At 36.8% G+C, this 144,179-nt stretch overlaps 3 protein-coding genes and 1 long non-coding RNA gene across 4 annotated transcripts; 3 read left to right on the forward strand and 1 right to left on the reverse strand.

The window, feature by feature from the left end:
• The first annotated feature begins 36,562 nt into the window (after nt 1-36,562).
• On the forward strand, nt 36,563-38,425 carry LOC111877910 (extensin). Its single transcript, XM_023874414.3, has 2 exons — nt 36,563-36,790; nt 37,123-38,425. Exons 1-2 carry the CDS (start codon nt 36,649-36,651, stop codon nt 38,154-38,156), a joined length of 1,176 nt encoding a protein of 391 aa, XP_023730182.1. The 5' UTR covers nt 36,563-36,648; the 3' UTR covers nt 38,157-38,425.
• Nucleotides 38,426-40,662: 2,237 nt separating this feature from the next.
• On the reverse strand, nt 40,663-45,325 carry LOC122197692 (uncharacterized). The gene is made up of 3 exons (XR_006191327.2): nt 44,950-45,325; nt 41,089-41,182; nt 40,663-40,814 (listed from the first exon to the last, which is right to left on the reverse strand). It is a non-coding gene; the product is annotated as an uncharacterized LOC122197692 (long non-coding RNA).
• An 18,752-nt stretch (nt 45,326-64,077) lies between these two features.
• LOC111877911 (uncharacterized) lies at nt 64,078-74,777 on the forward strand. Its single transcript, XM_023874415.3, has 31 exons — nt 64,078-64,278; nt 64,377-64,550; nt 65,898-65,987; nt 66,116-66,188; nt 66,264-66,397; nt 66,470-66,610; nt 66,679-67,005; nt 67,095-67,193; nt 67,276-67,353; nt 67,443-67,502; nt 67,607-67,764; nt 67,855-68,056; nt 68,151-68,270; nt 68,344-68,402; nt 68,491-68,601; nt 68,688-68,786; nt 68,929-69,017; nt 69,121-69,269; nt 69,345-69,488; nt 69,570-69,674; nt 69,770-69,880; nt 69,973-70,080; nt 70,181-70,291; nt 70,377-70,513; nt 70,822-71,242; nt 71,360-71,467; nt 71,860-71,918; nt 72,149-72,533; nt 72,618-73,901; nt 74,096-74,297; nt 74,456-74,777. The coding sequence occupies exons 1-31, from the start codon at nt 64,171-64,173 to the stop codon at nt 74,560-74,562; spliced, it is 5,553 nt and encodes a 1,850-aa protein (XP_023730183.1). The 5' UTR covers nt 64,078-64,170; the 3' UTR covers nt 74,563-74,777.
• A 33,113-nt stretch (nt 74,778-107,890) lies between these two features.
• LOC111877912 (peptidyl-prolyl cis-trans isomerase) lies at nt 107,891-108,652 on the forward strand. The gene has a single exon (XM_023874416.3). It carries the CDS (start codon nt 107,967-107,969, stop codon nt 108,480-108,482), a length of 516 nt encoding a protein of 171 aa, XP_023730184.1. The 5' UTR covers nt 107,891-107,966; the 3' UTR covers nt 108,483-108,652.
• Nucleotides 108,653-144,179: the final 35,527 nt, after the last annotated feature.

Below are 144,179 nucleotides of genomic sequence, written 5' to 3' on the forward strand. Positions count from 1 at the left end.
GCCATGGACACTTGTGTTGTTGCATGTGTTGATTTGTTTAAAATGGTTGTAGTAATTTCTTTATTCATATGGTATGTAATAATTAAATAGACAGATTTCATTTTTGTTTATTTTTGTAAATAATAGATTAGTTTTAGAATTAGTTTGTTTTTATAAAAATATCACAAGATGAATATGAAGACCATTTTTGAAGATCAAAAGTCAACCCATGATTTTATAAAAGTTTTCTTGATTTTTATAAAATTATGTTGTTTTTGAGCTTGGAGTTGCGAAGCAAGTGGGAGGATATTTTGCAACAATTTGAAGACTTAAAGGTCCCTTTAGGGATGGATGTAGTATTTTTGTGATGGCTCGCAGAATGTCACTAGACTTGGTTTATGAACATATATTTTTGCATGTTTGTGTTGTTTAATTTATGTTGTTATTATGTTATGGTTGATAAATTATTTTTCAAATGATAAATAATATTTGAACATAAATAACATCAAAAAAGGAGTTTAGTTTTAATAAAATTTGTCATTTAACATAAGGTAAAAATCTTTAAAAATAAAACAAACTTTATTTATTAAAACTACCAAACGGTAGCAAACGGCAAATTTCATCAATTAAAACTATATATGTTTAAAGTTGAGATTTTAGTTACTTATCAAACTCCAAATCTTATTTTATAAAATGAAGTTTTATTAAAAGGTTTATAAATGTTGTAAAGCGCTCAAATAGTAAAAATTAATACTAGTTATTAAATTATTATTTTTTTGTTTTTTTGAACGACGGAGTAAGTGGTTAGCAGTTAGTATCACGAAATCGTCAACTCCTGAATTAGAACTCGAGAACTCCAATCTAAGAGGCAAAGCCTCTACCAAGTGGTCTAGTCCCACTTGGCAATTAATTTAAAATTTGATTGTGTCAATTATATAAAACCAAGTTTTATAAAAGAACAATGTTAAAATGCGACTTTTTATATAAAATGAGATTTTTAAAAGTATACAATGGTTTATTGGATACATGTAATAACCATGATATAGTATATATGTTTTTAAAACTAGAATTATAAAACATGAAAGATACTTTAAAACTCTCAAATCTAAGCAATCCGTTTTGAAAAACACTCGCACGTCTCTTGATACGTTAGGGGGAGAAATGTCACATAACCGCTTAGTGTTATGTTTTGATAGTTGGGGTGTATTTGCGATTTCTATAACCAAGTTATAGGCCAATTACGTAATTTTTTCAAACTGGATGATTTGATAGGAAATCTTTTGTGATAAAGGTCACCTAAGCTAGAGGGAATTGAGGCATAGATTGCATCAAACATGTATATTAAATTGTGTTATTAGCGATATCATCAAAGTAGCAATTATATAGTAGAATATAACCGATACTCGATATCTACCTAATTGTATTTAAATGAATGGGATAAAGGTCACCTAACAATTTATTTGTTCTTCAACTTGGATCCTAGACTTTGATAATTAATGTTTTTAGAAAATAAAAGGGTATTAATTATTAAGGATTTAAATATTGAAAATACTAAATGAATTTTGTTAAAATTTTGTAGATGACTAATCCAATATCATTTCCATGCATCATATTTCACTTATTGAACTAAATAAAATAATAACATTCAATGGATATAATTTCAATGAATGAGTTCATGTCTCAAAGAACCATAAATTGTACAATCTTGAAGGATCTATTTCTAAACCACCTGCTTTTAGCAGTAAACGTGAACATGATACATGTTAAAGGCATCACGATGGTGCTGAAGATGATTCTAACATCGTACTAGGAACAATTATTCCTTTCGTGATGATCCATTGAGTATTATAGAAGAAATCCACAACAGGTCCATATATAAGATCAAGAAACCATGGAAGTACTAAAAGACATACATGAAGGCGATTGTGGCAACCACACTGGGGGCAGATTCTTGTGTTCTAAAACGTTACGAACACGATAATATTGGCCAACCATGGAGTAAAATGCCTTCCTACATGCTCAGAAGTACGATGCATATCTCATTGATTCAAAAGCATGAATGAGGGCATATTAGCTAGCTACCCCATAAGGAAGAATCTTGCCAAGATCCTGAAATGCTATAAACCTTGAAGCGTACTTTATGTAAGTCAATTTAGTCACAGTTCATCATAATCGAGTTGAGGTACATACCTACTCCTTACCCTCATTTCTTTTATTTGTTTATTTTTATTCTAAGAACACTACTGACTTAAGCATCAGGGGGATGTTAGCCAAGCTAACACCCACCTCAAGCTAACATTTTCAACATGCGGAAACTCAAGGATCCTAGCCACTACGAATAGAGACTGATCATCTCCCCTCCGATTTAGGGTATTTAATCTCCTCTAAGGTTTAAAGAGTTAATAACCTCTTTCATCCATGTTTAGATTTCCACACCCCACTTGGACGCACGATATCAAACTATGGGATGTGAAGAAGACGATCATTTCACGCTTTAGTGACTTGGCAACCCTCTTATTCCAAAACATATGTTAGGATCCTAAAGTAAATTTCTAACTTTTATAACATTATCATGTTATCCTAAGTTGGGATCCTTCCCAGTAAATTTCTAAGGTTTATAACATTATCATGTTGTCTTATGAAATGGGATTTTCCCCAGTTATTATCTAAAGCTTGGATTTTGCCTAGTTATTATCCGAAGTTGGGATTTCCCCAGTAATTATCTGAAGTTGGGATTTCCCTGGTTATTATCTGAAGTTGGGATTTTCCCCAATTATTATCTAAAGTTGGGATTTCCCCAGTTATTTTCTAAAGTTGGGATAATCTCTAGTATTTCGTAAGTTGGGATCTTCTCCAATATTTCTTAAGTTGGGATCTTCTCCAAGATTTCCTAAGTGGGATCTTCTCGAAGATTTCTTAAGTTGGGACCTTCCCCGGTATTTCCTAAGTTAGGATCTTTCCTAGTATTCTGGGATGTTCTCCAAGATCTCTTAAGTTGGGATTCTCCCCAGTAAGACTATAAACCGGGACCATCCCCTGTGAATTTCTATGTGGGATCTTTCCCAATCTTACCTGAGTTGGGATTATTCCCAGTAAATTTTAAAGTTGGGATCATCTCCCAAGAGCATATTCAGAAGATTTCTATTCAAGATGATAAGATCAAATCCTAAAGAGAAGTTCAAAGAGACGATTAAAAGTCTAATACAAATCTAAGAAAGAATCTCTCTCCAGGTTCTACCTATCTTTATCTTCTATGCTTACTACGCCCGAAGTTGATCCTAAAACAAAATGTATATACTTATCTTCTAAAGGTTTTCCTACTTTTCAAACCAAAACTTACCTCTTCTAAAACCTCGGGATCCTGACTATTACCAGATCCTAATCAAGTAACATTTTATCTCAGATCTATAGAATTCTAAAAAAAAAATTGTAAATTCTAAACTCATTAGGATCCTGATCATTTGAGAACCCTTAGAAAAACTTGTTTTAACCCTATTTCTACAACCAAATCAACCACGCAAGAAAAGAGATAAACAAAAGCATATGTATTAAAAGGGGTTACCATCCTACCCATCAAAAAAGAAAATATTGTTTTACAGAACAAAAAATTAATTTTTTTAAAATTTTATCAAAGTTAATTCAATATTTGATCACCCCCAGTTGGGATATACTCTTTCTCTTTCTTCTCTTCTTCTCTGCAGGATCCTGACCAGCATTTACAAGATTTCTAGTCAACTTAGCCAGGGTTTCACGCCAACTAGCCACGTTCCAAGATCATGCATTCTCCACATCCTCCACCAGCTTGATCTTTGCCTCCCAGATGGCCTCAACAACATTCCTCTTAACCTCCGCAATCACCACCTCGATCTCCAGCGTATGTTCCTCCTCTTTCTCAACTTTCTCCTTACTCAGTATCTCCAACCTCTTCAGAAGCTCCTTGTTAATCCCTTCTTACTCCTTCAAGGCTTGCTCCACCTGGTCAAGCTTAACCTTTAGATCTTCGGTGGATCAAGAAACATGACCATCAAACTTTAAAGGAATACGGTAAGAGAATTGAAATCAAATAGAAAAAAGCACAAAGACCCTTACAACTTGTGAGAAAGAGATCAACTTCCTCAGTGCCTCGTCCACCCCAAGGCTCACCAAATCCAAGGTCTCAGCCGACTTACTATTTCAAGATCTTGGAGTCTTGATGGTCAGATCTATCGAGGTTCTCTTTGGAGGAAGAGAAGATGAGGTCTTCTCCTTCTTGACCACAAGTTGGCCAGCTGACATGGGGGAGTCAATATCAACAAGGTTGAACCAAGCACTAGAGTGTGTAGCCTTGGATCCAAAACATAACAAAGAAACTCAATAAGTTTAGGATCCTCCATGAAAAACAAAAAAAATAGACAAACAAAGAATCTTTACCTGTCGACATGGGGGCAGTAGCAGATGTGCTCTCTTGAAAGCTAAGTTCTTCAAACCTGAAGAATCTTTCAGTCTCATGCAAAGCAAGGACACTCCCAATCTTCTCCTCGGTATCTTCAGCAATAGGGATGGGATCCTCGAACTTGAAAGCTGCATCAAAACAAATAAAACAAGGAAGTGTGAATTTCAAATCCTCGATGAAATAAACTAAAATTCTATCCTTTCTAACTAATTTCTTGGTAGGAGATCATCGTCGGGGATGGATTCACGTTTCACAAAGAAATATTTCTCTTTCCTAGAACCATCGTTTTGTTTCAATTACAAAATATGATGTGATTTGTTTGTTTTGACTTTGAGCAGGAAATGAGAAGGCCCATAAGTTTGGAGATCATAAACATGGTCCAACTCAACTAATCCCATGTGTAGATCCTTAGATTAATTCAATCGATCAACCTAATATAGGATCCTCCAGATCACAGGCATAGTTTGGATGGAAGCAAACCCAAGTAGGAAAGACGAAGCTAAGTTTGGCCTTAGCATCAAAAGGATTGAAAGTGACATCGACAAGAAAAGCTTCGATCAATTTCAAGGACTCAATGTCATTATCATCAAAAGAGAAAATCCCCTCATAAGATATGATCTTTTGATCGAGTAAATCCTCTTCAGGAAGAGTAAGGATGCTCGAGCGAGAATGGAGTGCATTTTTACCCACGATCATCAAACAAGAAAAATGAGAAGAAATGAATAGGAAATTTACCTTCAAGATAACCGATAACGCTTGAAAGAGAGCTAAAAGAAGTAACAGGAGATCGTTAACCATTAACCCCTATTTATGCGGATCGCAGAGGATAGAGAAAAGATTTGACAACATAATTACATCTTTCGAACGGATGGAATTCTATGCACTAGAGTTCGAATTTCAAAAACCCTACCTCTATTTTAAATAAAATTATACCATTAAATACTTAAAATTAATTCAAATATTTTGTAGGTATAATTTGGGGACAATTGTTAGGCCCAAGATCCTTAATCCTATCCAGGATCCCGGATCGTAAAGGAGTCTCAGGATCCTAAACATACATCAGGATCCTGAACATCGCCATTATTATTTCCTAACAAGTTTAATGACTATATTTCTTGTTTATTTCACACATGTGTAGAAATGACCAACATAAGACTCATTCTCAATGAAGAAACGTTCCAACTAGGCTTAAAACCCGGAAATACCAAGTAAAAGCACGTTTCAAATACCAGTTCAGCAGGATCTCGGAGTCTCAGACTTATAGTTACTTAACCTAGACTATAAATACACTTGTAAATGACACATAGCGGGCACAATTTTTTGACACCTTAAAAACATAGAGCTAGGCAAAATACTTGTAATCGTTTTTCTATCATCATCTTTGTAATTTACATTCAAATCAATAAAATCAAACAAGGCAGAAGATCATTATCACCACCCAAGCTTTTATACCAAAGATCCAAGCAAGGATCAACGGATTTCCTTGTAAATCACTTGTGCAGTTTTGTTCTAATTTCGTTAATCACTTCACCTACAACACCAAATCCTCTCATGCAATTTGGTTAATATCCACTTTGTTGACTTTTGACCAAAACACTTATTAAAAAGATAAGTTTATAAACAATAGTGAATCATATCGAAATAGATTTAAGATTTAACATTCTTAATAATGAAATCGATACTTATTCCTCTTTGAGTAAAACCTTCCTACAACATACAGTCCTGAATCAACTTGTATGAGTACCGAGACCATACATAATTATAAGTTCACTTTAGTGGTTGCACATTTTAAAGAGAACATAGGGTTTATAACTGAGCTACGAATGAGAATGCCTCTGAACCAGTAAGCGAGAAGGTGTTGAGCTATCGTGGCATACTTATGGATATTATCATTTTTGTGTAACAACATAGCTATAATATTATATATATATATATATATATATATATATATATATATATATATATATATATATATATATATATGATCTTTTTGTGTATAAATTATATATATACAAACTATAATCATTTTGATGTAATAAAATAACACAAAATGAGTTATGTGTATGTTTTTCTAAGCTGAAAATTATTATTGTTACTTGTTAACTATTTGTGCATATAAATGATATTTTAACATAAATAAACATAAATATTATGTATGTACGCAAGAAACATAAATAAACGTAAAATAGCCAAATAATCATAATTATTCGTAATGGAACGTAAAGTTGCGTGTATTCTCCCCCCCCCCCCCCCCAAAAAAAAAAGTTTTAGAAAGATAAAAATGGACATAAAACTCACCCTAGCTACGTGTGGTAAGCTTTTTTCGGTTTTCAGGACTCGACATGGGTATTTTCTCGTTTCTCAATCGGTGAACTTTTAGAATGAAATAACACCCAATACTTGATCCAAAAAACTCAAGGAACCTCGAAAACAATTTTTTAGGCTCAACAGAAACTTCAAGAGGGTCGTTGGAGGGTACACGCGTTGTCGACCATGATGGCATGTGGCTGGTGGTTTGGTTCGTTTTTGTGTCGTTTGAAAAGAAAAAGAGAAGGGGAGTACGTGGAACTTTTGTGAAAAGTTGGAGGGTCGAGAAGGGGTCAAAGGTGGCTAGAACCGATGGTGCAAAGGGTGGCATTCGGTGTTATGTTCTCGATCGAAACAACCTATTTGAGGGTTGTTTTGGTCCTCGGTGGCAGCAGCAACAAAAGAGGGAGGTAGGGGTGTTTGTGGGTAGAGTTTAACAAAGAAGAATGAAGGAAATGGGTTGGAATCGATGGGGGAAGCCTCTTGGTTCATCAGTTGGTCAAGAGAGAGAGATTGAGAGAAAGGGAGAGAGAGAGATGGAGTGAGATCAAGAGTAGAGAGTTAAGAGTTAGGGATTGGATTGCATGATATCTATTAGATGTGTAGTTGATTCATTTGTTTACTACATGATCTTTCAAATGGATTGTGAAGTAACAACATATCTAATGAGATATTACAACATGTGCATGGTTTATGTGAGTTAAGGAAAGAGTGTGTGAGATAGAGTACGTACAAGAGATAGAGAGAATGAGAGTAAGAAACTGGATTGTATGATATCAATATGCACATGTCGGTTGATCTTGGATTGTATTTGAATATATTTTTGGAGAAGAAATCATGTACTTGGTGATCTTACAAAGATATACACACGTTTATATCAACTAGAAATCTTTTGGAGAGGTAGAGAGAGTTGGGTGTGAGTGAGGGAAAGAGGGAATTGAACTTTATAGTTGTGATTTAGTTATGATCCGGTAAGTACCAAATGAATCTTGACATATATTTTTAGAGCATGTGCGTGAGTAGAAACTTATGTGAGTGAATGTGAGGAGGATTACATTTGTACGAAAATAAATCTAACTGTACATTCCTTGCATGTACATGATGTGATGACAAAGGATTTGATTGCGCAGGGACAAGGTTCGAAAACTTAAACCTTGAATTAATGCTTAAGATCAATGTCTGCTACTAAATGAAGGTTCCAGTCAAGTTTGAAGTAAGAGATTCAACAAAGTGTTCAAGCTATAAATGAAGAATGAAGATAATAATCAGAGTAAGGACAATAAATGAACAAGAAGAATGTTTTTGAGAATTGATTTGAAAGACAGGTGTAAGAGAAATAACTTCAAGCAATACAATCTTTGGAGCAACAATCCATCTGGTATTATTGTCATTAAACGCACCATAAATAGGTGAAAAGGTTGCATCGTACAAACTCCTAAACATTCATAGGACCGGATAAAAGAGTTATTTCTAACACTTTGATTATCCAAGTTGACAAAAGAGAGTAAGTCCTATGACTAGTTACATCAAACAAAATGCCAAGATAAATTAATACAAACGGATACATCATTTCTGAACATCTTCTTCATTTCATACTTCCTTCACTTTGCACCATAAGCTTTTACTCCTGACGCCAACTCCAATTCTAATCACAAACTGACTCCGAAACATTTTCTACTTCCGAACTAAGACTTACCTCGGAACTTTATTGTGTGATTGCTAGAGGTTCACTTTCAGGTACTAACACATGAGAGTTTGTGAGGGTGTGTGAGGAAAATAAAGATCGAGATTTAGGAAGGGAGTGAAGAAGTGAGTAATGTTTGAGTACTTGCATGATATGGTCTTAGATACACACAATATGCATGTGTATTTTCAAAGTCTAGCAACTAATCTTACATGTGCTTGCATTTTGTTCATTATAATACATAATATACATGTATATATATATATATATATATATATATATATATATATATATGAACATTTATAAAAATACAAAACATATATATACATGGGTGTTTATAAAAATACATATCATATAAACACATATGTTCATGCACATTTTCTTATAAAGGTGTTCTTATTTCCCTCGTCTAAATTTATTAATAACAAATTTGATTCTTGAAAAATACTTCATACGTGTTCATTGATTGTGTCGAATGAGATGAGTTCAAGAGCTGAAACGTAATTCAATTCCAATACGTACACATAATTCCGTGAAATGGTGTTTAAAGTTCTACGTTTAAACGGTTTAGATTTGACAGTTTCCTTGCATTTGATTTTGCTTTATGTTAGAAATATTTTAAAAAGGAAATTGGATATTAGACCTATGCATGAGTGCAAAATGGATTAATTTGTAGGCAATTAAAGATAATACAACTTCAATTGCTTAATATAATATAGATCAACGTACAATAGGTCATATTTTTACCAATTGTTACACATATTGCACTTCATTCTTTCTTTTTATGCGTATATAAATGCCTACTCGTATTGAAATGTTTCCAAGAGAAATTTTTTTAGAGTTTATTTAAGAGTTAAAAGAGTTCAAGAGTTTCAAAGAGAAAAAAGTAAAGAGTACATTGCAAGAGTTTATGGTTTTATTAAAGAGTTTTAAGAGTTTAAGTGTTTCTAAGAAGATTAGTTTATTTAAAGAGTGTTGAAATTTAGAGAAAATATGGAAAGATTTCAAAAGAAAGAATTAAGTTTTGGGAAAATGTTTATTAAAAGAGTTCATTAAATGATTTCAAAGAGTTTTCAAAAGATTTTAGGGATACGTCATATGTAAAGGAATGAATGATTCCTTGACGACAAATGTGATGGAATCCCGATATTACTCACTAAGCATTCTCAAATTCTAACATATTATTTTGACATATATTCAGGTACGAGTAGTGATTGATGCTTAGAGGATTAAGGAAATTTTGAAAGCTATTGTGATGTAGTGGTTGCTTAACTTATATATGATATTTAAATTGGTATCCATCCTTAAACATTTTTAAAAACTAAAAATGTTTTGTTAAGACTTTAAAGACTTTTGGGACCGATTTCCCGTAAATGATGTTTTTCACTTTTAAAAGTGATTTAAATGGTTTTTTAAAATATAACACCAAAAGAGGGAGTGTTTCAATGACAACCCCCCCCCCCTCATCAAAAAAGACAAAAACATCTAACTCCAACACATACACAACCTCTTATAATGCCTAATTTGAGTACTCTCTTCTTTGGTCGAGTATTCGCCACTCGCTAGTCGATCGACCTAGGTGGCAAGTGGGTTGAGAGGGCTAGGGAGAAGGACTCATTCCACCAATATCCACATAGTCTCATGTATCTACTATTTTTTCTATACAATCTACTTTTTACTATATTTACGGGCTAAATGCAAAAATTAGCAATGTAATTCCATTGATTTCTATTCGGACAAATTACATAAATGATCCATGTGATTTACCAAAAGTCACGACTTTAGTCATTGCAATTTTTTTATACGAATAGTCCCTGTGGTTTTGTATTCTAGCATGATTGGCCCCTGGCCCTATAAAATATCCTTTCTACCCTTTCAATTTTCTTTTATATTTTTTCTTAATTAACTTTAGCTTTTAAAAAACATCCACCCTTACCTGTAACCCCACCCCCACTCCTCTCTCCTTCCTTCTTTACATTCTCTTTCCTCTATCTCAAAATTACACATCGATGTCTCTCTAACCTAATCCACCGATCCCAAAACCCAACCCTCCAATCCCATATATTTACAACGGACGACGGGGGAAGTTCATAGGTTCTACGTGATGACGGAGATTGGTTGTAACGTCCCAAATCTTAAGACCAAAAATTTCATTTTAATATAATAAAACCGTCATCCATAAAGTGTTCATAAAACCATAAAAGAAAATCAGATTATGTCAATAACCATCAGAGTACATCAAGTCAACAAATTACAGAACAAAGTGGTCTTTGTGATGCGATCCTCCCAAGCTCTTCCCCTTTGATCCGAAAGTACCTAAAACATAAACAAAAAATTGTAAACACAAAGCTTAGTGTGTTCCCCAAAAAAACTCATACCATACATATCAAACATATAATGGGCCAAGACCAACAACCATCGGGCCCTCCCCGACATCGAGCCCCGCTTGGAACAGATCTGTAACACCCGAATTCCTAGGTATCCTATTTTGAGTATTCATATTGAAATTTAGAGAGGAACTCGGCGAGTAGGCGCTCAGACTCGCTGAGTGGGATCGTGCATTTCTGGACTGATTTAATGAAGGAATCGGTGAGTCGACGGATGGACTCAGCGAGTCCGCACTGTTAAGTGAAAACCCTAATTCTCGGGGCTTGCGCCCTATTTAAAGGCCTTTATAGCCTCCATTGCGGCCGTTTCACCCCTGAGAACCCTAGAGAGAGAGTGTGTGTGTGTTTGTGGTACTTGAGGAAGGCTAACTCACCATTTCTTGAATGTTTTAGCAAAAGAAAGGTGGTTCCATTAAGAGGAGGTCAAGGGGGCTGCGGATCTAAGGTTGTCTAGCTCATATCTACACTATTGAGGTATCAAATCGAACTTCCCTTCTATTTTGGGTTAAAATCTATGATTTAGGGTTTGCTATAAACCTTTTAAGGCTTGAAAGGTTGAGTATATGGTCCTTTGTTGGGTTAGACCTCAGATCTGGACCCATAGAAGTCTAGAGAACCTTTCCCATTCTACTTTATGCTTGTTCATGGAGGATTGGAGACTAGGTTACCATTTTTAGAGTTATTTCTCCATTTATGGCTTATTATGGGTTGCAAGCACGTAAAGGTTGCACCTTTACGTGACCTTTAAGCACTGGAAGGCCAAATCTATAGTTTGGTAAAGCAGATTTGACCTCAGAAGGTCATTTGAGAGTTATTATGGGAGCAACTCACCGAGTCCATAAGTGGACTCGACGAGTCGAGTCGGGGTTGCCCCACGATTCGTGACAGGTGTAACTCGTCGAGTGAAAGGATGACTTGTGACATCCCCTAATTTCTCGGCAAGAAAAGACCGATTTAATTTATGCTTTTTAAAATAAAATCAGAGAAATCTTTTTAAAAGATGTTGCGGAATTGGTCCCCAAACAAAATATGATAAAAGTTTATCAAAACCCTTCATTAAGAAGGTATATGTTTTCCATATATATATATATATATATATATATATATATATATATATATATATATATATATATATATATCAAAACCTCAGGATGTCATGTTCTAATACAGATCAAAAGCATAAACAAGACATTATAAGCATTTCAACAGTTATTTACAACTACTGGCCTATAATCCAAAAATCTCCCGTTGTCCTCCGACTATGCTCGGTGTCCACTACCTGTAACATAAAAAGCTGAGTGGGTTAGACTTGGGAGCCTGGTGAGCATATAGGGTTTTCAACTCAAAATAATAATAAACTTATTAAGTTCACCAATCAACAATAACCCTGATTACCCGTTCCCGTTATCCTCACTTTACGTCCCTAAACACTTTTCACAAGGGACCTAGCCTAAAGAATATCATCGGGATGGACACTACTGCTAAGGGGTTTCCTCAGCCATACATGTCCTAAAGGCAACCATGAGGGGGATGGAGTACAACGAATTACACTCTCAGTTCATTAACACCTACAGGTTGCGTACCTGCTAATGTTTCCCACTAGACTGTCTAGAAAGTTCGTGGTCGTCATCCAAACTCCGCTAGATGACTGGATCTCAAAACACATCGAGGCCTCTCATCAATTTTATTTTATCACACATCATTATCTACCCATGTTCTACCCAACATATTTGTAGATAAAAATACTTATACAGTTTAAAACTTGTATAAAACATCAACACAACAATCACCTCAAATAAACAATTAATATATTTACACATAGCACGTATTATAAGGTAAATACTTCATATCTATGTGTAAAATGAAAGTGACTATACACTCACATGATTTGATGATAATCGGGCGGCAATTCGTTTCCTAAAACGATCGTTTCTAATAAAACCGGGAGTTTTATTGAGAAACCGGGCTTTGTAAAAATTGGGCTTCGAAATCAAAAAGATAAATTTTCCGGGCTTCTCGGGCACTTCGTGGAGTATTCCGGGCTTTACAATCGATACCGGGGCTTTGCGAGATGTTAAGATGAAGAAAATATGGGTTTAGGGGTTAAATATGGAAAAATTCCAAAAGTAACCGAGAGCCTTCGCAGGTACCCTTCTATTTATAGGGTCCGAAGTCCTGATCCAAGGGCTGAGAGTCTTCTGATCCGACGGCTGAGAGGCTTCGCAGGGGGGTGGCTCGCACGAGGGCTGCGCGTGCGAGGGGCTCGGTGGCAGCTTCTGATTGGACCGCAGCCTACTAGTGCACATGTGAGGTTCGGAGCTAAGCTATGCGAGGCTCAGAGCTAGGCTATGCGAGCCTCGGAACACGCGGCAGCAGGGCGAAACTTCGGCCGGAGAGCTGGCTGCTTCGGATTGGGCCTCCTCCTCGGTCGAATCAGGATCCGACGCGTGGCTTCGCATGACTCAGCAGCTCCGTGACTCAGCAGCTTGGTGACTCAGCAGGACACGTGGCACTCTTTCAGCGAAGGTGACGTGGCAAAGTGTGACTATGCGAATTTTCTCGATTTTCACGCCAAAACTTCTAAAATCCATAACTTTCGCATACGAGCTCCGTTTTTGACATTCTTTAGATGCATGCGTAGCTAAAATTACGCTCTACAACTTCTGTTTAGACTTCGTCGGCTAATTTTGACTTTAAATTTTATATTATTATTGTTAACAGACCGGGACAGGAAATCCGTTAAAAATTCATAACTTCTTCATTCAACGTCCGTTTTCGTCATACTTTTTACCGTTGTGCTCCTAATGATGAGTCCTTCAATTATCGTTTAGTTTGTGTCGGCTAAAAATCGCTCGATCTAGAATTCGAGTTTTTAGCCTAGACTATTAACTCAATATAAATGCCTAGGCTAGAAACACGAGTGTTACAATTCCTTTTCATTTCTTCAAAATGAGTTATAAAGGTTAACCTAGACTATTAACTCAGTATAAATGCCTAGGCTAGAAACACGAGTGTTACAATTCTCTCCCTCTTAGGATGATTCCGTCCCCGGAATCACATATCACCAAAAAAATGCGGTTAGCAACTCATCATGTCACTCTCCGTTTCCCAAGTGAGATTTGGTCCATTCGTATGTTTCCAGCGCACAAGCACTAAATCGACCATATTGCGTCATAACTTCATAGTCTTACGGTCAACGATTGTCTCAGGTTCTTCGATCAACCTCTTGTTTTCATCCAACCTTAACTCAAAAATCGGAATTATGTCGGGTACATCTCCCGTGAACTTTCTCAAGTAACACACATGAAAGGTGTTATGAATACCCTCCAGTTCTTCCGATAACTCTAGCTTGTAAGCTTGATTCTCGATCTTCTGAAGAACTTTAAATGGTCCAATAAACCTTGGACTCAACTTTCCTCGTTTCCCAAATCTTATAAGTCCCTTCCACGGCGAGACTTTAAGTAAAACCGAATCTCCAACTTCAAAGGTTATCGGTTGTCTTTTCTTGTCAGCATAACTCTTTTGTCGATCTTGAGCAGCTAACATCCTTTCCCTTATCACTTTCAACTTTTCAATAGTCTCATGGACTATTTCAGGTCCCATAAACTGCTTTTCCCCAGCTTCCAGCCAACATGATGGCGTTCGACACTTTTCCCCATACAAAGCGTAATAAGGTGTCATCTTAATGCTTGAGTGGAAACTATTATTATAGGAGGATTCTACCAAAGGTAAGTGTTCATCCCAGTTACCTTGGAATTCTAGGGTACATGCTCTCAGCATATCCTCCAATGTTTGAATCGTTCATTCGCTCTGACCATCGGTTTGCAGATGGTAAGTTTTACTCAAACGCAACTTGGTACCCAATTCCTCTTATAGACTCCTCCAAAATCTCAAGGTAAAACGGCTATCACGATCGGACACAATCGTTAACGGAACACCGTGAAGCCTCACAATTTCCTTTACATAATAATTCGCAAGTTTATCCATAGACCACTTCTCTTTCGCTGCTATGAAATGTGCACTCTTAGTGAAGCGATCAACGACCACCCAAATCATGTCGTGACCGTTCCTTGTTCTGGGTAGTTTAGTCACAAAATCCATGGTGATGTCTTCCCATTTACCCATGGGTACGGGTAAAGGCTCTAAGATCTCATACGGTTTCTGATGGTGTGCCTTAACCCTAGCACAAGTTACACACTCGGCCACATACTTAGCAACATCGAGCTTCATCGTCGGCCACCAATAATAGGGCTTTAAATCCCTATACATTTTTGTACTGTCGGGATGAATCGAGTACATGGTCTTGTGAGCTTCTTCCATCAGAAGATCTCTTACTCTGCCCGTCTTAGGTACCCAAATCCTATCTTGGAATACCTTCAACCCTTGGTTGTTTGTACCGAACACTAACGTTTTGCCCAAACGTTCTTCCTTTCGGTCACTTTTCTCCAAAGCTTCCTCTTGAGCTTTCTTTATACTTTCCACAATTGTCGAGACAACTTCAATTCTCAACGATCTTGGCCTTTTCTTTTCAAGGTTTACCTTCCGACTGAGAGCATCAGCAACAACATTTGCTTTACCAGGGTGGTAAAGTATCTCACAGTCATAGTCCTTAAGTAACTCTAGCCAGCGTCGTTGCCTCATGTTCAATTCCTTCTGATTAAAGAGATATTGGAGACTCTTATTATCAGTGAAAAGTTTACACTTTGTGCCATAAAGATAATGCCTCCATATCTTTAGGGCGAATACTACCGCTGCCAACTCCAAATTGTGAGTGGGGTAGTTCTTTTCATGTTCCTTCAATTCCCTTGATGCATACGTTGTCACTTTATCCCTTTGGGTCAGAACACAACCTAACCCAACTCCAGATGCATTGCTATAAACTGCAAAGTCATCAACCCCTTCAGGCAACGAAAGAATCGGTGCTTCACACAATCTCTTCTTCAACTTCTCAAAGGCTTCCTTATGCTTCTCATTCCAAGCATAACTAGCTCCTTTGTGGGTTAAATCTGTTAATGCAGTAGCAATCAAAGAAAAGCCTTGGATAAACCTTCGGTAATATCCAGCTAATCCTAAAAAGCTTCGAATCTCCGTAGGACTTTTTGGTTGTTCCCACTTCATCACAACTTCAAACTTTGCTGGGTCAACCATTATTCCTTCTTGGTTAACCACATGACTTAAAAATTGGACTTCTTGAATCCAAAATTCACACTTGGAGAACTTTGCATACAGCTTCTCCTTTTTCAGGACTTCTAGCACTTCACGCATGATGCTTTTCATGCTCCTGCTTGCTTTTCGAATAAATCAAGATGTCGTCTATGAATACTATCATGGATTTATCTAAGAATGGTTTACAAACCCTATTCATCAAATCCATGAAAGTTGTAGTTGGGGCATTGGTTAGTCCGAACGACATAACCAAAAATTCATAGTGTCCATATCTTGTTCTAAACGCAGTCTTTTCGATATCCTGCTCTCTCACCTTTAGTTGATGGTATCCCGACCTAAGATCGATCTTCGAGAAATAGTTCGAACCCTGCAACTGGTCGAACAGGTCATCGATCCTTGGCAACGGGTACTTATTCTTTATCGTCACTTTGTTCAGCTCTCTGTAATCGATGCACATTCTCATGCTTCCATCTTTCTTCTTTACAAATAACACAGGGGCTCCCCAGGGCGACGAACTAGGTCGAATGAAACATTTGTCCAATAACTCCTGAAGTTGTGTCATAAGTTATTTCATCTCTGTTGGTGCTAATCGATATGGTGCCTTTGCTATCGGCGTCGTTCCTGGTAACAAGTCGATACGAAATTCTACTTGTCGATCAGGGGGCAATCCGGGAAGATCTTCAGGAAAGACTTCCGGATAATCACACACCACCAGAATACTCTGCACCTCCTTCTTTTCCATCTTAGCATCGATCACGAACGCTAGATATGATGTACATCCTTTGGCCAAACACTTTCTGGCTTTCATTAGAGAAATGATTCCAGAATTTACTCTACGTTTGTCTCCATACACCATAAACGACTCTTTCCCTGGCGGGTTTACTTTTACTATCTTCTTTCTACATAATATTTCTGCATCGTTGGCGCTAAGCCAATCCATTCCTAAAACTATGTCGAATCCATTTAACTCGATAGGCAATAATTCCTCATGGAACTTATTCCCATCCAAGTCAATGAGGATGTTTTTCATACGATGGCTAACAGGTACAAACTTGCCACTAGCAATCTCGACTAATAAGGCATTAACTAGCCTATCTACAGGCAAAGCTAGCTTTCTACCAAATTTATGCGATATAAAGGAGTAATTGGCTCTAGAATCAAACAAAATTTGGGCAGGCAATTCGTTTACGAGAAAGGTACCTAAAGCGACATCGACTTCTTCTTTTGCAGCTTCAAGTGTCATCTGAAAGGCTCTCGCCTTCGGCTTTGGTGGTAGATTGGGCTTTGTAGCATCCTTCCTCTTTGGACAGTCTTTAAGAACATGCCCTACTTCATGGCACTCAAAACATACCCTCTTGTCGGATGGACACACGTTGGCATAATGCCCAGTCTTTCCACATTTGAAGAAAGTCACCTCCTCACTACATCTCCCAGAGTGCTTTTTCTTGCACTTCTCACACCATTTCACTTCACCTCCTCCTCCTCCAAACTTCTTGGACTTAGAAAATTTGTTTTTCTTGTTGGAACCCGAAGTTCCTTCAAATTTTCTCTTTTCACCAACTTCTGCCCTCTCCAGACCCTTCTTTTTGATCTGAACCTCGACATTCTTAGCAGCCCAGATGGCGGCTTTCAAAGTGGTTGCTTGCTTAACCATCGGACCAAATTCCGCTGGTAATCCGAGGGCAAACTTGTTGACCTTAGAGAGTTCAGTTGGAACTAGATGAGGAACAAGCTTCATTTTTTCCATAAAACTAGCAGCGTATTCAGTAACGCTCAACTTTCCTTTCTTTAAATTCTGGAACTCATTATTGATTTCCAGAAGATCCTGCTCAGAGCAGTACTGCAATTTCAGTTGTACCACAAATTCTTCCCAAGACATCTTACTAGCTTCACCCTTGGGCATCGAATCAGCTAGTAACTTCAACCAGCTCAACACACCAGACTTTAACAGAGGGATTGCAAGTGCGGTCTTTTGTTTGTTGCTGCACTTGCAAATTTCAAACATCGTCTCCATTTCGTAGATCCAATTCATGACTTCCACCGGTGTCGGACTTCCAGATAGACACGGCGGTTTAGATGCCATGAAATCCTTGTATTTGCATCCGCGTCCATCAACTCCTCCATCCTGGTTATTTTGTCTAACTATCGGTGGGTTGGCTTGACCAAGAGTCCCACTGTAGTTCCCTCCTACTGATTGCCCTTCATTCAATATGGGCTGTTCAACAGGCATCGTAGTCTCTTTCCTATGTTGTAGTAGTAATCGCCTTGTCTCCTCCATTTGGCGATCTAACATCATCTGGATCATTGCTTGTACCCCAGCCATCGTCATTGGCTCAGGTGCAGCTCCTACAACAGGTACTTGCTCAACTACTTGAGGTTGAGGCTGTTGATCCCTGTTTCCATTTGCATTTGCAGCTCCACTACGAGTTCTAGCCATTACAATCTATATAACAAATAAGGAGAATTTAGGTCTTTATCCTTGTTAGACATGTCAACTCCCTTATCACTCTGAAATGTTTACATGTTAGTTCTAATCTCGTAATCATACGCTTAGAATCCTACACACATAAGGTTTCCAGATCCGGTCGGCAACAGACCATAGATCCGAACAAATAATGGCACACATGGCAAACACATAGCATTTAGCACATAAGGGCATTTTAGGCATCTTCCCTAAAATAAACTAGTGCTCGTGTCTAAAATATGGTAGACACTCATCTCACAATCATCACTTAGCATTCTAATTTCAAGTCTAGAAATTCTACAATTTCTTAGTTCGCTTAAACTAATGCTCTGATACCAACTGTGACATCCCCTAATTTCTCGGCCAGAAAAGACCGATTTAATTTATGCTTTTTAAAATAAAATCAGAGAAATCTTTTTAAAAGATGTTGCGGAATTTGTCCCCAAACAAAATATGATAAAAGTTTATCAAAACCCATCATTAAGAAGGTATATGTTTTCCATATATATATATATATATATATATATATATATATATATATATATATATATATATATATATATATATATATATATATATATATATATATATATATATATATATATATATATATATATATATATCAAAACCTTGGGATGTCATGTTCCGATACAGATCAAAAGCATAAACAAGACATTATAAGCCTTTCAACAGTTATTTACAACTACTGGCCTATAATCCAAAAATCTCTCATTGTCCTCCGACTATGCTCGGGGTCCACTACCTGTAACATAAAAAGCTGAGTGGGTCAGGCTTGGGAGCCTGGTGAGCATATAGGGTTTTCAACCTATGACATCCCCATTTTCACGGCCAGAAAAGACCGATTTTGTTTATGCTTTGTTTTATAAAATCAGAGTAAGCTTTTAAAGATAACGGTTGCGGAATTTGTTCCCAAAACAAGACATGATAATAACTTATCAAAACATTTCTCAAAGGGAATGTATTTTTCATTTAATAATAAAACCTTGGGATGTCATGTTCCGATATAGACATATAAGCATAAACAGAACTTACATTTAAATTACACAATTGATTTATATCTCCTTTAAATCTCTCTGTGAAATATGTCTTCGTATTGATACCTGTGATACAAAGAAAACTGAGTGGGTCAGGCTTGGGAGCCTGGTGAGCATATAGGATTTTCATCCCACAATGTTATATCATATATTTATAAATATAGAACATTCAAACTTGTACAATTTCACCGTATAAAGGCAAATCTTATCCCACCCCATCGATCCTCACAACGACACGATCTAAACTCTCGTATCTAAAATTTACCTCTTTACCTGATCCTTACTCACGGATCTAAAACTATCCTCCTCACCCGATCCATACTCACGGATCTAAAACTAACCTTTTCACCTGATCCATACTTACGGATCTAAAACTACCTGATCCATACTCACGGATCTAAAACTAACCTCCTGATCTGATCCATACTCCCGGATCAATAATTGTACCCAATCCATACTCCCGGAATAGGGACAATTAATTATACCTTAATCCTAATCTGATCCATACTCCCGGATCTATAACCGTGCCTAATCCATACTCCCGGACTAGGGACAATTAACTTAATCTTAATCCATATCTGATCCATACTCCCGGATCTATAACTGTACCCAATCCATACTCCCGGACTAAGGACAATTAACTTAGTCTTAATCCATACTCCCGGACTAATAGCAAGTTTATCTCTTTACCTGATCCATACTCACGGATCTAAAACTAACCTCTTGATCTGATCCCTACTCACGGATCTAAAAACTAACCTCTTGATCTGATCCATACTCACGGATCTCATCTACCCATGTCCTACCCAACATATTTGTAGATATAAAATACATATATAGTTTAACTCATTAAAAATCTATATAGTTCCTCCATTCCACCAATACCTCAAATAAACAACAATATATAAACACATAGCACGTATTTCGTAGCAAATACTTCATACTTATGCGTTAGAAGAAAGTAACCACACACTCACACATATAAACAACAATATACTTAATACACTCAAACCATACTTGTATTATTATCGTGTTTATGAAAAGTTGTATACACTCACTTGATCAGAAGATGATCGGACAGCACTACGACTTGCAGAAGTAGTAATCCTCAGCAGATCTGGAAGATCTTCACAAAAATCGAACTTCTCGCGGGCAGAGCTTCGGATCGGGAACCGCACTTCTCGGGATCTTCGGGATCTCGGGACTTGCTTCGGGGCTCGAGAATAATACCGGGGCTTCGGGGTATTTTTGGCACGCAAATCGATGCAAAACGGGAGAGAGAAGAGAGAAAATAGCAACCCTAAACGTCTGGCCCTTCAAATCTATTTATAGGGCAAATTTGGCCCTTGCCACGTCGTGGCAACCTTGTTCCACGTCGTGGGCTTGGTCGTCACTGCATGCGTCATCCCAAGTTGCATCTGGGGGCCTTCCGGAGGTGTCAGGACACTTGCCACGTCGTGGCACTGCTTGCCACGTCGTGGTTTCTGACAATTTTGGGGTTTCGCGCCCCGAACTTCAGAAATTCATAACTTTCGCATACGAACTCCATTTTCGACGTTCTTTATATCGCCGCGAAGGTGAGATTATGCTCTACAACTCTCGTTTAGAATCCATTGGCTAATTTTGACTTTATTTTTAATATATTATAAGTATATTACTTATATATTATCTTTAGTAGGCCGGGACAGGAAAACTCCGTTCGAAATTCATAACTCCTTCATCTGAACTCCGATTTCGTCCGTCTTTCCGTCGTTGCGCTACTATCGATGAGATCTTCAATTCTCATTTATATCACTAAGGATAGATATCTATCTACCTTAAATTCACTATCTACGTCGCGCTGGGTCGCGCTAGGTCGTGTCGGTTCTGTCGCGAAACTTCGACAGGTCATAACTTCTTCGTTATAACTCGGATTTTGGCGTTCTTTATATGCACGGAAACCTTGTGACATATACTACAAATTGGTTAAGATTAATCCTTCTAAATAATCTTCCATCAAAAAGTCATTTTCATGTTTATCGTCTCTAAATCGACTAGCCCTGATCTACGGGCGTTACAATTATCTCCCCCTTAGGATGATTACGTCCCGGAATCATCAACGAAATAGGACTTGCATAATGATTCCACATGTTATTTATTCATCCTAGGTAATAACCGTAGCTTCTATGTTTCCTCGAAAGAGTATTTAACTCTACGGATTTCTTGATCGCAGAAGATGCCCAAATCTTGCATCTGCTTATCGTACTATGTTGTACTTTCAATTGTAACCCTCGAGTTACCAAATAAGTCGTCATTATGGACTTCTTCTTCTTTTCGGGATAATTACTTTCATTTATCTATTGTAACAAACCGATGGGTCGTGCTCTATCGACCTCTCATCGCACGATGCGACGCTTAGACTCGGTCTTTAATAAAGTTAAATTCCAGAATGGAATATACCTTCCTTCATATTCTAATGTGATATAATCACATTTCAGCATGTAGCATTTCTACCTACAAACTTCTTTTAACAACGAGAGCGACACTATCAATCGCATTAACTTCAACCTTCTGACTTAAGTCAGATGTTACATCTAACTCGGTCCTCTAGACCACGTAACAAACTCCTCGTAGTCGGACTCAATTTGGATATGACCACTAGGGTCGAAATAACAACCATCTTACTAATCACTACCGAAACAAGGGTAATGACACACTTGAATAAAATGGAATCAATCACTAGCTTCTTGGTAACCTTGCGACTTTCCCTGATCCAAGTGCGAGTCCTGTGCTTCCGGTAGTATATGCATCTACTACCTTTCACACCTACTCATACTCGTCCCAAGTATTGTCCCGTAGTAGACCAAGTCACCATACAAGAAAATCACAAAACAATTTAACACATACGAATGTGTCCAAGTAATCATAAACAATTTCCCTAGACTCTACTAGGACTTCTTCATTGCTCAATCTTCAATCATCAACTCTACTTCAACTCGATTGGTGATGAAAATATCAGACGATGAGACAACTTCAAGAACTTCACCAATCGTTCCATCATCCTGCCAATCGAAGGTGTACTTTAGACGTACCGTACTCCTCTAAACGTACTTTTATTTCATAAGACATACTCTAAAGGCAAGATACCACTCTTACGATATCTTCAGATAGGTGTCATTCACTATCATAAGCCTTCTTTATTTCCTCTATTTACTCAATTCTCTACAAGTCTTCACCATGACCTTTTGTACATCCAAGCAGACATTCGGTGTACCAACGAGAATTTAAGATAAGAAAGCTTCATTTACGATAAACGTATAAATCTCCTTATCCCTCCGAAACGTTTACAAGCTAGTTCTAATATCGTAGTCGTACGCTTAGAATCCTAAACACATAAGGTTTCCAAATCCGGGAGGCAACAGACCATAGACCCGAACAAATAATAGCATCAATTTAGCTATCACACAAAACAATTAGCACATAAAATCATTTTAGGCATCATTCCTAAAATAAACTAGTGCTTGTGTCAATTTAGGTGTACTACCTAACATATTTTAGACACACTCCTCACAATCATTACTTAACATTCTAAGTTTAAGTCTAGAAATTTCCTACAAATTCCTAGTTCGCTTAAACTAATGCTCTGATACCAACTGTGACATCCCCATTTTCACGGCCAGAAAAGACCGATTTTGTTTATGCTTTGTTTTATAAAATCAGAGTAATCTTTTAAAGATAACAGTTGCGGAATTTGTTCCCAAAACAAGACATGATAATAACTTATCAAAACATTTCTCAAAGGGAATGTATTTTTCATTTAATAATAAAACCTTGGGATGTCATGTTCCGATACAGACATATAAGCATAAACAGAACTTACATTTAAATTACACAATTGATTTATATCTCCTTTAAATCTCTCTGTGAAATATGTCTTCGTATTGATACCTGTGATACAAAGAAAACTGAGTGGGTCAGGCTTGGGAGCCTGGTGAGCATATAGGATTTTCATCCCACAATGTTATATCATATATTTATAAATATAGAACATTCAAACTTGTACAATTTCACCGTACAAAGGCAAATCTTATCCCACCCCATCGATCCTCACAACGACACGATCTAAACTCTCGTATCTAAAATTTACCTCTTTAGCTGATCCTTACTCACGGATCTAAAACTATCCTCCTCACCCGATCCATACTCACGGATCTAAAACTAACCTTTTCACCTGATCCATACTTACGGATCTAAAACTACCTGATCCATACTCACGGATCTAAAACTAACCTCCTGATCTGATCCATACTCCCGGATCAATAATTGTACCCAATCCATACTCCCGGAATAGGGACAATTAATTATACCTTAATCCTAATCTGATCCATACTCCCGGATCTATAACCGTGCCCAATCCATACTCCCGGACTAGGGACAATTAACTTAATCTTAATCCATATCTAATCCATACTCCCGGATCTATAACTGTACCCAATCCATACTCCCGGACTAAGGACAATTAACTTAGTCTTAATCCATACTCCCGGACTAATAGCAAGTTTATCTCTTTACCTGATCCATACTCACGGATCTAAAACTAACCTCTTGATCTGATCCCTACTCACGGATCTAAAAACTAACCTCTTGATCTGATCCATACTCACGGATCTCATCTATCCATGTCCTACCCAACATATTTGTAGATATAAAATACATATATAGTTTAACTCATTAAAAATCTATATAGTTCCTCCATTCCACCAATACCTCAAATAAACAACAATATATAAACACATAGCACGTATTTCGTAGCAAATACTTCATACTTATGCGTTAGAAGAAAGTAACCACACACTCACACATATAAACAACAATATACTTAATACACTCAAACCATACTTGTATTATTATCGTGTTTATGAAAAGTTGTATACACTCACTTGATCAGAAGATGATCGGACAGCACTACGACTTGCAGAAGTAGTAATCCTCAGCAGATCTGGAAGATCTTCACAAAAATCGAACTTCTCGCGGGCAGAGCTTCGGATCGGGAACCGCACTTCTCGGGATCTTCGGGATCTCGGGACTTGCTTCGGGGCTCGAGAATAATACCGGGGCTTCGGGGTATTTTTGGCACGCAAATCGATGCAAAACAGGAGAGAGAAGAGAGAAAATAGCAACCCTAAACGTCTGGCCCTTCAAATCTATTTATAGGGCAAATTTGGCCCTTGCCACGTCGTGGCAACCTTGTTCCACGTCGTGGGCTTGGTCGTCACTGCATGCGTCATCCCAAGTTGCATCTGGGGGCCTTCCGGAGGTGTCAGGACACTTGCCACGTCGTGGCACTGCTTGCCACGTCGTGGTTTCTGACAGTTTTGGGGTTTCGCGCCCCGAACTTCAGAAATTCATAACTTTCGCATACGAACTCCATTTTCGACGTTCTTTATATCGCCGCGAAGGTGAGATTATGCTCTACAACTCTCGTTTAGACTCCATTGGCTAATTTTGACTTTATTTTTAATATATTATAAGTATATTACTTATATATTATCTTTAGTAGGCCGGGACAGGAAAACTCCGTTCGAAATTCATAACTCCTTCATCTGAACTCCGATTCCGTCCGTCTCTCCGTCGTTGCGCTACTATCGATGAGATCTTCAATTCTCATTTATATCACTAAGGATAGATATCTATCTACCTTAAATTCACTATCTACGTCGCGCTGGGTCGCGTTAGGTCGTGTCGGTTCTGTCGCGAAACTTCGACAGGTCATAACTTCTTCGTTATAACTCGGATTTTGGCGTTCTTTATATGCACGGAAACCTTGTGACATATACTACAAATTGGTTAAGATTAATCCTTCTAAATAATCTTCCATCAAAAAGTCATTTTCATGTTTATCGTCTCTAAATCGACTAGCCCTGATCTACGGGCGTTATACAACCCACAATAATAATAAACTTATTAAGTTCACCAATCAACAATAACTCTGATTACCCGTTCCCGTTATCCTCACTTTACATCCCTAAACACTTTTCACAAGGGACCTAGCCTAAAGAATATCATCGGGATGGACACTTCTGCTAAGGGGTTTCCTCAGCCATACATGTCCTAAAGGCAACCATGAGGGGGATGGAGTACAGCGAATGAACACTCTCAGTTCATTAACACCTACAGGTTGGGGACCTGCTAATGTTTCCCACTGGACTGTCTAGAAAGTCCGTGGTCGTCATCCAAACTCCGCTAGATGACTGGATCTCAAAACACATCGAGACCTCTCATCAATTTTATTTTATCACACATCACTATCTACCCATGTTCTACCCAACATATTTGTAGATAAAAATACTTATACAGTTTAAAACTTGTATAAAACATCAACACAACAATCACCTCAAATAAACAATTAATATACTTACACATAGCACGTATTATAAGGTAAATACTTCATATCTATGTGTAAAATGAAAGTGACTATACACTCACATGATTTGATGATAATCGGGCAGCAATTCGTTTCCTAAAACGATCGTTTCTAATAAAACCGGGAGTTTTATTGAGAAACCGGGCTTTGTAAAAATTGGGCTTCGAAACCGAAAAGATAAATTTTTCGGGTTTCTCGGGCACTTCGTGAGTATTCCGGGATTTACAATCGATATCGGGGCTTTGCGGGATGTTAAGATGAAGAAAATATGGGTTTAGGGGTTAAATATGGCAAAATTCCAAAAGTAACTGAGAGCCTTCGCAGGTACCCTTCTATTTATAGGGTCCGAAGTCCTGATCCAAGGGCTGAGAGTCTTCTGATCCGACGGCTGAGAGGCTTCGCAGGGGGGTGGCTCGCACGAGGGTTGCGCGTGCGAGGGGCTCGGTTGCAGCTTCTGATTAGACCGCGGCCTACTGGTGCACATGTGAGGTTCGGAGCTAGGCTATGCGAGGCTCGGAGCTAGGCTATGCGAGGCTTGGAACACGCGGCAGCAGGGCGAAGCTTCGGCCGGAGAGCTGGCTGCTTCGGATTGGGCCTCCTCCTCGGTCGAATCAGGATCCGACATGTGGCTTCGCATGACTCAGCAGCTCGGTGACTCAGGAGCTTGGTGACTCAGCAGGATACGTGGCACTCTTTCAGCGAAGGTGATGTGGCAAAGTGTGACTATGCGAATTTTCTCGATTTTCGCGCCAAAACTTCTAAAATCCATAACTTTCGCATACGAGCTCCGTTTTTGACGTTCTTTATATGCACGCGTAGCTAAAATTACGCTCTACAACTTCTGTTTATACTTCGTCAGCTAATTTTGACTTTAAATTTTATATTATTATTTTTAACAGACCGGGACAGGAAATCCGTTAAAAATTCATAACTTCTTCATCCGACATCCTTTTTCGTCAGAATTTTTACCGCTGTACTCCTAATGACGAGTCCTTCAATTCTCGTTTAGGTTGTGTCGGCTAAAAATCGCTCGATCTAAAATTCGAGTTTTTAGCTGTCTACTGCTAAGCTGAAACTTCGAAAAATCATAACTTCCTCATACGAAGTCAGATTTGGGCGTTCTTTTTATCGAACTTCTTGGTTTAACAAATACTACGACTTTAGTTTAGATTATAAGGCTAAAAAGTAGTTTATCGAAAACTCACTTTTTACGACATTTAGCACCATGTCGGTTTTGTCGCGAAACTTCGACAGGTCATAAATTCTTCGTTATAACTCGGATTTTGGTATTCTTTATATCCCCGAAATCCTTGTTTCGACCACTACAACTTTATGTAAAGATATAGGGCTTATCTCACACTTTAATTTTGATGCTTATTTTTATTCTTAATTAATTAAGCCCTAATAATTAAGCATAAAACACATAATTCACATAATATTCACATAATTCCTTTTCATTTCTTCAAAATGAGTTACAAAGGTTAACCTAGACTATTAACTCAATATAAATGCCTAGGCTAGAAACACGAGTGTTACATGACTCGATGAGCCATGAGAGGCTAAAAGGATTCAAAGGACCCACATGGACTCGCCGAGTCGCCCATGTACACTCGACGATTCAAGTCAAAGTTGATCGTTGAGTTTCGTTGAACTTAGGATTCTGGTCAAGACTAATTCAGGAGAGTTCAGGGAAGGGTAGAATGGCCTTCTACCTAGTCTGTAGAGAAGAGATCATGAGAGTGTATTGATCGGGAATGTTACTTAAATAATAGGAGGAGGCTAAGTCGGGATGTTCAGCACGAGAGTTTACCTGACTTCATTGAGGTGAGTCTTCTCACTATATTGTACCAGGAAGGGTACCTGTGTGTGACCGGAAGGTCTTGAGTGTTATGATGTATGTGCTATATGCGGTTGTGTGATATGTATGTGTTATGTATGTTATATATGATAAGGACCGGAAGGTCAAGATGATATTTATGTATGTGATATGTATGTTACGTATGGTAAGGCCCGGAAGGTCAAGATGATACGGATCGGAAGGTCAAGAGGGTACGGGCCGGAAGGTCTACCGGGATTTGGGACGGAAGTCCCCTCAGACATATGGATCGGAAGATCCTATAGAGTTATGGCATGGAAAGGCGTATGTGTGGTATGTTGTATTTTGGGGAACTCACTAAGCATTTATGTTTACAGTTGTTATGATATGTGTTTCAGGTACTAGCGAGGAACGCGGGAAGGCACCGGCATGATCCGTACACACTAATAGAGATTATGTTGAGATTATGGGAATTGTTTTGTTATGATAACATTGGATACATTATGTTTTGATATTGTTTTTTATGATTGAAAGTATGTTTTAAAAATGAAAATTTGTTTTGAGAATTTACGTCGTTACAAGATCTGTCAATAACATGAGATGGGTCTCGCCTCACCACATTCATCAGGCCCAGGCCCCGCCCGACATTCATATAGTGATACAGACACATAAAACACATCCAAGAATCACTAAGACAAATAGCATACAATACACTCATCAGGCCCCGTCTGGCATCGGACCCCGCCCGGTATCCATATCACATACTACACATGCAAGAGTCACACAGACAACTAGCATCCTAATCATAACAAAATCATGGGTCGGCATTGGTGCCTTTGACCCGCTAAACACTATGAGGAGACTCACCTCAACTGCTAAAAATCAGATAAATGCTCGGACCGTTGATCCAGAAAATCCCCACACTAAACAATCAAACAATACCCTAATTAATAATTAGGTCAAATGCATAACTGGGGACCCCGACCCAAAACCCTCAACCTCTAGCGTAAAAAGACTATTCTACCCTTCTCCCTTATTGGGCCCATCTAGCTTGGCCCAATAACCCTATAGTGGCCTAAGGCCCAATAATGGCCCAACCCATAGTCCAAAGGCCCAACTATGACCCAACAGATACAAGGCCCAAAACCCAGCTACGACCCAAAGTCTAAAGGGAGTCCAAGTCCAAAAGAAGGCCCAAAACAAAGAAGCTGAAGACTAGGTCTAGTACACTACGCGTACCAGGCGTACACCCTGCATATTAGGCAATATGTGTGATCATGGACACGGGCACGTACGAGCCCGTTAAGCACTTTTTCCTTAAGTGCTTAATACTTGCATTCTAACATCCAAATTCCATATCCAAGTCTATAGTAACATGTTAATCCATAAATTCATGAACTTGGAGCCTTTTCGTGGCTCAAAAGAACCCAAACCTTACTTTAGCATTCTACTTTCACCAAATGGATCTAAACACATGCATGGTTGATCCACAACCATCAAGATGCTAAATTTATGGACTAAGGACCTCGGAAACATCAAGAGAAGCAACTCCTAACTTCTGGTGTGTCACACCCCTGAACCAGGACGGCGGAAACGTCCGGGGGTGGCTGACCTCATTGATTAATATCATCATAGTTGATTATAAATGAAACATAGCAACCAAACATCATAGAATACAATATAACAACATTCATTGTTTTACAAAGTGTATTTGTTCTTTGAATTACACAAGATCACCAAAAAGTATGATGTCTCAAAAAAATAGTAACATGTCCAGATCCGAGGCTCGAGTACTTGTTCACTAAGTTCCTGAGAATACAAGTCATTTTGAAAAGTGTCAACATAGAATGTTGGTCAGTTAATAAGCATAGTTGTAGGAAATCTTCATATTATCTTTGTTAATAAAAAATTGTTAAACTCCAGAAAATCCAATATTTTCTATAAAAAGTAGTTTATGAGTCCCGTTTCAAAATCATGTATAATTGCATGCGTGTTCTTTAGTTTTCCCTTATTGATACTGGAAAGCGGGTGTTCCCAGAAAAATTCTATATTTTCTGTATATAAAAGATGTTGTAGTCTTAAAGATTCTAAGACCGAAGTTGTGAAATTAGTTTATAAAATATACAGAACATGGTTTGGTAATTCATAAACTAACGAGTGTATATTCCATGTAATTCCAATGTTGCTAGGACTCTACTCTACGTGAGTCGTTATAACCATACAAATGTGACGAGAACGTCTGCCCTGACTTTTTTTAGGCGTCAGATACGGTCCAGATATTTGTCACCTTAGACTGGCCGGTCTAGTTGTAGCGAACAACACAGGTGTGGGGTGTCAACCCCATATAGATCTATACACAATTATCCCGCTCCCCCTCCAGGGGACTCTGGTTATAAACACGGGACTTACAATGTACCTTGATAGGTACGTCGAAAACAAATTTAATCTCACAAAAGTCTAAATGGAATGTACGCGAGTTTTTCTCCCTTTGGTAAATAATGCCAATAATGTTTTCCTTGTGTAAAATTATGACATAGTGTTCCGAGTTTCAAAACCCTTGAAATAGTAGTAACATGATTGATTTACTAGCAACATTTATTTTAGAAAAATAACTGTGTTTTGTAGGGTGCTTTCACATAACCAATATTTTATGGAGATCTTTGCCCCCAAAATACTTTCTTCTTGGGTGACTAAAATGTTTTCAAAATCTCATATAAATCCATGAAATTTCTTATGTCTCAAAGTTTGCATAAGTTTTAGTGGTAAAAGTATTTTTAACCAAAAATTACCATTTTGGTGTAACTCATCATATATTTACCTAGTAGCTTAGTTTTATGTTTATAACACAAAATAGGTAGATTTATACAAGGATAACTTAGTTCTAACATCATGAGGTTTGTGAAATATCGAGTTTATGGAGTATTAACATGAAATAATATCATTTCAACACACAGAAACACCTAGCATGCAATTATCCAAGCATTTAAACAAGGTTAGACTTGTATCCCCCCCCCCTTAGGGAACGAAAACTTGAAAAGAGTGGGGTATGAAGCTCACCTTGAGTTGGTTTTGTGGAGTTTTTGAAGTGTAGTGAAGAGATCTTGATCCTAAGCACTAGAATGCCCTTGTTGAACTCTTTGAAGCCTAGAATATCCTAAGGAGGTTAAAATAGGACCTTGTGTGTAAATGAGATGATTTTAACAAAATAATATGTAGGAATACTAAGAGATTTCAAAATAGATCACCAAATTTCCAAGAACCACCTTAATGATAAAGATTTTTGGAAGAATCCACTTGTTCTTGAGAAGAGTTTGGTTTAGTTGTTAAATGGAGTGAGGAAGGGATTTTTAATGAAGTATGAAATCTCCAGAGAGTGAAATGAGGTAAGCATGAGGATTAGCAAAAGGAGTTCTTGTTTTAAATAAAGGAAGTGAATTTGATTTGAAGTGTGCTTGGAGGACTGCTAGCTAAATCATGTTTGATTGTTGGATAATTTGTGAGGATCCGTGAATGCATGGGAAATGGGGGATTACATCAAATCATAAAGTCAAACCCCCTTATCACTTTATGATTTAAAATAATACTTTTATAAATATTATTTTATGTAAATATGTTTTAAATATTCAATTTTAGCATAAAATAGGGGTTTAAGGGGTTTAAGTTATGAAAAATACGAGTTTGGTGGGATTTCCGACGTCAAAATACTTTAAAATGAAGAAAATGTCTGAAATTGACAAAAATCTGGAGTGGAGTCTTGAATCTGCGAGGGTCCGAAGGGGTCAAGAGATTCTGGAGTCAAACCATGAGTTCGAGGTTCAGGTTCCGGAGTCGCACTGTAGCTTTCGGAGTTGAGGGTTCCGAAGTGGCGAAGGTTTCCGGTTCGAAGTGCGAGATCTTTCAAAGCTGCGAGGACTTCTGAGACGAGATGGTCTGGAGCAGTCCAACAGTTTCGGATGCGAATTTTTCCAGATGAGAAGGCATTTCGGATTCAGGAGGCTCCTAGGTGCGAAAATGTTTGGTTCCTTTATGAGGTCCGAAGTCACTTAAGAGGTTCTGAAATGGGTGGTGTTCCGGACCAAGAAGGTTCCGAGCATGAATAGTGTATTCCGAAATGGGCTTGCTCTTTCGAGTTTTCTCCTTTCGTTTTGAGTTGTTTTCGACTAAGGAAGATACATAGGGGGTTTGAGAGAGATTTGGGATACATAGAGAGATTTGGGAGAGATTTGAGGTACATAGATAGATTTGGGAGAGATTTGAAATGCATAGAGAGATTTGGGAGAGATTTGAGATACAAAGAGAGATTTGGGAGAGATTTGAGATACAAAGTGAGATTTGGGAGAGAGAGTTACATATACACTTTGCATTATAATTGTAAAACATACACCAGGACAAGTAGTCTTAAACCTTAATGTATTAGTACAAGTCGAGTTGATTGGGTTGACTTGTTGACTTGGTTTGACCTAGACTTGCCGGTTGTCACATGGTATAGAAGAAACCCACTAGATCTCATCATAGGACTAAAAATGGACCAAAACTTCATTAAGACTAGATCTAAGCATACAAGGAGCAAGTTCCAAACTTTATACCTCAATGAAGCTAGAAATGATGTGAGAAATCTAGATCTACAGGTTCTCCTTTGATCAAATCTCCTTCTTATAAGATCTTCTTCCTCAAATCTCACCAACACACACACACACTAAAAACACACACAATAGGGTCAAATCTTCTCAAGAGGGGCTAGGGTTTCGAAATGGGACTCAAAGGGCAATGGAGGCTGAGAGATGAGAGGATCATGGGTCATTAAGTTGTTTAAATATGGTCCAAACCCAAATTTTTAGGGTTTGTCCCCTACATGCGTACGCCCCACATACTCGCAAGATTTCCAAAATTGGAAAAACTGCCCCCTAGGGACCAAATCTGCAAAATATTTACATACCAAGGGTCAAAATGAAATTACCTTGAATCAGGTGTTACATTGGTCCACATTCAACGGAGGATGTTAGTCCATATTTGTGAACGGAAGCATAGGCGACGACACCAAAAATTCCAATGGTGGAAGAAGAAACCATGTGTCATCCCCTCAACCCCTCTCAGATTCATGTATCTTTATTCCTCTTCTGACCACCACCTTCATTCTTCACCTACGTTATGCATCTTAGGCCTCCATCCTCTTGGTCTTCATTACTTGACCAACCCTTGCTAAAAAAATATGGTGCAAACCTTAATGAAATAGACAAGACAACAAATATGATGGGTCACAACCTCATATGTGAATAGTGGTAGTGGGTTTTAGAGAAAGATGTACCGAGAGGAAGGTGAGTGTATAATAGCCTAAATGAATTTAATGGTTGAACACATGGTGATGATGACAAATTGGGGTAAAGTATGTGGTGTTGGTGGTGGGATTATGGTTTGAGGAGGCAGGCGGAGGAGAAAGAGGTGGCTCCGACACCAATAGTCGTTATAGAGATGGTTAGAAGATTATATATCCCCAAAATAATACCCAAATCCATCGATTTTCTGATGGTTTCCTTGCTCAGTCTTGATAAGAAAAAAAAAAGAAATGGAAGAAGTGAGAGGATGAGAGATGAAGAACCGGTAGAGATAGAGAATTGATGTCCATTCCTCAATTCTCTTGGAAAAAATCGTTTACATCGGCAATGGAACCACCGAATTAGTAAAATAAGATAGAGAAATGTTAATAAATCACAACCCAAAACAAGTGCTTTGTTGGTAAGCTTTAACATAATTTCTCAATTCCTGGTGAGCAATGGTGGTTATGATGAAGGGAAGCAGAGACATTGGTTGTTTTGGAGCGTTAATTTAAGGATGGATTAGGGCAATCGATGGGGAAAAGGAATCAACATATAGGTATGAGCCATAAAGAGTGAGCCAGAGAGAGAACGGGAAGAACAAAGTGGAGGTGGGAGTGGGGTGGGGGTGAGTAGGGGTTATTAGTTTTTTTTTAATTTTAATGATTAAATTTAGTTTAAGAAAAAGATAAAAGAAATCAACGAGGGGCAAATAAGTCAACCTATGTAGTTCATAGACTATTTATGTAAGTTTTAGATGTAAGTTTTAGATACGACAGAGACTATCCATGTAAGTTTAGAAACCACAAGGATTATTCATATTAAAAAGAATCGACAATGGTTGAAGTTGTGACTTTTGGTAAATCATAGAGACCACTTATGTAATTTTATAATTGTATTATAACACACGAGTTTCATTCTACAACATTGTGATATTATCTTTTTACACTTTATTTTTGAAAATATTAAAAAGTATACCATTCTAGTTTAAAATTAAAGCATTGTATATTTTAAATTTTATATTAAGACGTCACACTATGAAAAATCAACCGTATTACAATAATGCAAAATGCTTTATATTTGAATAATATTGTTATAATTAAGTAGAATGTTCAAAATTCAAAAATAAAAAATAAAAAACTTTAAAATTTTGCCATTATACTTAAAAAGTTTTTGTTAACATGTCGTGCTTTCATAAATTTACATGGTTATAGTAATGGAAAGCGCATTATTTTTTAATAATACTGCTATAATTATGTTATAATTATGTAAGTTGTTCAAAGTTCAAACTACAAAATTATTTAAAATCACATCATTGTGCTATAAAATTTATATTAAAACATTATACTTTTTAAAATCTACCTACTTTAGCGATGGAAATATTGTGTATTTGAATAATGTGGCTATTATTAGGTAGATTGCTAGCCATAATAGAAACAATGAAATAACATTAATCAATATATTGATGGTTGTAAATGTTCCTCACATCTCAAGTTCGTATCGTTTAAATAGGCACCAAGGTGACAACCCTCATCTACACCAACCATCTTTGTTATTTTGCATAGTCTTTCAAACTATATAAACGGCATTACATCTCCAATATGTCGTGCTAACAAAAAGCAAAACCTCAATATCGTGCCAGCTATATTTGTGGGTGCTTAGCAAACTAATACGTTGAACTAGGACCAAATCCAAAGATTAGATCAAACAACAAGAAGAAATATCATCATAGTTAACGATCGAAGAGTATGTAAACGAGATCACTTACTTTCAACACTAATAGTCCACATATAATATTCTTATATTAATGTCATATAGAAACTAGAAAGACTTCTGACGCCGACATTATGGAATAGTTTTGATGAAAAAGAAGGTTATATGCTGGAAAAACATAACCGACTCGGGGCCAATGATATATACATCTTTTTCCCCGACCCTTTTGTAGTTTTATACTATTTTGTGATTTACATTCATTGTCAATTGTATCGATTTATAAAAATAAAAAAAATTATATAAATTGTAATTCACACGGTATTTACAAATAAGATTTTTGTAAAAATATTCGTTATGGCACATGGTGGAGACAAGTTAAACTTTTTAAGTAATCAAGTTAACGGTTACGTGAAACCAAAAATCTAAATTAAAAACTTTTTCTATTTTGGATACTGTATTTCTAACGAAATCAATTATATACAAATCTAATTTGCATCACATGATGGAATCTCGCATGCGGTTCATTTTTCTTACTTACCGATACGCGCAAATCAAGCACAATGAAACGATGAAAAATTGAAATCTCACATGCAATTCCACATGATTCTGTCAATAATTAGGAACCAAATATTGTCCAATACTATCACATGTTAATTTATTATGAAAAAATAATAATAATAATAATAAAATCATTCATTAGATTGCAAAAATGGTTAAGTAGTTAGTAGTTGATGGTCGGAATCATTTTTTAAAACCAAAACGGTATAGCTTTATTTGCACAAGCCTCGGTTAAATTATTTTAACAGTTATAAAAAGTACATATATAAAAACATTTAAACTTTCATAAAAGTAAAATACAAAAAAAGGACATATAAACACCTTACATGTACACATTGCGGACCCATATATATGTAGTCTGTCAGCATCAACATTCCTGGATGCAATCAAGTGGATTAATAACTACTGATCCTACAAGACTGACTCTGTAAATTCTCTACGTATGTATGGGTTCTTCAGTTCTTTAACATGACAGTTCATTGAAAGATCCGTGGTTTTGTCAGAATATGCATCATTCATTGATGGTAATAATCTACTCTGTAAAAAGTCAAATTCTTTTTCGGGTTTGCATCCCATTTTCCGTTTTCCTGAGTAATTGGGATGTGAAAATGTTCGATTGTCTTATAAATTATCGATTTTTTTTATGTTTGGCTGACTCATTTCTGTCAAAAAAGATTCATAAGAATTAAGAATTTCCTGGTTATGTAGTCGCCAAGTGTTTGATAAAATGTCTAACTGGTTTCTGTGTGAAGCATACGAAATTATCTAACGGGTTACAAAAATCATTGTCTAACCGGTTGCAAAAACAAGGTATTAATGAGAAAGTATCGGTTAGCTGGTGGAGATATTGCATTCACATGCTACGTAAGCTACATGTATAATGCTTGGTTATGTTGTCAGCCAACTGTTTGATATAATGCCTAGCTAGTTAATTTCAATTCTGTGTAAAACTTTACATAACTGTGTAATGGCTTAATGGGTTGTTAAAATAATGTAGTTACTCATGTCCATTGTCATTGAGAAATAAGAATGGAAAATCAAGGTATTAATGAGAAAGTTTGGTTAGTTGGTGGAGATATTGCTTTCACATGCTTAGTAAGCTTAAAAATATGTGGTGTAGTTGAGAGATCATTAAATGATCGACAATGGGCTGGCGTAGCCTTTTTGTTTAATCTTACTAAGAGAGGGTGTGGGTCCCTTAGCTTCATGTGAGCTTCTTTACTACTGTGGGTTGTAACTTGTAAGCTCTCTCATGCATTATATATATAAGAGCAACTTATTGAAGTATAGTCACTCGAACACAAGGCTTTGTAGAAGCTAATTCACTTCATCTTATGTGTTTTCATTGAGACTCTTAAGTCTTTTTTTCTCGATGAGGGGGTCTTTTCTTTTACTTTTTTTATTGGTTTCTGGGAGTTTGTGTTATGGTAATGCCAAGAATGTAGAGGTTGTTGGTATTGGAGAATGTGCTGATTGCAAAGAGAATAACATCGACACAATCCATGCAGTGTCAGGTACTTTGTCTCTTAAGTCTTATCCCATGCAGTTTGTTCTTATCTCAAACATTCCATACTATAAGTTTTAATGAGAAGTGTATCTGAGGTGTGGGTTATTTCAGAAGTTTGTGAAAAAATAAAATGTATAACTAATTAACTAAAGATATTTGTTGATCCTAGTTACTATCATTGATTTTTCATATGATAACAATTGACACATACCTAATTTTTACGTGACGTAGAGTATTTTGTTGCCGGCAAAAAAAAAAAAAAAAAAAAAAAGTTTGCATGCTTTTTAGGGTTGATGCAAGAAACATGATTACTATAAAATTATGTTTTCATTAATTCAGGGTTAAAAGTGACAATTGACTGCAAGCTTGAAGATGGTAAGTTCAAAACAAGAGGTGTAGGAAAATTGAACGAAGAAGGACACTTCAAAATCTCTCTTCCTCAAGAAATCTTGAAAGATGAAAAGTTGGGTGAAGAATGCTACGTACAACTCCACAATGCAGCAAATGCACCTTGTGCAATTCACAGTGGATTAGAAGCTTCTAAAATCAGTTTCCTTTCAAAGTCCGATAAAACCCACACCTTCGGACCCACCGGAAAACTTAAATTTTCATCGGCGGTTTGCACCTCCGCTTTCTTTTGGCCGGGATACAAACACCCGTCTATCCCAAAACCATCGTTCCCAAAAGACCACCCTTGGTTAAAGAAGTTCGGCCACATTTTCAAAAAACCATGTCCGCCGCTTCCACCAAAGATCCTCCCTCCTGTCCCCACAATACCCATCAAAAAGCCATGTCCGCCACCGGTTCCCGTCTACAAACCAACACCTAAGCCGGAGCCACCGGTTTACAAACCAGAACCCAAGCCAACACCGCCGGTTTACAAACCAGAGCCAAAGCCTACGCCTCCTGTTTACAAGCCAAAGCCAACGCCGCCTGTTTACAAGCCAAAGCCGACGCCGCCGGTTTACAAGCCAGAGCCAAAGCCAACGCCGCCGGTATACAAGCCAGAGCCGAAGCCAACGCCGCCGGTGTACAAGCCAGAGCCGAAGCCAACACCGCCGGTATACAAGCCGGAGCCGAAGCCAACGCCGCCGGTGGTTCCCATCTATAAGCCGCATCCAAAAATATTGCCACCGATGGTTCCGATTTATAAGCCGCATCCAAAAATCTTGCCGCCGCCAATTCCGATTTACAAGCCGCATCCGAAAATATTGCCGCCAATGATTCCGATTTACAAGCCGCATCCAAAAATCTTGCCGCCGTTTTATAAGAAACCATGCCCACCATTTGCAGTGCCGAAGCTTCCGCCGCTACCCAGCTTTCCACCAAAACATTTCCATCATCCTCTCATACCGGTGCCACCTCATAATTAAACTCTCATATTTAAATTATTTAAATTCTGTAAGTTTTATATATGCATGTAGGATTATTAAATACCGACGTTTCAAGAAAGTAATAAAGATTCGAAGGTGGATGATAGGAGTATCGAGTGTTTTTAAAGGGTAGATGATGTGAAGATCTGGTGTGTGAGTTCGAGGTTGTTTATGGAGTTTGGATATTTATTTTGTTGTATTTATATATTTATTATAATATAATAAATATTTGTATTTGTAACAATCAAAGAAGTCTCGTTTGTTTTGAACTTGTAGTTTGCATCGTGTTTTCTTGGTTTAAGGTTTTTAGTGTGGTGCCTAGGGGTGTTCAAAACCGGATATCTGAACCGAATTTCGGATATCCAAAAATTCGGATAGTTGATTTTTGATATTCGAATCTGTATCCAAAATTTCGGATATTCGAAATTTCGGATACAGATTCGGATATCCGAATTTCATTAATTTTAAATAAATATTCACATCTGAACATCCGATTCGTAAAATCACCGCAACTCTTAAAATTAATAATAGCAACTATGTTAAATTTTGCGATATAGATGGATATCGATAGCAGCAAATAAATATATTAGCATTTACTTAATAGTTTTTATTATAAGCCAACGAATCAGGATTATAACAAACAAATATATAACGATTGTAAATGGAAAGGTTTGAAATAAAAGTTTGGAAATAATGGTCACGAAAAAGTTGAAAATGGTGGGGAACATTAGTCCATTAAACATGTCAATGTTTCTAATTTCTCATTTTAAAATATTAAAAAATAAAGAAAAATTATTTTTTTCGGATATCCGAAATATCCGAAACTTTATAAATTCACTATCCGAATCCGAAAAATCAGATATCCGAAATTTCGGATAATTTCGGATCGGATATTTCGGATGCGGATATTTTTGAACACCCCTAGTGGTGCCTATGAATCTCTTTAATATTTGGTGTTATGTATAGGATGATGAAGCCATTTAATGCCTAAGTTTATATAATGGTATTTAATGAATGAGTTTATATAAGAGAAAATTATAAATATAGTTTTTTTTTGTATGCAGAAAATAGTCAAAAAAAAAAACCTAAACTAAAATTACAAAAATATCCACTAAAATCGCAGATGGACATGCATTGGAAGTTGTACGTTCGCAGATGGGCATGCATTGGAAGTTGTACGTTCGCAGATGGACCCTACCCATCTACGACAATCTGCGATTTTCGTTTTTTTCATAATATAAATTCCTTCATTTTTTAAAACCCTCATTTTTCTTGATTTTTGTTTGGAAAATTTTCTCAAGTCTCTTAGAAGAAACTATGGACGATCGTATCTACTTTTCCGAAAACATGGTAAGATCTTTACTCTTTTTTTGTTATAATCATCATTTATCATGTTTAGGGTATGTTTGTTTACGACTTATCCAAAAAAGAATGAAAAAAACGTGAATCGAAGGTGTTTCCCCTCCGATTTTCGTAGATGTATAAGTTATATTCTATATTTAGAGCATTTCACAAGTAGCATTGTGGTTTTGATGCGTAAGTAGCCTTAGTATTGTTAGTATATTGCAGATATTTTATTGTACAAGCACGTAATGCGTAAACCGTGCATTGTGAGGTTGTATATTTGGTTTTACATTATCTCTGTAGTAAACTGATTTCTGAAGCATCTTCAAGTTGTACCTTTACCATTTGTGAGGTTTTACATTTGGTTTTCATATTTTATATTTATAGTCAAATGTTTTTTTGATGCAAGTGTAAGTATTATGTGAATATGTTAGACAATTGTGATATAAATATGATTTATGTTATAAAAGTGATTTCTAATGCATCCTCAAGTTGTACCTTTGTATTTCATAGTATGTTATTGCAAGTGAATTGTCATATTTATATGTTTTTTGATAATTTTGTGAATTTTTAGTATAGTTAGAAATATCATTAATGTGTTACTGAAAATTAAAATTATATATTTTTAACATTTTTTATAATTCAGCATAAGTGTGACGATGTTAAAGTGGTGGTTCTGAAAGGATCAGGGTGTAATATATGGGAAGTCTTTGAACATTTGACGGTTAACCGACGTGAATCATTTAGCATGACCGTTTTTTGTTTTTTGTTGGACGTCCCTTCATTACAAGATGATGACTTGCTATTCCACAAAATATTTCTTTATCAGATACTGGCAGATGCAATATTATTCCAGATGGCATAAACCAGTTGTAGTTTAAAATGGAAGATACGAAAATGGTTTATGACCCTGAAGAGTTTTGTCTGATCACAAGATTCATTTTTGGCGTGTATCCAAAACAAATAGGAAAAAAGGTGTCAAAGCAAACTTTTAGAAAAAACAAACTAGGGAAGAACCCCGCTTTACAGGGTTGGACACGCCAAAAAAATCGAAAAAACAGGAAGATTACAAAATTACCCTCTCAACAACGGATGCATTATGACATAATGAGTTAAGAAAAAATAGCAATGATTCTTATTTCACCCAAATAATAAACAAATTTTATGATAAACAATATCTTGTGTAAAAATGAATATTGAATATTTTTTTTGGATTAAGTTGAAAATAAAACTCATATATAGAAAATATATCATGCCCACAGCCCATAAAATTATCAACTCGTTTCTATATGGTATTTTAATCTCATGCTCCATCTGCAAAAATGGAAAGTAGTGATAATTAATTATATGAATTATATAAAAAAAGGTGCCAACTATCAATTAGTATCCCTTTCATCCAAAAGGAATCTGATTAATTTAATCAAAAGTTTTTTCTTTTTCTATTCGGCAACTTTGTTTGTTGACTTTTCCCTTGTAAAAGTCTTAACTGTGTATATGTGTTAACTTTGATGTCTAATATGACTGCCTTTATTGATGAATTGAGCAGGACTATAAGAAACATTACAAATGATGTAGAAATTAGGTAGACCTCTCTTCATTTTCTTTTATAGAAATTTCGGCTTCATTGTTGACAGCAACCAATCTTTTCCAAGGAATAGATGCTTTTTGGTCCATATAGTCGTCTGATGAACAGACAACACAACAAAAAATCAACATAAACAAAAAAAAGTAACATAATAAGTCTAGATAATGATTGGAACCTCAAATCGGGTGTTATGCATATTAATTTAGATAATAACAGTGTAAATTGTTCAAATATGGACTAATTTTAACCGCAACAGTAGGAAGCAAGTGATTTTTATGTTGCTAAAGATGGGATTTTTAGGGTACTGGGATACCAAACCAAACGTATTTTCATAGAATTTTTTAGATATACCACAAATAATATAGAAATCATATACAACATTTCATCAAACATCTCTCATGCGCAAATCTGTTAAGAACATATGTTTGTCAAATCAGTGATCATCTTTTCCAATCTTTCACCTGTAACTTTCTAGATGGAAGTATGCAGGACAAATCAAAGTTGTAAAATAAGCTAAAAATACCTTTTTTTAGTTTGTTTTCAAAACTAAAGCAAAATACCTTGTCACCATTCTTGATCCCAAAATATGTTACAAAATGAAGGTCAGGAAACATGTTCTTATTCTCAAGGCATAAGAAGAAGCCGATGATCTAAGCCAAAAATGAACAATCCCAAGAAGCCTTATTACAACAAAAATAAAGAAGGTGAATCAGAAATTGTTTACTTTATCTATTCATACAACCCGGCTGAAGAGAAAGAGATAGATTTTGACTTCAGGTGATAAGGGTTTAGAAATTGTGTTGAACACATTGATATTTATCAAAATGTACCATAAGTGGTAATTGGTTTGTAATAAATTTGATAAAGTATGGACCTTGATATCAATTTAAAGTTGTATTCATTTCCAGAATGATGGAAGATTATCCAAAATCTTAAAACGGAGGCATAACCACGGAGTCCAAATGGTCAAGTAGGCGAGCTTAAAATATTTTGAAGTTGTATTATTGCACATGGTTTGTCTTCGATTCATAATCGCAGCGAATTACCAATCAGATACTTCAGATTACATGAATGTAGCTAATCTAAGTTGTGACATCCCCATTTTTCACGGCTAGAAAAGACCGATTTGTTTATGCTTGTTTTTAAAATCAGAGTAATCTTTTAAAGAAAACAGTTGCGGAATTTGTTCCCAAAATATGATAAAGATTTATCAAAGCATTTCTTTAAAGAAATGTATTTTCATTATATAACAAAATCTCGGGATGTCATGTTCCGATACAGACAAATAAGCATAAACAGAACTTACATTATTTACACTAAAGATTTTACATCTCCTTTAATCTCTCCGTGAAATATATCTTCGTATCGATACCTGTGATACAAAGGAAACTGAGTGGGTCAGGCTTGGGAGCCTGGTGAGCATATAGGGTTTTCATCCCACAATGTTATATCATATAAATATATATAGAACATCCAAAATTATATAATTTCACCATATAAAAGCAACTCTTATCCCACCCCATCGATCCTCACAACGCCACGATCTAAACTCTCGTATCTAAACTTTTCCTCTTTATCTGATCCCTACTCACGGATCTAAACTAATCTCTCCACCTGATCCATACTCTCGGACCTAAAAATAACCTCTTGGTCTAATCCATACTCCCGGATCTAAACTAATCTCTTGGTCTGATCCATACTCCCGGATCTAAGACTGTGCCCAATCCATACTCCCGGACTAGGGACAATTAACTATGTCTTAATCCATACTCTCGGATTAATAACAAGTTTATCTATTGGTCTGATCCATACTCCCGGATCTAAAATTGTGTCCAATCCATACTCCCAGACTAGGGACAATTTACTATACCTAAATCCTGTTCTGATCCATACTCCCGGATCTAAACTGTGCCCAATCCATACTCCCGGACTAGGGACAATTTACTATGTCTTAATCCATACTCCCGGATTAATAACAAGTTTATCTCTTTTCCTATTCCATATTCTCGGATCTAAATCCAATCTCTTGATCTAATACATACTCACGGATCTAAAACTAACCTCTTGATCTGATCCATACTCACGGATCTCATCTACCCATGTCCTACCCAACATATTCGTAGATACAAAATATATATACAGTTTAACTCATTAAAGCCTATATAGTTCATCCATTCCATACTCATCTCAAATAAACAAACAATATATAAACATATAGCACATATTTCATAACAAATACTTAATATTTATGTGTTAGAAGAAAGTGAACACACACTCACACATATAAACATCTTTATATTATGCACATAGCACGTATTTCATAACAAATACTTAATATTTATGTGTTAGAAGAAAGTGACAACACACTCACTTGATTACAAGATGATCGGACAGCACTACGGCTCTTCAAGTAGATATTCTTCGGTGAAGCCGGGATCACTTCACACACCGGGTTTCTCGCGGGTAGAGCTTCGGCTCGGAAACTCTTTTTTTCTCGGGATCTTCGGACTTCGGGACTTGCTTCGGGTCTTGGGGTGATACCGGGGCTTCGGGGGGTTAAAATTGCACGTAAAACGATGTAATATGGGAGAGAGATGAGAGAATGAGCAACCAAACTCGGCTGTCCCTTCAAATATATTTATAGGGCAAAATTTGCCCTTGCCACGTCGTGGCACCTTTTTCCACGTCGTGGGCTTGGTCGTCACTGCATGCGTCATCGCAAGTTGCATCTGGGGGACTCCCGGAGGTGTCAGAAGACTTTCCACATCGTGGCACTGCTTGCCACGTCGTGGTATCTAACAGTTTTGGAGTTTCACGCCCCGAACTTCATAAATTCATAACTTTCGCATACGAATTCCGTTTTCGACGTTCTTTATATCGACGCGTAGGTGAGATTATGCTCTGCAACTCTTGTTTAGACTCCATTGGCTAATTTTGGCTTTATTTTTAATATATTATAAATATATTACTTATATATTATCTTTAGTAGGCCGGGACAGGAAAACTCCGTTCGAAATTCATAACTCCTTCATCTGAACTCCGTTTTCGTCTGTCTTTTTATCGTTGGACTACTATCGAAGACATCTTCGACTCTCATTTACATCACTAAGGATAGATATCTATCTACCTTAAATTCACTATTTACGTCGCGTTGGGTCGTGTCGGTTCTGTCGCGAAACTTCGACAGGTCATAAATTCTTCGTTATAACTCGGATTTTGGCATTCTTTATATGCACAGAAACCTTATGACATATACTAAAACTTGGTTAAGATTAATCCTTCTAAATAATCTTCCATTAAAAAGTCATTTTTGATTCTTATCGTCTCTAAATTGACTAGCCCGGATCTACGGGCATTACATAAGCCACTTAAATTCGAGAAAAAGTGAGTCCGAACAAAATTACCGAGTTAAACATATTTAAATTAAAATATAATGCATACTTTTGGCTAGAAACCTCCTCTGCAGAGTGATTGATTGCGCGTGAACGACCCATTCTTCTGCAATTCTATGGAATAACTTCTATGACGAAACCCTAGAATTTCCAAATAAAGTGACACTAATTTTCTATATAAAATTGAGAATACTTAGTTAGATATGATGGAAGTAATGCTACATCTCTATTTGCAAGCCCGTTAGGGGTCATTTGGAACATAAAAGACAATAATGGACCAGCCAAATGGAGGAAGTCAGGCAGTTGTGAACCTGCCATCGCCAAATGGAGAGGCAATGGGCTTATCGGGTTGTGTGGATTGGGGTCAAGAAGTAGGCAAAAGAATAAATCTCAAAAATCAAAAAGTTTTGTGAATGGAAAATAGAAGGAATTCCAAAATCGAAATTAATATAGACAGAGAGAAAATACGTACCTATGAACAACATCGATCAATTTCTTTCTGAATCCCATAAGCAACAGAAAAATCTACAGAAATCAAAAACAAAAAAGGTTACGACGAACTCCATTCACAATCTACATTTAAAGAATCAGTATTTTCTGGGGTTTTCTTGAAGATCAATTGGGATTAGGTGGTGGAGGAAAGTAGAGGGATAAAGAATGACCAGAGATGACAAAGACGGCGAGGGAAACTTATCTAATCATTGAGGCGGTGAATAGACGTAGGTGGGACACGTAGCACATCTGGATGCCATAACACAACACTTAGCAATTCTGTATGATTGTTCTGATCAAAATGAAACCCAACAAAGAAATAAATTATATAAAAAAATACGACATTCACCAAAAAAAGAAAAGCAAAAAAAACTGACCAATACGAATCAAATACCGTTCACTAAGGAGCTTTCAAATTAAACTATATATATATATATATATATATATATATATATATATATATATATATATATATATATATATATATGCTTATTGCGGAAAGGTCTATTTCCTGACAAAACAAATAGTTCGGTGACAATATCTGATTTGAAAGGTATAATATTAAAAAACTATATATATATATATATATATATATATATATATATATATATATATATATATATATATGCTTATTGCGAAAACGTCTATTTCTGAACAAAACAAATAGTTCGGTGACAATATCTCATTTGAAAAGTATAATATTAAACAATATCGTGTTAGTTGCTAACGACAATGATGATGTGAGAGCATGCATGATATACATTTTGTGTCGAGGGTTTTTGGGGAAAGAAATTAATGATCGTGTACACGAAGACTAGTTTTTTTTTTTTTTTTTCTGAGAACTTGGATGACTGGAACATGTACAAATTGTGGAATTATAATTGTTATTCTTTTGTATAGCAAATTTTGTTCTAATTAAAAGTTTTATATTGTAGGTTTTCATGGAGTAGTTACTTGTGTGAGTTCACATTCGATGATCTTCAGGAGACTTGAAAGAAAACAAATAACTATTTATCACTACCCGAGTCTCGACGACCCTTCAAGATTTATAGCACCATTCATGGTTTGTGTGTGTGTATACATAAATATATATATATATATATATATATATATATATATATATATATATATATATATATATAATTAGTTATCTTAGTTGGTTATGAAATATTCTAGATATGGATTTACGAGACGTTTCCATATGCAAGAGGTGTTTATGTGTTGCGTAGGAACAAAGATACACATCGGATTAAGCGTTGGAGTGCGATAAAAAAATTGAAATGGGTCGATGTGAACAAGATTTTCTATGTTACAAAGGTTTGTACATTTATTTATTTACTAAAATATATCGTTGGAGTTCATGTTAACGTTACACACACACACACACACACATATATATATATATATATATATATATATATATATATATATATATATATATATATATATATATATATATAACTTTTTTAGGAGGGACATAGACCTAGATATAAGATGATACCGAGTGAAAATGAGACAAGAAAATCATATTATTTGCCTTGTCTGGAGTATGTGTTTGGTGAACCGGCTTTAGTTCAATCACCGGTGTGGAAACATTTTAGGAGGTAAGAAGAATCATCATCTAGTTTATGTTCTAGTGGACGATTCGGAGCAAGAGCAAGACAAAGTAGCAAACCAAGTATAGAAGATCTGGCGAATCAGGTAATTACACTCGAGAAAATGGAGTTTTTGAATCGGCAACGCACCAAGGTGAACCAACAACACACCGAGGTAAATGTGGAAGAATTGAGTGAGGATGATTTATGGGGGCACATAAATTTTGATGAACCGGTAACCTTTCAAACAAATCATTTTTTTTACGACTAATTAAATAAGCAAGTGTCCGTTGGTAATGATGAAGAAAAGGTTAGTGATATGCTAGAATTGTTTTACTAAGATATAAATTGTTAATAATATATTATAAATTTATTATTTTTAATAATAAATATAAGGTATTAATGTTGGTGTTGGTGTTAGATGAAGGGGAAATTTTGAAAATGAGGCGCCGACTACAAATCACTTTGATGACGCAATTTTGGATGATAATTAAGCTACATCCCCCGCTATCCCTAGGCTTCGTAATCCATCACAGTATTATCGTAGTCCTTACATGCATGTATACAATGGTAGTTAATATGGAAAGAACTTTTTTTATGTCAAACATTATTAAAATAAAATTAAAAATGTTTTAGGTACACACGACACCAAAGCTTGTGCGAAGAGGAAAAAAGAAGTTGCTACCAAGTTCAATACCCCATCCTCCTCCTCCAGTATTCTCTGTTGATCTGGACTTTACAATTATGTGTCTGCAACCTTACATACCAAGTAATGAAGCCTATGTAATCATAAGTAATTATGTTTGTAATCTATTTGGATTTAGTAATGAAGCATATGTAATCGGAAATAATTATGTTAGTAAGATATTTGATTGGCATGGATTGGACAGCACTTAGACCACTGTTTTACATGACAAGACATTACACTTGCCTGCTTTTGAAGGACCCTACACATAGATGACTGTTTGAGTTGACAAGTCATTACCCTTTTAAAGCCTTTTTGTGACGAACATTACAAATGTGTCATTTTCGTTGTCATGAAGCCTACTATAAGTTTACTTTAAGTGCTTAATACAGTTCATCTACTATATATCACCTCTTCATATATTAGACTTACAAATTTACTCTCATATTTTCGCTCACAATGGCTTCAAAACCATGGACCGCTAAGGAGTACTTGTTTCTAAGTTGTGCATATACTCATGTGTACAAGACCAGCAAGTTGAATGATCCAATGTTTTGGATCCGTTTAACATATATCGTCAACGTTGAAACTCAAACAACTGCATAAAACTATCGTGGCATCCTAGATATCACAGCAAAGTTATATGAAATGAAAACATAAACTCTATTATTCAACGATCTTTATACCAAAATTGATGACGCGCGTTTAAATTCCACTGAGGAAGTCATTTTAGAAGCCATTAAAGAGGAATACAAATCCAGTAGTTACGGGTTGGAATTCCAGTTCGAAGCCCATTGGAATATTTTGAAATATATTTCATTTATTTAATTTGTAGTTCATTTCTATTAGGTTATTTATATGTACTTCGTCTGTATTAGGTTTTTTAATATGTACTTTGTATGTGTTAAGTTAATTAGTGTACTTTGTTTGTATTAGAGTATTTATGAAAATAGTTAGGTTATTTTCTAGTTTATTTCATAAAACATTAAGCATAAAACGTTACAAATAACAATCCCATGAAGCATTACACATAAAACATTACAAATAACATAAACATAAAACATTACAGATAACAGAAAAATAAACATTAAAAATAAGTTAAAGGACTGCAAAACGTTACATAAGACATTACAAATATGAAATTTGCATAACAAAAGAGTCGTCTACATGAAATACCGGTTATTTTTTACGAGATTCCAAACGTATGCATACTCGAAGTCACTGCCTTCATGCTCGAAAATGTAAAAATCTTTAACAATATCCAATAGCTTTTCAAAGTCAGCATAATAAGATTTGGTATTTTGAACATAATTATACCATCGATAGAACTATATGACTTTTCTTTAAACCCATCCATTTATTGACAATATCTGATTGTAGTCGGTGTTATCCTTCTCCCATCTCATGGTTGAACAAAGTTATTATGCGGGTCCATTCATCACCTACAAGGCAGTGTGGGGGGCTCAGTGGCATTACACACTCCTGAACGTTAATCCAACACCGTGTTACGACCAACACCTTGCTTGTCGTCCATGGTCGTGGAGCATTGGAAGCAGCTACTGCGTTCGAAGAAGTTGGTAGATTTGATGTCATTATGAATATAAGTGTTCATTTCCCATAGATTAAGCATCTATTTATATTTAAAAAATGACTTGACCAGGCTAGTGGCATATATGTGTACTACAATGACTTGACATGTCAAACAATCAACTATGTCTAGTCATTTCCAACTTTGACTATGAAATGGTTGTCTTTTGGAATATGATTTGCAGTTTAATACAGTGACTTGTCATGTCAAACAGTTATCTATGAATTCCAATTGTGACTACGAAATGGTTGCCTTTAAACTATGAATTACAGACTACTGGGGTGTATAAATATGAAATATATGATCGTTTTCTTATTAATATATATATATATATATATATATATATATATTCTCAAATTTTTTATGAGTTCATCCTCAAAGTTCCAAATTTGCTCGTGCACGGAAGTAGATTGTTGTTATTGTGATCCAGTCAACCCTTTTGTTGTACCCTCTTCGAAAGCGCCATATATGTCGGATGAAACTTTTCAAGAATTAAGATGGGATGAGGAACAACAAAAACAAGATAAAGAGTCATCTTGGGTTCTCAGTGAACATCATGAAGTTATTGCATCGTAATGAAAACAAGGTCAAAAATGGATAGAGATTAATAAAAGGAAAATAACATAGCATGAATAATGGATCAAAAAGACTAACAAGACTATCAAAATGACTGAAAAATGTTTTGCTAACAAGGATGTAGAGACGATAAATCTTAGGGTGCAAAATGATCGGTTCGAAGATAAAATGAGAATTAGGGATATGACTATATAACAATGGAGAAAAAGTAGTATCCATTGCAGTTCCCCGATGTTAAATTACTAGTAAAAAATTGTTGTAAGTTTATCATATGTCTTAGATTTGCTATATGTATTTTTATCGAGTTTAATATGTTTGTTTAGCGTTATTTTCATAGTATTTTTAAAAATCATGAATAAAAACTTCTTTACTCTTGTGATGTAAAAACTAAATTATAATATAAAAGCATAAGAACATCTTAAAAATTAATAAAAACATTATAATACAAAATAAATTAACGACACTGTAGGTAGTTTTAAATCATAATTAGCATTATAGCTATGTGAACAACTCATAGAAGCCCCAATATTAATTGCCATCTCCTGCCTAGTAGGATTTCTCGTATGGCTTGATCCGCTATCAAACGCCCTTCCAGAACAATTGTTTCTCATGTGTCCTGTTTGACCGCATGCATAACACACTTTTCTTATTGGAACCTCGCATTGGGATGGAATATGTTTTATGTTTCTTGGTCTGCATGGCTGACATTTATCCATTATAGTTGGCCTATCAATCATCAAACCATTGAAGAACTCCCATTCAAATGGCTTTGGAAAAGGGTTCATTGATTCCTCATATGTTTTCCTTAATGTTTCGGTATGGTAAGCTTTTAAAGAATACATCGAGCAGTCATCATACTTGTTGACTGTTATCACTCTTATGACATGCCCACAAGGTATGTCCTCAAGTTGCCAATGCCCACATGTACAAGTCATTAGTTGGAAATCAACAATGACGTTTTATCTCCCCTTTTTTACCTCACGTTTCTTACTTGAGATCATGCAAACACCCCAATTAGTAAAAGTATTTTTATTTAGTTTTACAATATCATCGACCCAAGGGGTGAGTGTTGTCATTGCTTCTGCTAAAAATGAGAAAATCACACAGTTAAGATCAATAATATTTGACACAAACATTAATATTACAACTTATTACATGTAAAGTTACGTCTTTGAAACCACGACTATTGCATTGTTGCACGAAAAAAGTCAATCCATATCAGTATCGGCACCTTACGTGCATTTGTAGATAATGCATTTATAGACTCCGCATTGTTGGACGACATAAGATTGTATCGGTTGCCTCTAAAACGTTCCCTAGACCAAGTTTCATGATTTATACTTTGTAAGTATTCCCGTACTAGTTCTTTTGTCTTTCCCATTCTATCAATGACATTAAAAGTATCAACTGTATAGGCTCTACAATCCTCCCAAAAAAACATGCTTTAATTGTCTTACTTTGCCTGTATCTGGCTACTATGTTGAAATACAAATGGATACCACATATTCCGTGATGAGCGTAAGGAAAAATATTGGCAACAATTGTCGTTATAGATGGAAACCTGTCAGATATAATTGTAAGATCCTCCATATTGCCTATGCAATCACATAGTTTTTGAAAAAACTATATTCAATAATTTGTACACTTACTTTTGCATATACCATATGCAACTGGTAATATTTGGTTTTGTCCGTCCTTAGTAAATGCAAGTAACATGGTGTGAGATCCTCTAACTTTCATAACCAATTAAAACTTTTTTTTACGCTTTTAAAATCATTTATTTATATTTGCAAAAAATTCCAGTATCATTTTGATTACAAATGTTTGTTTTTAAAATGTTAAAACCCTAAGGATTCCACAATCAATATAGATACATAAGTTACAACGTAAAGACCTGATGGTCCTTAATACTATTGCGGGTTGTCTCTTAATCACTCAGTATCCTAATCAAGTTCCAATAGCCTAAATCTTGATACATGTGATGCATATAAACTAACTGGGTTGGGTTGGGGAAACCTGATGAGATACATGGGGATTTCAATCCCACGATATTGATATGACAATATTCTTTAATTGTCAAACCTGAAAAACCAACCATTACCATACTAAATTCATATTAGCTTACATTCCTACATGTTTATTCCTACTGATCCTAACATATCCTAGTCCAAGATTATCAGGGATAAATTATCTTGCTTAGTGAACCGTTAAAAGATTGACTACAAAGCTAGGGCTTCATTTTCCGGTGTAAGTCATAAAGGCATATGGGTCGTCAGAGTATTTGATGAATATGGTTTTCCAATTCATCTACGTCTGTGAGTAATGAGCTCACACTAGCAACATAATTCATAAGACCGTCTAGAATGATCACGTGTTGTTACCTACTATGTGGGTTCACCAGACATACTACTAACAATTGCCTAATCAGGACCAACCATTTATGGTCATCCTATATGGAGCTACCGTACATCAAAACCTGATAGTGTCATGGAGCAACACTTTACTCTCTATTCCAAGGTTATGCACATTCTCCTAATGAGACTACCTAATATCAAGCTTAATTGAGCTAGGTATCTTCCATGAGTTCAAGTTTATCCATAGACTAGATTACAATGCCTGAAACCAACTTTTTAATACCAACTCTATTATTGGGCGGCACTAACCTATCTTAGTGTATTTATATTCCCTACAGAGTATTAAGTATTATTAATCTCTTATCTTCTTAGCAATGCTACTTTTAATATTATTATATGATGTTATCTATTTAATTCTAACTTAAAATAGAACCATACTTGGTTCTCACATAGTACATTATACATCCTAACATATAATCCAGACAATAAGCACATAATCCATATACGAATTCCAACAGACATTTAATATTTTAATTAATACTTGTATTAAATCATGTTCATGAAAGGGACTATGCACTCACTTGACTTAGGTGGTTGACTAGTGATTTAGACAAAGTTTCTCCTAACACCTTAGATATTACTTGACGTGACCTATGTATAATTAATGTAGAGTTTTAGTCTAATGATCTTGGAGACTAATAATAGCCTAGTTCCTCACTAATCCCAATGTCCACATCAAGATCTATCAAGTAAGGATCAATCAGGCAGGACAGTTGGGAGAGATAGGATCATTTTAGCATAATAGCTTTTCTGAAATCCAACAACCAAGACAATGTGGCCATTCTAGACACGTCTCCCATAAGTAGATCAATCAGTATAATGATTTTGAATTATTTATAAATCTTATTTATAGGATCATAATAACGACTTATGACTATAAATATAAGTTATACTGAAAAAAGATAGACTGTAGCTTAACTTACAGAGCTTTTAAGCGAAAACCGGGAAAATGCACGGACATAATCTCGACCCAAAGACTTATTTTCGTCGTGCTCCTGAAGCTCCAAATTCTATACTAAAATGTCCTAAAACCGGTAAAAATTGAACCTAAAAAAACTGAAAGGATTTAAGAGTTATTTGAAGTGAAATGGCGGGGAAATAAGAAGGAAATAGGCAGTTGTATATAAAGACTTGGGAGGCACGCCACGCACAAACAAGAGACGTACCACACACTCTAGTCATGTTGGCTCCTCCCAGCTTGTGTCACGTGTCACATGTTGATCCGTCCATACCTCCATCTTCTAGAAATTGCCACGTGTCACCATGTCATGGTGATACGTGTCACCATTTCCATGGGTCACGTCGCCTTGTCTCATAAGAGACGGGCGTCCGACACTGCCACATGTCGCCCTCAAAGAGTGCCACGTCATCAATGCGTGTGACGCACTTCGTGCACAGGCGAATTTCCAAATTTTCAAAATGTCGTAACTTCTTCATAGGAGCACCATTTTCGACGTTCTTTATATCCCCGAAAAGCCCTCAATGAGATTTGTAACTTTCGTTTAGTCCCCTGTAATGCCCGTAGATCCAGGCTAGTCAATTTAGAGAGGATAAGCATCAAAGTGACTTTTTAATAAAAGATTATTTAGAATGAATAATCTTAACTAGGTTGTAGGGGTGTGACAAGGATTCCAAATATATAAAGAATGTCGAAATCCGAGTTATAACGAAGAAGTTATGACCTGTCGAAGTTTCGTGATAGAACCGGTACGAAAGTTGTAGAATACGAAAGTTTCGTGACGTAAATAGTGAATTTACGATAGAGAGATATTTAGCCTTAGTGATCTAAACGAAAGTTGTAGAATATGTTAAATCGTGAGCGTACATAGAAAGAACGTCGAAATCTGACTTTGTATGAGGAAGTTATGATTTTTCGAAGTTTCGACTTAGCAGTATGCAACTCAAAGTTCGAATATGAGATCGAGTGATTTCTAGCCGAAACAATCTAAATGAGAATCGAATATCTCGTTGATAGTAGTCCAACAGGAAAAAGACAAACGAAAATGGACGTCGGATGAAGAAGTTATGAATTTTTAACGGAGTTTTCCTGTCATGGCCTACTAAAAATAATATAATAAAAATAAAGTCAAAATTAGTCGACGGAGTCTAAACGAAAGTTGTAGGGCATAGTCTCACCTACGTGTGGATATAAAGAATGTCAAAAATGAAGCTCGTATGCGAAAGATACGAATTTTTGAAGTTTGAGAAATGGGAGTACACCCAGTGTACCCGTATACATGGATCGAAATGGGCCACATCAGTCTGACCCATCACTCGAGTGTCTCGGGTCCGAGACCATGACGCTTCTGGTCTGATCCGAAGAGTACGCCCAGCGTACTAGGTGTACGCCCCACATACATGTCAACGAGGCATTACGCCTCACGTAATCTGTGAATACACCCAACGTACGTGCGAGGTGCAGCCTCTATAAAAGGCATGCGAGGGTTGCCGATCTTTTTTGCCAAATATTTTTTCTCTCTCCCGTTTTACCTTGTTTTACGTGCAAGAAATACCCCCGAAGCCCCAGTATTAATCACGACACCCGAAGCAAAGATCCCGAGAAAAAGAGTTTTCGAGTCAAAACTCTGTCCGTGAGAAGCCCGATTTTGGAGAAAACATTCGGGTTTCATCGGAAACGATTGTTTTAAGAGACGAGGTGTTGTCCGATAATCATCTTATCAAGTGGGTGTGTAGTTACTTTCTTCTACCGCATAGACATGAAGTATTTGCTATGAAATGCGTGCTATGTGTTTATACGTTGTTTGTTTACTTGAGATGATTGTTGAATGAAGGTTTTATATAGGTTTTTAAATGATTTAGACTATATATGTAATCTATATATACAAATATGTTGGGTAGAACATGGGTAGATGATATAGTTGGTGTGTGATGAAAGATGAGTTTAAGGATGAGACGAAAGATGATATAGATCATGAGATGAGGGTGACAGGTGAAAATGAGTGAAACCTTTACCCAAACGATGGCCCCTGCCATTCATCAGAGTAGGGATGATAACCACATACTATTCTAGACAGTCTTGTGGAACACTAGAAAGCTCGCAACTTGTAGGTGTTGTGGACTTGATGTTCACCGATGTACTCTAAAAACCCTGGGAGTTATAGATTTAGTGCCTTATAATAAAACGATGGTAGCTATGGATTTAGTACAGTGTAGATGAACCTTTGTAGCTATGAATTTAGTATTGTATAGATGAACCTTGGCAGCTATGGATTTAGTGTTTGTTATAGGAACCTCGGGCAACAATGGACTTTGTGCCAATTCCTTAGGTCAATCCTTAGAAACGAATGAAGGAAGGATAGTCGATTCTTAGGGTAAAACCTTAAGAAATAAAGAAGATAATGGGGATGAGTAATTGGGTTGATTGTTTGATGATTGAATATAATAAATATATTATTGTGGGTTGAAAACCCTATATGCTCACCGGGCTCCCAAGTCTGACCCACTCAGTTTTATTTGCATTACAGGTAATGACACAGGAGTATAAGTTGGTGGACTTGACGAGAGATTTTAGATTATAGATTAGTAGTTATAAATAATTGTCGTAAGGTCTATTTTATATTGTTTATGCTTTTGGTCTATATCGGAACATGACATCCCGAGATTTTGTTATTTAATGAAAATACATTTCTTTAAAGAAATGCTTTGATAAATTCTTATCATATTTTGTTTTGGGAACAAATTCCGCAACTCTTTTAATCAAAGGATTACTCTGATTTTATAAAACAAAGCATAAACAAATCGGTCTTTTCTGGCCGTGAAAATGGGGATGTCACATCCCCATCGGCTAACTTTGACATTATTTTTAAAGCTATATTTTTAACAGGCTTAGACTGCTAAAGTCCGTTTAAATTTCATAAATTTCTCATATGATATTCGTTCTCGAATGTCTTTATATTGACGGAACCATATGGAAGAGATCCTCAACTCTCATTTAGATTGTTTTTTACTAACAATCAACCGATCTCTACTTCGGTTTATGGGTCGAATATTGTTGCGCTGAAATGTAATATCCTAAAATTCATGAGCAAAAATTTTATTTTTAATATAACTAAAACACATTTGTAACTTGGTTCACACATTAAAAAGTATTTTAAATAAAACATTCACCAGAGTTAATTCCCATAAATCACATATTGCGGAAAAACATAGGTGTATGCGTTGTGATTGTCCCGAACTCCTTTATTTGAAAACTGGAGGTACCTGAAACCAAAACTGAAAACCGTAAGCACGAAGCTTAGTGAGTTCCTCAAATACCACATACCATACAATAAACATACTGCCTAGCATATTCGGTGCTAGCCTACCCCTTCGGTCTCTTTCAACCGGATGCTACCATGCATAACCGTGAGCTATACATATCATTCATATATCATAATCAAATAAGATGTTATGTGCTAATACATAGTCTTGCCATTGTGCCACGGGCCGCCACATGGTCTTTCTTGCCAATCCGGGGGCCACCCCCTCGGTCTTACAGGCAAGGGCCAAGAGCCACATCATGGTCCTCCATGCAAGCATCACAAAGACAACTAGCAATATATACCACTCTACTTAGCCAATTAGCATACAGTGTGCCAGGAGCCACCTTCTAGTCTTTCATACATAGTGCTTAGGGATAACCCACAGGTCTTCCTACCATACATAATAGCATACAAGAAAAGGTATGTTATCCAACTTGTTCTATTACCCAAGTATCAAGTTTTGTATGCTAGTTAGGGTAATACCTTGGAAAGTTCAAGTTTGCATGTATAATAGAGAAAACATAGATCCAAAGTATTTAGGGTTGCATGTACACCTTAGGAGTGTTAGAATGCTCAAAAACCTTCAATTATAACTTTGGTTGAGGTTACTTATCCTAAATAACATTCTATAAAAAAAAGTCATTTTTGGTTGAGGTCTAGTCATGATGAAGGCACGAAGAGCGGTCCATATAGGTTGTAGGCCCGATGCGACGGTCCGGTCAGGTTGAAGACTTATGCATGCATGTTGTTTATTTGTATGGATTGTGTGTGGTATTTTGGGGAAAAATCATTAAGCTCTATGCTTACCCACTTGTTTATATTTTCAGGTTTTATCGGTGATCATGGGAAGGCGATGGCGGGGTTGTACACACTCATCAGCAACATTGAGGGTTCTGCGTTTCTGATATTACTCTAATTCTTAATAACTGTATTTTGGAATAAACAATTTTCTTAATAATGGATTTATAATTGGGAAGTTTTACTTTAATAAAAATGAAATTTTTGGTTGTGAAAATGGGATGTTACATGAAAAATATGAGAAATAGCATGAACTGTTGTTGATGGAGTTATTGAAGTTTGTGGTGGTGGAACGGTTGAAGTTTCAATTGTAGACATCGAATTCCCTTCCCCTATAGTAACATTTGAGTCCTTATTAGATAAGTTCTTAGTGGTTTTTAAAGACATACCCTCATCTACATTGGACTTGAAAATAGGACCTTTGGGTGGTGTAACGATAGTCTTCACTGGGATCAAAGTAATAATGGGTTTACTAGAAGCGATGTTTGTATCCGCATCAGATGTATTTACAGTGACATCAAGAATACTTTTTCTCCTCGAAATTCGACTTGACAGTGACATCCTATCTAGGTGAATATGGCTGATTAAGGTGTCTAAGGTCCTAACTGAATTGATATAATATTGATGAATAAAAGTAATGACCTTTTTGGGTTGCCCTCGTCACCAATAAAATTGACTAGATTTTAGGAGAGATATAAATGTTTTATTAATATATTACATGACTAATATATTAATTAGAAATAATCATAGTTAATTTAGAATTAATTTTTAGCTAATTATGGGTTGATTATAATTAATTAAAAGTTGAAGGACTATAATTGTAACTGTACAAAATTTGACCAGAGGACAGGTTCCCGAACCTTCCCCTGTTAGATGGTTTGGAGGCTCCTCTTGGAGCTTTCTAGAAGTCTTCGTGTAGATAGCTAAGGAACTAGATAATTGCCTTGTTTGAAATAATGTTATTTTATGTTTAAATTAGTAGTTATAAGTGTTTCCTAATCAACTATAAATAGGGCCTTATACCTGAGGATTTTCGGCCATGCTATCATACAAACCAAATTCAAAAATATTCCTCCTATCCCCTTTCTCCTAATTCTTCCATGGTTCTTATGTTGTGGGTATGAACCATTAGAGGCTTGCACACAATTGAAGCTAGTTTTCACGAGACTATTGGATTGATCTAGTCGAATCAAAGCGCTTGTTTACAATAACAAATCAGAGGTATGTTATTCCTTTTGTGAATTTCGATTTCCATTAAGGTTTAGAACTTTTATTGTTCAACAATATGTTGTTTCAATAGAGTTATGACATAGATCAAATTAGGTTGCATGTACCCTTAAGAGTATAAGGTATTTTCCGCATTATTACATGTAAAAACCATTAGAATCATGGAAAGTGAGATCGTCAATCCCAAAAACTGCATCTTCGGTTTCTTCGCTATCACGGTCAGCTTCAAAAGTTTTTGATGGTGCGGAAGCTTTGGTAGAAGTTTCTTCGTCAGTCAGAGCCCTAAGCTTCTTAAGTCGTTTCAGTACACCGATAACTTTTGTTTACTGTTTTGTTGTGATTATTCCTTAATTATATCTTTAATCACAACTCCTGAAGACTCGACTTCGTCTTTAATTCCTTTGACTTCCCGAAATTAATATCAGGAAAAAATTATGTATTTAACAACTTCTTTTGTAACTTCCTTAACAACAATCGAGACTTCTTCTCATAACCGCCTTTAGTTGACTTCTCAGTTACTTCTTTCTCAAGCCTCTTAGAACCACTATTCCTAAACTTCTCAGAGACAGATTTTGTTGTAACATCTTTCTCAACCACCGCTTTTGGTTTCGATTTCGACTTCTTCTTGACATCTTGAGAATTTGTGGATGTTCCTTCTGTAGCTTTAAAGGTCACTTTATTTGGGATTGTAACACCCTGTTTCGAATAGTTTCATAATTCAGGCTTGTGACCCGAAGACCAATTATCATAAGGCTTAGGGTCTTGGGGGAAAGAGATATTTAAACCTGTTTGGATGTGGGTAATGTAGATTAGGTGATCCAAGAGCTCGGTTGGTGCTTTGGAGCCCAAAGGTATAACCGTAAAGTGATAGTTTGAGCCTTTTATGAATTTTTTATTTAAGTTTGGTAAGTTTTAAGAAAAATAAGAGTTAATAGGGGTGTAGAGCTTCTCAATACCTTTATGTGGATATAAAGATCGCCGAAATCGGAGTTGAAATGAAGAAGTTATGACCGTTTGAAGTTAGGGAGGTTTTGGGTTGAGCCGCATATGTTGGGTGTACGCGATCAGTGCCCAAACCTTATTTTTGATGCTTTGAGCCCTATTTAAGCTCCTTAACTACCTTAAACCCATTCCATTCTCATCCTCCGCCTCTCCAAAACCCTCTCTTGAAACCCTAACACTAGTTTGAGCCTTGTGAGAAAAAATGAGGTGTTTTAAGTGCTTTTGGAGTGTTCTTGTAGCACCTTGGAGAAGAATGAACTCATTGTAGAAGTGTTGGTTGCATTGGAGCTTGTAGTTCTAGACTTTGTTCACCTTGATCTTTCTTCTAGATGTATAAAGCTTGAATCTTGATGATGCATTTTTTAGATCTAGCTAGTTTTAGGGTGTTATAAGCTTTTGGTTACTTTAGTGCATAGAGTTTAGATATTGAAAGTTTGTGACCTTGTTATGGATAAAGTTGGCATCTAAACATCATATTGATTCAGATCTAAAAGCTTGATACTTGGACTTAATGGACTAAGTTAGAAAAAAAAATGCATTTTTGGTCCCTTTGAGACTTAAAGACTATAGCTTGGTTGGTTGGACCATTCTAATGGATAAAGTTAGAAACTTTATCCATTATGGAGTTATTAGGAACCATAAAATTATCATATTGATGGGTTTTGATGAATCATGCTTAAGTTCATGTTCATATTATAAGTTTAGATGGATAAAGACGGGTTGTGGGTTCCATTAAGGCATGCAAATGAGTAAATCTGGTAACTTTATGGTTTAAGACCTTATCTAGAGGTTAGATCTGAGTTTGGACGTTTGGTCTTAAGCATTAAGTGCTTAATGGGAGTTTTTGGCCCTCTGATGAGTATGTTGGGCATATGTAGGAGTACGCCCAACGTGATGCATGGATTAGGCTTCGCCAGGACCGGTCCAAACATAGTTGGGGCCCATGACGAAAAAGAAAAAAATGACCACTCAAAGACAAATATAATAAAGATTCAACAAAACTATCATTTACTCTTCACTATAGACATGTTTAATTAACAATAATAAGCAAACCAAATTATTTATCTTTTGAGCTAATTTAAGTTTGAACCAACTTTAGACCCTAAAAAACATTTAGGTAATTATATATATATATATATATATATATATATATATATATATATATATATATATATATATAACCTTATAAAACATCTTTGGTCAAACGCTGAATTTTAAGTCATCCAAACAATTATGCAGCATGTACAATGAATTTATGCATATGAATCTTATTTGGTCAACAAAATAGATAAGTCAAGACTAAATCAAAAATAAAACGAATCATTCAATGTGAAGAGTAATTCAAATCCCATATCCTTAATTTTTTGCTTAAAATATAGGAGACTAATTCAAATACCATATCCTCTATAAAATTCATCGCCCCCCTGATATCGATTTACAGATCTTTAAACTAACTAATGCTTTTAACTTTACTATTGCAGGACATCTTTGGATACCACATATCTCTTATGATGGACGCCTTTCCCTCTTCACCTAGACTCCTACATCCCATACGTGCGTCATCACCACATGCACTGTCAGCACCATACATCATCACAACTAACCATCGTCAAAGGCTCAAAGCACTATCTCGATGTTCGTCGCCTCTATCCGCTATCGTCGAAGTCATTTAAGTCATCCAAACCACTGCCAGGAATCCTCCATCAATATGTTGATATGCAGGTTATTTCAAGATATTTGACAACACTTCTGGAAAAAGAAGTAGAACATGTATGTTTTTCTATGGCTAGAAGAACAATGACAGATCCGATGAAACCATAGAGCTAAAACTAGCGTGACCTTACTGCTTCATTTCAACTCTTTCCACATTGTTGCTCTTCTCTCTTTCTTTCACTTACACATGAGGTATAGTTTTTTATTTGGGTATTTGAAACCTGAATTTTTATGTTTATTTTCTCTGAACAATAGTGAGATGAAACCCTATTAAAAGGATCTAGCATTATAGCTCAGTTTGACTCTTGGCACTCGCAAAACCCAAAAGGTACAATTTATGTTTATTTCAAAGATATCAAGCAAATAAACTATGGACAAGAACTTTTGTATAATCATCTCAACTTTTTAACTTACAAGAGAAAGACATTAAGGCATAAGTTCATGGATTTTAGCATGTCCGATATTCTAAGGGGTCTTCTATGCAAGCAATTTTACACTGGCATGTATGTTTGGTGTGTGTCAATGTGACTATTTGTACCATTCTTTGTATGTGTGATTAGGTTATTTGATTGTTTTGTATGTCATCTCATGAGGAAATGTAATACAAACAATGAAAGAAACTGTTGGGGACAAAATTAAGCTTTACTTAGACTTTATTTTTTACTAAAATGGGGTATATATAATTTTCATAGAAAGGTTTTCATTTTTTCTTTGGATATTTCCGTTAGATATAGATTTTTATGATTATTTTGACACACCTGGTTATTTTTATGATCGACATGTGTTATTTCTTCTTGGTATATGTGTTCTTGCCTTTGGGAATAATATGGCTAATGGTATGATTTTTTATATTATATTTTTAATGGCATGTATTTACGTGTTATTGTTTTTTCCAAAAGTAATGTTTTGGTTGCTGTTCAAGGTTAACAAAGCAAATAGGATTCCGATGATTGTTGGTCTTGGTCTTGGAAAGGCTTTAATTGTTTCTGTCAAAGATATACTCACGAGGTTCTATTATTCTTCTTGTTTGACTTTAATTAGATAGACCTAAAATTTGAAAATCGATGTTTTCTTTTTTATAAATTTGATTTCAAATATATGTACTTGGATTGCTATTATTCAACATCAATCTTTCTCTAAAGTGTTAAATTTCCATAAAAGAAACGTGAAGTTTCTTGTGGTTTAACTTGTTTGGCTTATTATTTGCAGTCAGGTTTTTTTTATTATGGATGTCAAGATTCAAATGTTTTTTGGTGTATCTTTGTCATTGGCAGACATACTACTCTAATTCGAGATGTATGGTTTAAATCTCTTATCTTGCAATTTCTGTTCACAAATTTTGGATATATATCGCTGACGTTTCCATTTCTAGGGTTTAATTCATCTTTCAACATTCAACCACCATTGTCACACCCGTCGCTTGGCGCGGGTAAACGGCTAGAAATTTTGGGCCCTCTGGAGATGTGGGCCCTGGGCGGTCGCCCGGGCTGCCCACCGTCTGGGCCGACCCTGGGATTCGCGACTTGTACATTGCACATCAGAGAGCAGTACGCATGACGTACGAGTTCAGTACGTGGGGCGTACACACGAGAAACTCATTTTGGGCCTTGGGCCTTTGTGGGGTTGGGCCATGATTTGTTGGACCATTTATGGGAAGGGTAAAACGGTCTTTTACCCTTTAGGAAGACATACTATTGTTTGGGCCTTGGATTTTGGGATTTTTATCTTAATTATTGATTAGGCATAATTTGATTATATTCAGTGTGAGGATTACGATAGCAGCAAATAGCGTGTTCGGTTATCTTGGATTGAGGTGAGTTACCTCACTGTGTTTAGCGGGTTGAAGGCACCAATGCCGACCCATGGTTTATTATGTTTAGGATGCTAGCTGTCAGCGTGTCTCTTGCATGTGTTACATGTTTATATGTATACCGAACGGGGCCTGATGATTATATTGTATGCTATTTATCTTTGTGATTATTGCATATGTTTATGTGTCTGTATGTATACCGGGTGGGGCCTGATGACTGAAAGATCTGTTTTGAGCGGGCCCCGATGCGAGGCGAGGCCCATTATATGTTGATATGTATGGTTTGTGGTATTTTAGGGAACTCACTAAACTTTGTGCTTACGATTTCTGGTTATGGTTTCAGGTACTTCTAATTCGGAAGGAAAGGGCCCGACTTGATCGCATCGCATCCACTAATGTTTCCGCAACTTGATGATTTTGGGATTGTACTTGGATAACTGTTTTATTATGATATATTTTTGAATGTTTGGAAAAAGATAATTGGTGTTTTTGGTTGAATTAAAAATGAAATTTTTACCTTATAATTTGTGGGACGTTTCAAGGATAGCATCAGAAGAAGTAGAATTTGTAGAAGATTTGTATTGTATCAATAACGAATTCAACGACGACACCAAATTGATCATTGTATCGGGAATCCGTCCAACAACAGGAAAACAACATGAAAAATAACTGGATCATCAATGTCAAACTTGGGAATGTGAAGATGTGAGAATCGAGAAACCTCAACATCTCCAGGAACTTGAATACCTGCTTGACTGTAAACTTCATGTAAAATGAGACTCCAAAATCGAGCACTGGATATCTTAGTTGTCTTCTTGGAGGGCTTGACATACGAAGAAAGCCCAACCCATAACAATGAGGCATAGTCAACATTCATACCATAATATAGACCAACCATAACTAAATAGAATCGAAGTTTTTCCTTGTCGAGACCAAAACTCCTTCCAGTCAAACATTGAAGTGTGATTCCAAAGAAAAAATCCATACTTATGGAAGACTGGATTTCTTGAAGCTACTCACAAGTGAAATTGGAGGTTGATAACCTATCTCATTGAACATTTTAAGTTCCTGTTCATTCGTAGGAACCTCCGACTGACCTTCTGACAATAGTTGAAGAATTAAGGCTTATTCGATTTTTAGTTTTTTTCGGTTCTGGTCCAGTCGGTTCGGTTTCGTTTCCGAACACCTTCTTATATTTTTTTTAATAGAACCAAACCGAACTGGAAACGGTTGGAACCAAATAGTGGTATTCGGTCCAATTTTTGGTTCTTATTTTAAGGCTTATTTGGTTCCGGACCAAATAACATCCATGTGAATCAGTGAATACCGGAGGTAAAACTAGTTTCCGAGGATTTTTTTTTTTCATGGTTACTTTTGCATGAAATCCCAAACATGAAGGGCCATTGTCAGAACAAACCATATCCTAAAATTGACACGAAAGCGCGGGCTACTCCATCACATAAACCTTCTCTTAAACCCCTAGGGTTTTCCCCCACAAGAGATCGTTAATTCAAGCTTCAAGCTAACTCCAATGGCGACGACGAAATCCGTCGACGCCTCGCTATGGTGGGATCCCTTTACCGACTTACTGACAGAACTCGAAAACCTTTCCCCATCATCCGAACTCCCAACTTCTCTGGTATTATACGCATTTTGTTTTCAATCCTGAATTTCTTGAAATCCATGTAATTCATTTCATTAGGTCGTGTAACTTGGAATTAAAATGTGGACTTGCAGGTGAATAAGTTGAAAGAAAACCACTCATGGTTATTGGGCTCTGTCTCTCTATTCAAGCCACCCAGTCAGAAATCGAGAGAGGCGTTGGATTCCCAACAACTTCAAATCGGCTCTCACCAGTTAACCATACAGCCAAGATTAAAAGAATTGGCAACGAAAATTAGTTCCTCACTGGTCAGTTCAGTTGGCTACATTATCCTTTTAATTGTTTTTTGTATGTTCATACTTATGGATTGTACACTGTATCAAAATTACCTAGGGGAATTTTCTTAAATTTAGAATAAGCTGATGAGATTCTGTCTGCGGTTAATAAGTTGTAAAATGTGTGTTTAGAAATTGACTGGAATCCATGATAGGTGCACATGTAATTGCATATTACAGTTTCTGCTGACATAAAGACGAACGCAGCAGAAGCTTAATAGATGACACAGCCAATTAGTTGGCATCATCATCCCCATCAAATAAGAACGAGATGGATCTATGATCCTAGTGATGATTGTTTCTAGAACCAAGACGATTGATTCTATTGATAAGACACATTGCTGTTATTCTATAAAATATGCAAAATCTGTCAACCAATATTCTTTTGGGATGAAAATCCTCATCAGCAGCTTTTTTTTCTTGTTTAGAGAATGCATAACCAAAGTATCTTGTTAGTGTAAAGGTTGAGCATTAATGGTTATTAGCCTCTTTGGCATTGGTTAGAGAAATACTATAATCATGGGGATTTGATGCCTAGAGGCAAGAAGGCCATAATCATGAATTCTCAAGTTGAACAATAATCATTGACTATTTGGACTTGGGATCATAGTCTTATTGGAGTAGCAAATGGGATTTAAGTTGCCAACATCTACAATTTCACAATGGATGGGAAGAAAAGGACCATATTTTTGCACTGTTTGGAACAATAATCTTATCCGTTTAGTATGGAGATTTAAGATAAACATGGCACATATATAATATGATATGTACCTATTAACTTTGCCATTGCTTGTAACTCGAAGAAAGTAATCAACATCATCCAAAATCTGTCTTTTTATTTTCACTTCGGGTCTTTAAATAATATCTCAATGCTTGGTGCACTTTATGCCGACATTTTCAATCTTTCAAAATACTTGTTTTTGATTACTTGGATTTGATGTATCTGCTTTAATATACTCAAAAGCAACTCAAACAAATCGTTAGTATTTTTAGGGATTTGTTTGTCAAATGTCAATCACCAAAAATAGAGGTTTGCAACGTGTAAGTTTTATAAAAGCTACAAATTTGGCTCTAACTTTATGGTAGTTTGTAAGAGTATGTGTTGACCACATTTACTAGAAATATGAATCGAGCAGGCATCATGGATGTGTGGATGCATTATGTGGCATGCCATATGCCTTCTCAAACAAATAAAAGATAAAAAACAATACATGTTTGCAACTATCTTTTATCCTATTATTACACTTCAGAGCTCACATCCAATATTTATTTGTAGTTCGAATTTGATGTGAAAATGATCTGAATTCACATTTGTTGCAGTGCTTGGATGAAGTGCAATCTTATATACTTGTTGAAAGATCATGTGAACATGACACATCTGATCTTGTAGCCCTCGAGCCACTTCATTTGGTTAGTTCCTCTTCTTCATGTTATCTTTTTAAGTTCAAAGTCATTCATGACACATCTACACATAAATCTAATAAGCAACACTTTGATTTTTGTACGCCTGATTTTCTTCTTTCCTTCCTACTTTCAAGAAAGCTATGCTTCAGTACTACATTGAACGACAATGTGTGTTGAAGTGTATTCGCCAAATTTTCATGCTATCCTGTAAGTTCATAATTTCCATTTTCTTAACTCTTTGTTTTGTTCTCCTCCTCATTTGGCTTACAACTTTTGGTTCAGTGTATGCTGAAGATGGCTCAAAAGTAGATCAAAGTTTGAAGGAAATCATGCAGAAGTTGATTTCTGAAGGATTGGAAAACGGATTGTTATCTGTTATCGAGAGTTTATTGTCTGCCACTTATCCTGAAAGCATGGTAAATTCAATAATATATCATCAACTTTAAAGCTTCAATTAGGTCAAAGTTAAGTGTTTGACTGTTTTGCAGGATGTGGATGTTTTCTCCTTGTGGGCTGAGGAGATGCTTATTGAAGACAATTTGGTGTTGGATATTCTTTTTCTTGCTTATTATGAATCATTTTGTACATGCGATGGAAAACAGTGGAAGAATTTGTGTTTGCTTTATCAGGTATATAAATTCTTTTTGTTTTATCATACGTTTTTTTTTTGGGTTAATAACTCAATAATTCAATGCAGAGGATGATATCTGGGGCATGTAACTTTGGGAAACTGGCAATATCAAGTGAAGCTGTGCAATCTATATATCATGCTAAAGTACAGCTGTTGCTTATTCTTATAGAAACCCTTTACCTGGAAAATCTTCTCCAAATGATCCATGATGAGACCCCTTTCAGGGAGGGGAATATTTCTTTAACTGTGAGTGATATTCAAGAAGTGGATGCCATTATTTCCACCTTTGATGCATTTGAGACGAAAGAATCAGGGCCATTGATTTTAACATGGGCAGTGTTTCTATGTCTCATTTCATCTCTTCCAGACAAACAAGAACATGATGTGCTTATGGTACTACCTGTTTCCAAATATTTTCTCTCATATATATTACCATTTTACATCTCACCAAATGTAAACCATACATTGGTTTTATGTTACAGGAAATTGATCATGTGGGTTATGTTCGCCAAGCTTTTGGAGCTGCATCTTTATCTTATTTTGATGAAATCCTTCACAGTGATCTCCTGAAAGATTCAGAGGTGCCCCATTTGCCATTCTTGAACTTTCTTAATATCTTGTGTTTTATAGTAATTAATCAACTTCACCTAAATTTAAAATTAGGGCCCAATTGCTGGTTCTCGTAGTGTCTTGAGGACTTTTGTCTCTGCATTCATAGCATCCTATGAAATCAGTCTTCAGGTAACTGTTTACATATGCATTCTTTTGGTTAACCAACATAGACTTTTTTGTCCAATGCATATTTATTAATGGTGACTTATATGTTGTAGTTAGAGGACAATAATCTCAAATTGATATTGAACATTCTTGGAGAAATTTATCAGGGAGAGGTTTGGATTTTTATTCATTTATTCTTTATGGTGTTGATTAATTGCCAACTATTTTCTTTCCATTGTAAGTGTGTTTGACTTCTTTGACCATAAATGGTATACAGGAGTCACTTTGTGTTCAGTTTTGGGATAGAGACAGTTTCATAGATGGACCAGTTCGGTGTCTGCTTTATAACTTAGAAGGCGAATTCCCCTTCAGAACTGTGGAACTTATTTACTTATTATCAGCTCTCTCTGAAGGAGCTTGGCCTGCAGAATGTGTGTGAGTACAACATGATACAGTTCTTTTTGTGTTATATAAAGTTTGAGAATTTACATTTACATGTTATATGTCCTTTTAACCTGTGTACAGGTATAAGTTTCTTGACAAATCTGTTGGATTGTCAACTTTGGTTGACCTAAGAGTCAACCTTGAATATGACATTAATTCAAGAATTGTGGAGACACGGTTGCCAATGTCTGTTCCTGGACTTGAAGGTTTGGAGATACCTGGGAATACAAGAGGTCATGTTTTAAAATTCATAAATGACAACAGTGCCCTTGTACGATGGGAGGTGAACATTACATGCTTTCTTGTTTTCATTTTTTAGCAATTGGGTACTGTAATTTTACTTTCTTTGCTAAGTGTTGCATTGATTTTTCATGTAGTTCACACAATCTGGAGTGTTAGTGCTTCTTTTGCGTGTGGCACAAGAGATGTATCCAGATGGCTCTGAGGAAGTTCTTGCTACCCTTGGTTTGTTTAGCCGACTAGTCACTTTTAACAAGGTAATCTATATGGTAGATTCAGTAATTTTCCAAATATACCCTTATAAATTGTTCAAAAGTGTTTTATCTACAGGATGTGTGTTATTCCCTGATGAGCATTGGTGATACATTCCATGGAAAAGACATAACTGGGTACATAGAGATTTTCAAATGTTCTGTTTTTCGTTTTTTTAATTATTTGTTTTTTATGTTTATGACTTATAAGGAGTGTTTTATGCAGGTTAAATGTGGCAGAGATCATATGCACCTTAGTCAAGAATCTTTCTCCTAACCGTAGTGGAGCATTGATGATGTCAATGGGTGTTAACATTCTTGCTATGATGTTAAATTGGTTAGCTGTTGAATTATTAAAAGACCGAAATACCCTTATTAAATATTTGAAAAATTAAATATCAATTTATATTTTCTTGCTTGCAGCTGCCCATCTCGTGTCATTCCAACTGTTTTGAAGACCAATATATTTGATGTTGCTCTAAAGATGAATCCTTTTAGCAGTGACTCAGATGCATTATCAAGGTGTGTTTACTTGGGATTTTCCGGTGTTTTTTTAGTTTTTCAAGGAAATATTATTAAACCCAATATAGGGTGGCTTTTGTACAACTTAATCCTTTTTTTTTAAAAGTTAGATTTAATTTTTTTTTTCTTTTTCTTGCTCCAGTGGCTCGTGGTTGCTTTCTGGAAGACTTGCTAAATTGCTTCTTATTGACTGTGAGCATAATGACAGTTCCTTTCCACTTGCTGTATCAGGTATGCTAATTTTTACTTCAGTATTCTTTTTTATTGATGATAAAACATTTTTTTTTTTAAATCTTACATTCAGTTTTCTTAATTCCATGGTTTTACTTGTCAGTGCTGGAGTTCACGATTCAGCTATTGGAGAAGGGAATAGAAAATGACTTCCTATTGGCTCTTGTTATTTTCTGCATTCAGTATGTTCTTGTTAATCATGAGTACTGGAAATACAAAGTGAGACATTTTCGTTGGAAGGTGACATTAAAGGTATATATGAATTGACATGTATAATGCAAGTTGAAAAGTGGGAATTCTTGATTTTATTTTCGTTTATTCTTGTAGGTGCTTGAATTTGTGAAGACATGCATTTTATCAATCTCACACTCCCCAAAAATGGGAGATATTGTTCGTGATTTGTTGCTTTGTGATTCTTCAGTCCACAGTGCTCTCTTTCGCATTGTTTGTATAACAACACCAGCTTTAGAGGTCTGCTTTCATTTCCATTTATCCCCTTCAAAATTCAATAGCTACTTTTCTGAAGCAACAATCTGAACAAAATTCTTGCAGAAACTTTATGTTAGCCGTATGTATGGAGTAATGGAAATTGAAGGACTACAGCTAGCAATTTGTTCTGTATTGGATATTTTCAGCTTGCTTTTTGATCTTTCAAAGGTACATTTGCAATATCTACACCTGATTTTTTAATTAAGCTCAATATGATATAAAGTACCTTTTTAATATAAGATCTTTTATTGTAATATATCTAGGATGCTTTGCCTGGATATCCAATCTTCCATCAAGCAGTGTTGTCATCTGCAACCAAGCCAATTCCTGTTGTTACAGCTATCATATCTCTGATATCATTCTCCTGGAATCCTGTAAGGAAGTTCACAATAACATCTTGAATTGTTATATGTTTATATTGTTGTTGATTTTAAAAAGTTTTTAACTGAATGTGTTACTTAAACAGAAGATCCAATTTGGTGCTGTAAGTGCTCTCTCCATGTTACTTTTGACTGCTGATGATTTACAACCCTACATGTCTGCAAATGCGTGCTTTGGTCTAGATGACAAGCAGGTAAAACACATTTTTAAATTCATTTTTTAGCTCACTCTTTTTTTAAATGCTATGCCTATTTCATCGATGTAATTGTATATACATGTTTGTTTGCTATTAGATTGCAGATTTCAGGAAGTCTATTGCTCTGATTATCAGTGAGCAATCACCTTTGAATGAAGATCTTATTGCCAATACTTTTAAGATGCTCGCTTCAGCAGCATATTACCAGGTGTGTTTAAACTTTTTCTGCCTCCATGTAAAGAATCAGTTTTTCATGACAAGATTCTACTTTTGTTTAACTGTTCAAATTGCAGCCTGCCTTTCTTCTAGCTATAGTTGATTCAAAGGATAATACAGCTGAAGTTGCTTCTGGCTCTTTGGGGCCCAAGGGAGAAAATCTGCTTGATACTCTTGTGGTGTATATTGGAAAATCATCAGAAATGATAAAAAGGTACATCTCTTACCAGTTGTTATACTTGGTGAGTGTTTTGGTCTCGTAGATAAAACGAAAGAATGGAATTGAATTCCTTCCACCACCTCTAGGAATGTTGAAGTCTGTCAAACATGGGATTTAAATGGTTCTGATAGAATTGAATTCCATCCATTTGGCAACCAAACATGCCACAGAGTAGAATCTTGATTCTTGAATTCCAATTGTGTCACATTCCACTAAATGTGATGCAATCCACAAAACCAAACACACCCTTAATTTAAGGTTCTACTTCTACCCTATAATTGATTGATTTCTGTTGTTTCCAGTCAACCCAAAATGCTGCTAAATGTTATGGATTTCTTGATGGCATTGTGGCAAGGAGCTTCTCAGTTTATAAATGTTGTGGAACATCTGAAGAAGTCTGAAAATTTCTGGAGTCAGCTGTCCACCTGTATCTCAGTAACTTTGAGTACAGACCCTCTATTATCATCATACAGATATCAATGTCAGGCGGACATATTGCAAATGATGTCACTTGAGATGTTTTTGCAGAAGAAGGTATTACATCCTGAAATCATCAGAAAAACTTCTGAATTATCCAAATCTAGTAATGCTGAAAAAGCAGATGATAATCATGATGGTCCTAGAGACATATTATCTGCTTGGTGCAACAACTCAGTGCTGAGTGACCTCATCAAGTCGTATGCTTCCTGTGAGTATGATAATGACAAGTATCTTAAAGCACAGGTACACTCTTGTAAAACAACTTGGAGTATATTTATATTCTTTCTTGAAAGATCTAAAAACTTTTTGGAAATATGATTTGTTGTTGATGGTTTCTTTACAATGTGCTACTTTTGGCAGGTTTCTGCTGCTCTGTTCTCTGTTCAAGCTATTGAGAATTTGAGAAATGATTGCACAGGAAGTTTGTCTTCATCACTAGTTGAAAAATTAAGCAACTTGGGAAGAAAGGTGTGTTTTTTTACACATTTGGTTGGGTTTATCATATCCAATTTTTTCATTGTACAGTTTAGGGCTAAATGCAAAAAAGAGCAGCTTTTTTTCATTTATTTTTGTATTATTATAGCCTATACTCATTGCATTGTATTTGGATGACATTGTTATAATTGAGTAGTATTCTCAATGTACAATGTTGTAATAGGAAGAAATGAAAGTAGGATGCTATAGTAGAGAAATCAATAGAAGTACATTGCTATTTCTTGTGTTTCATTCTACATATTATGTAGTTATATGACCTTATATAATTTTTCTTTTCATTGGGGGTTAAAGTTGTGGTTGCCATGTTTTCCTTATGCTTTTGTAGCCAGATTTGTTGTTTATAACATCTTCTCTTCATATTGCAGTTACATGATCTACCTGCATTTTCAGAATTGCTATCTCAATATAGGCAACAACGTTACAGGTACTGAATCTGTAGCCCAAACAGCTTTTTATAACTTAAATGGCTAAATGTAAGAAATAGCATCACACTTTCATTAATTTGTTTATTATAGCATCTCACTTTTAATAAAATGAAAATTGAAAGTACAATGCTATAATTGTGGTGACTTTTTAAAGTACGATGTATTAATAAGAAAAAAACTGAAAGTATAATGTTAGGTTTTCACACTTTCTGCATATTATGTTTGGTAGGGAAGAGAAGAAACTTAAGAGTTTGATAATGAGTGACCTGTATTACTACATGAAAGGAGAATTCGAAGGTCGAAAGATAGAACACAAATTGTTCAAAGAACTGTTTCAGTTTCTTCTAGAATCCAAATTTCTAGAAAGTTACCAAAACAAAGAAGCTGAAAACCTGTCAATTCATGCTAAAAACGTGCTGCTATTTGACTACACACGTCTAGAAAAAGATTTAGGAATAGATTTATGGGATGTTTCAGAATGGAAAGGCTTGAAAAAAGATGCAGAAACAATGTTGTATCACATGAAGGATGTGAATTCTATGTTGATCCTTAGTAACTCCAAACTTTTAGCTTTGAAGGCATTGACAACCATGCTGCCTGTCTATGATGAAGATGTAAGTTCTCATAATCTCGGTTTCTTGTTTGTGGAAAAGACATGAATACCCTTCTTTTTAACTTGATGTTTATTCTTGATGCAGCTGAGATGGAAGGCTAATATTGGTGGAGGACTTTCTGAGAGACTAATTAGTTCATGTATTGAACATATATGTCAGTCTCTCCATGAAGCTACAGAATCATCACTCCAATCCACCGATTCTTCCAATCACACCCTTCATTTTCTTGAAGCTCAAGCTGAATTACTTCTTCATTTTCTCAAATTCATACAAAGAAAACAGTCTTTCCCATCTTCCATACTTATAATAAAAACCATCACTTCCAGTTTAAAATCAATAAAAGACTCAAACTCATTGAAGCTTTTACTCATGTCACTTCTCTCTTGCATCAACTCCCCTTCTTTTAAATCAATCAAGAACGAATCCGAGGTTACAGATGTCTTTTCACGCCTCCTCCCAATTCTCTGCAACTTTATCGAACCCGTTGACCACTTTACCCTTTCCATTTCAACTATCGATTTGGTGATAAAAACTTTGTCAACACCCACAACATGGTTTCCCATCATCCAGGAGCATCTAAAGGGCCAGAACGTCATCAAAAAACTTCCTGATAAAAAATATTCCAATTCAGTCCCTGTGATTTTAAAGTTTCTTTTAACGTTTGCTCGTGTAAGAAAAGGCGCAGAGATGCTTGTGAACATGGGATTCTTTTCTTCTTTGAGAGTATTACTAGACGAAAATGAAAAAGAAAAAGAAAAGATATGGGGTCTGGGGTTTGCAGTGGTGTCCATGATTTTATACTCTCTAAAAGACAGTCCTTCAGCTTCTGATACTTTAGATTATGTGATTTCTTGTTTTATATTAGAAAAACCGGATTTCATTTCTTATTGTCTAAACACGCCGAATTTCGCGCCTATTCTTGATAAAAAGAAGCGAGCGCGTCCTGAAAGTCAAACAAGTTTGACCGATCTAAAGGAGACACAGCATACCCTTTTGCTGATTTGCATGTTGGCAAAACATGAGAACCTGTGGAGTAAAAGCATGAAAAAAGAAATGGATGTGGAATTGAGGGAAAGGAGTATACGTTTGCTAGCTTTTATTAGCCGGGGCCCGGAAAGTAACAGTAGAAGTGGTTGGTTTTTGAGTTTATCATCATCAAATGCAGTTGTGGTGAAGGACAAAATGGGAAATACAGATGGTTGTGATGCTGATATGGCTGCTATAGAGGTGTACAAGATTGCATTTTATGTTTTGAAGTTTTTATGTTTGCAAGCAGATGCTGCTGCTAAAAGGGCTGAGGAGGTGGGGTTTGTTGATGTTGCTCATTTCCCTGATCTACCAATGCCTGATATCTTACATGGCTTGCAGGTATAATCTCCTTCCTCCCTCTGCAATTTTTGTACCCATGTGTGTGTAGATATATATATATATATATATATATATATATATATATATATATATATATATATATATATATATATATATATATATATATATATATATATATATATATATATGAGTTTTGAGTTTTTGATGTTGAACACACACACACACACATACAGGACCAAGGGATTGCAATAGTTAGGGAGTTATGTGAAGAAGGGAAGAAGTTGAGGCCAGAAACAGAGGGTCTATGCATCTTACTCATACAAATAACGGAAAAATGTTTATATTTGGAGTTCTGTGTCTCACAAGTTTGTGGTATAAGACCCGTAATGGGGCGACTTGAAGATTTCTCCAAGGAACTCAAATTATTCTTTACAGGTACCTACCATTTATTTCTTATTACACCATTCTACTTCGAAAAATATATTTAAATAGTACAAAGAAATGAAAATATAATATAATAAAGAAATAAATATAAGTATGTTTCTTTTTTTTTGATATTAACGGTTTTATTATAAAACAAAAAACATGTGCAGCAACTAAAGAGCATGTGTTTCTTGAAGATTGGGTCAAGTCATTGAAGCAAATAAGTTCGTATGTTTACCCAGGAATAGGATTGTTACAGACTGAAGGCTGTTTGTGATTTTTTTGCACAGTAAGTTATTATTGTAAAGACTAAACATATGATATATGATATGAGGTAGTTTTTTGTTTTACAGTTTATCCCCTCCCCTCCACTCCTAATGCCTATTGCCTATTGCCTAATGTAATAATCTTAACAGAAACTACTAGACAACTATTCAAATTTTCTGATTTTTAGGTAAAATTTCTTGGTAAAAACATGATTACTTTGGTTTAGATATCATGACATTTCATATTCGTATTTTTTTTTCTTTTATGGGTTATAATATAAAAGTTTAGTTATTGATAAAGGGGTGATGGGAACGGTCGTGCGTGAGGATCGGATCGGATTCATTCTGTATGGGATTTTGGGGTGGAAATAAAAAGTGAAATTCCCTCATGTATTATTGCTGTTTGACCATGTTTTTTTGGGTATTCAGTCCTAATACAAAAAAGAAAAGAAAAAAAAAAAGACATCGACATGTTTGTTTCATGTCTTTAGTGGATTCTTGTTTTGATTGCTTCGTCCAAAAATATCTTTTACGTTTTCCTCCATTAGATGCCAAATGCCGCTTAGGATTTTTTTTTCATTAAATTTTCGTTTTTCCTTTTTATTAATAATCATATCATAGAAAATCTCCGTAACTTTTTAATTTACAACTTAATAGAATTAACCTATTAAATTAAAATATACTACATTATTATGTGTAAACAAAAATCAAAATATCATAAATTTAAAAAGGTTATTATCACTGTAGCCCAACAAACTTTCATATATTGGTTTAGATGGTCTCTCGTGACTATTTTTTGCATTTGAGGGGGCATATATTTGTGTTTTACCGTTTGAAAATGTCATTTTACCCATTTTAGCATGTATTTCTGCTTAGTCACCTGCCAAGAAGGTTAGTGAATACATATAACCTGATGACCTTTTTCTTCTTCGTGCGAATATGCACATGGAGTGTTTGAATCATGGCTTCATCCACGCTGAGAAAATTTATAGGTACAAAGACCATCAAGTGAAGCACGTGATAAGGGTTTCGATTTTGCTCACAGGGTGGAGGAGCTCCGGCCAGTGTACGCTTCTACCATATCAACTCTTCCTTCTCCTAAATCAGGATTTGTTGTTGTTAATTCAATGGAAATGTTTTCGATTTTGCTCACAGGATTTGTACGTTTGAAATGTTTAATTTTATTTAAATAGAAACCACATGCAGATGCTATTACATATAATATATATATATATATATATATATATATATATATATATATATATATATATATATATATATATATATATATATATATGATTCAATATAATTACAAATTCATATATCAACTTAGTATAAATATTATTATTTTATAGTTAATCTCTTATTATTTTCAACATGTTTATGCAAAAAAAAAATAGTTATATGGTTTTATTGCGTTAAAAGCACATATATTTTTATATAATTAATCTCTTATTATTTTTAACATGTATATTTGCCTACTTTGACATTATAAATGGATTACTTTGTTATAACGAGCATCTTTCTTTTTTGTATTATTCGAAATGTAGTATTCACATAAAACCTTATGGTTTTTATGAATTAAAAAAACAATAATATAGATTTTTTTGTCAATTACAAAACACGCGTAAAGTATTACTTTTTGTATCATTCATACTAAATGGTCTTTATCAAATGGTGTAGTTAGTACATAAGACGACATTGAGGTTTTATGTAACTCATAATCTTGTACTTTCTACAATTACATAGTAGGGGAGGTTGGGTTATTATTTTTTTACGCTCCAAATTAATAGTTTATGTTTTCTTTTTGGTTTGTTCCAAAAAAATAATCTATATTTCTAAAAATAAATATCACTTTTATCAAAATACTCTTTATTATTAGTTAAACTACTATTAAATTCAATTAAACTATCATGAAATTAAATACAACAAAAAAGTACAATTGTCATTTCGTTTAATAAAATTAATATTAATTAATGTTTCTTTAATTTGTATATTTTTTTGGGTAAATTACACGGATGGTCCCTGTGGTTTGGGGTAATCTGCGCGTTTGGTCCCTAACAACTTTTTTTAACTCGGAAGGTCCCTATTACAACTTTTTGTTGCACATTTGGTCCCTATCTGACCTAAAAAGACTATTTTGCCCTTAATGACTATTTTTATTTTGTTAGTTCTTTTTTTATGTTGTTAATTCTTTTTATATATTTTAGTTATTATTAAATAAATTAAATTAAATTATTAACATATTGCTGGAAAAATGACAGATCCCAGCATAATCCTCTACTCTTGCCACCACCTTCGGTCACAGGCACTAGCTCCGGTCGTCATCGCTGACCATAGATCCAATACCACAGAAATTACCCAAAACTCAACACACTAAATATACATCTAAATCCAAACCTGTAACTCAAAACCAAAATAAAACCTGAAAATGATGATCAATCCTAAAACAAAACCAGATTCAAGTGAGCCCCCCACCCTTTCGTTAGTAGCACAAGAACACCCTCTTATGCCTTTACCGCTTCACGCCGATCCTATGGTGTTCTAGTTTTTGCATTTGAAACCATATAAATCAAAATGTTTGAATCCCAATTGATGATGAATCCTATAAATTAACTAATGGACTGTGGTCTGGAAGACAAAGATCAAATTTCTTTGAAAATGAAGAAGATCGATGATGAGAAATCAATGTTTGAAACCCAAAAATCCAATCTAGAGACCTATAATATCAGTGATAAAACAGAATTGATTTTTGTTCTATGTGAGAGAATGGGAAATTCAGTGGGTTTGAACTAAAGAAAGGGAGTTGATGTTCACCGGAAGACGATGTCTGCAAACAAAGTTGGTTTGATGGCATGGATTGTTAAAGGTGGTGATGTAAGTATTATCAGTGAGATAAGATATGAGGGGGAGAGAAAGAGTGGTTAGTTTTCTCCATCGACATCCACCATCCCTGCTTTCACATCTCTCGATCTCCAAAAAACCCCCAATTGATCTTCAGAAACCGTGGAACCTATCTTCACTGTTGCCATAGTTTTTTCCCACGAACACGAACAAAAAAAAAGGAGGTGCAGAAACCCTAGTTCCTGTCGCCAACCGCCATGGTTGTGCTTTCTACAATTTTCGATATAGAAGAAGGAAAAACTGAGGTGTGAAAACTCTAGATCCCTTACCAGGTTGTGCGCTCGTTTGAGAAGGACAGGAAAATAAGGGAGGTGAAGCGTGAGCTTTGATGGGAGGGGATGAGGAAGTGGACCCATATATTTAATTAATATATTTTGTTCATATTAAATTAATATTTTTTTTAAAAATCTAATAATTTAAAAAAGAATAAAAGAAATCAATAAGGGTAAATCAGTCTTTTTAGAACGGATAGGGATCAAGCGTGCAACAAAAATATAAAGTATGGACGGTCCGAGTTAAAAAAAGTTGTTAGGGACCAAACACGCAGATTACCCTAAACCACAGGGACCATCCGTGTAATTTACCCTATTTTTTTCCATGGACAATAATTTTGAGACGGATAAAATATTAAATAAGAATTAAAGGGTAAAAAAAATTAATAATAAGAAAAAAAAGATATATCGATCATTTTAGATATCTTTGACCGTATGGTTCAACGAATTTATCCACAATGACCATCAATATAACGTTTTCAAGCATTCTCCTTAAATTGCTATTTTTTAAAAGTCATAGGGATCTTTTTTAAAATTTTGTCTAATTGAAATATTTATACCCATTTCTTTTATCTACTTTTTCTTAAATATGCAAAAGTACCCTCCTTTTGACCTTATGTATGTAGTTAGTAGGGTTACGAGCTCGAGAACGACTCAATCATTCATTTTCATCATTGGGCTTCAAAGTAAAATCATGGAAGTAATATTAATTAAGTTATATTAAACTTTTATGAGAACATTTAAGATTGTAACTCATAACACCTCATATTTATTTTTAATGTATTAGATAATAATTAATCTTTAAATATATATTAAATTTTATGATAAAAATACCGATTACCATATTATTCTCTTATTTGTATTTGCTTTTACAAAACATCCCGGATATTTATTAGTTTTCTACACCAAAAAGCTGACGATTTAACAATATTTAAAAGTACTAATTACATAAAAGCATTCAGTTTTGTCGTTTTTTCAATTTAAACGTAATAATTTTTTTTATTAAAGTCATCCTATTTTGGAAAAAAAATTTGTTATAAGACTATTTATTATATTCATCACTAACCACTATAATAGTGCATTATAATAGTGAATGTCAACTCATCATTGTATTCAACTACTAAAAGATTGAGATATTTACTATTATATCCATCTTATTTTTTATTTTATATATATATATATATATATATATATATATATATATATATATATATATATATATATATATATATATATATATATATATATATAAAGAGAGAGAGAGAGAGAGAGAGAGAGAGAGATATAGATGGAGAAAGATAGAGAGAAATAAAGAATGAGTGTAGTGGCATGTGTTCCCCGCCATAATTGATCACGAAAATGTTTTACCACTAATCACCACAAACACATGAGATTGTGTTCATATGCATGACTAGTGGCTACGTAGACCACAAAATGGTTCATGACAAACATACCAGATGGACCGACTATAATGAGTGACCTTTCATGACAAACATACCAGATGGACTAATTATAGTGAGTGACCTTTGTAGTCGGTTTAGCAACTCATCATGATGAGATACTTTTTTTTTATTAAACCATTCAAAATAACTTTTTATTTTTATTAATTTGACTATAATAAAAAAAATTTATATTTTTTTGTTAATATGTGTTAGGAAAATTTAATAAAATTAAAAAAGTTTTAAAGATAATATTGTTTTGTCTTTTTTTTTTTTTTTTTTTTTTTTTTTTTTTTTTGTATTTTTCTCAAAAAAATGGTTTATTAGTTCTCAATAAAAAGTTTTTCTAATTTGACAACTTTTGATATATAACAAGATATTTTTTAAGTTTTTTAAGTTTATTTGTCTGTTATTATAATTTAAAATAAGATGTGTTATTTTTAAATTTATAATTTAATATTTATCTGCTCTTTGCACATGACTGGAAGTCTGGAAGGTTGGAATACATTTGTGACTTCAGGCCGATCAGTGGTGGTGGGCATGTTACCTTTGGGAACAATGCAAACGGGATAATCATGGGATATGGAGTGTTGACTACGGGTAGCTTCTTAATTCAACGAGTTACTTACGTAGATGGTCTTAAACACAACTTGATCAGTGTCGGTCAATTATGCAAAGTTGGTCATCGAGTAGAGTTCGACAATGAGTATTGCTATATCATGACGAGTGATAGAAACAAATGCTTGATCAAAGCCAAAGCCGAAGGGACAATGTACCCACTGGATGTCTCTTTAATCATTGGAAAACCGCAACTACGTTTCTTGTCGAAAGCAATATCTGAGGTGAGCTAGTTATGGAATCGAAAGCTAGCACATTTTAATTTCAGATACATCAACAAATTGATGACTAAAGAGTTAGTTCGAGGACTACCAATTCTAAAGTTCAATAATGAGACTTTGTTCCCAACATGTAAGTATGGTAAACAAACCAAGGGAAGTCATTCATTGATAATTGATTCCTCGATCGCTGAACCTCTAGAGCTTCTTCATATAGACCTCTACGGTCCTTCAACTGTAGCCAACCTTCATCACAATAAATACATTTTGGTTATAGTTGATGACTTCACTCGCTTCACTTGGGTCTTCTTTCTAAGACTCAAATCAGATACACCGCAGATCTTGATCAACTTCATCAAAAAGATAGTGCTTCAGATCAAACTCCCTATTAGAAGAATAAGAATTGATAATGTGGCATAATTTACTAATCAACTATTGAATAGCTTTTTGGTATCAAAAGGGATTAACCACAACTTCTCAGTACCATGCACATCGCAACAAAATGGAGTGGTGGATAGGAGGAATAGAACGTTGGTCGAAGCTGCAAGATCCATGCTCAACTTTGCCAACTTACCTCTTTACTTTTGGGTTGAAGCAGTGGCAACTGCTTGTTTTGTTCAAAATTGAAGTATCATATGCAAACGCCTCAACAAGACTCTCTATGAAGGTCTAAACAATCGAAAACCCAATGTACGTTTCTTTCACATTTTTGGTTGCAGGTGTTTTGTGGTCAACAACAAAGATCATCTCAACAAATTTGCACCGAAGTCTGATGAAGGCATCTTCTTGGGTTACTCAACAAACAAGGTTGCATACAGAGTTCTTATAATGCAAACAAGACTAATGGTCGAAAGCTTCGATGTTAAATTCGATGAGTATTATGTCCGCAACACGACTCCCCTTGCAGAAACAAAGTTCATCCTAGAGAGTGATATCCCACCATCCTCGGGTCCATTAAACATAGTTGAAGTAAACTATAATGACCTATTTGATCCCGCAGAGACTGCACATCTTTCATAAATATCGGTGTCTCCGATAGCACAACAACAACATGCAGAAATATCTGGAACTACCCTTTCTGAAGGAACTTTGTTTAATACTTCCACCTCACCGGTTGAGGGGGAAAAGTTCAAATCCTTTGAAAGTCACAACCATTGAGGTTCCAGTACTTGAAGATGTTGATCTGGTACCTATTCACAAAATGACCAATCAATCAACTGTTTCTTGAGATTCTGAGGGTGAAGAAACTGAAATTATTGATATCGAAGTGGATCCAAGGATAATAAATCATTCATCGGTCCAGGGGGAACTCCCATTATTGGTTCAGGGGAAACCATCATTAGTTCAGGGGGAACTCCCATCCGAAGTCCAGGGGGAACTTCCATCACCAGCCGCATAACCAATCCCAATAGTCCAAGATTCATCTGTGGGTTGCTCTCAAATCGAGGGGGAACTACCTTCTTCCAAGGATAATCAATCAACATCGGTCCGAGGGGAACTCCCATTGTTGGTTCAGGGGGAACTCCCATTTGAAGTCCAGGGGGAACTTTCGTCACCAGCTGCATAACCAATCCCAATAGTCCAAGATTCATCTGCGGGTTGCTCTCAAATCGAGGGGGTACTACCTTCTTCAAACTAACCCGAAGCTCATCTGAGGTAGAGGATATTCCCTAAAGTGCAGTCGCAGACCATCAATAAACTCGTTTACATATCTGGACGAAAGATCACCCATCAGGCCAGATCATTGGGAACCCATCCGCAGGTATTCAAACCCATTCCTTTACAGACTTAACTAATCATTGTCATTATACTTTCCTGTCTTCGGTCCCACAAAAGAAGCTCTTATGGAGCTTGATTGGATAATAGCAACGGAAGATGAATTGGCTGAGTTTGAAAGAAACCAAGTCTGGAAGTTGGTACCGAAGCCTAAAGGCCACAATGTAGTTGGAACAAGATGGGTTTATAAGAACAAGTTGGATGAATCATGTGCGGTGGTTCGCGACAAGGCACAATTGATTGCAAAAGGGTACAGTCAACTAGAAAGCATTGACTATGATGAGACATATGCACTAGTTGCAAGGATGGAAGCCATGCGTATCTTTCTAGCGTATGCAACTCACAAGAACATCAAGGTCCATCCAATGGATGTAAAGAGTGATTTCCTTAATGGTGAACTGAAAGAGGAAGTGTATCTACAACAACCTCTAGGCTTTGAAAGTTTAGAATTTCCCAACCAATGTTACAAGTTGGACTAACACCAAATCTAGATCTAACACCAAAGACCATCAAGGTAAGAGCTTTTTACCTTGAAATTCTTGTAATTGAGCAAAAGATCCTGGATCTACAAGCTCAAGCCACTCCTCCAAGTGTTCATCTTCTTTTTATTCACCATAAACACCTACAAATCACTTTCCAAGCTCAAAAAATCACCACAAGCTCTTAGGGTTTCGAATATAGGGTTTAAAGGGATGGAGGTTGATGATAATATGGTTTGGTGTTGAGTTAAGGAGCTTAAATAGGGTCCAAGACCCTAAATTAGGGTTTACATGAAACTGGAGTACGCCCTGTGTACTCCCATTACGCTCAGCGTACTCCTCAAAGGTGTCGCGATCCTTCACCCTAGTACGCCCAACGTACTCCCTATGTACGCCCCACGTACTAGGTGTAGCCTTAAACCCTTTCGAAGGCCATACTTCTTCGTTATAAGTCTGTTTCCGACGATCCTTATATCCACATAAAGATAACGAGAAACTCTATGCTTCTATAAACTCATACTTGCCTTAAAACTTCCCAAACTAAAAATCCAATTTTTATAAAAGCCCGAACTACCACTTTACTGATATACCCCTTGGCTCCAAAACACAAACCAAACTCCCGGATCATCTAAATTACATTACCCATGCCTAAATGGGTCTAAATATCTCTTCCCCCAAAGGCCCTAAGCATGATGATAACCGATCTTCAGGTCACAACCCTAAATTGGGAAACTATTTGGAACAGGGTGTTTCATAGTAATGGTTTTCGCTAAAATTTATGTAAGTTAAGCTACACTTATTTTATTTCAAGTGTAATTTATATTTATATTCATAGTCATTATTTTGAACCTATAAATAAGATTTATTAGTGATTCTAAGTCATTATATTGATTGATCTACTTACGTGAATGATGTTTATGCTAGACTTAATGAGGTGTTTAAAGTGTGATTTTCAAACAGTATACTCTGTATACCAAACGGACCCTACCTATGATATGATCTTACATGGTTATTCCTTACTTGATAGATATTGATGTAGACATTGGGATTCGTGAGGAATCTAGACTATCACTATTAATTTACAAGAAATATAAGACTAAGACTTAGTGATATTTATACCTATGTCCTTTTATGGGAAAAGTTAATGCGATAGGAGAAGAGTTGACCAAATCACAAGTTATCCACCTAAGTCAGGTGAGTGTATAGTCCCCTTCATGAACATGATTTTAATACAAGTATTAATTAAAGTATTAGATATCTTTCGAAAAGTTTATATGTGAACAATATGCTTATTTCCTGGAATGTGTTAGAAATGTATTTGATAAGATATGATGTGTGAACCATATATGGTTCTATATGTGTTAATATATATATATATATATATATATATATATATATATATATATATATATATATATATATATGTGTGTGTGTGTGTGTGTGTGTATGTGTGTGAGTGTGTGTGTTGTAATAATAATAGAAGTGTTATTAGAGAAAAAATAAAGTATATTAATACCTAATGTTTTATGTTAAATATTTACATTAAATTAAGATAGAGTTGCCTAAATAAAGTTGTTATTGGAAGTAGAATTATAAGCCTTGTAGTCTTGCCTATTAATGAAATACGACTTACATAGGTGTACCTTCCGGACCCTTGGAGGTAATTAAAATTTATGGATTTTGGATTTTGGGTGGTACCACGTCGTGGTGAAGGCATCCCACAACGTGGTATTCACCACGACATGGTAAGGGTTGATGGGTCACGAATTTTAAATGACCACCACAACTGTGACATCTCCATTTCCACGGTCAGAAAAGATCGATTTTGTTTATGCTTCATAAAAATCAGAGTACTTTTTTTTCATAAAAATGTTGTGGAATTTGTTCCCAGAAAAACACGATAAATACGTTATCAAAACATTTTCAAAGAAACGTAATTTATTCATTTTAAAACGTTTGGGATGTCATTGTCAATACATAAACATAAGCATAAACAGAACTTACTTTTATTTACACTAGTGATGTACATCTCTTTAATCTCTCAGTGTAATGTGACTTCATAACAACACCTGTGACATAAATAAGCTGGAGTGGGTCAGGTTGGGAAACCTGGTGAGTACATAGGGTTTTCAACCCACAATAATATAATTATTATGTTCAATCATCAAACAATTAACCCAATTACCCATCCCCATTATCTTCTTTATTCCTAAGTACTCTCCTTAAGGATTTATCATAAGGGTCGTCTCCTACATCATATTTACCTCTCATCTCCTTACATCGTGTCTCCTTATATGTTTGTTCCTAAGGACTCTCCCTAAGGATCATCGCCTACATCGCCCGGACAGTATTGATTCATGGATTACTCCCTCAATACGTGCCCACCAAGGGTTAAGGTATCATCGCATGAATACGTAGTGACAACATCGCCTGAACTCGTAATTCATAGTAAGGGTGTTAGAGTATCATCACATGAATACGTAGTTACAACATCGCCTGAACTCGTAATCATCATCACCTATCTATCCTCACCTAATTATCATCACCTATCTCTCATCATCTTATCTCATCACACATCAACTATTTCATCTACCCATGTTTTATCCCAACATATTATGTAGATATAAAATAAATATACAGTTTAAATCATTTAAAACATATATAAAATCATTCATCCATCATAGACAGCAAGTATTCGGATAATATGCACACATAGCACGTAATTTATATAAAATACTTCATATCTATGTGTAAGATGAAAGGGACCATGCACTCACTTGATTAGGTGGTGAGTCGGCACTCGGACATCACTTCGTTACTCTTAAAATAATTATCCCTTAACAAAACCTAGTATCATTACCACTAGAGTTTAGTCTAACGTTAACCGCGACTAATTAATAGTCTAGCTATTATTACTATTATATAAGCGTTAAACAATACTTATATAACCCAAAATAATAGCCCAAATACTCCTTATAAGGTCCTAATAACATTACTATATTGAAACATAAGCTATACTAAAGATAGGTTAGGCGTAGCTCACTTATAGCGGGTTTTCTCGAAAACCGGGATTCGCTGGAGCAACGTTGCCGAGCCGAAAGGCTCTTTTCTCGGGACTCCGGGAGCCTCGGGGCTTCCTTCGGGTGTTAGGGAGTTTACCTAGGCTTTTAGGGGGGGGGGGGGGTTAGGGGCTAGAGAGAGAGTCTAGAGAGAGAAAGAATGGTTTGGAAAGGTGTGAGAATGAATGGAACCCGACACCTCTATTTATAGTGTGAAATCCTGATGGACTCGCCGAATAGGAGGACCTACTCGCCGAGTTGGGGTATGTGGCAGCCTTCTGGTGGTGCCACGTGTCCAATTCTGGTGGTGCCATGTCACCCCCTATTGCGTATCGGCCTTCAAACTTAGAAAAATCATAACTCTCGCATACGAGCTCCGTTTTCGACGTTTTTTTTCAACGCGTAGGTAAAATCAAGATCTACAAATTTCATTTAGACTCCGCCGGCTAATTCTCGACCGATCTCAAATTTAACAGTAGGAGGTGTTTAGACTGTTAAATGACCGCGAAGAATTCGTAACTCCTTCATACGGACTTCGTTTTCGTCTATATTTTTACCGTTGAGTTCCTATTAATGAGATCTTCAACTCTCATTTAGGTCGTGTAAGCCAAAAACCGCTCAAACTAAAATTTGAGTTTTGGGTCGTGCACTGCTAAGCCGAATCTTAAAAAATCATAACTTCCTCATATGAAGTCAGATTTGGGCGTTCTTTTTATGGATGTTCTCGGTTTAACGTATACTACAACTCTGGTTTAGATCACTAAGGCTAAAAAGTCATCCATCGTAAATTCACTATTTACGTCTCCCGGTGTCATGCCGGTTTTGCCGAAAAACTTCGACGAGCCATAACTTCTTCGTTATAACTCAGATTTCGGTGTTCTTTATATGTACGGAAACCTAGAGAAACATTCTACAACTTGGTTAAGATTATTTATTCTAAATAATCTTTTGTAGAAAAGTCGTTTTCGACCCCTATTATCTCTAAATTGACTAGCCCGGATCTACGGGCGTTACAATTATCTCCCCCTTAGGATGATTACATCCCGGAATCATCAACAAAACATGGCTCGCATGATGACTCCATACGTTATCTCTTCATCCTAGGTAATAATTGTAACTTTGATGTTTCTTCGAACGAGTATCTAACTCTAAGACTTCCTGACTGCAAGCGGTGCTCGATCTTGCACTTGCTCCCTATCTCACGTTAGACTCCAAATTATGACCTTCAATTCACAGTCTCGATCCTCACTAGATACGAACTTAAGATAAGTTCTTTTATTACTATCATGGACTGATGTGTCATATTCTAATGACCTATCATCATATGTTACAATGCTTAGACTCAGGTCTCTTAGAGTCTTCCAGAACAGACTATCTCATCTTAAAAGGTAGCATTTCTAGCTACAAGCAACCGTCGCGATACCTCTACTGATCGCTTTGATCAATTCTCCCGGCTTAAGTCAAGTGCTACATCGAACTTGGTTCTCTGAACCACCTATCATACTCATCGTATTCGGACTTAATTTGATATGATCACTAGGGTCGGAATAACAACAATCTTCTTAGTCATTACCGAAAAGATGGTAACGACATTCTTGAATAAAACATAATCAATTATTGGCTTCTTGGTAAACTTGTGACTTTCCCTGATCCAAGCGTGAGTCCTGTGCTTCCGGTAGTATATGCATCTACTACCTTTCACACCTACTTATACTCGTCCCAAGTATTGTCTCGCAGTCCCCAAGTCCTAAAATCTAAAAAAATTTAACACATACGAGTGTGTCCAAATAATCATAAAAATTTCCCTAGACTCTACTAGGACTTCTTTCATGCGTATCTTTAATCATCAATTCTGCTTCAACTCGGTTGGTTATGGAAATTCCAGATGATAGGAAAACTTTAGGAATTACACCAATCGTTCTATCATCCCGCCAATCAAATGTGTACATTCAGATGTACCGTACTTCTCTAGACGTACTGCTATTTTATCAGACATATTCTAAAGGCAAGATACTTCTCTTATGATATCTTCCGATAGGTATCATTCACTATCGTAAGCCATCTCATTTCATCTATTTTCTCAGTCTATCATGGTTCGCATCACCTCCTGAACTTCTGCCATTGTGACATGTTCGGGTGCAGGCGTAACGACCGATGCATGACCCATCACATTCTTAGGCTCAGTTTGTCATCTTCCTCGGATATTTCCTAGTCTGTCTTCACCATGACGTTTTGTACACCTAAGCTGACGTTCGGTGTACCGAGGTGAGAATTTTAAGATAGGAGAGATTTTATTTACGATAGACGTATAGATCTCCTTGTCACACCGAAAAGTTATATGTCAGTTCAAATACCATAATCAAACGTTTAGAAATCTGAACACATAAAATTTCCAGATCCGGTCGGCAACAGACCATAGACCCGAACAAATAATAGCATATAAGGCATCTTTATAGCTATAACATAAAACATTTAGCACATAAAACATTTTAGGCATCTTTCCTAAAATAAACTAGTGCTTGTGTCTAAAATATAGCAGACACTCATCTCACAATCATCGCTTAGCATTCTAAGTTTAAGTCTAGAAATTTCCTACAAATTTCTAGTTCGCTTAAACTAATGCTCTGATACCAACTGTGACATCCCCATTTTCACGGTCAGAAAAGATCGATTTTGTTTATGCTTCATAAAAATCAGAGTACTTCTTTTTCATAAAAATGTTGCAGAATTTGTTCCTAGAAAAACACGATAAATACGTTATCAAAACATTTTCGAAGAAACGTATTTTATTCATTTTAAAACGTTTTGGATGTCATTGTCAATACATAAACATAACGTACTTTTATTTACACTAGCGATGTACATCTCTTTAATCTCTCAGTGTAATGTGACTTCATAACAACACCTGTGACATAAATAAGCTGGAGTGGGTCAGGTTGGGAAACCTGGTGAGTACATAGGGTTTTCAACCCACAATAATATAATTATTATGTTCAATCATCAAACAATTAACCCAATTACCCATCCCCATTATCTTCTTTATTCCTAAGTACTCTCCTTAAGGATTTATCATAAGGGTCGTCTCCTACATCATATTTACCTCTCATTTCCTTACATCGCGTCTCCTTATATGTTTGTTCCTAAGGACTCTCCCTAAGGATCATCGCCTACATCGCCAGGACAATATTGATTCAGGGATTACTCCCTCAATACGTGCCCACCAAGGGTTAGGGTATCATCGCATGAATACATAGTTACAACATCGCCTGAACTCATAATTCATAGTAAGGGTGTTAGAGTATCATCGCATGAATACGTAGTTACAACATCGCCTGAACTCGTAATTCATCACCTACAGGTTATGAGCCTGTTGTTGTTTCCACGGGGTTGTCTATAATAGTCCGTGGTCGCCATCTATATCTGGTACCTTGTTTTTTTCTCTTGTTTGAGACAAGTCGTGAACTGCATCTCCAAATTGTCAGACAAGGTTATAGTATCTTTCATCCTACATCACCGATTCATCATCACCTATCTATCCTCACCTAATTATCATCACCTATCTTTCATCATTTTATTTCATCACACATCAACTATTTCATCTACCCATGTTTTATCCCGACATATTATGTAGATATAAAATAAATATATAGTTTAAATCATTTAAAACATGTATAAAATCATTCATCCATCATAGACAACAAGTATTTGGATAATATGCACACATAGCACGTAATTTATATAAAATACTTCATATCTATGTGTAAGATGAAAGGGACCATGCACTCACTTGATTAGGTGGTGAGTCGGCACTCGGACAACACTTCGTTACTCTTAAAATAATTATCCCTTGACGAAACCTAGTATCATTACCACTAGAGTTTAGTCTAACGTTAACCGCGACTAATTAATAGTCTATCTATTATTACTATTATATAAGCGTTAAATAATACTTATATAACCCATAATAATAGCCCAAATACTCCTTATAAGGTCCTAATAACATTACTATATTGAAACATAAGCTATACTAAAGATATGTTAGGCGTAGCTCACTTACAGCGGGTTTTCTCGAAAACCGGGCTTCGCTGGAGCAGCGTTCCTAAGCCGAAAGGCTCTTTTCTTGGGACTCCGGGAGCCTCGGGGCTTCCTTCGGGTGTTAGGGAGTTTACGTAGGCTTTTAGGGGGGGGGGGGGTTAGGGGCTAGAGAAAGAGAGTCTAGAGAGAGAAAGAATGGTTTGGAAAGGTGTGAGAATGAATGGAACCCGACACCTCTATTTATAGTGTGAAATCCTGATGGAATCGCCGAGTAGGAGGACCTACTCGCCGAGTTGGGGCATGTGGCAGCCTTCTGGTGGTGCCACGTGTCCAATTCTGGTGGTGCCATGTCACCCCCTATCGCATATCAGCCTTCAAACTTAGAAAAATCATAACTCTCGCATACGAGCTCTGTTTTCGACGTTATTTTTTTTAACGCATAGGTAAAATCAAGATCTATAACTTTCATTTAGAATCTGTTGGTTAATTGTCGACCGATCTCAAATTTAACAGTACGAGGCGTTTAGACTGTTAAATGACCGCGAAGAATTCATAACTCCTTCATACGGACTCCATTTTCGTCTATATTTTTACCGTTGAGTTCCTATTAATGAGATCTTCAACTCTCATTTAGGTCGCGTAAGCCAAAAACCGCTTGAACTAAATTCGAGTTTCGGGCCGTGCACTGCTAAGCCGAATCTTAAAAAATCATAACTTCGTCATATGAAGTTAGATTTGGGCGTTCTTTTTATGGATGTTCTCGGTTTAATGTGTACTACAACTTTGGTTTAGATCACTAGGATAAAAAGTCCTCCATCGTAAATTCACTATTTACGTCTCCCGGTGCCGTGTCGGTTTTGCCGAAAAACTTCGACGGGCCATAACTTCTTCGTTATAACTCGGATTTCGGCGTTCTTTATATGTACGGAAACCTTGAGACATATTCTAAAACTTGGTTAAGATTATTTATTCTAAATAATATTTTGTCGGAAAGTCGTTTTTGACCCCTATTATCTCTAAATTGACTAGCCCGGATCTACGAGCGTTACATGATGTCCTTCGGGCTCACCAATGCACCGGCAACGTTCATGGATCTCATGAACTGAGTTTGTAGGCTGATACTGGATCGGTTTGTAATTGTATTCATTAATGATATTCTGGTCTAATCCAAGACCAAGGAGCAGCACGAGGAGCATTTGCGAGAGGTGTTGAAGACCCTGAGGAGGGAGAGGCTATATGCCAAATTCTCTACATATGAGTTCTGGTTGCGCAAGGCGCCGTTTATGGGGCACATCGTCAACCAAAAGGGTATCTTGGTCAACCTGACCAAGATCGAGGCTGTGATGCGATGGGAGATTTTGAGGACCGCATTAGAGATTCAGAGTTTCCTGGGTCTCACAAGGTATTATCAGATATTTATCTAGGATTTCTCCAAGATTGCAGTACCTCTGACCCGTCTGATGAAGAAGAATGTGACCTTTTGGTGGGGTCCTGATCAACAGTTGGCTTTTGAGACTCTGAGGTAGAGATTGTGTGAGACCCCTATTCTCGCGCTTCTTGAGGGTTTAGATGACTTTGTGGTTTATTGTGATGCATCTATTTCAGGTTTAGGAGTCTTTCTTGTGTATAGGGTTCACATGATTGCTTATGCTTCGAGGCAGTTGAAGCCTCATAAAGCGAACTAACCTACACATGATTTGGAGTTGGGGGCCATGGTTTTTGCCCTCAAGATCTGGAGGCACAATCTGTATGGGGTTCAGAATACTATCTACACTGACCACAAGAGTTTCATGTACTTGATGGACCAACCGAATCTGAATATGCAGCAACAGAGATGGTTGGATATGGTAAATGATTATGATTTTGAGATCTAGTACCACCTTGGGAAGCCCAATGTGGTGGCCGATGCTTTGAGGCGCAAGGTGGTAAGTTCTTCTATTAGAGATGTTTGCTTGAGGATAGTTCTCACTTCGCCTTTGATGGATTTGATGGAGAAGGATCAGGTGGAGGGATTGAAAAAGGAAAAGTGGAAGGTAGAGAAGATTAGGGGACAATTTCCCTTATTTTTCAGAGACAACCGGGGGTTGTTGACTTAGTGTGGTAGGGTTTAGGTTCCGACATCAGGTGGGGTGAGACAGACGGGACTGGAGGAGGCGCATAAGTCAAAATTTCCTATCCATCCGGGGGTCAGGAAGATGTACAGGGATCTGAGGTTGAGATATTGATTGCCCTGTATGCAAAGGGAGATATCTTGGTTTTTTGAGCGGTGCCTGACTTGTAGCAAAGTCAAGGCTGAGCATCAGAGACCCCATGAGAAGATACAACCCTTACCCATTCCCATGTAGAAGTGGGAAGAGATTACCATGGATTTCATTACGAAATTTTCAAGGAAGAAATGTGGTGTTGATTCTATCTAGGTCATTTTTGACAAACTGACCTAGATTGTGCATTTCATACCGATTTCCGAGAGCATATCCGTTGAGAAGTTAGCCGACATCTATGTTCGGGAGGTGGTTGATAACGTCTATTTTATGCATATATTTATGACGTTTTATTATGATTTTATACTATGTTTTTATGCTATTTAGAACTAAAATATACTTAATACACTTTGAAATGTTAAATTACAGTTAAAATGAGAGTTGTAATGCAAAAGGAGGAAAAAGGAGCTAAAAAGACGCAAAAAGGGTGTTGTTGGACAGCTTGATCCCTCGTCAGTGTTTTGACAATATCTCATGACTCATAACTCCGATCGACGAGATTCAAAATGTTGTGAAAACTAGACATAATTTTAGACGACTTTCATGTTTTGAGAAAATGTTGATTCCAAATGAACTCGGCGAGTTGGGTCCTCCAATTCGACAATTTGATCAAAAGCTTCGCGATTCTTGACGCTGACTTAGGGAATACGGGATTTTAATGAAGAACTCGCCAAGTTGGTGTCAAAACTCGTCGATTTGATGATGAAAACTATAAATAAAGCCAAAAATTATCCATAAAGAGAGATCTTAGACCCTATATTGATTCATGCTCTTATAAACCCCCAAGAAGTCGTTTTGAGGGTCTAGAAGGCAGCCGGAAGACCATTAAGCTGACAAGAGTGAAGATATGAAGGATTGGAGAGAAAATTCATGCCAGTAAATCATGTGGTTTGTTGTTCCGACCATGATTAACGTTTAAACATAATTCTATATGCATTTACTTTCTGATTTGGGTTTTCAAACCCTTTGCTTTGTGTTTATGATTAGATGAACCCTTGATTTTGTGGATTAATTTCTATTTGGATTGTTTTATTCGTGTTTAAATAATCTTATTAAGCTTGTTAAAAGATCCTTATGTGTATAAGAATAAGTCAGTCTTATTGTTAGTAGGCCTCGTTCACAAAGTCGGTCTATAAGGGGGTATAAGGTTACTGCATATAAAATGGCAACTTAGTGGGTGTCCACTCTCAACCACCGCTTCCTTGACTGGTGGAGGGTGGTTAGCCGAACGGGTAGGATAGGACATTAATTCTCATTATAAGTATAATGATAATTATAAATTAACTAAACATTTATTAAATTCCCAATCTTAGTTACTTTAGTAAAAATGTGAAAATGGTGCTATTCCATGAAATTGCACGTTGCACCTTGTTAAGTCGTTAGTGGAGCGTGTGTGGTTAACCGACACACTAATCTGGGACTGACGGTGCGTGGCAAAGGGTAGCTTGATGTTAATCATAGATCAATGGAGTGTGTGTGGTTAACTGGTACATTGATTAGGTGGTTTGTAACATTGGGTGTACCAAGCTAATTTGCATGGTTATTCATACATTGTTTGTGATCCTCGGCATCCCAGTCACAAACTTGAAGGGCACAATCGAGATTCAAACATGCCATTAAAAAATTCAATGAATCTCAAAGGATCAAGGAATTTCAATCCATTTAAAACTTAATAATCAATTTCGTTTTTTCATGGTGGAAATTGGTAAATCATCATTTACCCACCTTCAAATATTTTGAATTTGGATTATGGCATCCCTCTTCCGAATTGTAAAATATTGTGTTGGGTCCTAGCCTTAATATTTCATTTGGGTGTTATATTAAGGACTTAAACCAACTAACTTTAATTTCTCCCATTGTATATGTCTATTCCAGACAACTGTGGTCTTCCCAAATATTTTGGAACAAGCTTTCCTCTTGAAGATGATACCCTACATGGCGATCAAGGTGAAAGATTAATCCCTTTGCCGTGCATTAGTGGAAATGGAAATCATACTTCACTTCCTCCACCCCCTCCAATAATTCTCCCTAACCCACAAGTTCAAATACTTGAAAAGATTAAGGTCACTCAAGCCCTACTTGCAATGAAACATCAAGATGGAAGACCTGTGTGTACTCATGTCTTGGAGATGAAGTCACATATTGACAGGCTGAGAGTATTGGGTGTCAAAGTCTCGAGGAAGCTGACTGTTGACTTGGTTCTTCAATCACTTCCCGAGTCATATAGTGAGTTCATTAAGGACTACTATGTGATAGACCACGACATGACCCTTATTGAACTTACTTATTTGCTTGTTCCTGCTGAATTAACAATGATTTGGCGCACTGGAAAAGCAAATTTGATTGGAAGATCTACTTCTTAAACTTCCATGGACATTGACAATGGTAACATTTGAAGTCCAGAAAAGATTTTTCTTCCCAATGGAAAGCGATCCGCCATAGCCAACCCGGTTGACCAAATGGTAAAGAGAAATGTTAAGTCTAAGATTCTCTCATGTGCCAATGAAAAAGAAGCCATTTGTTTCTACTTCCATTTGAAGGGACATTGGAAGCGAAGCTGCCCTTACTACCTAAAAGATCTGAGTGGTGGTTGTCGAGGCCAACAAAATTAATACCCTAAATATTATACACTAAAATAGTGTATAGTGGTAAAGGGATCGTATCTACGGAGATTGGTCCAATTTTATAACTCTATGAGAAATCTCTTTGTAAAAATACTTGTAAAATGACAATAAATTAAAGGGGGGGGGGGGGTTGGTCTTTTGAAATACTTGAAATAAACTAGAATTAAACTAAGATTTAAATAAACAATTTCAACAAAAATATGAGTTTGATGTAAAATCAATAAGAGAAGGATGGTTGACTTAAGGTTTCCTCACTTTGACTTTTGAAGAACATATCATTAGAATCCAATGGTGCAATACTTGATTTAAATCCTTAATTTGGGTATAGTAATCCAAGAAGCTTGAGATTACCTAGACTTTTCTTAGTTGTTAAAATGGTTAGAGAAACTCACAACAATTTCCTTAGTCAAAGTCACAATTTCCATTAAGCATGTAATTAGTGAAAGTCAACTAGCATTAAGAACCAAAAAGTCACCAAATCCAAGAGGAGTCAAATGCTTTCACTACCATGTTAGAGGAAATGTTTTTATGATTGCGTGAAGCAAAAACAACACAAAAATCATTTGTTGCTTGCTAATTTGAGGATCCTTTACTTAATCATTAAATTAGCCAACTAATCACCACAAGCACATTTAAACTCATGAATAAAAACATACAAGTAGTGATAATATGTTAAAACACAAAACATTCCCATAAAGATTTAAGAACAAGTTCATGGATTCTTCAACATTCAACAAAAGTTCAAAGGGTTCAACAAAAGTCAACCAAGATTAGTTTATCCAAGCATGGCTAAACTCAAAGAAACAAAGTTAGAGAAGATTGTACCAAACATTGAACAAGAATCAAAAGGTGAAAAGATGATGTTCTTAAGGTGTTCTTGGCCTTCAAAAATCTTCAAAACTCCAGAGAGAATGCTCAAAAATCGGATGTCTAAGAGTCTGTAAAAGTGGCACACCAACCTTCCCCATATAGCTCAAAAAAAGAATTTTCGGAATTGCCCCTGCAGGGGGTTGCACGACCTGCGTGCTATTGCGCGGGTGGCCCCTGGATGTAGCATCTTTGAGGTTTGGGCCTCCATAGCTTAGCCCACTTGGCCCAGTTCGAGTCCAATCAGCTCCTAGCCCATTTTTCTTCAAGTTTTCTTCAATTTAAACCCAATTTGGCTTCTCCAAATGATCATAATCGTCCAATCATCAATCTCCGCATGCTCGAATATTCTCCCGCATCTTGCAATTTTAAAGTTCATTTTCTCCAAGCCTTCAAATAGTCATCAAGCTTGCTCCATGCATCATCTCCACCACCCATCAAGCCTAAGGTCCTTGTTGTCCACCAATTCCCATCGCTTTCCATACGTCCCGAACATTCCCGCTCCACTAGTCTCCATGAAATATGCAATAAAGCTCACGAAACTAGAAAGTACACGAAATAGTCATAAAATAACAAAAAGAAAAATATGCATGGAAATTAACTAGATTATGGATGAAATATGCTAAAATAAACTATAAAAAGAAGTAAATAAAATGAAATTATTACTGAGAGAAGGTAGAATCAAAAAGTTTGACTCTGCTTCAGGTAAGTCTACTGTAAGACTCTATTAAGTTCCTAATTGTTGATTCTTAATACATGATGTGACAAGTTTTCATTTTGATGTTTTGTAGGATCATGCAAAAGGAAGGAAGCTTAAAGGAACAATATGTTAAATTTGGTCGCGAAGATGGATTTCAATTGCATGGTTCGATGATTGGATTTTTGAGCTGCTGCTTAAGAGTTATGATAGATACCTTAGAAATTTGTAATAACATAGTTTTCATTTATAATTGCATTGTAAGGAATAGTTTTTCCTCATTTTATAAATAAATAATTTTTTTTATTTTATTATATCTTCTTGCAATGACATTTGTGAAAATTGATGTTTGTATATTTCTATGTTAGCAATATGAATGTGATTCTTTCGTTTGTGGTAGTGTCGAGAATTTACAAAATAAGGAATGATTCTCGTCACCCAAGTTTCAATTGGATAGAAACTTGGAATCATGCATGCAACTTGTAGTGTGTGATGAATCAGAACCTTTACCTTTGGGAAATTAAGACTAATTCCCTATTTACATGAATATGTGAGTCAAGTGAAGGACTTGGAGATTGGGTACACTTGGTTGTGTACTGGTCGAGGTCCACCACAAAGATTGATAAAACTATTCATCATGATCTACTGAAAGTAAGTAAATATGGTTATGCTTACAAGTTTAAGTATAATTCTGAAACATTGGAAAAGTTTCAATGTATGACAGAACGAATGAGAAGAATCAAATTAGGCAGAAAGATAAAAGTTTCTCCAATCTAAAATGATGGGAGAGTACTTTAGTCTCGTGTTTTATGATCATCTTAATGATTATGGAAAACCATATCACAATTGATCCTCTAAGGACACCTTAGTGCACTTGTATATCTAAGAAAAGGAATCGTGAATTATTGAAATGGTTAAATCAAAAGGTAAATCATACTTCGTTCCAAGAACAAGTCTTAGAGTCATACTCCAAGTTTTTCTCTTGAGTGACATAATCTTAAAAAGGTTTATAACACTTGTCAGATGTAGAGTAAAATGTTTCTTACTCTTGTACATTTGAAATTGGTAAGTTGTGATGTTTTGGATAAAACAAAGACCAACTAAGACCAATTGTGTGAAGTGTTTTTCTTGATAAGAAACCGCACTGACTCTTGAATATTTGTTTATATTATATGTCAAGAGGTCAGTGGGAGTCTTAAAGATCTTTAAAAGTTTCAAGAACTAATCAAGATTAAACCTGTTGTTAATCACTAGCATACGACTCGAGGTTTGTAACCTATCGTTTTGACATATTCTTGTTTTTGTGTCCATTCCATTCAAAGATGACTATGCATGAGAGTTCTATGAGTACTTAATTATTTTCATAACAACTTCGAAGCAATGGTAGACCCTTGAGCTGCCAGGTGGCAAGAAATTAAGATTGAACAATTCAATCCATATGAGTTTGGATTTATCACTAACCTTGTCTTGTGATTATGGTTATGACAAATTCACATGGATAGGAACACATACACCATAAAATCTAAGTGTCATAAGGTTTCTCTCCAATTCATGAAAATGATTGTGAGGAAACGCTTTCACTAAGTAGATTTTAAGGAGATAGCAATTGTGGTATTTGCATTCTCAAATTCGATTATGATTACGGCATCCCTCTTCATAGTTCGAATTGTGAGAAATGGCAAAAGGTCTAAACAATTGAGACTTATTGTTGTAAGTTCTAAAATTGTTTAGACGCACATGTGAGCTATCTAAGGAAAGGTGTATGATTTTGAGAAGCCTAGATAAAGTCTTAATCGAAGCGTCTCGTATCAGAAATATGCACTTTGGTAAGGAAGTCAATAAGTATTGATTTCTAGAAGTCCAGCTGATTTCTGAATACATGTCAAAGCTAGTGGGAGCATAAGTGTTATGCTAGTAAGATAGTAATTATTATGCTAGTGGGAGCATAATTATTATGGAAAGTGTTGCAAGTTAGCAATGTAAATTATAGAAAAACAAAAGGTTTCAAATCGTAAAGTTGTAGGGTTTGAAAAGTTGTTTTGCCATAATTAAGGGAGAGGAAATTATACTTCATTTCAAATCTAAAAGCTTAGATTGAGTTTTTAATCAAATTTAGTCAAATATATATGAATGTTATGTTGGAATGGTTCAACATAAGGAAATTCTATATATGGAAATGTTAATTGAGTTCTCAAAATTTGATTATGATCACAACATCCCTCTTCATAATCAAAATTATGAGAACATGGCAAATAGAAATATTGTAGCAAAAGATTGGTCAGGTATCATGTCTTTATAAGTCGTGTCAAATATGTTTCGGGTATAGGATCGATTACATGTGCTATAATATTCATCCATTCTAAATTTTCCAAATGCCTAGGGCATCAAGAGGGAAAAAGGACTAGAACCGGATATGACTAAAGTGGTTAACAATTGTTAAGGACAATCTAAGGTTCGCTAAGGATTGGTCGCTTGTAGTTGGAAGTATAAAAATGGATGGACCATGTTGACACACTCTGAGAAGGGGTAACTCTTGTTCAGAAGTGATACTCAAAATGGGAACATGTAAATGTTTCCTTAAGTGGAAGTTATTCTTTACATCTGTGTAAGATTAGGAAACTTAATGCAAGAAGGATGTTCAAAGGAATGTACTTTGAATTTGAGACTTTGTTTCCATGGGATTTCTCTCCATTGGAATACTTTATAATGTCTGTTGCCAAGTCTCTGTGACTTTTGTGCATAGTCATTACAAGAGGATCATTGCATATAAGTTTAGAATCTAACAGATTACAGTAAATGGCAAGAATTTGATATTCTTACATTTACGATAAGGATTTGGAATTGTGAAATGAGCATCATTGAAATGTTGTCAGTTGATCTATTTCACAAAGTAAGGATCATAGATAAACATAGTGTGCATGATTGGAGCATGGGACAGCTATTGTTTTAATTCAAGTATTAAGTTTATTATACGAAACATTATACAATGAATAAAGAGTAATCAATATGGCACTCAAAAGTTTTGGGGCCATATAGGATTAGTATTATTCTTGTCCTTCACTTTACATGTTTGAACTTCCCGAGTAACTAGGTTATTCAAACCATCCACAGTCGATCATACTTTGGAAGTAGGTATTGAGGCAAGACTGTCATGAATGGGTCTGTTGATTTTTGAAGATTAGAATAAGGAGGAGGTGATTTCTAGACTTAAAATCAGCAAACAACTCTTCTCACCATCTTATTGTGCATCTTTTGGACTCTTGTAAGTCCCCAAGTTCCAAGCTTTTTGATTATAGAGTGTTAGATCTTGTATTTTGTCCCATTTCTTCTTGATCTTGTTATATGGGATGGAAAGACTTCATAAAGGTTGCAACTTTATGAATCTCTGGATCATTTGGAGTAGTTCATGGTTTGGATCTGAAGTTTGATGGTTGGTTTGTGCCATGCATAAGATTGTGGTCATAAAACCCCTATTTTGACCTAAGTTGAGTGTTAGATGCCATTTTATGCATATTATAGGGTAGTTTTCATTATCATTTAGGATCATATTTTGTACATTTTCATGTCATTTATTTAAATAATGTCCAGCTCATGTCTTTCGTTAGAATTCCCATACTGCTTATGTTTTTATGTCAATTTCAGATAGTTCGAGTGAAGCAGTGCTTTAGGAGCAGTTGGATGCGTGTTTGGAGCTTAAAATGGAGCTTGGAACTTATGGAGTATGTTGAGGGAAGCTTTCAAGATGATTTGGTCAAGAAACATTCTATTGAATTGATCACACGAAGATAGAATATACAATCTAAAGTTAAAGGATGTTGCTGGCAGCTTTGACCCCTTGTCAGTATTTTGACCATATCTCAAGAACCATAACACTGATTGACGCGATTCAAAATGATCTGAAAAGTAGACAAAATTTTGGACGTCATAGGCACAACCTGCGATCGCAGGTGACCCTTTTTGCGATCTCAGGTTTGGTCGCAGGTTGCCTTCGAGGTTCCTTTGTGCCCAAAATTCATCCGAGAGTGAAAACTAAATACCTGCGATCGCAAGTTGTGTACATGCTATCACAGGTGCGTCGTTTTTGCTGCTGGGCGTATAAATTGACCCTGATAGCATTCTTGTAACCTAAGCTGACAGTTCCAAAGGTTCCAAACGATGAAAATACGATTTTGGAGGCGTTTCTTCTCCGATTTCAATGATTTATGAAGATCTGAAGATTGTGGATCATCTCTTACGTTTAGTTTAGTAAGATTTAGTAGTTTAATGTTTCCTTTTATTGTTTTAGATCAAATTTTAGCCATGTTTGGCTAAACCCTAGTTTTTAGTTCTGCAAAAGACAAGTACTTTTCATGTAATTGATCATTAGATATGGTTTTTGATTTGTGTTTCTATCTAGATTCTTCAGTTTTGTTCTTAATGAATGTTTGATTTTGATTCTTGTTAGTTTGATCACCTAGCTAGGGTTTTATCATTCCAGTTAATCAGTTAATAGAATTTGTAATTGTTCTAATTAATTGGTAAAAGTAACAAGTATCAGATTGGTTCCGTTTTGGGATTTAACTCTGGTATAAACTGTAAAAATCATACATTTACGCTTCCGAGCTTGTGAGAAGTATTGGGTATTGCTGGGAATTTTACACATATCATAAATCAATTTTTCTGATTTAATTAAGAGCTTGTTTAATTGAACAGTACAAGGTTAGGGTTAATTGAAGAGCTTGTTTTGATTAACTAATTTAGGTAAAAAAAAAAGAAATCAATGGAGCTTGTTAGTTTTTCTCAGTACCAGCTCAGATAGAACGCATCTCTAATAATCACATCCGGATCAGTTACATGACTAGGAAAGTCATAGCAGAACCGAAATCGTTTTTATTATTGATTTTCATTTAGTTTAATATCATTGCATTTTTAGTTTTTAGTTTTTAGTTAAATTTAAAATCCCCCTTTTATACTTTCTGTTTCTTGACTATATGTGCCTGATGCAAAAAGGCATTGACCATTAGGTTTTGTCCCTGAGGATTCGACCCTACTTCGCTGTGCTATATTTTTAGTACAACCAACAGTGATAAATTTATTTGTTTAACACATGCGCGACAACGTGTTAACATTGAGTCCAAGACTTGCATTGGACTTGAAAGTCTAAAAAACATCAAACTTTAGGATGGTTTTGGTGTTATAAGCTCTTCTAGAGAAAATGAGCTTGGGACTCAAGAAATTAAGTGGTTGTTGATGAGTCCTTTCCACTCTTTAGCCTTTTGGATCTAAGACTTGTGATCTAGACCTCTTGGTGGATCTCAAGTGATAAAGGTGGCAACTTTACCCTTTTGGACATTAGAGATTATCAGATATGGACTTTGGAACCCTTGGAATTGAAGGATTCCTCTTAACTCATTAAGACGTTTGAGATCCAGTCCCCACGGCGTGGCTTAGTTTTCCATTGTGTGGTGACTGGGGGATTTATGTATGTTTTGTCGTTTGAAGGCCACGACGTGTCCAAGGATGGCCACGACATGGAGGGTCCATCTTGACTGTTGACTTTGAGTTTTGACTTTAACCTGGAATTTTACTAGGGTCTAGCCTAGGGGTATTTTAGGTAATTTGGCCTTTATACTGAGATTATGCCATAAGTATATTAATATAATTAGTGGAGCTGATCTCGGAGCGGTGTGCTATTCAGTTTGCCTATTTGTCTGTGAGGTGAGTTTTCTCACTATATCCATGGGTCGAAGGCACAAATGCCGACCCATTACTTGTTATGTGGTATGCTAGTTGTCTCTGTGATACTTGCATGAAATACAAGGATCTGGCCCCTACCAATTGTATGAAAGAATAGGATCTGGCCCCTAACACTTGTATGTAAGACCAAGATTTGGCCTTCGAGATTGCAAGGAAAGACCATGGGGGTAGGCCATAGCACTTGTATGTTATGGTATGTGGTATTTTGGGGAGCTCACTAAGATTTGTGCTTACAGTTTATGTTTATGGTTTCAGGTACTTCTGATTCGAAGGGAAAGGCCCGACGTGATGACACAACATCCTCCCCTCATGGTTTCCGCATTTGAAATAAAGTGTACTATGATGTTTTAAATATTATGTTTTGATATGAGAACAATTAAAGAATGATTTGATAGACTTTTGAAAGAAAAAATTTATTACCATTTTTGAGACGTTACAATAGGATGCTTAGTTCGTGTTATACTTATACCCTATATTTTAAAAATATTACATAGAGAGGAAAATTTGTATTGATCACAGGAATTGTAGTATAGTCTAGTTTTAAACTAATACTTATAAAGGAGACTTAGTCTAATTAAGTTTGATATTGGGTAGTCTCATTTTTTGGGGATACGTGTGATAGGAACAGAGAGTAGAGTTCTGTTCCATGACACTATCATGTGTCGATGTACGATTACGTATTAGAGTACAATATAGTATTCCTTTTGGATGACCAAAAATGATGGGTCCAGATCAGACAACTATAACGATATAGTTGGTCATCTTTCAGAGTAAGATGACAACACTTGATCATTCTAGATAGTCTTATGAATTCCGTTGCTAGTGTGGGCTCATAATTCACATATGTTTATGAAATGAGATACTATATTCATCCAATATTTTGATGGCTCGTGTGCCTTTATGAATTAAAACGAACAAGGAAGCCCATATATTTGTAGTCAAGTCCTTGCTCTAAAACGGTTTATCTTCCTGATAATCGTGGACTAGGATCTGTGAGGATCGGTTGGGATAGGTATGATTGGTTTATATGTATCTAAGTTTGAGATATATTGTCTGGTAACATTTGGTTTTGTAGTTTTAATAATTAAAGAATATTATCATAATAATATTGTGGGATTGAAATTCCTATGTATCTTATCAGGTATCCCAACCAGATCCACTCAATTTAAATGAATCGCATGTATCAAGGATTAAGCTGCTAGAACTTGATTAGGATGATGAGTAATTAAGATATAACCTGCAATATCTATACGATGTAACTCATGTATCTGTACTGATTATGACATCCTTAGGGTTTTCTAATTTTGAGACAATCATTTGTACTAAAAATGCTTCAATATACTAGGATTTTCTATAAATAATAATACTATGATTTTTAAAGCGTTAAGAAAAGTTTTTTTTGTTATGAAAATAAGAGGATGTCATAGTGGGTCTGAAGGGTCTACACCCATTAGTGTGTACAGGATCCAACAATCCTTCACCTCATTCACATAACCATGTAAATGGTGATTTAGTCTTCTTGCCAACGAACAAGATTCACATACATCATCTAACTCAATGTCGAATGATTCCAAGTCCGGTCCAATTAGAGCTTGGTGATGCGATTCTTACTTATGTGGACAAGGCGATTATGCTACAAGCGCGATCATATCCAAACTATTAGAGGAATCAATGTTCAAGTCATCACTGTTATTATTAGAAACACAAACTAAAATTTCATGAATGCCAATTGCAAGAAGATGTTTTAAACATAAAACCATCATCTTTATAAACTAAAATTATCAAGTTTCCACAAGCACGATCATGGGGACTTAATGGAATAAGTTATATGTTTTTGGGATGATAAAACATCCTCTAAACTTGCTTGGGATCCCATATAATTGGTACAAAAGGTTTGGGAAATGACCTAGAAGAAAATATGAAAAGTATGATGATTTAATGAGAAAGAAGCTCAAAAAATGGAGTTAGTGAGTGTAACGTGCCACGTGCCTTACAAAAACGTGTTGCGTAATGCGCATACCTTCATTCAAAACCATTTTGTCCATAAGTTTTGCATATAGATTCGAAATCATGCATTGTTTTCGCATACATTCATATTTTAGCATTCGAAATGATTTAAGATCATAAAATTTATACCATGTCTTAATGGATCACTTATTGAGATGTTGACTTATTTATAGTTAATTTTAGGTGACCCTTAAGTTCTATAACTATTCTAGAAGAGTATAATAGTCTTTTGACACCTCTTAATAATAAATCTAGGTGTTAATTGATAAGAATAAAGCTTGGAGAAGATTACTTCAAGTAAATATGAGGTTTATTATGTTTTCCCTAAATGATATTGCTTGCTAGGATGGGTATGACTATGCGATCTTAGGTATCCAAATGGACATTTTTTTAGTGAGTATAATTCTAGATAATACCCACATGCACAATTTTATGCATGCTACTCCTTGTGTGGATTAGGATGATGTCCCCTAATGCCTAATTTATGGATGTTAGTGTAAAAGTTGACAGTGTAGTTTGTCATGAGCTCTTCACATCCAACAATCAATTTTTTGTGAGTTAGACTATGAGATTGACAAGGACAAGGTGTATCTACATGCATTGCATACAATTTTATGATAATACCATGGTTTACCCTTTTATGCGGTTTTGTAGGACTTATGAGTCATTTTGGACATAATATTATTTGAACTTTGAAGTTAATATTTGGGTGTATAAGTCCTTTTGTTTTTATTGAGTTATTAAACCCAAGTGTTTTATGTGTTTTTTTATTGTATTTAGAGGTTTGATTCAACTAAGTTGGATTTTCATCACTTACTCTAAATAAATCAACATCGGGTAACGGACTAGGCAAACCCATGTGCCTAACTTATTTTGATATTCGTTCAGATTGAAGGGTTTGAGGAAATAGATGAGCGAGACATTTAGAAGACCCCAATTTATGAAGAATTCGAGCTTTGTTTTGATATGTCTATTGTTAACAACCTAATTTAGTTTTCAAACTTGAATAAATTTACTATATTCGGACGAAAGTGATTTTCCTGCAAACATAAAATTTGAAATTATGTGGAAAAGTTCCATGAAACAATACAATTTGAAATTATGTGGAATAGTTATGTTTCTTAACTATGCTTTCAACTAGACCCTTACAAGGGGTGTTGTATATAATTGGTTCGTTTTTTTGGAAGTGAAATTGTGTTATTTTTTTTTTCAATTAAAAACCTATTCAATTCGGTCATGTAAAACCGATTTCAATTATTTATAAAAATCTCTATCAAACTGATTGTACCTTTTTTAGTTAAACCTATTATAGAAAAAACGATTTTGGTTTTTTATAGATCAATTAAAAAAATAAACCGGTTTACTGTAGCACCTGGTTCCTGGTACGTAAATCTTATTTGAGTATTTCTCTTCTTTTAGCCTTGGACTCGGCGAGTCATAGGTCCGACTCGCCGAGTAGATGCGGGACCGGGGACACGTTTAAGTTGGCGACTCGGCGAGGACAGCTGTTGGGTGAAACCCTAAGTTTCAGGGGTTTGCACCATATTTAAACAACATATCTGCCCAAGCTAGCCCCCATTCACCCCCCAGAGCTTCCAACCCTCGTTCTAAGTTGCTCATTTAGAGTTTGAAGCAATTGTTGTGTGATCTTGAAGGTTTTGAGGCATAAGGGAAGTAGATCAAGAGGAAGGGAAGGAATCCAAGCATCTTTGTGCTCTCTCAGTAGTTCCTTTGAGGTATAACCCGTTTTCCCCATGTTTCTATGCTTATTAGTTCATTTAAGTCCTTCTTGAGTCAATCCCCAAGCTTGTATGTGCAATATAAGTCGTAATAAGTTGATTGGCCTCTAGATCTAGGCAAGATTGAGCTCCAGGAGCTCAGATCTGTTACCTTTATGGACCCATGTTGCTTGTTCACCCTAGATCTACCCTTTTGAGGCATTTTGAGCCCTAAATCCCTCATTGGTGAGTATCTACACGTAAAGTTGGAAACTTTACGTGTCATTCATGCTCTAGGAACCCAGATCTGTAAATGGCATGGACTGGATTCAAGCAGAATCGACCATATAGTAATTGCATGGTAACGACTCGGCGAGTCGGTTTGCGAGTCTCCGAGTTTGTCCCCTTTTGGTAGTGTTGAGTGAGCAGTGAGTCACGGGGTGTGACTCAGTGAATCGGAAGCTGAACTCATCTATGGAGGAACTCGGCGAGTCAATGCCCTGACTCGGCGAGTTCAAGGCAATCTCCTTAGATCAAGAACATACTCGCCGAGTTGTTCATACAACTCGGCGAGTCTTAACATAAGTGTTCATCGGATGAAGATGAACTCGACGAGTTGTTCATACAACTCGGCGAGTAGGATGAAGGACTTGAATATCAGTTTAGAAGGAGAATTCGTCGAGTCGTCGCCTAACTCGACGAGTAGAAACGGGATTCAGGACAATCGTTTGGGTAGGGACTCGACGAGTTGGAAAGCCAACTCGGCGAGTCGGGTCAACTGAAAGTTGACTCTGACTTTGACTTAGGGCATGATCAGGGGTAAAATGGTCATTTTACCCAAAGGACAGTTAGCAGTGTTTGATTGAGTATGTTGTGGGAATTGCAGCCGGAGGATTTCCGGAGCAGCAGCAGCAGTAGACATTCAATTCCCGATCAGATCAGCAGCTACTTCGAGGTGAGTTACCTTCCAGTAGCGGTGGGTCTACGGCCACAATGCCGGCCCACCAATAGGAGTTGTATGTAGATGATTGTCTCTGTGATATTCATCTAGGGATTACTACTACCTGTGTTGTGTTTATGTGCTAGTATGATATGATGCTATGTGCTAGTGACAGTAGGGGGAGATAGTCTCCGAGGTATCCGGTCGGTAGGGCCGAAGGGGTAGTCATACCCAGCCATGTTAGATAAATTATGATATTGTGATACATGTTATGTAGTAGTAGTAGTAGAGGGGAGAAATAGTTCCCCAGTATCCGGTCGAGAGGACCGAAGGGGAGGCCAGCACCCAGATATGCTAGGCAGTATCCGGTCGAGAGGACCGAAGGGGAGGCCAGCGCCCAGATACGCTAGGCAATATCCGGTCGAGAGGGCCGAAGGGGGTAGGTCGGACACCCAGATATGCCTGACAATATGTGTATGTTATGAGATTATATGGTATGTGGTACAGTGGGGGAACTCACTAAGCTTCGTGCTTATGGTTTTCAGTTTTGGTTTCAGGTACCTCCTCAGCTAGGGGAAAGGAGCCGGCGCGGTAGCAGCATGACACACACACACACTCTCTTGTTTCCGCAGTTATGAGTTTATTCTGGGATTGATACTATGATATTTGATTGATCGAATGTTGTGGTTTTCAATTTGGTTTTCGATATGAAATAGTTTAATCAAACAATGTTTTAACTATTAATGCTTTTATATAATGTTTTATAACGAAATTTTTGGACGTGAAAATTGGGTCGTTACATTTACTTTGTGCACCTCTAGCTTAAACCCATACCATTCGTGTTGTTGAAGATTAAATTAATCTTATATAAGTGCAAGGGTGGAGCTTCAACATATTAAATAGCCATGGAGCGATAATAAAAGAGAGATGAACAAAGAGAAAAAGAGAAAAAGAAAGGAGAGTAGTGAAAATAGCCAACCCTTCACTAACACATACCACAAACCACCACAACCATAAGGTTGGAGGAAGTGATACCACATTCTATTATGAAACTGCAGTGACATGTAGACACCATTTCATCATTTACCACAAAAATATGGTTTCATACCATACCCAGGGAGTGATGTCACATTTGGATTATTTATTTATTTTTTTAAATAAAAAAAGAAACTAATTACAAAACTCGAAGGAAAAAGAGCCAATCACAAAGCTTGAAAGAGTGCATCCTTAGAGTGCCGTAGTGCGATCGCTACCACACCCAAACCACAGTCAAGATGCAGTATTCCATCCTAGATGGCACCGAAGGTGCGGTGTCTACCGCGTCCATTCCCTCACCCTAATGATAAACAAAACAATAGCCTTCTTATCACTTCGCCTCGAGCTGCTCACGTGGCTTATATACCTTTCGGCCTAAACATTAATCATTTTTCATCTTCACTTTAATCTGAGTCTACACAAATAAACTTTTTATTTTTATTTTTATTATTATTATTTTTTTAAATCTCGGGAATATTTAGGCAGCATATACCACGTGATTCGTTCGTGACATAACAAACCATGGTTAAGCGTCATCTAACCCTGGTTCACCACGACACCTTTAGCTCACGACACGTGTAACTTTCAACGGCATAGATGAGTGTTGCATAAAAAATCAATCGTCGAGCGCACTATATAACCTCAGACGACTTCAACCCCTAAACCCTAAAAGCATCTGTTTTTGACTCTGGGAAATAGTGTGAGGATAATCTTTACAAAAAATCCATTAATGGCTAACCCTAAGGTTTTCTTTGACATGACCGTCGGTGGTGCCCCCACCGGGAGGATCGTCATGGAGCTGTATGCAGATACCACTCCCAGAACCGCCGAGAACTTCCGCGCTCTGTGCACCGGTGAGAAGGGAAAAGGTACCTCCGGCAAGCCCTTGCATTTCAAGGGATCCTGCTTCCACCGTGTGATCCCTAACTTCATGTGCCAGGGAGGTGACTTCACCAGAGGAAATGGAACCGGCGGCGAATCAATCTACGGAAACAAGTTCGCCGATGAGAACTTCATCAAGAAGCACACCGGTCCAGGTATCCTCTCCATGGCCAACGCCGGTCCCAACACCAACGGATCGCAGTTTTTCATCTGCACCGCTAAAACCGAGTGGCTCGACGGCAAGCACGTCGTGTTCGGAAGGGTCGTTGAAGGAATGGATGTTGTGAAGGCGATCGAGAAGGTTGGATCTGGCAGCGGAAGCACCTCAAAGCCGGTGGTCGTCGCCGATTGCGGTCAACTCTGATGGATCTGTATCAGACTGGATGAGTTTCTATATCTTTCTGATTTTTCCTTTCCTGTGTGATCTTTAATCGTTTTCATGGTGGTTGTTCTTAGGGTTTATCTATGTTTGTGGGTGGTTTCGTTGACTCTATGCTTGGTATAAATAAGATTAGTTTCACACTTTCACTGTTACGATCTTCCATTATCTTGGGTTTTGCTTAATTTGATGTTAATTATTGTTGTTTTTTCTTAATTTGATGATTAACTAATGATCTGGTTTGAAATATGTGGGGTTTTGAAGCTGTTTGTGTGTTTGGATCTATTACCCAAAATGGGATTTAAGATTTTGTGTTGTTAGGCATTATACCAGATTGGTGGATATGTTTTTTTCAATAGATTATATCCAAAGTTTCTTATTCCCAATGGGGATTTGGGAACTTTTTATTTGCTATTGAAATAAAAAGCTTAGAAGTTTTATACGTTGTATATAATTTTTTTTAACGTTGGACGGATTATATTAAAACAAAAACACAATTAATAAAGACATTAGAAAAGATCACCAAACGAATTCTTTGAATTTAAAGGGGAAGATTTTTTGTTTCATGCAATTTGTAGAAGAAGAAACGTTAACCTAAACAACCATATCAATTGTCAAAGCATCAAATTCGAGTGCCCTTTTTTTTCATGATCTCCGGTTGGATTTGCCAATAAAACAAAAACACAATCAATCAACAATGCTTTCTTTACAGTTTCATGCGATTGCAATTCGTCCACTAGGGCAGTCAATAGTGATCTCATTGATCCTAGGTAGGGAAAGACTAAAGTTGTGACCAGTATCTATAGGCCAACGACTTGTCTAGTGTACTCAACTTTCTACCATTTTGTTACCTTCCATATTGTACTTCGATAGACAGCTTTCTAGAATGAATGGATTAAAAGGTCCAACACTAGAATCACAGATTAGAGGAGTATGACTTCATTAAACTTCTGCTTGAAGTGCAAAACCCATCACTTGAAGCTTTAAGACTCGAAAGATAATCTCACAGAGAAGATCTGTCTCAATGCCCAATAAGTAGCAAGGAGCCATAGATAATCCATTCTTTTGATTTTGATATTTTGTTTTGATATAACGAGCACGAAGATCCGTAGAAATAAAAGATAGAAGGATATTTGATTTATCATCATATATATTTTGTTGTGTATCATGTTTTTTTTTAATATACATAGAATCTCAAAACGATATAAGACAATAGATTTGCCTCTAGACTTGATCACAATTGTATCCAAATCTACCAACTCCTGAATTTGATTAAATAGAGTGTTTGAGGTATTCTCCATTTAAGTATCTTGAACACTCATAAATTTGATTTGGTGTTCTGTTCCCTCCCAATTGATAAAGGCCACAAAATATGCACCTCTTATATTTATGGACAAGACTCTTTATTAGGGATCACTGACTTTTCCTTCACCTTGGATTATACTCCTAAGAATTTGGTATGCACCCATTTGGAAGCCAACAATGTTGCCCATTTTGGTATTTTGTAAGATTTCAAGCTGGCCGAATTAGTCGTTCTCTGCTCCCTATTGTGAGTGAAATTATATGGCATATATTTGTTTTGGGATAAATGAATATACGAATTGTACGGATATGAAAGAGTTCTTTTATGTTTCAAATCTCTGAATTTCAAATAAGTGATCTTATATTCGGATGAAATCTATCTTCCCATTTTTCATGGAACAATGGAAGAACTAAGACTAACCTTTGGACGTGGCTAGGGGAAAAATAACCGTGGCTTGACAATTATCAATTGAGTTGGAAATAGAATTGTTAAGATCAAGAGTTATGATCGTCTAAAACTTTACAATGAATAGTCAGTCTCACCTACCAAACTCGAAGTATCAAAGTAGAGTTCTTTTAACCCAACATGTGAAATCCCTTCTCACATATGCATAATTAGCCTAGAATCACCTTCACCGGTAAAACCCTTGTAGGATTTCCTCCAATCTTTAACCAACTAATGTTTTCTTGAGGCTTTATGTAACATCCCGAAAATTACAAAAAAACTTTTCAATTTTAAAAAATAATAACCAATTAAAACCTTTGTTTCAAAAACCATCAAGTAACATTCATTTGATTAAAACCATATAATATTAGAGTTAAGTTTACAAACTGCAGAAACGAATATCTTCGATGTGTATGTATAGTCCGGCCGAGCTCTTCTCACGAATAACCTGTAAAATGTTTAATCCAAGATTGTAAGCATAAAACTTACTGAGTTCCCTAGTATACCACATCTTCTATTATATATACAATGCATCCACACAAGATCTCAACTCTAACACTGGGCAATAAAATCTCTTATCCACATACATACCCTGAAGGATCTTGTATACTCAAGAATCAAATTAAAGTGATATTGTTATTTAACATTTGATACTAATGAGTCACACTAACAACAACTTGATATAATTAATTACTTATTAGAAATTGATTTTAATATATATTCAATGAAATCTTATAATTAAATTGGAAATTATTTATTTCTTGAAAATAAAAAATTTCATTAGCAAGTAACATTATATAGCTCGTGTGGTATGAATTAATAAGTCATGAACAATATTTTGGACTAAATAAATTCTTTTCTCTTTTACAAAAAAGTTAAAGTTTATATTTTATAAACTTGGTTTATAAAATATAAAACGTTTGTCTTCTTTTTGTGAAGCATGACCGAAAATTGAGAGGGTATGGACTTTTGATTAGTTTAATCAAAAGTAAAGGGTTTCTTTCAAGCATGGGGGGTACTATATCTTAGGGACATGTGTTGTCTTAAAGGCTTAAGACCCTTTGTGTAATATATACACTTTATGAGACTTACATTTGGCTTGCTTCTCTTGGCCTCCAAGACTATAACATGCTTATGCATGTGTACTCTCTCTCTCTCTCTCATTCATAATTTCTTGAAGATTACTTGCTTATTCTTATGCTCTCTTGAAGTTCATATTAGTTATGAACTTCAAGCTTAAGAGATTAAGAGTTTTATACCAAAAAACTAGCATTCTACATCAAGTTGAGTCATTGTTGGTGTCTCTTAAGTTCATCATTCTTCATCAACTTCCAAGCTTCCCAAGAGGACCTAAAGAACTACAAAGGTTGTGATTTCTTCATCTCTTCTTTGGTTGGTGTTTAATCTTTCTACAACTTGCAAGATAATCCTTGGTGGATAATAACTTGTTTATGTTATTCGAAATTATCAAGTCTTCCGTTGCTAAATTTTATGTTTTTGAAACTAATTTTGAATAAAAACCCAACAATTGGTATCAAGAGCCACCTTGCAAGTAAGGTTAGATTTTTTATTTTTAGAATCTTAGTTTTTGGAGAATATGGATAACTTGGTTTTGTATAAAAACAAGTTCATACATATTTTCTATGACAACTTTATAATTGTTATTTTCTTATATGACAAAAGTTTCATGCATCTTTTGTCATTTAAAATTGTCTTAGAAAAAAAAAGGTTGTTTAATGTGTATTTTAATATGTATGATGTGCATAAACTAGCCAATAATCATTGTGTTTGTTGTGTTGTTTTTATTATAAAATGGTTGTAATAATTTATTTCATTAATATGGTATGTAATAAATTAAATATGTTAGTTTTCTTGGTTTATTTTTGTAAATAATAGATTAGTTGTTCGAAATAATTTATTTGTACAAAAATGTAACAAGAAATGAAGTTGGAGTCATTATTTTGAAGATCAAAGAACAATTTTCGAGTTTATGAGCATGTTGAATGTTAGTGACAGTTTCTGAAAAATGTCACTAATGTTGTTTACATACCATATGAATGAAATAAAATATTGCTTTCAAAAAGCTTTTTGAAATATCCAAAAAATACGGTCAAAAAATTTCATTTTAAATTATTAAAAATAACCATATCTATCAAAATCATTCCATCCAAAACATAAGTCCACGTATCAAATCAAAGTATCTCTTCAAACCCATATCAAAATATCAGAGTAAAAACATCCAAGGCTAAAACAAATGGTGTGTGCACTGCAGTTGTAACGCCCGTGTTTCGGAGCTAAGCATTTGTAGATGATGTAATAGTCTAAGTCAACTATTGTAACTCTTTTTGAAGTAATAAAGATGAAATATTTGAGTATTATGTGAATTATTTGCTTATTTATTTGTTTATAAAGATATAATAAAAATAAGCGTCAAAATTTAAGTTTTGAGTAAACTCGATATCGATACATGAAGTGGAAGTGGCGTGACAAGGATTCCGAATATATAGAGAACGCCGAAATCTGAGTTATAACGAAGAAGTTATCACTTGTCGAAGTTTCGCGACAGAATCGACACGACACTGCACAACGTCAAAAGTGAATTTACGATAGAGCGATTTTTAGCTTTAGCGATCTAAACAAAAGTCGTAGAATACGTTAAACCGAGAGCAGCCATAAAAAGAACGCCCAAATCTGGCTTCGTATGAGGAAGTTATGATTTTCGAAGTTCTGGCTTAGCAGTGTACAACCCGAAGTTTGAATATTAGATCGAGCGGTTTTTAGCCAACACAACCTGAACGAGAATCGAAGATCTCGTTAATAGTAGCGTAAAGATAAAAAGGCAGACGAAAACGGACGTCGGATGAATGAGTTATGAATTTTTAACTGACCAATCCTGTCCCGGCCTGTTAAAAAATATAACTTTAAAAATAAAGTCAAAATTAGCCGACAGAGTCTAAACAAAAGTGTTGGAGTACGGTCCCGCCTACGCGTTGATATAAAGAATGTTGAAAACGGAGCTCGTATGCAAAAGTTATGAATTTTAGAAGTCGAGTATGCGATTTGCGAAGCTGTTGCGAGATTGATGACGTGACGCGATCCCAGCCGTCCCTTGTTGCCCACGCTTCGCTTCGGATGATGATGTATCGCCCGTAGATCCGGGCTAGTCAATTTAGAGACGATAAACGACAAAAATGACTTTTTGATAGAAGAGTGTTTAGAATAAATAATCTTAACCAATTTGTAGTATATCACAAGGTTTCCATACATATAAAAAACGCTGAAATCCGAGTTATAATGAAGAAGTTATGACATGTTGAAGTTTCGCGACAGTTTCGGCACGATGCTGTAGGACGCAAATAGTGAATTTACGATAGAGCGATATTTAGTATTAGCAATCTAAACGAAAGTCATAGAATATGTTAAACCGAGAGCGTGCATAAGAAGAACGTCTAAATCTGACTTTGTATGAGGAAGTTATGATTTTTCGAAGTTTCGACTTAGCGGTATGCACCCTAAAGTTCGAATATGAGATCGAGCGATTTATAGCCGAAAAAACCTAAACAAGAATCGAAGATCTCATCAATAGTAGTCCAACGGTAAAAAGACAGACGGAAACGGACGTCAGATGAAGAAGTTATGATTTTATAACGGAGTTTTCCTGTCCCGGCTTACTAAAAATAATATAATAAAAATAAAGTCAAAATTAGCCGACGAAGTCTAAATAAAAGTTGTAGAGCGTAGTCTCACCTACACGTGGATATAAAGAACGTCAAAAACGGAGCTCGTACGAGGAATATATGAATTTCTGAAGTTTTTAAATAATTAAAATATATTAATAAAATTATTTTATTCGGATAATACCCGAATTCGTGACACACCCGATCTGATCCACCCAGTACACCCAACGTACCAGGAGTACGCCCATCGTACATGTCAACGAGGCGTTACGCCCCGCGTAACCTTTGATTACGCCCAACATAACTTGGGGTTCAACCCCTATAAGTACGATGCGACCCACAGCCGGATTGTTTGCTAATTTTCACTTCTCTCCCCTTTTTCTTTCTTCTTCTTGATAATTTATACCCCCGAAGCCCGATATCAATCCCGACACCCGAAGCCAGTCTCGAAGCCCCAAAGATCCTTAGAAAAATAGTTTCCGAGCCGAAACTTTACCCGAGAGAGGCCCGGTTTTCCAGGTTTCACCGAAGAATTCTACATTTAGAGTCGTAGTGCTCTCCGATCATCGTATTATCAAGTAAGTGTGTGGTTACTTTCTTCTAACACATAAATATGAAGTATTTTCTATGGAATACGTGCTATGTGTTTATATATTGTTTGTTTATTTTAGGTGGATGTGAAATGAATGTTTTATATTGGTTCTAAATGAGTTAACCTGTATTTGTATTTTTATGTTGGGTAGATGGAATAATTGGTGTGTAATGAAAGATGGTATGAGTGAACCATGGTAACTATGGAGTTAGCGTCTGTTAAAGTGAACCTTGGTGACTATGAAGTTAGCGCCTGTTAAAGTGAACCTTGATAACTATGGAGTTAGCGCCTGTTAAAGTGAACCTTGGTGACTATGGAGTTAGCGCATGTTAAGTAGAGTGTGGATTAGCCACAACATTCATTAGCAATCAGATAGCAGAGTGTGAGCGGGAGCCCGTATCTCCTAGTTAGCGGAGTGTGGGTGGGGGGTCGTATCTCCTAGTCAGTAGAGTGTGGACGGGGGCCCGTATCTCCTAGTCAACAGAGTGTGGGCGAGGCCCATATCTCCTAGTTAGCATTATCAGAATCAGGGAAGGATAAGTAGATAGGAATCGAGGTGAAGTGGTACCTGCGTAGCCCTAGACAGGTGAGACCTGGGGGAGAAGGCCACTCAGTAGTGTTGTTTGGGTGAGACCCGTGGGCGAGGCCCATGCATTCATGGCAAGGAAGGTAGGACCTGGCAGAGATCGTGGGGTCAAGATACAGGATCGGGGATTCTAGGATTTATAGAGCCATGAGAGGCAAGGTGAATAGAACAGTTTTGATAGATGAAGTTTTTCTTTAGAAGTCACTGGGAGCGAATGAGAGGGTGATCATTGGTTCAGTAACCGGGTGGAATCTGGTATTCCAGTTAGTGGACATATAAGTTTGGACCTGGGAGGTCCCGGTTCCTTTGGAAGTTAGAGAAGAGGCAACATGATGTACGAGTAGAAGTAGTGATTATGAGGTTTTGTACATAGGGTGGTTTGCGGATCAGAAGAGCAAAGACACATACAGTTGGATTGGATAATCTCAGAGTAATTGATTTAATCCTGTTGCGCAGCTCTCGTCTGAGTCTAACCATTTTAGGGATCGATCTCCTACTCGAAAGATTATCTGAGCCTCCTGTCAAGTATAAGTATTCTACAGCTGGTTATGGACAGGGATTGTGTTTCTGATGGTAGCATCGAGATAATCAGGGTGAGAATTTTTATGGTTGAACAATTTTTTTGATGAGGTTTTGGCATGGTAGTTTTTGGAACATAGGCGGTCTGTAGGGAGACAGACCATTATAGATTTCAGATCTTGGGAAGACAGAAGTAGTTCTCCGTATGACAGTAAGGCTGATCTTTCATCAGGTTTGGAAGGTTTCCATGGTTGGGCTCAGTTTCCTTGGGAAGGCCATTGATTGCGCAGGATGATAGTAGTACTTCCAGGATGGCGTGTGCCGGTAGCGGTGGGAAACACGAGCGGTCCAGGACAGGTAGGAGAAGAGCGGTGTGTGTGTCACGTGAGATGTTTGTGTGGTAGGTTACTGTAGCGGACTTCGAGGACGAAGTCAAGTTTAAGTGGGAGAGAATTGTAACACCGGGAAACCAGAAGGCTAATTAAGGAAAGATATTATGAAAATTAAAGGTCTACTCGTCGAGTCCAAGGGGGAGAACTCGACGAGTAGAGATAAGTTTTTGGGACGCGGGTTAAGAAACCAACTCGACGAGTTGGTCTGGGTTTGGGAAACCCTATATTCGAGGTTTTTCACCCTATTTAAGCATCTTAATCCGCACCTTATGGCCTCATTTCCAGTCTCCAGTGTCGAAACCCTAATCCACGAAACCCTTGAGCTTTGTGTGAGCTTGTGAGCCATTTTGAGTGATCTTTGTGTGCTCTTGAAGCTTGTGGAAGAAGAATGAGCTAGAAGATTCAAGGAGAAGATAGTAGATCCATAGACTACCTACCATTCTCATCATTTTCTGGTAATCAATCCTCTAACTTGTCTATTAGTTTATTAGATCTCTCTATTTTCACTTTATGAGGGTTTTGGTCCAAGAAGCTTAGTCCTTGGGTAATGGACATCCCAAGTCACTTATCTTTCATATATGAGATCTAGAAGTGGTTTCATGGCATAAAGGTGCAAACTTTATGGCCATGGAAGCCCCATGCAAGATTTAAAGTGTTGTTATGGCCTATAAGCCCCAAAAGGCCATGCATGGAAGGAAAGCCTTAGACTTTACGTGTTCACTTGGTGTTTAGGACTTAGATCTCGGTTTTCATGCTTGGGTTTGAAGTATTTTGGATTTTGGACAAAGATCTATGTCCTAAAGAACTAGGGTTTTAGCTAAACCCATTAATAAGGACTAATAGCGGGTAAAGTTTGAAACTTTACCCTTGAAATGGCATTTCCATTAAGTAGAAGGAGTATAGAGCTTTGATCTGGAGAGTAGAGGCTTAATTTGTTAAGATGGCCCAAACAGACTATATGACTCATCTAGTCCATAGGGGAACTCGACGAGTTGAGTCGTGATGTCCCAATCTAGTTTAAGGTAGAACTCGACGAGTCTGTGAAGGGACGCGGTGAGTTTATTTGGACAATCGCGACTATGAGTAGCCAGGGAACTCGGCGAGTGAGGGGGTGACTCGACGAGTTGGATCACGATTTCAGGGTTCTGGTTTATAGAACTTGGTGAGTTAATGGAGCAACTCGGTGAGTTGAGTCAACTTAGAGTGTTGACTTTGACTTTGACCAAGCATTGACTTTGAATTTGACTTTGACCAGGGGTAAAATGGTCATTTTACACTAAGAAGGATTAGCATTTCTTGACTAAGTATTATGTTGGTAATTATAGCTTGGGAGGTCGAGAGATCAGCAGTTCAGGGATCTACCAGCTAGCAGCAAGAGGTTTATTCTCGAGATTCTGCAGTTAGCTTGTGAGGTGAGTTTTCTTCAGTATGAACGAGTCGAAGGCACCAATGTCGGCCCGTTTATGTATTTTAGTGTGTACCGGATTTAATCCGATGACAGGGTTAGCCCGATGTAGTTTATATATTTTTGGATTACGGTTCGATGTCGGGCGAGGCCCGAGGATGGTTTATATGTATGTTTCTGAACTACAGTTCGATGTCGGGTGGTACCCGAAGAAGGAATGCATGTTTAGTTATACCTGTTGTCTTTATGATACTTGTATGTGCCTGGTAGGGAGGTGAGTGTGGGCGGGGGGCTGTATCTCATCACTAGCTGAGTGTAGACGGGGTTCCATATCTCATTATTAGCAGAGTAGGGGCGGGGCCCAAGTTAGGCGGGGCCTTGAGACTAGCAGTTATAGTGTAGTGTTTGACTGTTATGTACTAGCATGATTATATGTTATTGTCTATATTCGTATAGCGGGCGGGGCCCAGAGACAGGCGGGGCCCAGTAGAAACAAATTTATATACCAAGCGGGGCTCGATGCCAGGCGGGGCCTGATGCCGGATACGTCCGATTTCGGGCGGGGCCCGAGGTAGCGGGCTAGGCCCAATGTATGTTAATATGTGCTTATGTGTATGGTATGTGGGAGACTCACTAAGCTTCGTGCTTACAGTTTTCAGTTTTGGTTTCTAGTACTTCCACTAGCCAGGCGAAGAGCTCGGGATGACTGCATGGCACACACCATAATTGTTAGCCTGGGATGATTTACTCTAATAATTTGATAAATGATTTTTATACAGTATTTTGTTATGATGATTTGAGATACATAACATATGATTTTTAGTGATGAGTTGTAGCTATGGTTTTATTAATGATTTTAAAATGAAAGTTTTGGATCGTATTTTTGGGATGTTACAGGCTGTTTGAAGTTAGAAATTTTTGGTGGATTATAATCAAGTTCCTGAAAATGAACATGTGAAGAAGATAAGTTTAGAGGTTACTTTGGGGGACATTGTAGAAGCAAAAAGTGACCCTATTCAGCTAAAAGGAACCGCAAACTTTTGAACTTGGTGACGTTGTAGAGAAGTTACTATCGAAGACTGTTTTTGTATGTTGAAGAACTGCAGAGTTGAAGATGAACCACAAAGTGAAGTTATGCATGAAGATAGTTCAAGTTACTTTAACTGACATTGCTTGTATTCCATGTATTATCCGGTGAACCATTCATGGTCACCGTAGTTAGTTACTTTTAGATTATTTTACTCTTTTAATGTAACTTTTGGGACTCTATAAATAGAGCTTCCCACTTCATATAATCCTTACCAGTTCACCATTTTATCAATCTATCGATCAATGAATGTTTATCAATATCAAATTGTTCATCTCTATATCTTAAGTGATACTTAAGCGAGTCCCTCTTCACTTGTGTTTTTCATCTTATACTAACTTGTGTTTGGATGCAAACCTTGTTATGATTCAACCTTACGTCTACTTGTTTACCGCTTATTAATATAAACTTGCTGCTATTTATTTTCCTTACATTTCCACAATCTAACTATTATTATTGTTGAGCTCATAAGATCCACTGAGATTAACTTTTATTCCGCAACTTAATATTTCGTTACTAACGTTTCTTCAACTTTTTCTCTCAACAAGTTAACTGTCATATGGATGTTGATATGATGACTCTCCGAGATAGGGATACTATGGTGATTTGATGGTATACTGAGGAGCTTGAACCATTAAAGCAAGTAATCCACCCATATCTGCACAATCTTTCAAGACTGTGGATTCTTGAGCCTGAAGTTCACCATAGAGTTTGAATAGAGAAAGAGTCTGGATCTTCCTATCTCCTTGAACTATAATTTTTCCAGTCGTCCAATGTCTTCCTAGCCCATTCAGAAATTGTAGATTAGTTTCATGGTTGCTTATGATGGTACCAACATTTGAGAGTTTAGTGATTATAAGGTTGAATCTCTTAAAGGAGTCATCAAGACTTTCACCAGGTAATGCTTTAAAGTTGGTGAACTCGTTGAGAGAAGTGGTGGGCTTCTTGTCTTATGCTTGTTTAGAACCTTGGTAGAGATTTTTGAGTACATCCCAAATTTCTTTGGTAGATGTACAGTTGATGATGATATCAAAGTTGTCTGGAGGAATGCCACATGAAATTTCAAAGAAGGCATTCACATCTTTCTCCATTTTATCGAGATCAATGTTGGTGGGTCTGCTCATGGCCGATGGACCTCCTCTGATTCTTGCTTGAGCACCATCAGCAGCAATGGGAGTGAGAATGGGGACACGAGGTCCTTCCTCTATAAATCACCAAACATCTATTCCTAGTCTCTTTAAATATCTTTCCATTCTTTGGGACTGATGATGATATTAACATGCAACAAGTATTGGATCTCTACTCGAACCTCCAACACTGTTTGAAATGTTTAAAGAATAAGCTTGTGCCATTTCTTCTTGTTTTAATGAGCTTTAGTGGTGTGAAAGGAATTTTAAATCAGAGTTTTTGCTTTAAGATGAAGCTTCGATTTTCTGAAAGGAGTTAAAAGGCAACCACTCTTGCTTTGATACCAATTGTTGAGAGAAGAACTTAATAGCAAGATAATATATTGCATAAATGTAAGTTAATCTCAATGGATCTTTGTTAGCTCAACAATAAAAGTTAGATTGCAGAAAAGTAAGGAATGTAAATAGCAGCAAGTTATATCAATATGCATAAACAGGTAGACACTTAGTTGAATCGTAACATGGTTTGCACTCAAACACAAGTTAGTAAATGATGAACAACATAAGTGAAAAGGGAGTCGGATAAAGTATCAAACATATAACTTTAGATAGTATAGAGATGAAGATATCTTGTATTGATAAGATATTAATTGGTACATAAACATGAAGTGGGACACTCTATTTATAAAGGTCCAAAAGTTACAAAGAAATAATAAACAATTACAAAGCTACTCACTTTGGTGAATCTAAAAGTTACAGCGGATAATACAAGGTTTACATGCATAGTTAGTAAAAGTAACTTGTTTCAGTCTTCATGTACAAAAGATATATTTGGGTCATTTCTTCTTGTCTTCAGGTTCTTTAGATGGTTAACAGTCAACGACACTCTCCTCTCCGGTTCACAAAAGCTTTTGGGTCTTTGGGTCCTTCTTAGCTGCCGAGGGTCACCTTCTTGTATCAACATTGTAAGAGGAATGTAATTATTCCTTCTTTATGTTTTAGTAAAGTAAAAGTATTAACATGAAAATTGGATCGTTAGTGTGCAAGAGCACATAAGATTATTGTTGTGACAACCCCAAATATTTCATATATATAATTTTAGGGCTGTTCACTATTCGGATAAAACCGAATTATCTAATTGGACAATTTGAATTGGACTATTTGGTTCGGATATTCGGATTTTTGGATTGGTTTTCAACGAAACCAAATTATTATTTTGGATTTCGGATTGGTTTTGGTTTATAAAATAAGAACCAAATAATCCAAAAAAACCGAATAACCATTTATTATTTATCTATTTATAATATATATCTATAGTTATTTATTAATTTTGTAATTTATTTTTTCAAATAAGTTAAAAACATTTCACCCGATAAAAAAAACATTAATATACATTTTCTCTCAAAAGTTTTGTATCTATAAAATATTTAACTAAAATATATCTTTTTATTAGTTGATTATAAATTTCAAATCACATCAAAATTATTTGTTTTTGCTTATTGTGTAAAGTTGGAAAATATTATAATTATATATCGTTTTAAAATGTTTCAGTTTTGAAACCGAATTATAAAAAACGATCCAACCGAATTGTAATTGGATTGGATCGGATCGGATTTGAATTTAGTTTGGACAATTCGGATCCATGTTTTGAAAACTGAAATCAATTTGGATTTACTTGATTTGATCGGATTAAGCCGATCCATCCAAACGAACACCCCTATATAATTTCAGCAATTTATCACTTCGTTTGGAAGTCAAATTCATTTCCGCCATCTTTTAGCACAATTTAAAGTCCGTTTTAATATTCCGAGCCTTTCACACTTGAGGAACAAGCGTTTAAAAGCAACCACTAAAGCCCCAACAAGAAAACAATGTCGTATACTCCGGGCGGTAAACTCCGGTAGTAAACCCGGCAGGAAACCTGGCAGTAAACCCGGCAGTTAACTCCGGTAGTAAACTCGGCAGTAAACCCGACAGTAAACCCGACAGTAAACCCGACAGTAAACTCTTGGGCAGCAAACTCACCCTATATAAGGATTTATTAGACTTCATTTGCACTCTTTTCACTCTCTCACTCTACCCTCTCTCTCTAAAAACCCGATTTCATCCAAGAATCGTCAAGTTTTCGACCCCAAATTGTAAGTTCTCTTACCCTAGAATGTGTTTAATCTTATTTCATGTCCATATAGCAACGAAATCACCCAAAAAGAGCATAAACAAGGTGTTTACGGCCCAAGAACTTCTTAGGCCGTAAACCCTTAAAAAGGGTGCCAAAATGCCCCTAACTCCTTCCTTGTGCTTAGAGACTAGCTTAGATCATACCCTTGAAGTGTTATAAACCTTAAACATCAAGTTTTAGTGGGTTGAATGAGAGTTTACGGCCCAAGAACTTCTTAGGCCGTAAACTCCCTCAAATGGTGCAAAATGTGCCCTAAGCACCTCACCTAGCCTTGGACATTAACCTAGAATTACACCTCAATGAACTAGGGACTTAAATCAACGATTTGGCACTTCATTCCATGAGTTTACGGCCGTAAACTCATGGGGAAGTGGTCCCCAGGCCGTAAACTCCACACAAGACCATTTTTGGACCGTAAACTTACCCAATCTCTTGTTTAGGCCTTGGAACACTTAAGTTATAATAGTTTTAAGACCCAATTGAGAGTTTACGGCCAGGAGTAAACTCCCCTGGGCCGCAAACTCCAACAAATATGGTCATTTGACCATACACTTCCGTATAAGACTTTACACTCCTTTGTTGCAACCCGATAGCCTCCTAGCACTTGACCAAAGTGTTTTCCTCGCATTAGGATGTTTTATACGTGTTTAATTAGTGTTATAATCACTAATTATATGTAAAAATATGTCTTCATATGATACTAGGGTCATTAAGTGTGTTCAAGTCTTCACTTGACACCAAGCACTCAACCGACACTTCCATCCAATCCACTCGCTGCAGGTGAGTTCATACCCCTGAATTAACCTTTTAAATGTTTTTAAATGCTTTTATGGGGAGGAATACAAGTTAAAACATGCTAGTTATCATATCAATCATATGTGATTAATAACCCGCATGCAAAAGGATTTATTACGCTTTCATCTGTTTTACCAAGTATATTACTTTAGATGGCTTTTTCCAAAACGTTTTACTTGTTTAGATCTTTTCTCAAACCGTCTTTCGTGCTGTATATTTTCCTTCAAAATCCGTTATAGCAATGTTTTAAACAAAGGTTTTCTTCACCTAAACTGTTTTATCAAATCATTTTTCAAAGCTTGTTTATTAAAGGGACATCAAGTCGTAATTTCTTATTAAAGGTTTACCAAAGGTTTCCAAAGCTTGTTTTATAAACTGACATCAAGTCATAAATTCTCATTTATAAAGTTTTCCAAAAGTTCTACCAAAGTTTATGTTTGCTTTTATTTTGTTAAATGCATGCCCGTATATGTTTAGTTATATAAGTAATATTTAAAGGACTTAGGAAGGCTAACTCGCTTTGATTCCTTTTCCTTGTTTGGATGTGGCTTCGGGGTATCGGTTATCCGTCTGAAGGTCGTTTAAATATTAGTTATATATCATGTATACAAATATGGACATAAAAGCTCTCTTAGCCAGTTCATCGCCTTGAGTAGTACAGGCATCCTTCCATTATTTATGATTCTAGAACCCTATTAACTATTATAGGAATAGCTAGGAGATTCTATATCTCTCTCTATCTCTCTCTAGTACGAAGAATTACTCAGGAGTCAGTTCATTCACGAGTCTATACTATTATTATAATACTTTACCTCTACGATGCTTCATCGCGCCATCGCCGTGTAACCAGAGTCTCCTGGAGGGAGAGCGAACATCATGTGTATAGATCTATACGGGACTGACACTCCCGCACCCTGACTGCTAGCTACAGTCCATGCCGGTAAGGCCCATGGGTGACATAATGTCACTAACTCTACGCGTGACCTGCAGGGTCATCGGATACTCTATCGTCGATCAGCATGGTTACATACGAGTTCACATTCACCTCTTGTTTTAGATTTTGCTAGCTGTATCGTTCATTCGATATTGTCTGGACTCTGTGCTTCCTTGTGTTAGACTGAGCCAGGCGTATCATTCATTCGATACTCTCCTGGAGCCTATGTTTTCGTTTACTTCAGTCAGCAGTATTACTGCTGAGGTTTATATTATTTTCCCCTAGTATTTTTGCTTGTAATATTCTCACAATTCCTTTATAGTCAAAACTATATTTTGATAACGATAGTATTTTGGGGAAATTACTCCTTAAAACATAAATATGTCGAGTCTTGGTAGAAGACTGCTTTTAGTTAGAAAATATAGGATTTTCTGGAAAGAACGCTAATACACCATAGATTCTAAACTACTATCTTTCATAAAGTTATTTTGAATATGAAGTGTAGTTATACAAATGTCACTAAATAATTATGAATTCACCAGCATTATAAAAATGTTGATACTCGCTTTCAAAATAACTTGTATTCTCAGGTCATCGATAGACAGGTACATCCCGGGAGCTTGTGCGAAGTCAGCCTAGAACCAAGCGGCATCTATACTATGTTATGTAATTACTTTGATGTTTCTATGTAATGTAACCTATGTAAAATTATTACTATTAATGCAATGGTTGTTGTACTTTGTTTATTATACTGCATATGTTGTGATACTTGACATGACGTCCTCCACCCCAGAACGTATTCCGCCGTTCTCGGTTTTGGGGTGTGACAATTGTTATATTTCCATTATGTTTGATCATGTGTTTAGATGCATAGAATATCCGACCGTGTATATATCGAGTTTCCAGATGATGTATTATGAAGTGAATTCTTAATCATGGAATTCCAGTTATGCTCTAAGGAATTTATTCTAAATTCCGATTCGATTCAGATTAGTATGTTAAAGACCAAAAAATATTTTCAACTTTAAATTTCTTATTTGTTTATCTCAACCCATATTTTTAAAATTAATTACTCCTATATGCCTCCACTTCCCTTCCCATTATATGTTTTATGAATTTTTATGGCAGAGTTCACTTTATTTGGGACATAATGGTTCTATGTAGTAATTATGACATCATTAGGTAACAAACAATCATCTATATGGTTACAGTTGACACAAACTATAAACTCACTTGTAGCATCCAAGTCCCAATGTAACACTTTAAAAATACCAAGTGAAAAATTTTCTTTAAGTGAACACCAACGCAATAATTCATTCATTCCAAAACCCAATCAAAGTATAAAAAGATGTCAGTTAGTTATCAAAGTAAAACACAAGTCATAGAATGTGGAACACTGGTGGATGTGATGCAATCATGTCAAGCTCTTCCCCTTGGAACCAGAAGTACCTGAAACAATAAACATGAGACCGTAATCACAAAGCTTAGTGAGTTTCCCCAAAATACCGCATACCATACATATATACTAGCTCGAATTTTTAACGAGTCTATTTCATCCCCGAATCTATTTCAACTCTATCGTTTTTTTTCAATTGAACGGGTCTATTTCACCACCGAGTCTATTTCAACTCAATCGATGTTTTTCAACCGAACGGGCCTATTTCACCCCGTGTCTATCTCACCCCACATACATAAGCATACATGTATATCAGCAAGAGTCACAAAGACAACAAGCACATAGAGGCATATCAATCGGTGTCACAAAGACAACTATCATTCTACAAACATAATCCAGTGGGCCGACATTGGTGCCTTCGACCCCCAAGTACAATGAAGAGACTCACCTCGATCGGTAAACGAATAGTTCTCACACACGAGCTGCCCATGCTAAATCCCTCCCACTAAACATATCGAAAACCAAACCCTAATTTACAATTAAGGTGGTAATCCATAATCAAGGGTCCTAATTACATTCTCTCTTTCAAGGGTAAAAGACCATTTTACACTTCCATGGATTGACCCCACCCACTTGACCAAAAGTCCAATTTTGACCAATTACACTTTTTGGTGCTACGCCATGTGTACACCATGTTGTACGCACTGTGTAGAGCCTTAGAGGTAAGGATTGAGGAACAATTGAACTACACTGGGCATAGCCCAATTTACGTCCTGCATACCATGCAGTTAAGGCATTTTCATTTTTAACTCTTAATCCATAAAGACTAACCATCTATTGCTCGGGTCTAGTCCTAATAAACATCTTAAGTGATAAAGTCGAAAACTTTATTCCTTTGCATGGGTAAATGGAGCTCAAAATCAAGCCATGTTCCCATAACATTCACTAATGACCAAAAACTCTTGCATAGGTGAATGAAGACAAACAAGATCCTGTTTTTATGATTCTTCACTCTTAGAAACAACAAGAAATGACAACCACAAGGTCTGGAGTAGCTCATACTCACAAGACTCAAGATCATGGGACAAAAGAACATGAAAACCAAGAAGCTAATGAGATATAACACACAGACCAACGATGTAGAAGCTTTATACCTTATGGAGTTGGCAAATGGAATGAAAAGTATGGATCTACAAGCTTGAGCTTCACCAAGCTTCAAAGATGAGCTTCTCCTTCTTCAAAATGCACCACAAAACACACAAAACGCTCAAATTTAGCTCAATAGGATTAGGGTTTCGATTTTTGTGTCAAAGAGGGTGGAGGTTGATGGTAAGAAGGGCCTCAAGGGGTTAGAGTCCTTAAATAGAGCTCAAATCCCAAAAATTAGGCTTTGCACCTTGCATGGTTATGCCCTGCGTAACTAAGGTTACGCCCTATGTAGGGCATAAAACATCCGCATGGGCTTAATGAACTACGCCTTTTGTAGCTAGCCATCTACGCCACGTGTAGAGCCATAATTCCCCCAAAAAAAACTTAAATAGTATAAGGAAATGTACCTGAGGAACGGGTGTTAAAACTCTCCCCCACTTGAATTAGACTTCGTCCTTGAAGTCCTCTAGGGTAATTAACTTCGGGTAATGCTCTCTCATCTCCTCCTCGGGTTCCCACGTCCATTCGGAACCCTTCCGATGCTGCCATTGCACCTTCATTGGTTGTCAAGAGTCGGCACTGGTCTGTCCACATAATTCATGCGCTCATCAAACTGGATATCGTCTAAGGGTGCTACTATAGAATCATCAGACAAACACTTTCGTATTTGGGAGACATGGAACATGTTGTGGATCTGGCCGAGCTCATCCGAAAACTCCAATCGGTATGCCACCTTGCCCACTCGGGAAAGGTTCCTGAAAGGACTAGTGAATTTGGGGACCAACTTGCTCCGTTTCCTGAACCAAATGACGCCTTTCCAAGGTGATACCTTCATGAGCACAAAATCCCCGACCTGAAACTCAAGATCTGAACGACACCTATCTGTATAGCTCTTCTGACGGCTTTGTGCGGTCTGTAGCCTCCCGCACACCTGCTGAATCAACTCAGTAGTTTTGAGTACCACCTCGATACTCTCCATGACTAGTTCTACAACCTCACCCCAACAAATCTGGGTCCGACATTTCCTCTCATAAAGAATCTCAAAAGGAGGTCGGTCGATATTGGCATGATAACTATTGTTGTAGGAGAACTCGGCTAAGGGTAGATACGTAAACCAACTCCCACTAAAATCTATCATGCATTCCCGAAGCATATCCTCCAGCATCTGGATAGTTCGCTCTGACGATTATTCTGTGGGTGGAAAGTGTGCTAAATTGTAGTCGGGTAGCCAACTCCTCATGAAATATCTTCTAGAATCTGGAAATGAAGCAAATGTCCCTATCCGAGACCACTGATACAGGAACCCCATGACGCGCCACAACCTCTCGGATATAAATATATGCCAACTTCTCTGAAGAGTTGCTCTCCTAGTTGGGGATGAAATGCATGCTCTTGGTCAATCTATCCACGATGACCCAAATCGAATCCACCCCTCGCATTGTTTGCGGTAACTTTGTGATGAAGTCCATCGTGATCTCTTCCCATTTCCAAACGGGAATACCCAAATGCTCTAGCTTGTTGTGAGTTCTCTGGTGCTCGGCCTTGACTTTCCTATAATTAAAGCACCTTTCTACATACCAAGCCACATCCTGCTTCATGCGGGCACACCAGTAATCGAGTCAGAGGTATTTGTACATCTTTTTTTTTCACCCAGATGAATAGAAAATTTTGAGTTGTGAGCCTCCTCCATTAGTATCTATTCTGCACCACAATTTGGGACCCAAACCCTCTGATGTCAGGTCAACAGTCCCCTACTATTCTAATCAAAATAGGATAATTGACCCACAATGCGCGCACTCTTGCAGTTCTCCTTTCATAACCTCGACCTGAGCCTCACGAATCTGTTCCAACAATGGGGTAACCACCATCATCCTTAAACATAGATCTCAAATAGGTTTGTTAGCCACCTTGCGACTTAGTGCATCGGTCACCATTGGCCTTCCCAGGGTTGTATAAAATCTCACAATTATAGTCCTTCAATACGTCAATCCACATACGCTGCCTCATATTTAGGTTCGTCTAATCCATCACGTAACTAAAGCTCTTGTGATATGTATGACCACCAGCGCCATCGTTAATCCCAGCTTATCAGCAGCAATGTGAACTTCATAATCTTAGTGATCTTTGTGTATTAGGAACTTATACGTTGTATATATGGAATTGATATCTGATCTGTAATCTTAGTGATTAGGATCAAAAAATTGCTTAGATAGGCTTACATCCCCTAAATAGTGGGATCTTAGTTATTGTAATCGTATATAATCAACATTAGGGTGAAACCATAATGTAGTCTTGGTGACCATCTTTGCGACCTCGTTCTATTTGTGAGAACCCTCTTTCTTGGTGAAAGTATCTTTGTGATTATACGTACTCTTCAGTTTTCCTATTTAATCTTTGCTTTGTTTGTTTGTTCTTTATTATTCATACTTGAGTGTATCCGATCGATACAAACCTTCAATTGGTATCAGAGCAGGTTTACGATACACTCAAGTTATCATGTTGACCACTTTTAATCCCACATCTTTTGTTGTTGGAAAGATCCCTCCTTTTGATGAAATCAACTTTGTTGCATGGAAACCAAAGGCTATGGATGCTCTCAAAATCATGGACTATGGCATGCTTGACGTCATTAACAAGGGTCCCATTATCTTTCTGCATCGATTCTCCAATAATAATGTATCCGATAGTGGACTAAAGCAAAAGTCTGTGTCAGGATACACCAAGGAAGAGAAAAGAGTTCTAAATCTCGTTGTAAAGGCGAGGATTGTTATTGGAAACTCTCTTCCATATCATGTCTATCATTTGGTTAAAAACTTCTCAACTACACAAGAGATGATTAACAACTTATCAACCACTTTCGATGGAAAAGGACTTTCTGATGATGAAGTTACAAAAGGTAAGTGTCTCGTGGCTCAAATAGTCGAGTCTCTTGCTGAAGCACCAAGCGACAACATCAGTACTTTTGACGCTAACCTTAATCAAGTTGTTAAGGACTCTAAGTCTCGGGACTGGGACTCAGCCACCATGTATCTAATAAATATTTTTGTTAACTACTCCTCTGCTGAAAAGGCTAACATGTTTGATCATTTATGTTTTGTTCTTTATATCTCCAAATTACATTATCGCAACATATCCTCCAATGTTTGAATCATCCTTTCACTCTGACCATCAGTCTGGGGATGGTAAGTTGTACTTAAACACAGTTTCATACCCATTTCCTTTTGTATACTTTTCCTAAATCTTGATGTGAAATGACTGTCACGATCTGGTACAATCGTTAATTGTACATCGTGAAGTCTTACTATCTCCTTCACGTAAGAATTCGCATGATTATCCATAGACCACTTCTCATTGGCTGCTATGAAGTGTGTACTCTTTGTGAAACAATCCACGACTACCCAAATCATGGCGTAATCATTCTTTTTCCTGGGCATTTTTGTCACAAAATCCATGGTGATGTCTTCCCATTTACCCACGGTTACATACAAAGGTTCTAAAATTCCATATGGTTTCTGATGTTGTGCTTTAACTCTTGCACACATTACACACTCTGCCACATACTTTGCAACATCGAGCTTCATCGCTGGCCACCAGTAGTAACTTTTCAGATCCCTATACATCTTAGTGTTGCCGAGATGAATCGAGTACATGGTCTTGTGAGCTTCTTCCATCAGAATATCTCTCATTCCTCCCATCTTAGGTACCCAAATCCTATCTTGGAATACCTTTAACCCTTGACTATTTGTATCGAATACCAACATCTTTCCTAAATGATCTTCCTTTCGGTCATTTTTCTCCAAAGCTTCTTCCTAAGCTTTCTTGATGTTTTCACAATTGTTGAGACAACTTCTATTCTTAACGTTCTTTGCCTTTTTCTTTCTAGGTTTATGTAACATACTATTCCGGATCGTTTTGTGATTTAAGGCTCGTGGGTTGTAATCCGAGTATGAGAAGGTTTTGAGGCTTTAAGGGAGAAATTCTAAGCTAACTTTGGATATGGATAAGGTAGCTTGTGTGATAAAAGAGTTCGGGTTGTGCTTTAGAGTCCAAGAGTATCGGTGAAGGCGTTAGTTCAGTTTTTATGAATTTTGGGTTTTGTACGTGGAGTTTTGAGGATGTGATGAGTTACTCGAAGCTTATGGCTTCTCGCCACCTTTTTGTGGATATAAGGTTGAAATGGACTTATAACGGAGAAGATATGATAGTTTGAAGTTTTGGCAAGATTAGTCCTTATTTAGAAATGGGTGGCGATTGGGTACGTTGGGCGTACACTTGAGTACGCACAACGTACTTATGCGCTTTGCATGATCATGGGAGCCACCTAGTACGTTGGGCGTACCAAAGGGTACGTTGGCGTATTAGGTCCAGAAAGAAAACCCTAATATTTTGGAGTGTCCCTATTTAAGGAACATGATGGCCTCATTTCCAGCCACCATTTCCAGTATCCAAGCCCTCTTAAACCCTAATCTCATTTCTCTAGCTTGTGTGAGGGTTTGTGGCTCATTTGAGTGTTCTTATGGAGCTTTTGGTGAATAAGGAGTTTTTAAGGAAGGAAAGATTGTGCTTCTAGCTTGTGGATATGATTTCTAATCTAGTTGGTGCATCCTCCAGAGGTATCAAGTTCGAAAATTGCTCATTGTTGTGATAATTTTGGTTTTGGGTCCATTTCTAGGGTTTTATGTCCCAAGCTTGAAGCTTTATGATTTTGATGAACATAATACCTGTCCTTTCATGAGTATTTGGTGGTATAGATTCACAAAAATGATATGTTAGTTGTTTAGACCTCCCCATGCATGTGTTACAATAAGTAAAGAGAGACTTAATGGTTATTTTTGGAAGTTGGGTCCCATTAAGACATGCAAACTGATAAAGTCGCCGACTTTATCAGTTAGGGGCTTGTAATGAAGCTTCCCTAAGGTTCGGATGCTTTTAGCTGAAGTGGTTAAGTCGCAAATGGAGTTATTGGGTCAGAGTATTACGCCCCACGTAAGTCCCAGTACACCACGCGTATTAATCTAGTTGCCCCGTTTAGGATTTGCGTGTATGCTGAGCGTACCAGGGGAGGTAGGCCCCATGTAGTCCTATTGTGGGCTCATTGCATTTGGGCTTTGCATCCTTGGTTCGTTTGCTGGACTTGTTGTTGGGCCTCTGGGCTATCTTGGAGTATTATTGGACTAAGAGAAGCATTGGGCTTAGGACAAGGCCCATATGGGGGTTGGGCCCAATTTGGAAAGTTGGGCTATTAGTGGGCCTATGTGAACCTTTTTGGTCTTGGGTCATGGTGGGCCCAATGAGTTGGGTCAGTAGTGGGCCTGGTTAGTCGGGTCACCCTTGGGCTTAGTGATGAGGTGTAGCCTTGCACATTTTTTGATTATGGTGTTGGGTTGTTTTGGACAGTTCAGGAACCAGTGCGCAGCGGCAGCGACAGTGTAGGATTTCGCGTTTAAGGTGAGTCTTCTCACTATTCTTACCTGTGTGGTAATGCATGAGTGACCGGAGGATCTTATTTGTGTTATTGACCGGAGGGTCTTATTTATGTTGTTGACTGGAGGGTCTTATTTGTATTACTGGCTGGAGGGTCTTATCTGCTTTATGTGTTATTATGCATTATGTCTTTGTGACTTATGCTATTATATTATGTGACAACCGTCAATTTCAGGTCAAGTCAAAATCAAATAAAGTCAACGGGTCAAACCGGTCAACTCATCCAACCCTTGTATATTAAGGTTTACAATATGTTACTATTGTACAACTCGCTATTTTAATAAGAAGTTATCACTTGGAAAGTTCGTACGTTCAGAAATTCTAAACCCTAATCGGGGTAAGTTATGAAACTATTCAATAAAACATTATTCCATACCCCTCGAGGACGTATAGCAATCATAACGAGGCTTAACGGGGTTTACGAACCTTGCGTTGCAAAGCTAAACGCTCAAAAAGGTCACAAACATAGTCTCTCTCAATCTGTTTCACTCTATCTCTCTCTCTCTCTCTCTATCTAAAATCTCTCTCAAAATCCCTTGTAACTTTTTTATAGTCATTCGGGTCATCCCAACACTTAACTTGGTGAAAAACCGCTCAAAACGGGAAGTTTATATGAAAAACAACCTTAAAGGACCGAAACCTCTCTAATAGAACCGAACCCTCTTGGAACCGAACTGCCTAGGACCGAAATGCTATAGGATCGAAGTTGGCTAGAACTGAACCCGAAGCTCCTTGGACCGAACCCGAACCCTATTGAACCGAACCCGAAGGTCTTTTCGGACCGAACCCCCTTTCGGCCCATTTCACCTTCGCTCCCTTACCTGACTAGTTCGCCTTCGGTCCTTGTTGCTGGGGGACCGAACTTCGGCCCAATCCGAGAGGTTTCGCTGAAATGCATTTTTCACCCGGTTTTCGACCCCGACTCCGTTTTAAGCCTATTTTTCATTATTTTAACGTGGAATTTTCACCCAAACTCATATTTTTGACATATAAGACCCTATATATTCATAATTTAAACACATTTTTAGAGAAATCTTTATTTAGGAATAAAATCTAGTGGGTAAGATATATGGGTGGAGTGTTGACTTTACCTTTAAGTTATGACACAAGCAATCCCCCACACCCACTCCATGGCCATACCCATACACTATTCATCACTATTCAGTCAATTATTTGTCCTTTCACCCTCTTTCTCCAGCATATGAGGATGATCAAGGCTGAAAAAATTTACTCCTCTTCCCACATTATTCACTCTTTCTCAAGAAGAATCAAACCCATTTCTCTCTCTCTCTCTCTCTTCCTCTCTCTAAAACTCGAATTTGAAGGCTATTCTTGAGCTTTTCCCACCATGTTTGGTAAGTAACTTCATCCTTCACTTGATTATTTTGCATCCTTTCACTCGAAACATGGATTTCCTACACAAATATCATCATATTTGTTCATAGAATCTTCGAATCTTCAAGCATCTCCCAAGTTTTCTTGACTTGGAAACTCCTTTTCTTCATCATCCATCCATTGAAAACACTCAAGTTGAGTTCATAACCCCTCATTTTCGTTTTTTCTTCCGGGGGGGGGGGGGGGGGGGGGAGGGGAGGAATACAAGTAAAAACACCAACAACATAACTAAACTCAAACATCAGCTTTCAAAAGAAAATTTAATGTTCATTCACGAACTGTTTTGGACATCTTAAACTTTTTAGTTTTAAAAATTGTATTAGGTGCAAATAGTTCAGGTTTATACCTTTAAATGACTACTTGCACATGTCCATACGATTTTTCTACAATTTATGGTGATTTTTACAAAACTGCCTATCACCGTAGCTATGAATTCGTACCTGTCTGTGAATATGAACATTTTTACACCAGTTAGGGGTTTCTAAAAATCATAATAAAATTTTTGAACAAACTAGACACATTTTCAAAACTCTCAGATTTTACGGATCTAGTTTTCGATTTCGTATGATTTTTCTGTGATTTTTCTAAATCAGTGCAGAAATGGTAAAAACGAATTTCCATATTACAACTTTTATAACACTTTGTAACATGTTGGGCAAAGTGTAAATCTGTGATGGCTTCATATTTATCATGTGTTTTCCGCTGGGATAAGATTATATTACAAAAAATGCTCACTAAGTTGTAAGAGCTCCTTATTATTACAATTAATGCATGATGAGGCATAGTAAACATAGTTATGCTTTTGCTACATAATCTACTTATACAGAAAAGGATACTACACATTACAAACACTTTGATAAACTATAATAGGTCTAGTTTATGTTTCATATACATTACTAAAGGGTAAAACTCTACAAAAAGGGGTTTTCGATTTCACACTACGTAAATATGTTAATGAATAAATTTGTGAGACATTCGCTTCACGTTACTTCCTAGGTAACGCAACAAAAGTCCTGTAATTATAACCAAAATCTCTTGTAGGGAGAGCCTGATAGTTGTGTATAAATCTATATTGGGTTTGACAAACCCACACCTTAGCTGCATGCAACAGCTAGACCGGCAGGTCTGGGGTGAGAAATGTCATTAACATTCTGACGCCTGAAGAACGTCGTATACAAGGCCGACTAAGTCATAGTATGGTTATAATAACTCACATGGGGTATTAACAAAACATAAGATTTACGGAATTTCCATTTAGACTAACAAGTTTATGTCGATTTAAACTTTCATATTTACAATTTTCTATGGAAAAATACTAGTACATTATTAGTCTTGGCATTTAAGACTACAATACATTTTAAAAAGGGAAAATATTGGATTTTTTTGGAACAAACATTACTTTTACAAGAAAGGATTTCAACATTTCATTCAAAATCTTATCAACTCATCAACTTAATTGTTGACACTTTTTCAAAACTACTTGTATTCTTAGGGAATCCGTAAAACAGGTAATCGGCCGCTTTTGAGGACGGAACGCTAAGACGTCAAACATTGTATATTAATCAACATAATGTAATTGACTTAGAAACATGTAAACTTATACTATGATGTAACTTTTTCAATTATATTTATGTTGGTTGTTTGTACTTTGAGCACTATTATACTCGTTGTTGTGATACTATATATGAAGTCCACCACCCCCGGATGTTTCCGCCATCGTTGGTTTGGGGTGTGACATATTATTCTGTATATATGTTCATGGTTGTAGAACTCGCTACTCAGTACCTGTTCGTTCGACTACCGAGTAGCGAGTACTCGGGAGTACCCGGATTCGGTAATTCATGTAGAAATATTATTAGGGAAATTATATATGTCAAAATCATAAGTTGATTGAAATATATAACAAAATTAGATACATGTGAATATACCAAAATTGAAAAACACACAATGGTCTCACTTCATGAATAATTATTGTTAATTTAAGATATATATTTAGTAGTAATTGCATGTGTGTGTGTTAAATAATAAATCATTAACTATATTATACATATTAATTACCGAGGTGTCCGAGTTTTACAACATTGCTCATTTCAATAAGCATCGATCGGGGAGTACTCGGATTCTGTAACTTGCCTCGGTAAGGGGCCGAGTAGTGATTAATCGGATGAGTAATCGGCCAACTCGTCGAGTTTTACAACACTGCATATGTTGAGCTATGACCGGAGGGTCCATACCGCGTCGTGAGACCGGAGGGTCTTCACTGAGATACATGACCGGAGGGTCCATAGCGAGCCATAAAACCGGAGGGTCTTCACTGAGACACATGACCGGAGGGTCCATACCGAGCCATGAGACCGGATGGTCCTCACAGAGACACATAACCGGAGGGTCCATACCGAGATATAGCCATGAGAGGCTTATTATTTGCGTATGTGGTATTTTGGGGAACTCACTAAGCTTCGTGCTTACCGTGTTGAGTTAAATGTGTTTCAGCTATTTCTGTAGATTCCTGGAAGGCGGAGGCATGATTGTACACATCTGTCGGCTTATGGAGATTTGAGGATTTTGGGATACTTTGATATTGTTTCATAATAACTTATAATTTTTGTTATGATTGGAATTTATGAGTAATATTTTGAGAATTAAAAATGAAAATTCTTTCTTGAAATTTGAAGTGTTATAGCTTACTTTTCGACTTAAAGCATCAACTACGACATTTGCTTTATCGGGGTGGTAAAGTATCTCACAATCGTAATCCTTGAGCAACTCTAGCCAGCGTCGTTGCCTCATATTCAATTTTTTTTTATCAAAGAGATATTGGAGACTTTTATGATCAGTGAAGAGCTTGCACTTCGTGCCATAAAGATAATGCCTCCATATCTTTAATGCAAATACTACCGCTGCCAACTCCAGATCATGAGTGTGGTAGTTCTTCTCGTGCTCTTTCAATTGTTGAGATGCATATGCTATCACTTTCTCTCTCTGGTTTAGAACACAACCTAACCCAAATCCAGATGCATCGCTATAGATTGCGAAGTCTTCAACTCCGTTAGGTAAAGAAAGAATTGGTGATTCACACAACTTCTTCTTTAATTTCTCAAATGCTTCTTCACGTTTCTCACTCGATGTATAGGTAGCTCCTTTATGGGTCAAAGTTGTCAATGGAGCAGTTATCGAAGAAAAGCCTTGGATAAACCTTCGATAATATCCAACTAATCCTAGAAAGCTTCGAATCTCAGTGGGACTTTTTGGTCGTTCCCATTTCATCATAACTTCAATCTTTGCTGGGTCAACCATTATTCCCTCTTGGTTAACCATATGACCCAAAAATTGGACTTCTTGAATGCAGAAATCACATTTGGAGAACTTTTCATACAACTTCTCCTTCTTCATAACTTCTAATACTTCTCGCAAGTGCTTGTCATGCTCCTGCTGGCTCTTTGAGTAAATCAGAATGTCATCTATGAACACTATCATGGATTTATCAAGGAATGGTTTAAAAACCATGTTCATCAAATTGATAAATGTTGCTAGAGCATTGGTTAGTCCAAATGACATAACTAAAAACTCATAGTGTCCATATCTCATCCTGAAGGCCATCTTTTCAATATCTTGCTCTCACCTTCAACTAATGATACCCTAACCTAAGATCAATCTTTGAAAAGTAGGTTGCACCTTGAAGCTGATCGAATAGGTTATCAATCATTTTCAATGGGTATTTATTCTTTATTATTGATTTGTTCAACTCTCTATAATCTATGCACATCCTCATACTCCCGTGCTTATTCTTACGAATAACACTGGAGCTCCCCAGGGTGATGAACTAGATCTAATAAAACCTTTGTCCAACAATTCCTGAAGTTGAATCATAAACTCCTTCATCTTTGTTGGTGTTAGTCGGTATGGTGTTTTCGCTATTGTTGTCGATTATGGTAACAAGTCTATTCGAAACTCCACCTGTCTATCAGGGGGCAATCCAGGAAGATCTTCGGGAAAGACTTGCCGATAGTCACACACCACTGGTATGCTTTGTATATCTTTCTTCTCTTTATTTGCATCGACCACAAATGCAAAGTATGATGTGCATCCTTTAGACAAACATTTTCTGGCTTTCATTAGGGAAATGATTCCAGAATTTACTCTGCATTTGTCCCCGTACACCGCAAATGACTCTTTTCCAGGTGGTTTTACTCTCACGATCTTCTTCTTGCATAGTATTTCAGCATCATTTGCACTAAGCCAATCTATTCCCAGTATGATGCTAAAACTGTTCAACTCAATGGGTAACAACTCCTCGTGGAATTTAGTCTCGTTCAAGTCGATGACAATGTTTTTAATGCAATCGCTAACATACATGAATTTGCCATTGACAACTTCTACAACTAGAGCATTATCAAGTTTATCTACAATCAATGTTAGTCTTCCATCAAATTTATGCGATATAAAGGAGTAATTTGCTCCATAATCAAAAAATATATTGTCGGGCAATCCATTTATGAGAAAGGTACCTGAAGCGACATCTGCTGCATCCTTTGCTGCTTCCAGGGTCATCTAGAATGCTTTTGCCTTTGGCCTCGGGGGAACATTAGGCCTTGCGGCCTTTTTCTTCTTAGGGCAGTCCCTAGAAATATGCCCTTCTCCATTACATCCAAAACACACCTTCTTGTTGAATGTGCACTCATTGGCGTAATACCCATACTTTCCACATTTGAAACAAGTGACTTCCACGCCACACTTTCCAAAGTGCCTTTTTTGCACTTCTGACACCATCTTGCTTCGCCTCCTCCTCCTCTGAACTTCTTCGAAGCAAACCTTGAGAACTTGATCTTCTTTTTGGACCTTGAAGATCCATCAAACTTGCTTTTCTCTCCTACCTCAGCTCTCTCCAGACCCTTTTCCCTTAACTGGCTCTCAACATTCTTAGCTGCTCTAACAACTGCCTTCAAAGTGCTTCCCATTTTGACTGTTAGGCCAAAGTCTGATGGCAATCCGTTAGAAAACTTCTCTATCTTGGCGAGTTCAGTAGGCACCAAGTAGGGGAATAACTTCATCCTCTCGGTGAGTGCAGTGGCATAGTCATCAATGATCATCTTTCCTTTCTTCAGGTTCTAAAACTCATCGTTTAGGTCTATCAGATCTACTTCCGAGCAGTACTACATTTTCAAATGCTCCATGAGTTCTTCCCAAGACATCCTCAGGGATCCTCCTTGTGGCATTGTAGCTGCCAATAACTTCCACTAGCTTAAAACTGCAGTCTTTAATTGTCTGACTGCGAAGACGGTTTGCTGCTTGTTACTGTAGTTGTAGCTTTCAAATACCATTTCCATCTCGGAGATCCAGTCCATAATCTTCATTGGCTTTGGGCTTTCCGAAAGACTTGGTGGTTTGTCACCCAAGAAGTTCTTATAAATACGCACATCCATGTCAATCCCTCAATCTTAGTTGATCCTTCCAACCACTGGTGGTTCAGCTTGGTTAACGGTTTCGTTGTAGTTTCCTTCTTCTAACTGACCCTCTTTCAGTTCAATCTGTTCAACAGGCAGAGTAGGTTCATCCCTATTCTGTTGAAGTAGACGCCTTGTATCTTCCATCTGGCGATCCAACATCATTTGAATAATTGATTGTACTCCTGCCATAGTGATTGGCTTGGGTGCAGCTGCTACTTCTGGTGCACGCTCAATCACATGCCGATGATTAGCATTTCCAATAGTGTTTCTGTTTTGAGTTCTCACGATTTCGATCTATACACCAAATTAGGCAAATTTAGATATTTGTTTACAATTGACGTTTAATCCTCCTTGTCACTCTGAAAAGTTACATGCTAGTTCTAATTCCGTAATTACACGTTTAGAATTCTGAACACATAAAGTTTCCAGATACGGTTGGCAACAGACCATAGGCCCGATCAAATAATAGCATATAAGGCATCATTATATCCTTCACATTAATCATTTAGCATAGAAAAAGCAATTTAGGCATCTTTCTTAAAATAATCTAGTGCTCGTGTCTAGAATATATCAGACACTCATCTCAATCATAGTTTAGCATTGTAAGTTTAAGTCTAGAAATTTCCTAAAATTCCTAGTTCGCTTGAACTAATGCTCTGATACCAACTATAACATCCCCAATTTCATGGACAGAAAAGACCAATTTGTTTATGCTTATTTAAATCAGAGTATTCTTTTCAAAAGAGTAATAATGCGGAATTGTTCCAAAAAATATGACAATATCATTATCAAAGCATTTCCGAGGAAATGTATTTCATTTATATTTAAAAACATTGGGATGTCATGTTCAATACATCAACATAAGCATAAACGTAATATTATAGGCCTTACAATAGAATATTATTCTAATGGTCTATTCTCCTTTAAATCTCTCTCCAGATTTAAACCCATCACATTTGTGCTCCTATGTCGCTACCTATGATACAAAGAAACTGAGTGGGTCAGGCATGGGAAAGCATGGTCAACACATAGGGTTTTCAACCCACAAAAATTAAATTTTTTAATTTCATCACATCAATCAACCCGATTATCCGTACTGTTATCCTCACTTTTTGTCCCTATAGCATCTAATTTAAGGTACCTAACCTAAGGATCATCATCGGGATGAGAATACTTCTTAGGGGATTCCTCATCATGATATGTCAAAAGGAAACCATGAGGTGAATGGAGTACACCGGTGAACACATCGTTCACAAACACCTACGGGTTGCGAGCCTGCCAGCGTTCCACTAGACTGTCTAGAATTGTCCGTGGTCGTCATCTATACTCTGCTAGATGACTAAGTCGGCTTAAACATCGAGGCCTCTCATCATTTTAATTCATCGCTCATCATTTATTTCATCTACCCATCTTTACCTATCATAATTATAGGTATAAAATACATATACAGTTTAAATCAAATAAAACATGTATATTTTTTTTCATCCAACATGGGTCAAGGTGAGTTGCACTTGATCCTACATCGGCTGGTAGGAGAACAAAATATTCCTTATAAGGGGTGTGGATACCTTCCCTGTCACAACGCGTTTTAAAGCCGTGAGGGCAACAGATCCCATAACAACTTTGCAGTTAAGCGTGTCGGGGCAGGAGCAATTCAGGGATGGGTGACCCCCTGGGAAGTTTTCGTGTTGGGGGCCCAAAGTGGACAATATTGTGATACATGCCAGAGGGGGGCGTTACAAATGGTATCATAGCTAAGGCATGGGTCGATGTGTTTGACAGGGACGTTGAACGCTATAATGGGGGGGGGGGTAAAGATGAGTTACACCTGATCCTACATTGGCTGGGAAAGAGAACGAAACATTCCTTATAAGGGGTGTGGATACCTTCCCTTTCATAACGCGTTTTAAAGCTGCGAGGGCAACAGATCACATAAGAACTCTGTGGTTAAGCGTGTCGGGGCGAGAGCAATTCAGGGATGGGTGACCCCCTGGGAAGTTTACATATCGGGAGCCCAAAGCGGAAAATGTTGTGATACGTGCCAAAGGGGGATGTTACACATGATCTTCAAGGGTTTCCTTCATATTTAAGCCTCTATAAGCCATTTCTACGGTTCATTTCCAGCTTCTAACCCCCTTATACCTTAGAGAAACCCTATCCCCTATTCCCTTAGAGATTTGTGTCCTTTTGGGAGCATTTGATAGCTTAGAGAATAAGGGAAGAAGGTGCTCTATTATCGGATCTTCCAAGGAAGCAACACCATCATCTTCTTGCATGGCTTCTAGACCTTTGTAAGTATCAAAGGCCCAATCTTTTTGGCTTCAGGTGGCTAGATCTAGAATATTGTCTCATATTCTTCATGCTTGAGCAAGTTTGAAAGGAAGGAACTCATAAAGTTGGCAACTTTATGACTCTCCTGAGTCCCAAGAGCATCATATGTTGTAGATCTAGTCTTTGGTTGGAGTTCTTATTATTGCTTGAGTTTTTGGGCATTTTTAGCTTATTATGACCTAAAATGGATTCTAGACATGTATTGACATCCATGTTTATAAAGCTTTCATCTTTATGATATATTTAATATTTGAAAACCCTTATAGAGTGGTTGGATTAAGGTCTTTCTAGATTAAGGGATTAATGATTAAGACATGGTGGGATTTGGCTTATTTGGACCTAAGGTTGGAGATCTTGATCTCCTTGGGTGTCTTAATGGATAAAGTTGGAAAATTTATCCATTTAGACCATATAATGGACCAGATCTGAGCTTATTGAATTGAAGAAAATGTCTTAATCTATTAAGTTGATGGGAACCCAATGCCCACGGTGTGGCGACTGGGAATTTCCTGTCTATTGGTTATATAAGGGCCACGACGTGGCCAAGGAAGGCCACGACATGGAAGTTGACTAAAGTCAATGTTGTCCGTTGACTTTGACCGTTGAATTTTGGTATGGATTGACTTTTCAAATTTCTATTTTTAGAAGGAAGTCTTAAGGTATACCTTGGGTGTTAGTCGGGTTTGTAATTTAGGTGAGTCTCTTTACTATACTCGTGGGTCAAAGGCACCAATTTCGGTCCATTGGATTATGGTTGTAGGATGATAGTTGTCTTTGTAGCATAGGCTGGTATGTCTGTATGTGCTTGATTATTTATGTGACTATTAGTGGCATGATTGCATGTTATATGCATAGAGCTAATATGGGATCAGATTCATTATGGACTCGGGGTTGATACGGACTTAACACAGCTACATGTTGTTACACGGAGTCATTATGGACTTGGGGTTGATACGGACCCCACATAACTACGTGTTGTTATATTGATATATGTGAGATTGTATGTGGTGTTTTGGGGGAACTCATTAAGCTTTGTGCTTACGGTTTTGTGGTTTAAACATTTTCAGGTACTTCTAGTTTCAGAAGGACGAGCTTAGCTTAATCGCACTGCATCCCCTGGAGATTTATTCCGCAATGACTGTTTATGATTTTACTCTGATGCTTTGAGAATACTTATACTCTGATCGTCTTTTGGGATAATGAATGTGTAACACCCAAAGTTTTGAAGGCCAAGAAAGGCAAGAAAACCCTAAGTTTAGGGGTCGACTCGGCGAGTCTAAGCGGGATCCGAGTCGAGGAGTAAGTGACCCGAGTCTGGTCTGTGCGAGGAAAACCCTAAATTCGGGACTTGGAGCCTTTATAAACGCCTTAACCTCCTTCCTAGGGTCCCTTTACTGCCTCTTGCACCCAGAGCATCGAACCCCAAACCCCATTGTTGCCCATTCAAGCTCCCAAGCCATATTGAGTGATTTGAAGGAAGAAGAAGAAGGGGAATCATTGAGGCTTCAAGAAGTGGTCTTGGATCTGAAGATTTGGGGAACATTTCTGAGTATCTGAAGGTAATAAGTTGTTTCTCTCTTTTAGACCTTCTATGGTTGTGAGATTTGGGGCTTTTAAGCCATGGTTTGCCACCCAAGTGAGCTAGAAGCTGGATCTGGAGTTGCTACTTCAGATCCAAGTGTGTTATGAGCTGGGGAAGCATAAAGTATCAGCCCTTGAGTCGATTTTGGAGCCCCTTTGGCCTTAAACCCTAGTTTATGGTGGATTGTGCCTAGATCTCCTTCTCTACACGTAAAGTTGGCAACTTTACGTGGGGAATAGGCTTGGGAAGGGTAGATCTACAGTTTGGAGTCCATGCATGACTAGAAAGTCCTCTGCATGTAAGTAGATCCGAATGGACTCGGCGAGTCCTTCGAGTGGACTCGGCGAGTAGCATGAAGATAAGGAGGAACTCGACGAGTGGGATGAACAGCTCGTCGAGTCGGATGAAGATGGGCATGAACTCGGCGAGTTGGATTAACAACTCGGCGAGTTGGATGAAGATTGCCTTGTGCTCGGCGAGTCTGTTCTTAGACTCGGCGAGTCAGGTCGCGTAGTCCCAAACCCTTCGAGTTAAGACTCAAGTCAGCGAGTCGAGCAAGGACTCAGTGAGTTGGACAGGACAGGATTCGGGAATCAGTAGACTCGGCGAGTCAAGGGCTGACTCGGCGAGTCAAGTCGTGATTGGAAGGACTTTGAGCATAGGGACTCGGCGAGTCAGTAAGTGGACTCGGCGAGTAGGGTTGACCTGGAAGGTTGACTTTGACCAGGACTTTGACTTTGGCAAGAGTTGACTTGGTTGACCTTTGAAGGTCAGTTAAACTAAGTGTTATGTTGATATTGGTAGCTCGGGGAGCTAGTGGAGCAGCATTTCGGAGTTAGTGGTCAGGTAGCGGTCAAAAGGATTAGCAGCAGCAGTTCAACAGTATCAGGTGAGTTTCCCTATGTATGAATGGGTCTACGGCCACAATGCCGGCCCATGTAGTTATGAGTAGAAGACCCAGGGGTTAGCCCTAGGCCCAGTATGCTAGTATGATATTCGGGACGAGGTCCAATGATAAAGGGCGGGTGCCCAAGGAATGGTTTATATGGTAGTTTATACTCGTTGTCTGTGTGATACTTGTATGTGCCTGGTAGGGAGGTGAGTGTGGGCGAGGTCCCGTATCTCACCAATAGCAGAGTGTGGATGGTGTTCCACATCTCAGTAGCAGCAGAGCAGGGGCGAGGCCCAAGTTAGGGAAGGAGTGAGGGTGGGTTGGGCCCGTACCTCACTATCATCAGGAGTATGGACGGGGTTCCATGACTCATCAGTAGCAGGACAAGGGCGGGGCCCAGAGATAGGCGAGGCCTTAGAACAAGAGCCGTTAGTATATGTTTAGCTTATGTGATGTTATGTGATATGTGTATGTGCTATTATATGTTAGTGGGCGGGGCCCTGTGATAGGCGAGGCCTAAGTAAAACAGATCTGTATCCGAGCGGGGCTCGAAGCCAGGCGGGGTCGTTGTAGCGGGCGAGGCCTGAGGTAGGGGGCGAGGCCCAGGATAGCGGGCGTGGCCCGGTATGTGCAGTATGTGGTTATGCATGGTATGTGGTAGGGTGGGGAACTCACTAAGCTTCGTGCTTACGGTTTTCAGTTTTGTTTTTAGGTACTTCTGGTAGCGGAGGGAAGAGCTCGGGGTGATCGCATGGCACACACCATAGTTTAGACAGCCTGTGAATGTTTACTCTGATAACGAATATGTATTTTGAATTTGCTTAACGTAATGTTTTAATTAAAAGAAATTTTTAGTCTTGAATTTTGGGACGTTACAGAATGAATGGTTTTAACTTATTTTAAAATGAAAATTTTGCTCGGTATTTTTGGGACGTTACAAGTTAGTATCAAAGCTTTGGTTTGAGG

Source organism: Lactuca sativa, chromosome 4, assembly GCF_002870075.4.
Source record: "Lactuca sativa cultivar Salinas chromosome 4, Lsat_Salinas_v11, whole genome shotgun sequence".
Taxonomy (NCBI): domain Eukaryota; kingdom Viridiplantae; phylum Streptophyta; class Magnoliopsida; order Asterales; family Asteraceae; genus Lactuca; species Lactuca sativa.

What these genes read in the sequence shown, in the direction of transcription:
- LOC111877911 (XM_023874415.3), top strand. Translation starts at nt 64,171, where the DNA reads ATGGCGACGACGAAATCCGTCGACGCCTCGCTATGGTGGGATCCCTTT. An exon ending in CCACTTATCCTGAAAGCATG is followed by an intron (nt 66,398 to 66,469) that starts GTAAATTCAATA and finishes ACTGTTTTGCAG; the next exon opens with GATGTGGATGTTTTCTCCTT. An exon ending in GACTAGTCACTTTTAACAAG is followed by an intron (nt 68,271 to 68,343) that starts GTAATCTATATG and finishes TTTTATCTACAG; the next exon opens with GATGTGTGTTATTCCCTGAT.
- LOC111877910 (XM_023874414.3), top strand. Translation starts at nt 36,649, where the DNA reads ATGAGGGGGTCTTTTCTTTTACTTTTTTTATTGGTTTCTGGGAGTTTG. An exon ending in CACAATCCATGCAGTGTCAG is followed by an intron (nt 36,791 to 37,122) that starts GTACTTTGTCTC and finishes TCATTAATTCAG; the next exon opens with GGTTAAAAGTGACAATTGAC.
- LOC111877912 (XM_023874416.3), top strand. Translation starts at nt 107,967, where the DNA reads ATGGCTAACCCTAAGGTTTTCTTTGACATGACCGTCGGTGGTGCCCCC.